The following is a 142,168-nucleotide window of genomic DNA, read 5'->3' on the forward strand; positions in this document are numbered from 1 at the left end:
CTCCTGCCTAAGGCCACTTTTCCAAGATTAGGAGATGTAACCAACCTACCTAATACCCAATACATAAAGTTAACACAGAGAATTAGGCAAAATGAGGAGACAGAGGAATATGTTACAAATGAAGAAACAAGACAAAATCCTAGAGGAATTAAGCTAAGTGGAGATAAGCAATCTACCCAATAAAGAGTTCAAGGTGCTCTCACCTTCTGAGATGGCCACGTCTGTGGAGTGTGTTTCTCCCAGGGCCATTCACACATTTTGAGATGAACCACATTCTGTCTATGGAATGTGTATCTCTAAATAAATCCACTTCTTACCTACCAAAAAAAAAAAAAAGAGTTCAAGGTAATGATCATGAAGATGTTTAAAGACCTCAGGAGAAGAATGGATGAATCCAGGGAGAAACTTAACAAAGAGTTGAAAAATATAAAGAAGAACCAAACAGAGGTGAAGAATACGATAACTGAAATAAAAAATATATTAGAAGGAATCAACAGTAGATTAGATGATACAGAGGAATGGATCAGTGAACAACTGAAAGGCAGAGAGGCGGAAATCACCCAAGCTGAACCAAAAAAAAATTTTTTTTTAATGAGGATAGTTTAAGAGACCTCTGGGACAATATCAAGCATACTAACATTTGAATTATAGGGGTCCCAGAAGGAGAAGAGAGAGAGAAAGGGGCAGAGAATTTATTTGAAGAAATAAGAGCTGAAAACATCCAGGTCCAGGATTCACAGAGTCACAAACAAGATTAGCCTTCAGAAGTCCACACCAAGACACATAGTCATTAAAATGGCAAAAATTAAAGAATAAGAGAGAAAAGCAGCAAGAGAAAAGGGAACCTTCGTGCACTATTGGCGAGTATGTAAATCGGTGCAGTGCTATGGAAAATAGTATGGAGGTTCCTCAAAAAATTAAAAATAGAACTACCATTCAATCTAGTAATTCCACTTCTGGGCATTTTTCCAAAGAAAACAAAAACTTTAATTCAAAAATAGAGGGGCTTCCCTGGTGGTGCAGTGGTTAAGAATCCGCCTGCCAATGCAGGAGACACTTGTTCGAGCCCTGGTCCGGGAAGATTCCACATGCGGCCGAGCAACTAACCCCATACGCCACAGCTGCTGAGCCTGCGCTCTGGAGCCCGCGAGCCACAACTACTGAAGCCCGTGCATGTAGAGCCCGTGCTCCGCAACAGGAGAAGCCACTGCAGTGAGAAACCTGCACACCGGAACGAAGAGTAGCCCCTGCTCGCTGCAACTAGTGAAAGGCCGTGCACAGCAATGAAGACCCAATGCAGCCAAAAATAATAAAATAAATAAAAATTTAAAAACCCAAAAATATATATGCACCTCTATATCACTGCAACATTATTCACTGAAGTCAAGACATGGAAGCAACCTAAGTGCCTATCAATAGATGAATGGATAAAGAAGATGTGGTATACATATACAATGGAATATTACTTAGTCATAGAAAGGAATGAAATCTTGCCATTTGAGACAACGTGGATGGACCTAGAGCATATTAAACTAAAATAGATAAGTCAGACAGAGAAAGACGAATGCTGTATGATTTCACTTGTATGTGCAATCTAAAAAACAAAACAAACGAATGCACAGAACAAAACAGAAACACACTCATAGATACAGAGAACAAACTGGTGGTTGCCAGAGGGGAGAGGAGTTGGGGGGTGAGTGAAATAGGTGAGGAAGATTAAGAGGTACAAACTTCCAGTTATAAAATAACGAAGCCACAGGGATATAATGTGCAGCATATGGAGTATAGTCAATAATATTGTAATAACTTTGTATGGTAACAGATGATAACAAGACATATCATGGTGGTCATTTTGTAATGTATAAAAATATCAAATCACTATGTTGTAAGCCTGAAACTAATGTAATATTGTAAATCAATTTTACTTAAATAAGTAATTTTTAAGTTAAAAAATAGAAACTATACAAAATGAAACACAACGAGAAAAAAGATTGAAGAAAAAAAAAGAACAGAGCATCCCTGAGTTATTGGAACAAGGTCTAATATACATGTAATAGAAGTCCCCCAAGGAGAGAAGATAGAGGGAAGACAGAAACAGTTCTGAAGTAATAATGACCAAAATTTTTCCAAATATAACAAAGACTATTAACCTACAGATCCAAGAAGCTCAACAAAATGCAAGTACAAGAAACGTGAAGAAAACTACACCAAGGCACGTCATAATCAAACTGCTTAAAACCAGTGATAAAGAGAAAAACGTAAAAGCAGCCAGAGGAAAGTGACATTATATACAAAGGGACAAAGATAAGGATGATGGCACATTTCTCCTTGGAAACAACACAAACTGGAAGACAGGGAGCAACATCTTTAAAGAACCGAGATAAAGGCTAGAAGCTGGGAGAGGCACTGGGAGACTGTGCCCACCACCCAGGGGCGAGAGGTGGTGGGAGCGTGAGGTCCAGAGGTGGCAGTGGGCATGGAGGAGAGGACATAGAAGCCACACATGAGAGGTGGGAAGGGGAGGTCTAGGGGAAGGTTCAGGTTTCTGGTTTTCATGGCTGTTGATCACCAAAATGGGAAGCAAGGAAGCGGACCACATTTAGGGGAAGACTGAGTTCCACCGTGGACCATTCAGAGAGAGAGAACGCTGGAGAATTGTAGCTAGTGGGGTGCTCAGAAGGAGGTTTGGAAGCTGGAAGAGAGATAAATTTGGCATTTATCTGATGATCTATTAGGCAGGATAGGAAAAGCTATAACTTAGAAACCAATCCTGAAATCTCAGCATCCTAGCAAAAAAGAGATTTATTTCCTGTGCATACAAAGTTCGTCATGGGTTGGCAGAAGCTCTCCTCCAATCCGTGATTCAGGGAGCCAGGTGACCTCCATCTTATGTGCCACCATCTCAACACGTGACTTCCAAGGTTGCCGCAGCAAGAGAAGAAAAGCCTGGAGGAAGTACACCTGTGCACTTCCGGAAGTGATGGACATTGTCGCTGCCCACAGCTCACTGGCCAGAACTGGTCACATGGCCTCAACCCAACTGCAAGGGAGGCTGGGACATGTAGGGGGAGGACATGGAATATTGGGAAAGTACTGAGGTGGAAGAGGAAAAGAGCAAATGGACCCTGGCCTGGAGCCCCAGAGGGAGCCCTAGCATTTGAGGAGTGGTTGGAAGAAAAGAAGCCCCAAACCACAGAGCGGGGTGGGTGGGTGGGCAGAGAAGGAGAGGAGGGCACATTGTCCTGGAGGGTAAGGCAGCCAGGGCTCCAGGGTGGGCTTGTGTCCCCTCCTGACCTCCTGTGTTTTCGTGATGCTTTTGTAGTCATCTTCAGTACATATTTATCTCCATTTCGCAGATGCAGACTAAAGTTGGGAGAGCTGAGTGAATTTGGCGCCCAAGTAACAGAGACAAAAGCCAGAGTTCTAGCCCCAGACCCGTCAGTGGCTCTGTGTCCCCTCCCCCGCCTATGCACAGCCAGGACCAGGCACAACTGTCCACCTTCCCAGACAGTGTGAACAGGTGGCTCCTGCCCTCCAAGCTCGGCCCCCTGCCTTCCCAAGTACAAGCTCAGAAAGGACATTGTTTACCAGGAAGATGGTTTGCGAGGCTCCTTGAAAAGCACTCCTCCCCTAACTTCCTAGGTTGACCAGGACGGTGGTGGGGAGGGTCATTCTGGGGCCTCTCAGATCTTGACAAACCTCTTGACTCTCTGGGCTCAATTTCCTCCTCGGCTACTGTACATGTGAGGGGGTAGAGTGCATGGTCATTGGGGTCCTGCCCAGCTTAGACATCTAGTTCTATACCTACTTCACGAGCCAGTCCATCTCCCACACTGTGGTGGAGGGCAGGGCTGGCAGGCCCACCCTAGACTGGTCCCCAGCTCCCCAACAACCCCCATCATTTCTCCATCCTCTTCCACTGCCCACAACGTTAATAAAGCCTCTTCCTCCAATCACAGACAGACCACCAGGGCTGGGGAAGCCAAACGAAGGGCCTGATTTGCAGGCCTTAGTGTGTGCACAGTTGCCATAGCAACTGACCCCAAAAGACTCTTCTTTGCAGTTGCTTCACCTTTCTGTACCGCTGGAATACTGGCTGCTTACCCAGCCTCTGAAGGCTCAGAACTCAATACCTCATTTAATGGATGAAGAAACTGGGACCCAGAAAGGGAAAGCAACTTGCCCAATGGCACACATTGAGTTAGCCGCCAAGCCTTACTTAGAATCCAGGTCTCCTGATTCCAACTCCAGGCTGCCTGTCATCCTGGGGTGGGGGTGAGGGGGCAGGTGGGGGCCAGTTCCCTATCCAGCGACCAGAGTGGTACAACCATGCTCCCCTCAGGCCTCTGGGGAAGACCTTGGGAAGCTACAAGGAAGAAATGAACCATTGGACTTTGGGCAGGGACTCAGTGATAGAGCTGAGTGCTGGGGGATGGGGGTGGGGGCGGTGGAGGTGGGGATGCAGCTAAATAGGTTCCTCTGGGTCTCCAGTCCCACCCCCTCCCCCCAATCCATTCATTCAACTAATATTCATTATATGCCTGCTGTGTGCCAGGGACTGTTCTAGATTCAGCTGTGATCAAATTGACATGTGTGATTTATGATCAAACTGACAAAAAATCCCTGCCCTGGTGGGGCTGACCTTCTGGTGGGAGGATGAAGATAATAAACCACATGAACGTAAGATGATGTCTGGGGTGAAGTGGTCTCCAGAGAGTGGTGGATGGAATGCTTGCTACTTGAGTTAAGGTGATCTGGGAAGTTCGTTCAAAATCAAGTCTTTCAAAACTTACCTGTCATCCCCCACCACCACCACCCCGTTCCACGCCTTCAGGGCAGCTGGTGTCTTGAAACCTGACTCTTATATGGTTGCCAACCATTGCCGTGTTTTAGGAGAACATGCCTCCACCCAGAAGCCTGAGGCTTTAGCGGTAGAATCTGAGGCAGCATAGATGGCAGGTGGGAAGACTTTTGGGGGCAGTGGCCTCCCTGAAACGACATGGGCAGCTGCCCTGTTTGTTCCCAGCATGGCCTACAGGCTCCAAGAGGATCGCCCACCACCAGTCACCGGCACCAAAATAATGACTGAAATGCAGTTCCTGGTGCATAAAGAGCTCAGAGTTAGAGAGAACATCAAGTCACAAGTGCTCCTGTGAGCAGATACCAGGTGCCAGCCTCGGTTTGCAGACCCCTTCCTGGTGAAGGAATTTTATTTATTTATTAAAGAAATTTTCAAACATCTGTAGCAGGAGAGTAGTATCAAGAATTCTCAGATGAGGGCCTCCCTGGTGGCGCAGTGGTTGAGAGTCCGCCTGCCGATGCAGGGGATACGGGTTCGTGCCCTGGTCCGGGAGGATCCCATATGCCGCGGAGCGGCTGGGCCCGTGAGCCATGGCCGCTGAGCCTGCGCATCCGGAGCCTGTGCTCCGCAACGGGAGAGGCCACAACAGTGAGAGGCCCGCGTACCGAAAAAAAAAAAAAAAAAAAAAAGAATTCTCAGATGCCCAAGCACAGCTCAAGAATCATCAACTCAGGGCTACTCTGGTTTCAGCTCCACACCCTTTCCGCCCACTGGAATCCTCTGGTTTTCTGGAATACTGGAATACTGGGGCTGGTTTAATAAGGAAAGAACTGGAAGAACAGGAAGCTCGTCTCCCCCAAACCTAACCTGGAAGGGGAAGACTCCAGAAGTGCAAGCAAGGGCAGCCAACAAGGGAGGAGTCTTGGGCAGGAAGTACCTGGGGAAGCCCCTGAGGTTAGGGAGGCCCCAGGGGTACATGCTCCCAGAATGGGGCTCCTGGTCCTGCCGATGGAGCAGAGGTTCCTGGCTGGGGCAGCCAAGCCCCGTTTCCTGCCCCAACTCCACCTCTCTTTGTTTTCTTTCCCTCCTCTTTTTGGCTTTTTTCCCTCTAATTATGGGCTTTATAAAAAAAAAAAAAAGGCAAATTACAGTGACATGCTTTAATTATCTGCCGAGCAATGGCGGGCTGAATTACACAGGCAGGGCCTTGGAGGTTACCTAAAAATAAAGAAAGAAGCCTCATTAGATGCTAATTGCTGCTTTTGCCAACTGAAGTGAGATTTTGGCACCGTGTACCACTTGGTGCCAGGGTGTCTGCAGGGAAGTCAAAGCCCTGGGAAGCTCAGAGTGCCAGGGCCAAGGCCTGTGGGGCAGTGGGGCAGGGCAGGGCAGGCACAGGGGTAGAGAGGGGCTCTCGTGCCAGGGAGAGCCCCTCAGTCTCCCCTCAGTGTTCAGGGGCTGGATGGAAACCCCAGGCTGGGGGGAGCGAGCGGCAACAAAAAAAGTGAGAGCATCAAAAAACAGGGTCCATGGTCTGACCTCTGGCCGGGGAGGGGTCCCACAGCCTCCTAAAAGCTCAGCCTCCTCCTGCGGGCTCCCGAGGACCCCTCCCTGGGCCTGGAGGCTGAAGTGGTGCAGGGGACCTGGCGTGGTGCTAAGAGGCCACTCCCTGGCCCCCTTGCCTCTGCCTCTAGGGCCCAAGAAGACAGGGTGGGAGAGACTGACCATAGGACACTGGAACTCAGAACCAGCTCATCTGAGCTGGAAGGTATCCAAGCTTGGATACTGCTTCCGAAGCTGAGTTCCCAGGATCCTGGGAGTTCCACAGAGGTGTCCCGTGTGCCCAGCCAGCCTGGGAGCTCAGTGGGCTCCTGCTCAGGGCAGGTAGCAGCCTGGTCTTGGTTTTGAGCCTCAAAAACCTCTTGAGTGGCATTCTTCTCTACTGGCTGCAGAAACCCCAAGTTCTGGTACCACACCTGGCTCATTCACCACTGCATACCCGGGGCCTGGCTCATAGTAGGTACTTGATATCTGTTGAATGAATAAGGAAAGGGGTCTTGTCAGATTTGTCTAGATTTTTCCAGGACTCTCTTGGTTTTAGCACTGAAAGTCCTGCATCCCAGGAACTCCCCAGGCCCCAGGAACCCTAGGCCTGAACTCCACCCTCCCCCTGCCCTCCCACAAACATATTTCAATCTCACACATTGGCCTTTTAACACACAGTTAGTCTTAGGCAGTGGTTCTCAAGCTTGGTTTTGCACAGAAGTGACCTGCAGGGCCTATAAAATGGACTTAAGGACCCACCCCCAGAGCTTCCAGTTCAGCCCACCTGGGGTGGGGGTGGGGAGGAAGCCCATAATTTGATTTTTCTAACAAGTTCCCAGGGATACTGATGCTGATTTAAGGTTCTGTTGTTGGAATGTTGATTCACCTGGCCCACTGGGCTGCCCCCGATCTCCTGGGGAGCTTGTAAAGCACACTTGTGCCAACCCACCCACAGGGCCTCAGATCCAGTCCTTCTGGGGAGGGCCCAGCATCTGCATAGTCTAAAAGTTCTGGTGGGGGTAAAATCTCCACTAGCCTAATCCTTTCATCCTGCCCTGAGGAGAGCAGCCATGGGGTCTGCCCCTGACCTCACCCCTGGGCCTCTCACTCGGAGGCTGAGGCCCCAGGGGAGGGGTAAGAGCAGAGCCTGTGGAGACCCCATCACCCCTCTTGCAGAGCAAAGGTTTCTGGGGGCCGCCGGCTTGGTCCAGGGAGCCAGGGACACTGCAAACCCCCCATCTCATTGAAATAGAAAATCCTGAAGATACAAATATCTGTCCACCTTTCTTGGGTGTCTCATGAGCCTGGTGAATTAAGAATATGGGGTGGGGCTTCCCTGGTGGTGCAGTGGTTGAGAGTCCGCCTGCCGATGCAGGGGACACGGGTTCATGCCCTGGTCCGGGGAGATCCCACATGCCACGGAGCGGCTGGGCCCGTGAGTCATGGCCGCTGAGCCTGCACGTCCGGAGCCTGTGCTCCGCAATGGGAGAGGCCACAACAGTGAGAGGCCCGCGTACCGCAAAAAAAAAAAAAAAAAAAAAAAAAAAAAGAATATGGGATGGAGAGCAAAGACGAGCAGCCAGCTAGCCCGGGAAGGTCTTCCCCACCATGTGCATCAGGGCAGGCCCCACCTGGGCCCACCTGCGGAATCCCAGCCCTGGCCTCACAGGCCTGGATGTCTTCTGTCCCACACTGCTGCTGCAGGCCTGACTTCCACAAGTCCTGCTGGGGACTGGTCCCTCCTCTCCAGCTCTGGACCACGGAGCCTGCACACCTCTCCTCTGTACCAGACCCAGTGGCTCAGCAGCCGCACCCCACCCAAGCCTTCCCCACTTAACCCACTCATTCGCATAATTATGTTTCTTTGGGACCATCAGCGTTTCTAGGCTGTTTGGCTCCCTGAGGGCTGTGTCCCCCACCCAACTGGTGGCCGCCTGAGGGCAGGGCCTGGATGCCCCCCCTCCCACCTAACCCTTCTCAGAGCCCCAGGCAGGCTGGACTAGGCCAAGCCTCAGGGATGCCCGATGGGCCTAAGTCCCACCGAGAGCCCACCCTGGCCTGACCCTTGCCTCCTCCTCCCCCTAGGAGGCCTTGAAGGGAGGGGAGCAGAGGGGGCAGCACCGCCTTGGAAGGAAGGTGATTCTCCCTGGAACCTAGAAGGAGGCTCCACGGATGTGGAGGACATGGGAAAGTCCTGGGCTGAGCGTCAAACCCTTGAGTTCCAGGCCAGACCCTCAGTCTAGACTTGGGCCCCAGCACGGCGATCACTGTAGAGGGACATGGACCAGAGAGGGAACAAGGTGCCCAGGCCGGGGGTGCTATCAGAGGCCCCACTCCCCTTCTATATCCAGCTCCTCCCCACCCCACCCCCACATATACTGCCCTGGAAGCTTCTGGAGGACGCTCTTGGACTGACACCCTAGTTTTGCCTGATTACCCTGGGGCACTGGGTAGAATCTATGCCGGGTGGCAGTCTCAGGGACCACTCTTCGAAAGCAAGATGATCAGTGTGAGACCTCCTTCCCTGCCCCTTCCCTTACACACATATTTACTGAGCATACAGTAGGCGCTGCACACACACGCAGTGTGTGTCACACAGACCCTCGGGGAGAACGGACTCCCAAGTGCAGCCCGCCCCCCCAGGAGTAGATGGGCTGACAGAGGGGCACTAACACGTGGCATGATTGAACGCCGCAGCCTCACCTCTCACATGCTCCCACACCTAGTCCCCTCCTGCCCCACCGGGTCCCTCCAAGCCCCGCTCCCCTGTCAGGTAGCGGAGGAGGTGGAAGGGGGTATGGGCCTGGGGGTGCGGCAGGAAGGGGCGGCACAGGCAGCCCGGGCTCTAGCTGCTGCCTGTGGTCTCATTGTGTTGCTGGCTCTATAATTTACCCCTGGCAGGGCCCAGCCCCTGAGCCACTCACGCTCCCTAGCTCCCAATCTGCCACCGAAGCCAGCTGCTGTGAACACACTCTCACACTTGCCCAGGACAGGCATCCTCACGACATGGGTGTGATGTGGACTCACACCCACGCGCACCTAAACAGACACTCCCACAAGACAAACAAGCTTGAATATGGAGGTGCAGGAGCGCACACACACACACAGATAAAACAGACACGCACAGGGCTGGGGGAAGTCACACACACATGCACACACACACACACACACACAACCTGTGCCGTGCACCTGGCCCACCTGGCCACGCACCACATACTCATCACCAAGACAGTCACACATCATCCCAGCACCTGTGACCTGAAGACAGGACAGGCAGGAGGGGAGGGCTGTGGATGCTGGGAGCCCCAGAAGACGATTTCTCAAGAGGAGAGTTTCCTGGCTGGAAGGGGAGGAGCAGCTCAGGTTATGGGATGGGGGGGTGGGGCTCAGGCATGAGGGATGTGAGCCAGAGGAGAGGCAGGGCAGAAATGGTACCCTCCTTAGGGGCTGCAGGACAGACAGGGACAGAACATCCCCCTTACTTAGGGGAGTACCAGGGGCTGATGTCTGGAACCTCCCACAGTGTCCTGGCCCCTCCCTGCCCAAGAACTCTCCGAGACCCTACCCGATGCCAGCCCAGGGAGCAGCCTCCGCTGCCCCCAAGCCCTATGTCCCTATCAACCATTTCCTCCTTCCCTCTAACTCCAGGCTCTCCAGCTTCAGGCTGAGCTGGGGGTCCCACCGCAGGACCCTCAGTGGATGTGGAGCCAGGGTGCAAAACCATGTGTTTACTTTTATTAGAAATGTTCTCGGTATAAAAACAATCATGCGCTACACATTGTCATCAATAACCATCACCAAACACCCAGGCACTGAACTCCGTGTCATCGGCAGGAGGGGCAAGCGGGCAGGACACATGGCAGACAGGCGGGGGTAGGCGGGCAAGCTGCGGGCCATGGGGACACACACAGAGGCCACCAGGAGGACGCAGCACTTTGCAAGACACTCGAGATTTGTTTTAGTTTTGGCTTTTTTGTGTTTTGATCTTTTTTTCCTTTTTTCTCTTTTGTGACATGTAAGATTTGGTGAATTAGGAAAAGATGGCAGGGAGAGAGAGCAAAGGTTGGATGTAAATGAAGGTGAGGAGGGGGCTGAGGACAGGAAACAAAAATGCACAAGAGGAGAGACCGGGTGGAGCACAAGAGAAAAGACAAGAGAAAAGACAAGAGAAAGCTGGAGACGGCAGAGAAAAGGCAGAGTCAGAAAGAAAGAAGATACAGAAAAAGCAGACAGACACAGAGAGAACAGGCGATACAAAGAGAGAAGAGAAAATAAAGACAGGGATGGAGACAGACTGAGAAGGTCACCAATAGGATGGAGAGAGACGGGGGAGAGAGAAAACCAGCGCGGGGGCCTCCTGTGGTTTGGGGCTGGGAGGGGCTTTGGTCCAGGACACAGGGTCTTGGGGTGGCCTGAAGCTTCCCTGGCCCCTCATCCTCCTCCTGTCACCAGCCCGGCTTGCCCAGGCAACCCAGCAGTGACCACTGGGGGCTGTGCTATCTTCAGCACCAAGCCACATCCGTGGGTGCCCACGGGCAGGTAGGACATCAGCTGGGCCCCCCTGCAGCGGCGGGGGGGGGGCCTGGCCCGATGCACCATCCACAAGGGTCTGTTCTCCTCCTCCTGTGCAGCTCCGGTGGCCTAGCTAGATTGCATGGTTGGTGTAGGCGACGTAGGTCTGTTTGGTGGCCAGCGCTGGAAGGAGAGAGACGGGGGGAGAAGGAGTCAGGGGCTGTCTTCTTCCAACGGCCCTTCCGCAGGGGTGTGGTCCTGCCCACGGCATCAAGTCCGGACCCCTGAACTGAGCATCGCCAGACCGGAGCAGGGTCCCACCCCGCCCCTCGCATCGCTTCCCCCAGACTCATCCCACCCACACCCACACCTCGGCTGCTGGCCGGGAGGGCCCTTCCCTCCTCACTTTGTCCCTCTAGGAGCACTGCCTGCCGAACCCAAACCTCTGTGAGTGTCACACCCCACACAGAGTCCCTGCCACCTCCTGACTCCACCACACTTTTAAGAGAATCGTTTTTATTTGTGATATACAGTCTTCAAGTATAATCAAGGGGGAGTTTTTCAGAAGTTCAACACACTCTGGAAGAGTACGTGTGAAGAATATACATAGATGGCAGCCTAGCGGAAGTGAGTGGAAAATGGGGACAGAGGAGATAAATAATGGAACCAGAGAGGGGTCTTGCGAGGCTAGAAACTGAGGCGTATGACTGATTCGGTCCTCTCCCCATGCCCAAGGGAAATGAAGTCCTCCAGGGCCCCTCAGGCCTCCGTGCAGCCATGTTTCCCATTTCTGGGTGTCTGACTCGCCTCAGTCTTGAGCCTCTCTTATCTGCACCCAACACCCTGGCCCCTGCTCAACCCCACTGGGACCAGGGTTGCCTCTCTGGGTGTCTCTCCTCCCCGCCACAGCCAGGTGACAACGTCAGCTCCCCTGGGCAGCACGAGTGCCCCCACCTCCACCCCACCGGGGTTCACGCCTAACGGCAGCCTTGCAAGGAGGCCAGAGAAGCAGCACCCCCATTTGACAATTGAGGGGCTGAGGCCAGAGGGGTAAAGAGTCCAGCCAGGTCCTGGTTTTTGTCCTGTCCTGCCAGGGCTCAGGGTCTCCCTCTGTGGCCTGGGGATAGCTCAGTGAGAGTAATTGAGGCTGGTCTGCTGGTGCTGAGAGAGAAGACTAGACGGGGGAAAGCCCTGGTGCCCTTGGCCATAAAACTGACTTGACTCCATCAGGATCCTGACAGCTCAGAAAAGAGGGTACATCTGCCAGGTGCAGCCAGGGGTGTCTGCCTGGAGAAGGTGACATGGAGGGGAGCAGTGTGGTGGGCTGCACGCTGACGACCCCCAACCCTCTTTCCCCATTTTTCACTGCCAAGTTAAGGACCGCATTTCCCAGACTCCCTTGCAGCCCCACGTGACCCTGTGTGACTACATTCCTGCTAATGACAAGTGTCAAGGACACTTGTCAATGACAAGGCCCTGTGTGCAGCTTCCATGTCATCTGATTAAAATAGACTGTTTCCCCTGTACTTCCTCTCTTTTCCCTTCCAAGGCCAGAACAGACATTTGAGGTCAACCAGCCTCGGCCATGAGGATGAGGACAACCCTCTCGGAGCTGATGAAATGACAAAATGGAAGTAACCCGGGTCCCTGCACCTGCCCATCCCCCATGCACTACGATATCAGAAAGAAACAAACATCTGTCTGACTTGAGCCACTCTGTCCTGGGGCCTCTTTGTCACACCAGCGTAACTAGAAGCCCACTCATACAGGCAGGACTGCTGTGTCACCCTCTCAGGGGGGCCTCCCCCGAGGGTGGGAAGAAGCAAAGTTGCCGGGGTGGGGTGAGCAGAGGGGACACCATGGGACCAGTGCGGAGGCATGAGGGTCAGAGTGCAGCCCAGCTAAAGGAAGAACTCTCTCCTGGCCTGAGCTGAGAGCGGAGTGGGTTGCTTTGTGCTGTAGATGAGCTGTAATGTTCCCTGTCAGCAGAAATATTCAAGCAGAAGATGAACAATCACTGGGCAGGGAAGTTTCACATTTTAGGTGCCACCTGTACAGGTCTACTGGAAGGAAATGGTGCCCACGACACACAAGACAACATTAAGAACACAGCACAGCGCCTTACAGTTTGTGAAGAATGCCCACCTTCATTTCTAAAATGGCCCAGGTCCTTCTGGGATGCTGGAGGACCAAGAGGGGAGAAGGAGCACAGACCGGGCACCATTAAGGAGGGGCCTGGGCTGGGGGGCACCAGGGGAAGAGAGCTGAGCGACAGGAGGCTGGGACCTGGGGGTGGCAGAAGGTGCTGAAAAGGAGGCGGAAGGTGGGAGGCCAGCGCAGATCAGCCTCTGGAGACCAGGGCCTCAGCCTCCCTCTGTGACTTCAAGCAGCTCCTTCCCTGTCCTGCGAGGCTGTGGTCTCCCTGCCAGTAGCAGGAGAGGAGTAGCCCTTTGTGCCTAGACTTCTTTTCCTGTGGGGCTTTGGCCACCCCCACCTCTCCACGCCACTCTCTGCCCCACCACCAGAAAAAGAGCCGGCAGCTGGCTCTGTGAATCACGAGCCCGCAGACCAGGCTGGTGAGAATCAGTTCCCCAGGGCTCCATCACCCCTTGGTGAACTGATAATTATTGAGTTTCTAAACCTGTAAACCTGTCAGCAGCTCCTGGCTCAGAGGTGAAGGAAAACCTCAGCAGCAGCAGCAGCAGCAGCAGCAATCTCCACTGACTGCAGGGAAACGGGAGCCTGAGGGTGGCCGTAGCGGCACCGAGAGCGGTAGGGACGAGAGAAAGTGGCGGGGAGGTGAGGGACAGCTGGGCCCCTCTTCTCCCTGAAACACCAGAGCTGCCTCCTCTAGAAAACCCAATCTGTAGGTTTCAGAACCTAGAAGCACACTGGGCCCTCAGCTATGAGCTAGGAGCCCCAGAGTCCTTCAGCAGAGCCTCAGTCTGACCGTCTGGAAAATGGGAGCAATGATTCTGCCCGGGGCCCCCAGGAGCTGTGAGGCTCAAAAGGAAGAGTTCTGGCCAAGAGTCAGGACACTTGAGGTCCAGCCCTGCCCTCACTGGTGTAGGGGATCTCAGCACCTGCCACGCGGCCTTTCTAACAAACTGAACCTCTCGGAGCCTCAACTCCCTCATGTAAGATGGGATGATCATAAACCCTTAGGTGCTCTCAGCCACGGCATGGATAGAAATACTCTCTAAACCCTGCAAAATGGTAGACGAAGGGGCAGGGCTGAATAACCATAGTGATGAGGGCAGGATGGGGACAGCGACACTCCAGGGGCAGCCTCAGCATGGGGGGAGGGGGAGGGTGTGGGCAGAGGGCCCCAACCCATCCCTCACCGACGACAGGCCCTGGCTGCTGGCTCTCAGTCCCCACCGCCTCTGATAACAATTAGCTGGGCAGCAGCAGGCACGAGCTGTCAGCCCCCATTTGTCGGCCCCATGTTTCCTTGCCTAATCTGCCTGCAATCGCGTCCCTGAATTATTTATTCTGTTGTTTGTTTAAAGATACGTGGCCTGTCAGGGACAGAGTGAAAAATGTCCCTGCTCCACGGGAGTGACACCTCCCCGCACCTCCCGCTCACACCCCCTCCATCTGGCTGTTCCCAGAATTAATCACCCAGCTCCTGCCCAGCGCCTCCACGGCCCCTGTTGTCACCAAGCTCAGACGGTGGGAGCAAGGGGCACTGGCCTCTGGTCCTCAGTGCAGGGGGCCATGGGGAGGGGCAGCTCTCACCCTTCCCTCACAGGAAGCAGGGGCTGGGAAGGCTGGGTCTCCCCTCGCCATGCCTGCACACCCCTCCTTGTCCCCTGTCCCCAGGTGACCAGCCTGAGCAGGGGCAGAGGCAACAGTGTCAATGAGGTGACATCAGCGCTCTCTGTGACAGCCCTGTCCCTGTGGTCCTCTCTGGCCTGTCACAGCACCATGAGGGCCACCCTCTGGGGTCAGGGTGCTACCTCCTGTTAGATACCCATGGTCTCCAGAGGGCTGATGCCCCACTCTGTCTCATGAGCCCTGGAACAGAGTAGGGCCTAGAGGGATGGGACCCAGCAAGGGCGAGCCTCCGTGGGGAGGAGGAAAAATAAGTCAGGAGCTTGGGGCAGGGAGTGGCGAGGGGTCCGTGTTTAGGGGCGGCAGTGGGGGTTTCTGCACATCTGCATGGATGAGAAAGGCCAGAGATGGGGAGGCCCACAAAGACACTGCCCCTACCCATCGCAAGGAGAGGGCCCACCTGGCATCTGAAGGGAGCCCCAGGCTGTAGGTATAGGGAAGCTGGTGCTCTGGGAGGAAGAGCAGGACTGGAGAGAACCAGATGTCATCTGGTGGAGGGTGTGGCCAACAGAGTCATCAGGGGTGTCCATCAAAGTGGGGGGGTGCTGGAAGCCAGGTACACTGCTCAGCACAGAGAGAGAGGGAGGCCATATGAAGTCAGGGTCAAGGGAAAGACACTGGGTGGGGCCAGCCAGTCACCACCTTGCTATGTGACTTCAGGAGAGGCACTCACCCTCTCTGGGCCTCAGCTGGGGATCCAGCCCAATCGGGCCTCACAGGACTGCTGTGAAGATCACTCACAGGGGAGAGAGCTCTGGGAAGTGAAAAATCCTGTTTGGATGTGGGAAGCTACTTTCCTCTTTTCCACGGCTGATATTCCTTCTACACGTGGGAATGATGTTGAGAATGGAAGATGCTTCACCCAGAGCCCCAGCACAGGGAGCCTGTAAGAGGGGCTGTCCCAGTCCAAACACACCTGCGAGGGGAGGTCTCCTGTTTCTCCTGATCTCTTGGTGGGTGACAAAGGGGCTCCTCTCTGGAGCCTATGCTCACCAATGTCCCTCCTGCTGCCACCAACAACGTCCACATCTGGCCTTTCCCCCAGTACTAGAGGGAGAAAGCAGAGTGCTAACCCCGGGTGCCACCAGGATCTGAAACTCTCCTGGGGAGAGGGGCTCTTCTCCTCCTCCCCCATCAACGGAAGCCCCCCAAGACTCTCAGAGAGCGGGGAAGCAGGAGGAGCTGCCATGTTAACCATTTGGACACTTTCAGGGTGTCCAGGGAGGGAGTCAGGTGTGCAGTGGGGCAGGGTGACCATAGCAACCCCTCAACGCTGTCCACCCGGGAGCAACCAGAAGCGAGGCCCATGGAGGCCCAGCCCACAGGCCGGACGCCTCGGTCTCTGCTCAGAGGCAGCGGGGATACCACCTGCTGCTGTGTGGCCTGGGTGAGTCCCTCACCTTTCTGAGCCTCCCTTTCTGAGCCTGTAGCAGCAAATAATTAAAAATCACTGCTTTCAAGGTTGCTGTGAAAATGAAAACTGGTTCCTGGCAGGTGTGGCCCACAGTGGGGGTTCAAGAAATGGTCACCACTGTTACTGGTCCCCCAAGGCCTAACCTGCCCCTCGCATGCCCTGCCCCTCTCTCCTCTCTGTCCCTTCTCGTCACACCGTGGGCCGGCTCCAGGGGGCACAGGGAGGAAGGCAAAGATGGTGGCCCTGCCCCCTCCTGCACACACCCCTCAACCACTGAGGGACCAAGTCCTGCCCAGGCTTTGGGTCTGCCCCTCAGAGGCTAAGGGTCCCACATCCTCCCCCAACCCTCTCAATGCACAGCCCTCTACAGCTGAGGTCTCCTTGGACACCCCCCTGAGAACCACGGCTCTGCGGGCCCTCCTCCCGGCCCCAGCCCTCACTTACCCATCCCAGGGCCCGTATCCTGAGTCCCCATCTCTCAGGGCCCTGCCAGGGGGCGGCTGGGCAAAGCCAAGCCGAGGGGTTTCAACTGCTCTGGCACCAGGGCCACAGCTCTCAGGTTACCAAAGGGCCCCAGAGCAGTGGCCCTCCAGACAATCCCTTCCCCAGGGAGACTGAAAGGGCACAGGCCCAGATGTGGACTCCAGGGCAGAGAAATCCCGAAGTCTCAGGTCACTCTGCCTGAACCGAGGCACCCCCCAACAACCCCCCCACCCCCGCCTCTCCCTAGGTAGGCAGGGATCCCTGGAAAGGAGAGGCTAGAGTGGAGCAGGGGGTGTGTGGAGCGGGAGGAAATACCCCATTACCTGGACAGAGTGGGGCAGAGGGGGGCTAAGCTAGAGCCTCAAGCCTCTCCTCTGGGTGGGGACGGCTCACCTGCGGCCTCAGGGCTCTCCCAGTGCCCTCATTGGACCAGACTTGGGTTGGGGCTGACCTTCTCCAGGAAGGGGGCGGGGCCTGGGCGGGCCCAGAGGGAGAGGCGAGGGGCCAGACACTCACCTGGAGCTTCCAGGTTCTCGCAGAGCTCGGACTTGGCCTCGCCATTGGGCCGGAAGCTGCCCTTCTGCGTGAACTTGTTGGACATGGTGGCGGCGGTGACGACGGCTTTGAGGCTGCGCTTGCGCTTGGGCACGTTCTGCTCCGGGTGGAAGAGGATGATGTAGACCTTGGGCATGTAGAGCATCCCCAGGGACACCGAGGCGCTCAGACTCACCGAGACCGTCAGCGTCGTCGTCTGGATGTACAGCTGAGGGCGGGCCGGGGGTGGTGTCAGGGCGGGCTCCGCCCCGGCCTCTCGGGGGGCCCTGTCTGACGCCCACGCCCTAGACAGACACAGTTGGGGACAAACCCGGGGACCGCCCTGTGTCCCGCTGGCTTCAGGCAGAAGGGAGTTGTGGTATAGAGCTTGGACTTTAGACCAGAATCCCTGGATTCAGCTGGGCTCACCACTGTCACTGTGTGATCTGGGACAAGTCACATCCTTGGGCCTCAGTTTCCTCGGGTATAATATGGTCATGATAATTCTAGCCCTTTCCTCATAGGGCTGTTGTGAGTTTGAAATGACTTAATAAATGGCAAAAACATGTAAAATAATATTTGGCACATGGTCAGTGCACAGAAGTGTTCACCACTGTTATGTGCTATTTGGTAGAGGCCCCTGGGGAGGGGCCCTCTGGGGACAGCTGACCCTCCTTGGGGCCAGCACCCCCTGCACAGGGCTGGGAGTGAAATGAACATCTGTCGGTGCCTTGTAGTAACTCCCAGTGGCCATGGCACAGCCCCTCGACCAGGCCCCCCATTCAGTGACTGCCCCCCCAGATGCCACCCTGTGCAGAGCAGGCCGCTGGCACAGGAGTCGTGGCCTGATCGTGATCCACTGATGCCAGCCCAGTCAAAGCTCATTTCACGCTCACTCACCAGCACTAACGTTGACAGATGTTTAGCAAAATGAAAGTCCATTAATCTGGGTGTCGGGTAATCCATTTTTCAATAGTGGGGCCTTCCAGGCAGGGCCCGACAATTCCCACCACCCTCACCTGGGATGCCCTCCCCACCTCCTCCCTCCCTCCGGGTCCTCCAGGCCTCAGCTGCCCCTCTGGCCCCCTCAGCCAGGGTGGGGCCAGGGGAAGCCCAGGCTGCGGCCCCCAGGTCTGGGTATGGGAAAGCAGGAAATGCTCTGCCCCCAGATCTGCCGTTTCCAGGCCTGGGCCCCTCCCCTGGGGCCTGGCTAATGTACCACCTCCTCCAGGAAGCTCTCCCTGACTCTCAGCTCTAGCCAATCCCCCATGATAGCCTTCACTCCTTGCACCCAGCCCAGCAGTGGGGGACCGAGGTCTGGACTTGCCTCCTGAGGTCACAGGAGCCCTGAGCTCATCTGGAAGTCTCCCAAAAGGAGGGGCCACGTCCTCCCATTCTCACATTCCTCCCCATCTCTCGCCCCTCTCATAAATACCTCATGACCTGGATCTGAAGGCCTTCATCCCAGCCACCCTTCCCCAGGTCTCCTTTGGGAGAGGAGCTGGAGAAGCTCTAGGGTCTGAGAGGAGAGAGGTGTGTGACCCTGAGGAAGTCTCATCCCCTCTCCGGCCCTCAGTTTTCTCAACAGCGCAATGGGATAATAGCACCTACCTCACCCAAACCGTGAGGCTACCCAAGTGCAGACTGTGAGGCCACATGAAACTTACAGGGCACCAGAGCGGGGTGGGGGTGAAGGAGGCTGGGAGTGTAGAGAGGCTGTTTCATTTGCCGCCATTCAGAAAATGTCACAGGCCTGGGGAAATGAGAGCTTGTTCCCTAGTGAGCACACACCCCTCTGTCCTCACACGCAACCCACACTCTCACCGACAGGCACAGTGCTGCTGCCCAGCATGTGGACAGGGAGAGGTCATGACAAGCCAGTAGGAGGGTGCTGGCCACCTCTCCCACCCCCTGGATGGCACTGGGGGCCAGGGCGGAAGGAGTGAAGGGGGACAGTCTCCAGAATATCATAACAGACCCTTGGAGAAGACAGTGGAAATCTGGGCTAAGCAAGAACGGGCTTGTTATCTGGGTCTTCACTATTGACTGGGGGTCCCGTGGGGACAAGGTGTGTCTCCCTCATTAGACTGGGGGTTTCCTGAGGGCAGGGGTGTCTCTCCTTTTGCACTGGGGGTTCTTGAGTATAAGGGTGTATTTCCAGGGCAGATATCCGTCTTAGGTCTTTTGCCCCCAACTTGTTGATGGGAAGGAGGTATGGTTGGGCCAATATGGGGATGGTGGGACAGGGGTCAAGTACCCTCTCTGGGCAGAGGGAGGCCTGCAGTGGACACAGCCCTGTATGGGGGTCAGGGGGCTGGGTTCCAGATTCCACTCTGCCCTGACTCACTGAGGGATGCTGAGCCCCCTCCACTAATATAGGCAGAGTTCGCTCCGTGGGCACGCACACTCGGTTTAACACCTTGCGGCCGCCACCTTGAATCCTGAATAATTTTTGAACAAGGGGCCTTCGTTTTCATTGTGCTCCTGTCCCTGAAAACTATGGAGCCAGCCCCGAGCACAGGCCTCGGTGTTCTGTTCTAACCTGTTTTTCAGCCTAGGAGCCTTTCTGCACACAAAATACAAGGAGGGGTGTAAAGAGATCAAACTTGGACAAAGCTGCCCCCCCCCGCGTTTGCTGGGGCCCCTCCCCGCCAGCATGGGCCCTGGGGCTCCTCTAGCCATGCCCAGGCTGGGGGCAGCTGGCCCTGTGCACAGAAGTGGGGCTGTGCACCCCCAGCCCCTCTCCTTGCCCCAGGGTCTGGAGTTCTCACCCCACCACTGGCTCCAGCATTGTTCTGGGGCCCCCCAGGGTGAAGGTGCATGTCTTCACCAGGAAATGGTAGTGTGTTAACCCTGTCAGAGAAGCAGCGGTCCTCTGGAACCTCTAGCCTACAGGGATGGGGCCCAGGCACGGATGCAGGTCTCAAACGGATGCAGAGTAAGAGGCGGCTTCCAGGATGTGATTTTACCTTCTCTCCCATCCACCCATCCTCCAGCCTGAACTGCCACCCTTCCTGCTCCCCTCTTTGACTTTGGTCAGGCCCTTGCTACACTCCATCCTCTGCAAGGAATCCTGCCTTAGCCTCACGAGTCACTGCTCCCCAGAGTGAAGGAGGTTGTCAGAGCTGGCTTTGATGGAAGAGGACAGAGGTCACCTGGGGTGGGGCAAAAGGCAAAGAAAGGAGCTGCTGTGGAGGTGGACAATGAAGTGCCTGTTTTGTGCTCGGTCTGGTGAGGGGCACGGAGGAGTCCGCCTGCTTCGTGTTTCTGCCCAGGCTGACCCTGGTGGGTCCTGAGATCCTCAGTCTAACAAACCAGACAAATGACCTTCCCCACAACCTGGCCGGCCTCTGAGACCACGGCCCACCCCAGCCTGGCTGAGCAGTTACCCCAACCGGTGGAGAGACGATGCCCCAGTCAGCTCAGGGTAATGGCACGCGGCTACACAGGTGAGCCCTGGAAATCCAGGCCAACATGGGAGATCTGGTCACCTGCTCACCAGGGCAACATGGACAGCTTCACTCGGCGCCACCTGCAGCCTGAGGGACAGGCGGGGTTGCAAGTACGCGTGTGCACACACCAGGGCAGCATAGATGCTCACAAATCCACACTTATGTACCCATGCAACTCTGCATTCACACACACACACCTGAACTCACAGCCGCATACTCCTACCTCAGATACACCTGGGCTCTCACACACACACACCCCTTCATGTACCTGGGTACACACACGTGTGCACACACACAGATGCACTCAACACACCTGCACACATACTTGAACACACACATACACCTGTGCACGCACACACCTACAAACATCTGCGCATACACTGCTGAGCACGCACACTTAATCTGCACATCCAAATACACCCTAGCAGCCATGAACCGTCAGTGCACACCTGTCCATCCCCACTCAATCTGCACACACACACACACACACACACTGCCCATCCACTGCTCAATGTGCACAAAAAGGCACACACACATTCTGTACACACACACTTCTGTACCCATAACACAGCTCCCCATAGTAGCCCCACTCCACTCCATCTACACACAGACACACACACACACACTAGCACTCAGGACCCGGCAGTCATTGGGGCTGTTTGTAGCTCAGACATGACACAGCACAGATAGAGCCCCAGGGTTGCCTGAGCCTCTAAGAAGCCTGGTGGTCTGAACTGCAGGGACTTCAGAGCTCCCCTCCCCACCCTTGCCTCATTCAGAAGCCCAGAGAAGGAGGGGGCGTATCCCATGTTGACGCCATCAGGGGCAGAGCTGGGTCTCAGGACCATACGCTGGTGTGGGCCAGCCTGCTTTGCGACCCTGGGCAGGCCCCTCGCCCTCTCTGGGCCTCAGAGGAGATCATCTCAGAGGCTCCTTTTCATAATCTGTATTGAGAGGAGCCTCCTAAAAAGGGAGAAATCAGAGGCAGGTGGGGTGGCCTGGAGAGATGGCGGGAGGGTGCCGAGAGGGGGGCTGGGCCCCAGCGCCTGGAGGTGGGAGGGTCTGGTACCAGGATGACAGGGACCGCACTGGGAGCAGCGTGCTGGCAGGCACCCAGGGGAAGTTATGGGAAGGCAGAGCAAGGGCCTGAACCACCATGCGGTCAGCCACCTGGCTGTGTATGTTTACACCCTGAGGAGGCGAGGGAAGGGGCCTCCTGGGATTGTTGAGGGTAATGTCTCAAGCTGCCAGCTTCCTGGGGCGTATGCGGCCTCCCCTGATGGCTCCATGGGCCCCCTGGGTGCTGCGGGGCGTGCGGGCCTCTGCCTGCACCTGCCCTCAGCGGGGAAGGCCTCTCGCTGGCCTGCTGGGGGTGGAGACCCGGCCCACCGTGCGAGCTGTTCCTCACTGGCAGTGGCTTTGACTCAAGTGTGCAGGGTGGCCTGGAGCCAGGTCTGGTTTCAGACCTCAGGGCGCTCACTGCCAGCCTCAAGATCTGCTTCTCAGAACCCCCAGCCTGCTGGGTCACCATTGGAAGACAGGCCACAGGCCTCTCTGCACCAGACCCAAGGGATTTGGGGTGGAGGGCGCAGCTCCTGCACTTGAGGAGCTGCTGGAGAAGGGGTGGGCACCTACCAAGGAAGGCCCAGGGGGAGAGGTGCCCCAGAGCTGCAGGGAGTGGTGTGGGCTTGGGAGGGGCTCCTGAGTTAGACAGAGTAGGTTCAAGTAGTCCAGTTGTGCCTCCTACTGGCTGTATGACCTTAGACAAGTCACTTCACCCCTCTGTGCCTCCACATCCTCATCTGTAAACAGGGATGGTGAATCTACCCTAGCCCACTGTTGTGGTGTCTGCTGACCAGCAGGTGAAGTGCCTAATACAAGACAAGCAGCCATCCGTGGTTGCTTTGACCGCTGCCTCACTGAGGCCAAGCATCCCTAGGAGCTCACACCCAGGCTCACTCTTTAAATGCTGTCCACAGGATGGCGACTCCCCCAGGCACAGATCTAACCCAGCCCTCGTCCCCGAACCCCAGACTCACATAGTCAACCACTGACTCAACAGCTGCACTTGGACGTCTCACGGGCATCCCAAACCCAGCACCTCCAGAGGACTTCCAGATCTCCGCCCCCCATAGGCTCCGCGGCTGTCTCTACCCCGCCCCGTACCCCCCAACCCCAGTGCAGACACTCCGTCCTTCCCATCGCTCACACCAACGACTGTGGAGTCATCCTGACTCCCCTCTGAGCCTCTCATCCCACATGCACTCCATCAGAAACCCAGCCAGCCCCACCCCCTGACACAGCAGGAATCCCCCGCACCTCACCACTCCTGCTGCCAGCAGCTCCTGTCGAGATCATTACAACCACCTCCATCAGGGCTCCACCCAGCAGCCAGAGGGATCCTTTTAAACCTATGTAGCAACACATCCCTCCCTGCTCAGAACCCCACAGTGGCTCCCTTCTCACTCCCGGTAAAAGCCAACATCCTTCCCACAGCCTCTGGGTCCTACACCATCTGGTCTGTCTGCCCCTTGAGCTCGTCCCCTCCACCCTCCTTCCCAGCCCCAGCCTCCTTACAGTGGGTAAACGGTTTTTACACCCCTCATGTGTGTGATTGTTACAACACCTGTAAGGACTGCAGAGGAAGGGTCATGGCCCCAATCTATTGATGAAGAAACTGAAGCAGAGAGGCCAGCTGGCTTGCCCAGGATCCCACAGTTAGACACAGAGCTGGGGTCCTCGGTCCCTCTGATTCTCCCTATCTCTGGCCTCTGACTTCAGTGACTCCCAATCCTTCAAGATAAAACCCCCCAGCACCCAGGCAGCACTGGGGCAGTGATGTGGGCAGAGTCCACAGGGCCCTTGGGGTGTATCTAGACCCTCAGGCCAGGCTGGCAGGATGGCCTGACAGAGCCAGCAAGAGGCAGCTCATCGGCAGCTCCAGCCAGTGGAGGGTGGACTCTCAGCTGATGCTGCCAGGTATCCCCACCTGGCCTTCGGGGTGGCTTGGGGCCAGGGAGAGAGGGAGCGAGTGCCCAATATATCACCCACCTTGGGGACCCATGGGGATCCTGCAAGGGCAGAGAAGAGGGTGGAGAGAGGAGGAAGAAAAGAGGAGTGGACAGAAAGGAAGATGGGCTGAGTAGAGAGACAAGTAAGGGAGAGTATAGAAAAGAATGGGGAATTCCCTGGCAGTCCAGTGGTTAGGACTCCACACTCTCACTGCTGAGGGCCCGGGGTTTGATCCCTGGTCAGGGAACTAAGATCCCACAAGCCACGTGGCACAGCCAAAAAAAAGAATGAAAGCAGGGGCAGCATCCCAGGCTGGCAGAGAGGAGAGAGGGAAGTGGGAAGGAGATGAGGAGGGGAAAAAGGTGGGGCGGGAGAGGCAGGGATGGAGAGATAGGGAAAGAGAGAGGAGAGGCGGAGGGTAGAGAGAGGGTGGGAAGCAGCAGGAAGGAGAGAGATGAGGCAGCGGAAGGTGGTGGGGGACGGAGAGAAACGGGACAGGAGGCAGGAAAAGAGAAAGGGAGAGAGAAAGGAGAGAAACCCAGAACCTGGAGAGAAAACTGAGACAGAAGACAGAATGAGGCAGGAATGAAGGCGCTTCCAGAGCAAGGTGAGAGGCCAACCAGCCCTGGGAGGCTGCCCCCTGCTTACCGCCCTCACCCACCCCCAGCCCCTTCCACTCACCTTGTCAGCCGACTGCGAGGTACCAAAGAAGATGGGGATAAAGGCGAGCCAGACGATGCAGGTGGTGTACATGGTGAAGCCGATGGGCTTGGCCTCATTGAAGGTCTCAGGCACTCCGCGCGTCTTGATGGCGTACACGGTGCACGTGACCATGAGCAGCATGCTGTAGCCCAGCAGGCAGATGAGCGACAGGTCCGAGATGTCACACTTGAGCACGCCCCTGGCGAAGCGGGGGTCGAGCGTCCGCTGGTCCTGGAAGTCCACCACCGAATGGGAGGGGTCCACTACAAACCACACGCAGATGCCCAGCAGCTGCAGGGAGATGAGGCTGAAGGTTATGGCCAGCTGCGAGGCAGGGCTGATGAAGCGCGGGGCGCTGACCGACCGCTTGCCCTGCTCGAAGATGCGATAGATGCGGTTGGTCTTGGTGAGGAGGGCCGCATAGCTGATGCTCATGCCAAGCCCCAGGAAGATCCGGCGTAGAGAGCAGGTACCCAGGTCGGGCTCGGCGATCATGAGGAAGGTGGTGGCGTAGCACAGGAAGATGCCCGCCAGCAGCACGTAACTCAGCTCGCGGCCCGAGGCCTTGACGATGGGCGTGTCGTTGTAGCGCACGAAGGTGACCACCACGAAGAGCGTGGCAGCGATGCCCACCACAGCCAGGAAGAGGGGCAGCACGGCCCAGGGTGAGTCCCACTCAAGCTTGATGATGGGGATGGGCTGGCAGCCCGTGCGGTTCTCTGTGGGTCGCATGTCGTAGGGACATGTCTTGCAGGTGTAGCGGTCCACCTGGTACTGGTACCCCGTGCAGGGCTCGCAGTGCCAGCAGCAGGGCATGCCCTTCACCGACTTCTTCCGCTCACCTGGCTGACAGGGCAGGCTGCAGATGGAGCGGGGCAGCTGCTGCCCGCTCCCTGGCCAGTGCATCCGCTCTATCTGGCAACAACAGCGCAGAGGAGAAGGCCTCAGGACATGCCGCCAAGTGCCCTGGACCGTCCCACTGGTGGCACCAATTTGAATCACTTAGTGAGTTTAGTTAGATGGCTAAAATCCAGCTGCCCGGGCCCTGCCAGTATCAGCTGAATCCAACAGCTGCATTTAAATAAGCTCCCCAGGGCAGGATTCAGACCCAGCTGACCATGGGGGATCCTGCTCGAAAACAAAACTCCCAAGGGTCGTATGGAGAAACGCCCAGAGACCGGCAGTGACAACCTAGGGTCACATGGCAGAGTGGAGAGAACCCAGCAGTCCCGACTCCCAGCCCCATGAGGCCTTGCTATTCAAAGTGCTCCCCAGACTGGCCACATCAGCATCACCCAGGAGCTTGTTGGAAATGGAAAATTTTGGTCCACCCCAGACCCACTGACACAGAATCTGAGTTTTAACAAGACCCCGCAGGTGACTCCTGTGCACCCTCAAGAAGAAATGTGCTATGGCTCAGCCCACCGGGCCTCCTCCAGGCGGCACAGGGACTCGGGTTCAGAAGAGAACAACGAATAAAGATTCAATCAGAGGACCACTAATGTGTGCCCACAGGTTAGCGTTTCTTTGCATCTTGCTCTAAATGAGTGCTAGTCACTGTTACATGTCTCTGAAGACACAACTGCTGCAAGCTAAGAGGCGATAGAAGCTGGCACACCCTACTGAATGTGTCACAAAGTCCTGGGAAGTAAGTGAGAGCCCCATAGAGCTCCAGGCACTGGGCAAAGGGAGCCTGACTACACTTGGGAGCCGTATTCAAAGCATCAGTTCTAAACAAGTGGCTCTTAGGAGAGATCATGCTTAGAGAACAGCAGGCTGTGCTCTTTGCCTTAAGACGTCGTCCTCCTCTGTCCAGACGCAGCCCTCCCCTTCCTCACCTCTCTCCCCACCGAACCCCCCCCAAAACTTTGAGCCCCTGAACTCCAGCGTGACTTTATCTATCCAGAGTTCTTGCCCTGCGAAGGGGCAGCAGGCAAGAAGACCCCAGGCCAAGGGAAAGGGCAGGGGCAGGAAGAGCAGCAGAAGCCCAGCCACCCTGTTCTTCTGCTTCAGGGTTGGGGGGCTCAGGGCCCTCTGAGGTCTAGGGTGGGGCATGGAAGGAAGCCCCAACTTGGCAGCAGCAAACCCGGGGGGCAGGGCTAGTCGGCGGCTGCCTCCCCCTTGGCCTCCCCTCCCGGGGCTGGGGTGGCCTCTCTCCACCGCCTAGCCCCCCGGGACCCCTCCCTGCCCTCCCGCCAGGTGCTTACTCTGAGGTGCAGGTGGTCAGTCCAGGAGCCGATGACCTTGTACTCGGCAGAGCCGTTGTGCAGCTGGTACTGGTAGATGTCATAGCGCCCAGGTGCGTCTCCATTCTCATTGAAGGTCACAGGGTTCCCCGCGATGCCTGCGGGGGCCCGTGGGGGGTCACACACTCAGCTTCTTTGCTGAGCCTTCACCCAGAGTCAGGAAGGATCGTGAGCCCAGGGCAGAGACACCTCTGTATGGAACCCCTTGGAAACATCTGAAGAGACCCCCGCGCACTCCCACCCCATGGAGCCCCAGGACCCCTTCCCCAGGGTTGGGTGGTGCCCCCACCTGAGAAATTGACGCTGCGGATGTACTTGAGCAGCTGGGTGCCGTCCACAGGGTCCATGCGCGGGCAGAGCCCCACGCGGCCCGGACACAGGTCACGGTGCATGGCGTGCAGCGCGTGGCCCATGGCGTACACGGCGTCAATCACAAACTGCACCTTCCCCTCCTGCTCGTACGCCGAGTCCTGCCCAATGCGCTCGCGGCCTGTAACGAAATGTTCAGAGTGGGGACGCCCATGAGGCCCACCTCCTCACAGGTGTATGGTGGGAACCACAGCAGCCTCCTGGGGCCCCGAGAGCCCACCTGGGCACACCTAGGTCTCCGGGCCCCTGGCCCAGTGCTCGTTCCATCACCCCAGGAGATGGTCTTGCGGAGGGCCCGGGGGATGGTCCTGAAGGTCTGCTGCCCTCACTACTGTACCGCTGGACCCTGTGCCCTGAGGCCCCAGAACAGCCAGGGCAGGCTCCCTTGTCCCCATCACCCTTGGAGGGCAGTGAGCCTGCGGGTCTCCCTGTGGCCGTGGTGCTTGCCTGCCCTCCCCCAGCCTGGCTTGGACCAAACACGGGAGCAGCTGGCCCTCACACAGGCAGGAGCTGTGACTGTCGATGAGGGCAGTGGTGCCCTACAGCAGCTCACCCATGGGTAGCCCCAGCACAGGGTACGGGTGGGGAAACTGAGGCCCAGAGAGGGTGAGAGACCTGCCACAGGTCCCTCAAGATTCAGGACACCAGATGCCCTCAATGACTTCCCAATGCCCCAGACACCAGAAGGCACCATCATCCCCATCCACTCCTCCCCCATGTCAGAGACATCCCCCCATTAGCCACGGTGAGTGAGCTTTGCAAAATGGGGAACCCACCCCACTCACCCCCTTCTCACTGCAAACAGCAGTGGCTCCCCCAGGGCACTGTGACCTCCCATCCTCACCCCCTGGGCTCTGGGCACACCCAACCACTCTGCTCTGGGCCCTGTGAAAACTCTTTGGCTGCTGGAGGACTCGATGTCCTCTTGGTAAAAAGATCATCATCCTGCCTCACAGATGTGCTGTGAGGCTTAAATGAGATAACAGAAAACACGTGGCACAGAGTAGCTGACTAAGCCACATTGTTATTATGTTTAAGTGGTCAGAATAGAGGGTTTCTAAGGTGGGCTACAGAGGTCCCGGGGCTAGAGCAGGTCAGGAAGGCTTTCTGGAGGAGGAGGAGCTCCTGGCCTGGGCCCTGGGTAATAATGATGATGAAGAATAAGGACTACTAACTTCTTTTTTTTTTTTTTAACTTGCTCCTGTTTATTATTTTTTTAATTTTTAATTTATTTTTGGCTGCATTGGGTCTTCGTGGCTACACATGGGCTTTCTCTAGTTGTGGCGAGCAGGGGCTACTCTTCGTTGCGGTGCACAGGCTTCTCACTGTGGTGGCTTCTCTTGCTGCAGAGCACGGGCTCTAGGCACGTGGGCTTTGGTAGTTGCAGCACGTGGGCTCAGTAGTTGCAGCATGCGGGCCCTAGAGCACGCAGGCTTCAATAGTTGCGGCGTGTGGGCTCAGAAGTTGTGGTGTGTGGGCTCTAGGGCACATGGGCTTCAGTAGTTGTGGCACGCGGGCTCAGTAGTTGTGGCTCACAGGCTTAGTAGTTGTGGCACAGGGGCTTAGTTGCTCCGCAGCATGTGGGATCTTCCCAGACCAGGGATTGAACACATGTCCCCTGCATTGGCAGGTGGATTCTTTTTTTGTGGTATTCAGGCCTCTCACTGTTGTGGCCTCTCTCGTTGCAGAGCACAGGCTCAAGACGTGCAGGCTCAGCAGCCATGGCTCACGGGCCTAGCCGCTCCGTGGCATGTGGGATCTTCCCGGACCGGGGCACGAACCTGTGTCCCCTGCATCAGCAGGCGGACTTTCAACCACTGCGCCACAAGGGAAGCCCCAAGGCAGGTGGATTCTTAACCACTGCGCCACCAGGGAAGTCCCAAGGACTGCTAACTTCTATGGAGCATCCACTCTGTGTCGGGCACTCTTCTAAGCTCTTTATGTATATTAAGTCATTGAATACTCAGAACAGTGCTATGAGGTGAGTAATTATCCCCATTATAGAGATGGAAAAACTGAGGCACAGAAAAGCTCACTGGCATTCCAGGACCACAAAGAGCTGGATTTGACCAGGTGCTCCAGCTCCCAGCCTGTGCACCACACTACACCTGAGAGATTTGTAAGAGCCTGACTGCAGGGGGAGGGCAGGAAAGTGGGGGGGGTGGGGTGGGGCAGGGGCTCTGAGGTGAGAACACAGGGGCCGGAGGATGGCAGAGGAGAGGAAGGGAGAGTGCTAGGGAACCCCAGCTTCCCCTCCCACAGCCCCTGCATACAGCATGGCCTACAGCCTCCTCCCTCAAGGCCACACACACACACACACACACACACGCCTCCCTGCTAGAGGGCCAGTGCTACACCTTACAGAAGTAATTCCCCAGTGGCCAGCAGGGTGAGTGGCTGCACCTGTGTCCCACCCCATGGGCCATGGGCCTGGGTCTCCCATGTCTGTCATGTGGGGGGTCAGGTTGAGGCCCCAGGGATCCACAGATCACCCCCTAGATTCCTCTATTTTTAGCCAATGCATGGTCACTGTGGCTTGCTGCCCAGGGCTCCCACAGTGATGGCACATCTCATACCCCTGTCTTGGCCACCAAGACTCTGTGACCAAGGTCAGAAACTGACTCCAGTACCCCAACCTCAGGGTCAGAGATCAAAGGTCCCCAGTACACAGACTGGACAGTTTAGGGGCAGATGTCCAGTTGGCTCTGGGGGCACTGCTGGGTCGAGAGCGAGCCCACAGCTTTTACGGCATGGCCTTGGGGCTGGAGACAGGATAGTCTTCAAGGGGGCTCACCTGGCTCTCCCAGGGGTCAGCTAAGCCCCTGGCTACCCACTACACTTCATTCACACAAGACTGTCTGGGCTGAAACCCCAGCTCTACCATGTACTCTAGCTGTGACCTTGGACCTGCCACCTCATCTATCGGGCTTCAGTTTCCTCATCTGCAAAATGAGGATAATGATGGTACTTACCTCATAGGTCGGGATAGGGTTCCTATAAGCATAAATGGGTTTATATTCACAACGGGTCATAAAGAGGGGCCTGATGCTTGCCAGGTGCTGCAGAAGTTTGTTAAACACAAGGATACAAAGAGTTCTAAGCCCTGCCTGCCTCGGAGCTCCTGGGACAGCAGAGCTTTGCTAACAGGCAAAACTTTCTCTAGGCCACGGCACAAACAGAAATGGATGGACAGAAGAGGCAAGTTCTCCAGCCTCAGCAGCCTGCTCTCTTTTTTTTCTTTTTTTCTGCGGTACGCGGGCCTCTCACCGCCGTGGCCTCTCCCGTTGCGGAGCACAGGCTCTGGACGTGCAGGCTCAGCAGCCATGGCTCACGGCCCCAGCCACTCCGCGGCATGTGGGATCTTCCCGGACCGGGGCACGAACCCGTGTCCCCTGAATCGGCAGGCAGACTCTCAACCACTGTGCCACCAAGGAAGCCCTAGCCTGCCCTCTTGTTCAAGGCTTCTGATCACAGCTTCTGAGAGCCAGGAGAGAAGCGCAAGGGACAATCCTGTCCCCAAAGGGTGACAGAGGGGCCTGGGGCAGGGTTGCATGGAAGGCCCCAACCCCGGACCCCACCATCACCCCCAGCCCCCAGGTCCTGCCCTCCGTATCCCGCTGCTCCATGCTCCCAAAGCTCCCATCATGCCCTCATTTCATATGGATGAGAGACTGAATTATTAACCAGGACGGAGGGGGAGGCTGCAGCCACTGCAGAGAAGCAGCAGCTCTATCCCAAGGCCAAGGACACACCAGGCCAAGGGACCCTGGCTGAGATGACCTCAGCCCCCTCCTCTCCTATCTTCCCAGGGGTCCCTCCTCAGTGGTCCAGCTGAAGCATCCATCCCTGGGCCACTAAGGTCCAGGACCACGTGCTCTCACTGGGGTCACGAAGCCACCTGCACCGGCACTGGAATACAGATGACCCCACAGGAGGTCCTCACCAGGGAGCCCACCTCTGCCTGGGGAGGCTCCCATGGGAAGGGCTTTGAAGTCCTGTGGGCTGTGGGCTGTCAGTGGCCCTTGAGCACTGCCCCTTTGGGATCTCCACCCCAGAGTTGTCATGGTGCCAGCCATGGACTTCTAGAGATTTCCCGACACACTTTCACGTCCTTGACTTTCGTCTCAAGTCTGCCCCCAATTACAAATGAGATAACAGGGCAGTGAGGTGCCCTGCAAAGGGCCTTAATTTGAAAGGAAGCGGCGGGCCTTGAGTGTGACCCCCTACATACACACACACACACACTCCTCAAACTCCAAGGGCACTTCCCCTGAGCCCCACAGGAAGCAACAATGACAGAGCCTAAGTGTGCTCCCTTTGGGGGAGGGGGAAGGGATCACAAACACAAGTCAAACAAGGTCAAAACATGCTGTCCTGAACGTTGGAAGCTGTGCCCATAACCAGTGCAGCTCTCTGTACACCTTCGACTCTTCAGCAAATAACTCTGCAGCATGGCTGGTGCTTCCTCTTCCCCAAGCCTCTGGGACGTAGGCCAGACTGGCCCCCGTCACAGAGGAGGTAACTGAGATTTGCAGGTGGTTGAGAATGGTACCCAGAGCCTTGAGGGAATCCTGGCCCCCAGCAGGTGTTCCTACCCACCTGGGGATTGGCCTGGCTGGTGAGTGGCTGGGATTTGAACCCAGATCTCTCTGGCTCCCAAAGAATTTCCACCACCCTGAACTGTCTGCCTCCTTCTTCTCCCTCCATCCAGCCCCGACCTGCCTTCCCCCTTCTCTGGGGCTCAGGCCTTGCCCCAGTTGTCTGGCCAGGCCTAACCAGGAGCTAAGGATCCCTGTCTCCAGGGCTGGAGGAGGCAGATGGCCATGGAGGGAAGCGGGGGGTCAGAGAATCCCCTTTCATGGGTGGTTGGGACCCCCAGGCCCAGACAGGGGAACCACAGTTCTGGCAGGAAACAAGACACACATTTCCGAGAGCTCCTAGAGGAGATAAATTCCAGACACATGGCAACAATGACAGCAGCAACAGTTTGAAGATGTCCTAATTGTGTCCCGAGGCACACTGAGCCAGAGATGTGTTTGCCTCGGCCACAGATGACAGCCAGCCCCGGACATCCAGGAGAAGATTTTCTCCTCAAAACCCACCCCCCCGCAGCTGTGGTTACTACGGCGACTGCAGCCTTTGTCTGCAGGTTGTAAATTGTAATTGAAATGAGTTTTCAAGGTTGAAATAATCAGAGTTCCTCCCTGTCTCCCTGCTCCCCTCTCCACAACTACTCACCCCACCCAGCCGCAATCCTCCTGAGTTCTAGGCTCATGTGTAGTACACACACACACACTCCCTCACATAAAGGTATACAAAATCAGCCACATATACACTCCCATATTTTCACATCTACACATATAAAGTAGCAACACAAACCTGCATGCATTTATATACATCGCTATACACACATCTATGTTCAAACATGTAGAAACATAAGTGTCCATATAAACACATACTCTATATATTGGGTTGACCAAAAGTTCATTTGGGCTTTTTTTTTTTTTTTTTTTTTTTTTTTGTGGTACGCGGGCCTCTCACTGTTGTGGCCTCTCCCGTTGCGGAGCACAGGCTCCGGATGCGCAGGCTCAGCAGCCATGGCTCACGGGCCCAGCCGCTCCGCGGCATATGGGATCCTCCCAGACCGGGGCACGAACCCGTATCCCCTGCATCGGCAGGCGGACTCTCAACCACTGCGCCACCAGGGAGGCCCTGGGCTTTTTTTAAGATTTTTTTTTTTTGATGTGGACCATTTTTAAAGTCTTTATTGAATTTGTTACAATATTGCTTCTGTTTTTATGTTTTGGTTTTTTGGCGTGAGGCATGTGGGATCTTAGCTCCCCGACCAGGGATCGAACCTACACCCCCTGCACTGGAAGGCGAAGTCTTAACCACTGGCCCATCAGGGAAGTCCCTCGTTTGGGTTTTTGTAACATCTTACGAAAACCCAAACAAACTTTTTGGCCAACCCAATACACAGCTACACAATTAGCATGACACTCCTACAAGCATGTGGTCATTCAGATTCACTGTCAGCTGAGAAGCCCCACAAGCAGGTGCTGACAAGGATGTGAGTGCAAGTGTTTCATCTGGGAGGTGATGGCTGGAAGCACAAATCCGGGGTGAGGAAGTGAGGCGGAGATGGGAAGGAATGGGAAGACACTAACGACCGGTGTGAGGCTCAACCCTGTGGGGGGCTCTAGAAAACTGTGTAGCCTATGCCTCAGGGCTGTCCCATCTGAGGGGATAAATAGCCCCGATCCCACCAGTCTCAGGCTGCAGACTGCTCCCGGGGGCATTAACTCCATTGGCAAAGCAGGGCTGGGGAGTGCCGAGGGGACCTGGGGCACCACACCCACAGGTTCAAGTCCACACGTGTAATCGGCGTAGGTGTGTGGACATACCACACACATCTACACACATATAAACTTGCACCTACATACAAATGCACAAACATACACACCAGTTTTCATCCCTTGTGCAAACTTCCAGGGAGCAGGATAAGAGGGTCCTAAGATGCACCCCCAAGGGAGAGCTGTCTAGTGTGTGGTTCTGCCCTGGACCAGCCATATGACCCTGGTCAAGTAAAATTTACATCCCCCAGATGTAAATCCAGGGTAATAATACTTACCTTGAGGGGCCGCTGAGAGGATTCAAGGAGGCGCAGCCGTAAAACACACAGCATCATGCCTTACACATAATGCTCTCTAAGCCTCCGTTTTCCTCTCCTCCCTAACACTTCCCCGCGGATAACTCCCCACCCCCGGAGGCCTCCACCCCAGCCCTGGGCTGCCCCTCCATCCTGTCTGCAGCCCGGCACGTGCTGGGTCTTCCCAGACCCCCAAAAAGATGAGCGTGGGGTGCCCACCCCACGGGCAGGGGCCCAGGTCAGCTCACCCACTGACACTCAGATGGGGGAGGAAGCTGCCACCTGTGCTTCCTAGCCAGTCCCCCTTTCCTGACTCTGCCTGTGGTTGAGCCATTCTCCTCGTCACCTCCCTGGAACATAGGTCTTTCTGAGGGTCCCTGAGTCCTGCTCCGGGGGGCCAGGCTCCAACACCCCAGCATCCCCAGAAGTCACAGAGCAGGTTCCCCGTCCTTGTCTGGAGTCGAACCCTTGTTCTTCAGCCCCATTCACACCACGGTGTCTGCCAGCCCCTCCCCTCGAACTTTCAACCTCCATCAAGCCACCTGCTTTCCGGGTAGGGCACCTCTAAACAACTCAGCCTGGTCCCCCCACCCCTAGAACTGTTCTGTCAAACTCCGCCACAGCTCTCCACCAACTCCCATCCTGGGGAACCCTGAGCCATCCCCAGTGTCTTGGGGGGTTAGGGGTGGGGGCCTGTAATGGTCACCCCCTTGGGGGCAGGGAGGTGAAGGGTCTTGCCCAGCAGCGGGGCAGGGTGTGGTGGCTCCTGACTCTCTTCCAGGTGCTCTCTTTCTGGCTCTCAGTGGTGGTACAGCCCAGGGCTCCCCGAACTTGAGCCAGCCTCAGGCCCCTTTTGAAGGAAAACAGTTCTGTCCCAGGATGATCCTAGGATGAATATGGCCCCAGGATGAAAATACTGACATCAGAGGCTGAAGCCCTGGCAGTGACAGCTACTTCCAACTGCAAATGATCACAGGAGCAGAGAAGTTGTCTTTGCAATCTGTAAAGACGGCTTTTGGAAGGCCGTCAAATGAAAATGCCAAGTTCAAGAATCGTCATGGAACTCCTAGGTCTCTGAGAGTCTGACCTCAAGAACGTATCCCCAGATGTCCACAGACCCTAATTCAAGAAACAGGACGTGGACGTCCGGCCAGATGGGAGCAGCTTGACACGCCACCCCCCGCCCCCCATTCAGCCTCTCACTGGCCTGCCAAGTTGCTTAGCATCTCTGAGCTTCAATCCCCTTGTCTATAATGAGGTCGGCTCCCGGGACCATTAGAGAAGAGTGATACCTGCAGCAGAAGCCACACTCGGCACCTGCACAGGCCAGCTCCCAGGGAAGGCCGTTCTCTACCCCTCACTGGTTCTGCCCAGCCCAGGGGCCTGGGCTTAGCTCTCCCAGACTGGGTCAGACTGGGGCCAGGGGTGAAGGGGAGGCAGCTCGCGGGGCCGAAGTCACAGCCAACCCCCCATGTGGATGCCCCTTTTCCCCCATCACCCAGCCATGCTCCTTTTCCTTCCAGGAGCATCTAGATTTTCCTCTACTGGATCTTTGCTGTCAACATAGAAATATGTTTGCATTTCTTCCATTTAAACAGAAACCCTTTCTTGACCCCACTTTTCCCCCAGCTAGCATCCCTCTCTCCCTGTTTACAATAAAACTTCTCAGAAGGGTTGTCCTTACTCACTGTCATCAATTTCTCTCCTCCATTTTTCTCCTGACCAACCCCAGTCTGGGTTTTGCACCCACCTCTCCCAGGAATCTCCACGTGGCTAAGCCTGACCCTCCACCCCCCCCATCTCAGTGCACCACCAAGAACCTCAGAGTCATCCTTGATTTTCTGTCATCTTTCTCTCACCTCAAATCCTTTAGCAAACTCTGAGGCCACACTGCAAAACTGATAAAGAATCAGACTCCTTCTCACCATCTCCATGGCCACCACCTGCTCCAAGTTCCCATCACCTCCCACTTGGACTACAGCCCCGGCCCCTAACTGACCTCCAGCTCTGCCCTCACCCCCATCTCTGCTCCAGGAGGCAGCCAGAGTGAGCCCCTTATAACATAAATCTGATCACGTTAACCCTTTTTCAAACCCTGCCATGGCCTTGTCTCATTTGGCATTAAAAGACTAAATCCTTACAAATTGCCGACAAGGCCCACAGACCTGTGCCACCCCGCCCCACCTCTCGGACCTCATCTCCCACCTGTTGATATCTCTGCTCCAACCACATGGGTCTCCTCACTGCTCCCCAGACCTGCCAGGCCTGAGCCTACCTCAGGGCCTTTGCACACGCTGTGCCCTCTGCCTGGCATGCTCTTTCCCAGTCACCTTCCCAGGAGGACTTCTGACCTCCTGATTTAAAGGTGCAACATCCCTAGTCTCCCAGAACTCTCCAGGAGGCCTCCTGGATCTGTCCTCTCTGGTCTCATGATTAAGCTCTCTGGAGGCCCTCAGCTCTGACTACTGGGACCACACCATCATGTACCACCTTGTCTCCAAGGCCATATCATCTCCCACCCGCAGGGGGAGCCCCCCAAGGCAGGTCTGTCCCCTTCACAGAGCCCAGCACAGGGCTGGGGACACAGTCAGCCTCTGAGTAAACGCCAGCTGAACAAGTAAGAAACAGCACTGAGGGGAAGGGCTCAGGACCCCTGTGGCCACCAGGTGGCTGACGGCTTGGGCAAATGTGAGTTCCTCTAATGAGTGGCACAACCTGGGCATAGTAGGTAATCCCAAATGTGGGTCTTCCTTCCCTTCCCCAGGTTCCTTTAGGAATGTGGAAGTGAAAAGAGCCACAAAGCCAGGCTGGAATAGCCAGAGGGCCCTGGGGCTGGGACATCAGCTGGCCTGAGGCAGAACATCCCTGGAGCCAGATGGCCAGAGTTCAAATCCCAGCTCTGCCATTTACTACCTGTATGACCTTGGGAAAGTCTTTAACTTCTCTGTGCCTCGGTTTTTTCATCTGTAAAATGGGTTGCTGTGAAAAGCAAATGCAAAACACTAAAACAGAGCTTGACATGTAATAAATGCTATATAAATATCAGCTGTTATTATTGTTATTGCTGTTGGCACAGGCTGGGTGATCAGCATCTCCCCACACATCCCCAGCTGCCATGCAGCCACCCTCCCTCTCAGAACTCCCGTCCCCTGGGAGCAGCGGGCAGTAAATTTCTCCTATCTCCTCGTAAACCAGGCCTTCCTCCACTCAGCCATCACCTGGCTGGCAGTCCTGTCAAAAAGACGGATGCCACATCTGCCTTGTTTACAGCTTTAATTCCCAAGCCCTGCTCTGCGGGCTCCTGGGGAGGGGGCCAGGAGAGGAGGTGGGAGGTGGGCACTGCCCTCCCGCAGGCCTTGACAGCTGCAGAGACGCCCTGCTCCGTGACCCCTATCTCGCTCAGGTGTGGAGCAGCCCGCAGGCCATTTTCTAGTGCTTCTGGCAGATCACCTCCACTCCTTCTCTGGGAAACCATGAGAGGCAGCTCTGCTAGGGACAGGGCTCTGGGGAATGGAAGTGGGTGGTATGATCCCCATTTTACAGATGAGGAAACTGAGGCCTCAAGAAGTGACCTGCCCCAGGTCGCACGGCTAGGAAGTGGCAGCACTAGGATTCACACTCAGTTCAGGGGGACTCTCACAGTTGTGTATTTGAGAAAGAATGGGTGCCCACGACCACTTGCCGCTTTGAGACACACCAGCCCAGTCTCCAACTGCCAGGGTCTGCCACTCTTCTGAGACTCTCTGGCCACAGAAGCCCTCTTTGCCAGCCATTTGGCATGTGGAGGCACTGAAGAATTAACACCCTCTGGGAACAGCCAGCAATGATTGACGGGAGTTGGTGTACACACACCCCAGCTCCCTCACACCTCCAGTGGGATGACTGCCAGGCCTGCTCCTTTCCGTCTCCAGAGCCCCCGGGGGAGTAAAGCTCCAGCTGTTCACAGTGGTAACCTGCTTGGTATCACACCCTTTATGTCTGCCTTCCCTCCCCTACCAATGTTTCCTGGGATTCTCTCCCAAAGAAACGACTGGCTCTCAATTCCTTGTCTTGAGGAGAATTCAACTTTTTTTTCTTGGCCGCGCTGCAAGGCTTGTGGGATCCTAGCTCCCCAACCAGGGATCGAACCCCAGCTCTTGGCGGTGAAAGTGCGGAGTCCTAACCACCAGACCACCAGGGAATTCCTGAGGGGAATTCAACTTAACACAGCCTTGAAGGATGGATCGGATCTTCCCAAGTGTAAGACCCCAGCGTGAGATGGTCCTCCCCACCCTCTGAGAAGGTCATCAGGCCCGTCTGTTGCCCTGGGGAGGGAAGGCATGGACTTGGCAGAGCAAAGGGCAGGGGAACACAGGAGTGGCATCGCTCATGCTGAGATCCTGGGCAGGGCCTGAGGGACTGAGACAGGCAGAGGCTGGCTATTGAAACTGTTAGCACTGAGGGGACCAGAGTGGGCCCACCCAGTGTGGATGGGCAGGCAGCCTGGAAGAAGTGAGCGTGAAGCTAGGCTCGGGAGACAGAGTGAGGCAGGTGGAGAATACAGGGCTAGCTGAGGGCAAGCGAGACGGTGGCTGGGGGCGTGGGAGGAAAGGAAGTGGGAGAGGCAGGTGGGGCACCAGCTGGAGAGCCAGGCTGCCTGGGTATGAATCCAGCTCTGCCAATTCTCTAGCACTGCGATGTTCACCAACCACCTCAGCGTCCTCTTCTGCAAAATGGATGCAACACTTGTGACAGCCTATACCACCCACCCTCAGGATGGTGTCCTCCCCATCAGGGATCCTACAACCGACAGAATCCTTACGGCAGACCTGAGCTGTTAAATTACCCAGTTGCAGGTAAATCCCACCTCTCCCCCTCCCTCTCTATCAACAACAACCACCATTTTATCAGCGCTGATCATACACATCCTTTTTTTTTTTTTTTTTGTGGTACGTGGGCCTCTCACTGCCGCGGCCTCTCCCGTCGCGGAGCACAGGCTCCGGACGCGCAGGCCCAGCGGCCGTGGCTCACTGGCCTAGCCGCTCCGCGGCATGTGGGATCTTCCCGGTCTGGGGCACGAACCCATGTCCCCTGCATCGGCAGGCGGACTCTCAACCACTGCGCCACCAGGGAAGCCCCATACACATCCTTTTTCAGCCAGCTTCTTCATACTCTTCAAACACATCACCAATCCTCCCAACAACCTATTGAGATGGGTGGTGACTTCCCTGCCTTCTCTGAGACTCAGAGAGGTTAAATAACATGTCCAAGGTCACACAGCAGGGAGGAGGCAGAGTCAGACCCAGACCCTGACACGTTGACAGGTGCCCGGTCCACAGCCCGTACTCCATGGGTGTCACCCCAGCCCTCCTGGCCTAAGGGACAAGCTCAGCTCAAACCTGGGCGGGGCCGTGAGAAGCCAGAGCTGCCTCCCCCTCACCCAGGGTGGGTCTGAGGTCCCACAAACATTCCCAGCAGCTCCCCCACCCCTCACCTCACCCAGAGATGGACGGGCTCACTGTGCCTGATGTGGGGCCACCCAAGGACACTTACCAGCCTCTGCTGGGGCTTCAGATGCAGCGAGAAGGATCCAGGTCAGCTGGAATATGCTGTCCTTCCACCCCTCCCTGGGACACACACCCCAAGCTCATTCCAGGCTCTGATGCTTTGCTCACGCCTTCCCCACTGCCTGGGGTGCACACCGTCACCCCTTCTATCACCCACCTCTCCTTCTGAGGCAGTGGTTCCCATATTTGGCTGCACAGTAAACCACAGGGGCACCTTTTAAAAATCCTGATGCCCAGGTGGTACCCAGGGCCAATTACATCAGAATGTCTGGGGCTGGGAGCCAGGCATCGGTCAGCATTTGAAAAGATCCCCAGGTGATTCGATGCGAACAAAGCTGCTCTTGCCCGAGGTTCCCAGCCCTAAATACACATAAAATCCACTGGGAGAGCTTGAAAAACCACCCACCCGTGAGGTTCTGCTTAGTGGGTCTGGGGGTGGGGCCCTAGTAGAGCTCTAAAAGTTCTAGGTGATTCTGATGCACAGCCAGGCTTGAGCACCACCCTCTTACAGTTCACCAAGTGCCTCCAATCAGCTTTCTCACCTGCATCCTCAGACACCCTCTGGGCTGGCTCTCCACCAATCCCATTTCTCAGATGAGAAAGCTAAGGTCCTGCCAGGGTACAGCTGGCCTCAGGTTCCCAGTGAGACTCTACAATCTACTGAATCCTGATCAAGCCCTCCTTCCCCACCTGCTCTGACAGCCCACACACCTCCCTGAGGGCACCTAGAGAGGTGCCCGCCCCCCCCAGTTCACCAGCAGCTGGGGAGTCCTGATGAGGACTGGTAGTCTGCAAAGAGCTTACAGGGACTGACCAAGGCCTTCTCCCTGCCTGCCCCTCCCAGACCAAGAGGAGACTCCAGAAAGCCCCTCTCCCTTGGTGAGCCAGACACAGGGGCCGAGACGCCCCCTTATCCATGTTGCCCCCACTTTCAGTCTCACCCATCCCCATCTCCAAGCCAGGTCTCATGACCTATAATCAGGGTGAAGATACAACCTTCTATCCCCACTTGGGCACTTTTGAGAATAAAAGGGGATGCTCTCAATAATTATGCCAGGAAGAGAGAAGTAAACAGGATGCTCCTACCCATGAGGGCCCAGCCTCCCATGCCCAGGCATGTTTGTACTTCTTACACCTTTGTTGTGATTACTGCCTCATAAAGACCTTTGCTGTGCAGCCTTGGGCAAGTTGCTTGACCTCTCTGATTCTCCATAGCCTCCATAATATGGGGGTCATAAGAGCCCCTAGAGTTGTTGTGAGGGTGAAATGAGGTGATGTTGTCAAAATGTCCGGAACATAGTAAATGCATAGTAAAGAGTGGTGTTTATGGTTATTAGCTCACCCAAGAACGTCACCCCTACGTAAAACAGACATGCACATATATACCTTCTCTTTTAGACACTCATGTACATACACAGTCACATACAGTCACACACACAAGGGTGTACACACACTGCTGCCTACACCCATAGGAGTTTGCCTCCGTCCCCAGGGGACACCCGCAGTCCTAAGTAGCCACGATTGCCCTGGCCACCAGAGGTCAGCATGCTCCCCACCGGCCCACCCACCTCACCATGCTCCCTCGTCCCCTGGCCCTAGTGGACCAACCCCCACCCCCACCCCCAACTGCCAGTGATTCCATGCAGCATGTCCCTGCGGCTGACCCAGTGGCCCTTGCTCATCTGGCCCTCTGCCCAAGCTGCACCCATCAGCCCAAGAGACTATAAGAGGGAGTTCAACATCCTTGCATGGCCACCACTCACGGCTGAGGGGTACACAGAGCCCTCCCAATGTCCCTGACGCCAGGTCCTGCTGCAGAGCTACCCAGGCAAAGAGCGCACAAGGCCCCACATCCAACTGTATCAAAGGTGAACGCGCCAAGATGGCTACCGTAGGGGTCTGAGGGCCTAGAACTCAGACCTGGGTCCACATCCTGCTCCACCACCTTTCATCTGCGGGAACTCAGGTCCCTTTACTTACCTTCTCTGAGCCTCTGTTTTCCAATCTGTAAAATAGACCCATCATCCCATCCTCCCATGGCTCATTCCCTGTCCTTTTCAGGACTCTGCTGAAACGTTACCTTGAAGGGAGGCCGTCCTCTTTCTTATCTATTTTGTTTCTACTGCACTTTTTCCTTCTGACATAGTCTATAGTTTACTTGCATATCTCGTTTATTGTCTGTCTCCCCATTAAAATAAAAACTCCAAGAGCTTTTTGGCTCTTTCATTCACTGCTATATCCATGGTGCTTAGAAAAGGGCCAGGGAGTGGGAGTCAAACTGGTGTCTGTTGAGTGACTGTGGGAACCTGGAGGGGTTAGAGATGGTTTCTGTAAAGTGCTCAGACCGGTGAGCGTTAGGATTCACAGGGCAGCTGGGGTCAGTCAGTTCTCTGGGCTTGCCATAGGGGCGTCCAGATGAAGCCCAAGGTGAGCAGCCAGACGGCACCTCTGCCCAGACCCAGGAGCCCCATCCCCTACTCAGCAGCGTCCTACGGCTGATGGTCTGAGAGATCACCGAGGCTTCAGCTACCCTAAGCCCACCCACCGGCAAGGCCCTGGTGTCAGACCTTGAGTCAGTCCTGGCCCCGCCCCTTCTGGCCCCCCCACCTTAGGGCTCCGCCCCTTCTGGCCCCCAACTCCACCCCCAGGCAGCACCACCTGGGCCCCTGGACACTGCTACCCCTGCGGCAGTGTCCTGTAGCCACCGCCCACCCCACCTGACACTCTCAGCCTTCTCCCCCATAGCCCCACCCCCTCAGGGCCCACCCTGGCCCCGCCCCCTGAGACTCAGTCCCACGCCCCGCCCCACGCGCGTGCTCACTGGTGCACTTCTTGACATGGCTGCCTTTCTTGAGCGCGTGGCGGCTCAACTTGCAATGGAAGTTGTCCTCCCAGAACTCAGCAAACCAGATGTTGCGCCGGTTGTTGTCCAGCGTGCGGCTGGAGAAGTAGCGGTCGAAGCCTGACAGGGAGCCAGGATGTCAGGACCTCGCGCCTCCCTTCCCCACCCGCCCCCTCCCCTTCCCGCTTCCCGCAGCTTTCACGTGGCCCAGGCAGAGGGAGGCGGAAGGGAAGAGCACATCCTCTGATCCAGGGCCCAGCCGGAAAAAACAAAATGTGGACCATTTCATTTCCTTCACAATGAAAAGAGCTGTATTAAATTCCAGGGAGAGCCTGTGTAATCTTACAACTGCTTCCTTTACGGAAGAAGTACAGGCTGAGGGTGTTTCCGCTGCTTCTGAACCACCAAAATGGTAATATGGGGCCTCTTTAAGAAGGAGTCACCTGGGGGCCCTGAGATTAGAGCAGAGAGGCTGGTGGGGGGCAGGCACCCAATACTGGGAGCACCTGAGCATTTTAGTTCTGAAGAGGAGACCGGACCAGAGATTGTAGGGAATGACCCAGGTCACACAGATAAGATGGGGAGCTGGATCTTCCTCCTTCAAGTCCAGAACATCCCCATCACTGACAGAGGCAGCCTTCTTCTCCAAATGCTCCTAAGGGCTTACCCACTGTGCTGTAAGCCTAGAAAACCCCATCCCAGGGTAGGCAGGCTGGTGAGTGAATATCCCCTTCTCTCTCCTACCAGTGCCCCCTCTATAAATATCATGATCATTCCGTGTCATGGGCACAGTTGTCTGACTGTTGGAGCTGTCAGGGAGGTGCTGGCACTGGTGGGGGACTGGCCTTAGAGCAGAGTTTCTCAACCTTGACCCATTGACACTAGGCCCGATCATTCTTTGCTGGGGTGGGGGGCTGGAGCGGCAGGGGGCTGTCCTGTACATTTCAGGATATTGAGCAACATCTCCGGCCTCTACCCACTAGATGCCAGAAGCATCATTCCCTAATCGTGACAACCGAAAATGTCTCCAAACGTTGCCAAACGGCCCTTGGGGATCAAAATCACCCCCAGGTGAGAACCACTGCTCTAAAGGCTCCTCTAATGTCCCAGAGGTAAAAGGGATTTGTCTGGCAAGTCCAGGGTTCAGATCCCAGTTCTGCCACTTAATAGCAAGTATGTGTCACTTACTGCCACTACATGTCACTAAATCTCTCTGATCCTTAAATGTATTCACCCACTAAATGTGGATAAAAGTTTCTTTTGGGGTTGCAGGGAAGATTGAATGAGATGTCTGTAAGGGGCCTGGCGTTTGCGGGTACCAAGAGCCATAGTTATTGTTATTTTGTGTTTATTATGGCTTGAGGCTGAGAGGGGAGGTGTGGAAACTTCTGCGGCCTATGCTCCCTCTGCCTCAGGGTGAGTAGAGGACACGGCGGTGTGACCCACATCCCTTCCCTGCTCAGGCCTCGGTCTCTTGGAAAGTTTGGTGGAAGCAGATGTCTGCAGGCCTCTCCACCTCCATCCATGCTGGATTCTATTGACCAGAGCAAGAGCAGGGGAGAAGGCCCTGGGAGCCTGCCTCCCCCATGGGGAGGACAGTGAGGTCCCTGCCAAACTGAGCCATTAATAGGAACTTCACGCCTCACACACAGCAAGGTTCTGGCCAGAGCAATCTGTTCCTGCCCAGGGTGACTGGGTTCTGCCCCAAGAGGAAGGGATGCCGGGCAGGGCAGGCGCAACCCCTGCCCCCACACCCAGGGCCCGCCAGACCCAGGCGGGCTCTGCAGGGAGGCCCCTGCCCCCTGGCATGCCACCCTCTTCTTGTAGCTTGCTGGCAGTGCCCGGCCTCATTCTGGCAGAAGATGCGCTCCAGGCAGGGCAGGGATCTCACCTCTTCTATCCCAGATGGGAGGAGGGATGAGAGGATATAGGGATGAAGAAGAGCCCTTGATAAATGAGCCTCCTATACTTGCCACCATCTCCCACACCCACAAATATCTGAGACGGAAGGAAGAAAGGTCCTGAATCTGGATTTGAATCCTGCTGGGTTAAGTGTGGCCAGAAAGGCTTCCTATCCCAGAACCCAAGCACAAAGAAGCTGTGAGCCAAGGAAGAGGAAAGACAGGATGCAGGGAGACGAGGAGTGGGAGAGGAAGGGCATGGGGCGACGATAAGAAGGAACCATCGGGGTGACACTGACAGCGGTGGTGGACGGTGCCGGGTGAGGGCAGCGGGCGTGCCGTCCGGGCTGCCGGGCCTACCTCGCACGGACATCCTCTTGGGGAGGATAGTGACGGCACCCTCGGCCACCTCCTCCAGGTGCAGCACAGGGGCGATCTTGGAGCCCCAGCTGTCCGAGCCCATCCAGAAGAAGTGGCCGGTCTGGTTGGCCTTCCGGGCCGCCTCCAGCACACGCCTGTGGGAACACGCACCAGCCCAGCCCAACCCAGCCGTGTCTGCCCACGCGGCTGCCGCCACCCTGGCCACACCTGCCCTTGGCTGACCCCCTTCCCCAAGGCCCACACCTGTCCCCCTCCCAGCCTGTGCCTGGATCCCCCATCCTGACCCACATGAGCCCAGGGCCCATAGCCGCCCCGGCACCCGTGTCGTACCCGCAGGCCCACAGTTCCCTGCTGCCCTGGCCCACGCCTGCCCGTAGGCCCACGGCTTCCCCTCTCACCCATACGGCACCCCTAGCCCCTGTCTGTCTCCCAGACCCACTCCTGTCCCCTGGGGCTAGCTCAGTCCCTGCAAAGACCACAGCTGTTTCCCTCAGTTTGGACCTGCCCCACGTCTGACTCAGGTCCCCAGAACCACATCTGCCCAGGCTCTGTCCTCTCAGGTACATGCCACCCTGGTCCTAAGCCCAGACCCACATCCCTTGGCCCTTACTCACATTTATATCCACTGTCTCTCTCTCTCACACACACACCCCACTACACCCTTCCCCCTCTGCATGCCGCCTCCTTCTGTGCCAAAAGTCCAGGTGCTTCAAAGAGCTGCTCCCCACACCCTCCTGGATGGATGAAAGGGTGCGGGCAGCCAGGGCCTCACCCCTCCCCAGGCCCACAGTGACAGTGGTCCTAGTCAAGTCAGGGGCCCTGGAGCCCAGCACAGGGCCCAGCCCACAGGAAGCTTTCAGTCAGTGCTTAACGGATGCTTGAACTAAGTGGCCCCTCAGAGACATCTAGGAGGAGAAAAATAGGAAGGACTGGGCAGAATTCTCCCAATGCACCTCCTTCCACGGGGAGAGACTGGAGCAAGCAACTTGCTCAAGATCACACAGCGAGAGGCCAGGATACTAGAAACTGTCCGGGCCCTTCCCATGGACAAGGCCAGGACAGACTCCGAGGCTTGGGGTGGCTGCTGCGCCTGTGCAGGAGGTGGCCAGCTGGGGCAGGACCGCCTGGGGCTGCCAGGGAGAGACATGTTTCCCAGCCCCGGGGCCCACACCTGCCCTCCTCCATCGTCTCCTGATGGACATTCCCAGACCCCCAAAGCTGCCGCAGCCCAGGCAGGGCCCAGTAATTGTAGGTGAGGCTGCCCTCAGAACCCATACCACAGCCTATTAATACCCGCCTGCATCCGGCCAGCCAGAGATGACCAGAGCTGCCAAGACTCCATCTCTGTAAAGTCACCTGGGTTTATTTTTACTTCTGGTTGCTTCTGAAACGCCTGTGGATTTCCAGAAATGCGCCCCCCTCCCTCACACACCCCCACCCCCCGCAGCTGCTCAGGGAGTCAGTCTCAGGCCCTTCCCCCTCTCTCCCAGGGGCCACTTCTCTGGGACACGTGGCACCTTCATCTTCCCCTCCCCGCGTGTGGGTCCGTCAGAGCCGCACGGGAGGCCTGGAGTGGGGTGTGTCCCGGGGCGCAGTGGGACCCAAGTAGTGCTGGGCTCCGGGGTGGGAGTGGGGGCAGGGGGGCAGCGACTGGTGACCGCAGGGAGGGAAAGAGCTCAGAAGGAGCCCCTCCTGCCCCCGTTGCCAGCGGACCTGTGGCAATAGGAATTTAGGGGACCTGAAAGCTTTGGGGGGGTCAGGAGCAGCCTCTGTTTTCAGCTTGGAGCTGCCAGATGGATCCTGAGGACTCCCAGGCCCTGGTCCTTCGAGGCCTGAGAAACACCTACTAGAGCTGGTCCTTGTGGCTTTTGAGGCCTTAATGACCTTCCCGAACTCCCCCCTTCCACCCCTCCAGGGACCCGACAATGTCTCCTGGGGGGATATCTGTTTTGCAGAAACTCAGGAGTCCAGGATGGGGTCTTCACAAGTGGAACAGAGTGCTGGAAAGAATGCGACCCAGAGAAGATGCTGGTTAGCAATGGGGAGGGGGATGCACGGGGGGCGGACCGGGCAGGCTGGGCTAGGCAGGTGGGCAGGTCGACCAGAGGGCACAGCGGGCTCTGACAGCTCAGGTCAACTATCTGAGGGAGGAGGCCTGGGGAGAACCGCATCTCCTCTGCCAGTCAGACTCTGAGCAGGGGCTGTGTCTCCCACTGAGACTAGGGAATCAAGGAGGCCGGCCCCTCTTGGCCCTAACATACAGTCTCAGAGGGGTAGTAGTGAGAGAAAAGGCAGGAAGAAGGGAAGTGGGTTAGGAGGGGTGCTCAGGGGTCATCTTTTAAGGACACCTGAGTTTCTGACCTGCGACTCAGGACCCAGGGGCAGATGTGCAGAGAGGTGGGGTGGTCCAGGGTTTCTGCACTGCATAGTTCTGGCACCTGGAGTCCACCTGCCCCCAATCTGCAGATGTGGAGACTGAGGACCAGGGAGGGGACAATACTGCCCACAGTGAGTGTGTGCCCAAATCAGGACTAAAACCTCAGCCCAGGCCTCCTCCCACTACTCTGAGCTCACCGAAGAAAGGAGGGAGGGGCTGAGAGGTGGCCAACCTTGCCAGCCTCTGCTCTAAGCCCCTTATGCACATTCCTGCATTCAATACTCAAGCAACACCATCAAGCAAGCATAATTAGCTTCTCTTTTTTTTTAAAAAAAAGCAGAATAAAAGCCCTGAGAGGTTGAGAAACTTGCCTGAGGTCACACAGCTAGTAGGAAGGAGAGCAGGCGAGGAGCCTAGGTGCTCTGACCCCAAGCCCATGGCCTTAGCCCCTCTGTAAAAGTACCTGCTTACCATCCCCAATTGGTAGAATGGATGCAGGAACCAGCGAGGGGAAGGGGAGCACATTAGCAGTAGCCTGTGCCCCAGCCAGAAGGGTCTCCCCACCACGCACTCACTGGCCCACCCCATCTCTCTGGACCCCAGGGTGGGTCAGGCTTGCCTAGGAAGGTCTCCAGCAGGGATCCCCAGCTCCCAAGCCCCGCCCCAAGCCCCACCTGCCCTCACCTGATATCATCCTCATTGGCAAAGATGATGACTGCCCTGGCGTTCGAGGTCTCCAGGAGGCGCCGGATGATCTTGTCGAACTCCCCAGGCTTGGGTTCCCGTGGTATCTTGACTGACTGGGCAATGCACACACCCCCTGCAAGAATGGCACCAGTCAGCCTGGGGCGGACAGAGTCTCTCCCCCAACCCACACTCCTGGGGGCTGCTCACGGCCCTGTAGCCTGACTCTTAGCTCCCAGGTCCCCATCTCTGGGCACGGGCTGTGCAGTCAGAATAGCCACAGTGGGAATTTCGGCTCCACAACTCACAAGCTTGGTGACCTGGACATGTCACCTAGGTGCTCTGTGCCTCAGTTTTCATAAATAAAATAGGTTGTTAGCAAGAGGCAATGCAGCACTGTGCTTAAAGCTAGACTGCCTGGGTTCAAATCTCAGCTCTGCTACTTACCACTGTGTGATCTCGGGCTGGTTACTGAACCTCTCTGTGCCTCAAATACATCATCTACAAAATGATACTACCTATTTCATGGAGTTGTTATAAAGCTAAGTGTGTTCATGCATATAAATACAATAGTACCTGGCACATAGTAAGTGCTCAGTAAACACTGGTTCTTTTCAATGTAACCCCCTCATAAGGCTTTTTGGAGGAGTAAATCTGAGAACAAGAGCAAATTGCCCACCCTGGGCCATTAGTGCCTCTGGCACCCACATCCACACACACCAACCAGGGCTCTTGTCCCCGGGCCCCATGCTCATCAACAGGCCCCTTGGTAAGAGCAGTGTGCACGGCTGCTGACTCGTGCCCACACATCCTGGGCAGCAATGCTGCAAACCCAGCTACAGTCCTCATCCAGGTCTTCCCAGGTTCCCTTCCAGGAACCCACAGGCCACTCAGTGTGTAAGTCTCTCCAGCTCCCACCCTGGCCTGGCAGGGTGCCTTGATACTCGAGGCCCCACCCATCTTTTTGTGATCAGATTCCCAGCAGGGAGCTCAGGAGAGCCTCCGAAGGTCATTCTAACCTGAGTGCTTTGGGTGGAGGGACTGGAAGAGCTCTGATTGGGGTCAGAAGGTCTTTAGGGGCCCTCCTGTCACTCCTTCTTCTCTGGGCCACCATCTACCTGGCTGGGTCCTGGGGGAGGGGACCCAGGGCCTACCTGCCTCTCAAGCTCATGCCTCTGCAAGAAGCCCAGCCCCCAAGTCTGCAGGAGCCAGGATGCAGTCAACACACCCCGGAATTCACAGCCAGGCCATGTGGCTTACAGAAACCCTGGGAGCACTTTCCACTTGACCCAGCCAGTCCCCAGCCTCAGACGTGTCTCTCCAGTGCTGGCGGGGGACAGGTATCATGCGTGTATTTCAATCTCCCCTCATCTCCTGCTACAAAAGCACTGTGGACCACTGTTTCTATCAACTGCATTTGACAGATGAGGAAACCGAGGCTCAGAAAAGAGAAGTGGTTTACCCAAAGCCACACAATTCCCTGCCCTACTGAGGTACAGAATGGGGGGCCTCCAGGGAGTAAGACCCCCCCAGGACCCCAGGTGGCAGAGTCAGGGCTCAGCTGATGGAAAAACATGAGGGATTACTCTTGATGAAAGCAGATCCTTTATCTGAGACCAGTACCTTCCTCTGGGTCCCACTCAAGGGTCTCAGCCCAACTCTACCTCACACAGGAGCCCTTTAGGGCCCAGCCAAACTATCCACCTTGGCTGGGCACCTGGCTGTCACCCCTGGGCACCCCCGAGCCTTTGAATGGCTTCTCAGTCCAGGCCGGGGTCACCTGAGCCTTCTGCGCAGACTCCACGCACCTCTGCGTGGAGGACTGGCTGCAAGGGGGTCCCAGCACAGGGAGATGTAACACACCCACCTGCCCCCCGGGGAAAGGTGCCAGCACCCAGCTCCACCCAAGAAGGGCCCTCTACTCCTGGGCGTAGGTGGCAACCAGGGAAGGCTGCCCAAGGGCGGTGACCCTGAGCTGAGTCTTAGCAGGACGAGGCGCAAGCAGCCGGAGGGTGGGGCATTCTGGGAGAACAATGTACTCACACTAGAATGGGGGCTGCTCTGTGCCAGGCACCTGCAAGGCCTGGAGCCACACGACACAGACACATTCTCACATTGCCAGGAAAGTAGACCCCCTGGGTCTCTGCAACAGGCAAGGCAGCCACGGCCCCCTGCCCCCTGCCCTGACCAGCACCCACCTCCCTTACCTTCTGCCACTTCCGTGCAGACCAAGCTCCTCAAGACCTCCTAAGACACCCAAAGAAGCCCCAAGCACAGGAGAAAAGCAGGTCTACCAGGGGCTCATGGGGGAGGGAGAGAAGGAGAGAAGGAGGGAGGGTCTGGGGGCAGGACGGGGACCCTCTGGTCCCGGCTCACAGAGAGAGAGCCCTGGGAGCCAGTCTGCTGCCCACAGCGCTGGCTCTGCCCTAACAGCGGCCAGGCAGACACTCAGCTCCCAGGTAAACCCTCCATATGGTTCCTTTCCAGTTAGAAATTGGGCCAATTGCTACATTTCCCGCCCCCCATCTGGGGAGACAGATGGACAAAAGGAGGAGGCTGGCTGAGGGGTTAGAAAGTGCCACCTGGCTCCAGGAGGGAGGAGGGGGCCGAGGGGCAGAGGGGAGGCAGGCATAGAATAGGAGTTAATTGTTCTCAAGGAGGGAGAAACTTTTAGATTAAGTCATATTTCTGGGCAATGCTCCCCTAAGAAGTTCCATAGGATGGCCCCACCTGACACGCCAGGGTATATCTTGCAGGCTTCGTTTTGCTGGTGAAAGAAGAATTAGGTGACCACAGCTCGGTCAGCTCAAATGTGAGCGAGTCACAAGGTACTCGAGATGAGAGCTGGTCTGAGCGGGATGCGATATTCTTACAACCACAAGGGTGGGGACTGGAGGGGAGTTTGGGGGTTTATGCAGAGCTCAATACCAGTGAATGTTTATAAAGTACCTAATGCCTTTGAATATTATTCTGCACATTTTGCATGGATTCACTCATCTGAGGTCAGTATCATCAGCATAGCTCCAATTTAGAGATGAGGAGGCAGAAATGCAGAGAGGTTAAGTGGCTTCCCCAAGGTCACACAGTCAGGCACACAGTGGGGTTTGAATGCAGGCTGTCTGGCTCCCGAGACCACCCCTTCGCCCAGTCCAGTGTGTCACGACTGGTCACGTGGAGTCAGGGACCACCCGGGACCCGTAAATATGGCTGGGCACAGGGCTTACCCTGGGCTAAGTAGCACTGGTGTCATTGGCCCCACAGTGAGAAATCAAGTGTCTCCACGGCCCTCCTGACCCCATGCCACAGCCAGAGAGGACTGGAGTGGCCCAAGAGGGACCGCATTTACTAAGCACCCACGGCATGTCTGGCACTCAGTGAATCCTCACACAACCTGGGGCAGGGGCTAATGGCCCCATCTTACAGATGTGGAAACTGCGGCTCGGAGGTGCTAAGTAGCCTGACGGAGGTCACATGGCCGGTCAGTGGGCCTGTAATCCAGGTCTGTGTCCAGAGCCTCCCTCCGGCAGAGAAAGGGAAGGCCCCAGTCGCTGGGTCTCTGTTAACCCCCATCTCCTGCAGCCCCCTCCCCACCCCTGGGAAGATCCCAAGTCTCATGCCAAGCCCGCCAGCCCTCCCATGTCCAGCCCCTGCCTCTGCAGCCCCATCACTGTGGGGACCGTGACTAGCACTCCCCTGGGACACCCTCTTCAAACCTCTCCACCAGGGCGGGGGCACTTCTCTGCACCCCTCCTCCTTTACCACACGGACTCTCTCTTTGGATAAAAAAAAAAAATCCATGAGTCCATACTGAGAGCAAATGTAATCAAATTAAACCCAAGCAGCAAGGAACGAGCCCATGCCCTATCTCTGCACAGAAGCTGGAACACTCCACCTGTCCCAGGCTCCAGGAACAGGATTATAAGAAGGGGGGCAGGGCTTCCCTGGTGGTGCAGTGGTTGAGAGTCCGCCTGCCGATGCAGGGAACACGGGTTCGTGCCCCGGACCGGGAAGATCCCACATGCTGCGGAGCAGCTAGGACAGTGAGCCATGGCCGCTGGGCCTGCGAGTCCGGAGCCTGTGCTCCGCAACGGGAGAGGCCACAACAGTGAGAGGCCTGCATACCGCAAAAAATAAAAAAATAAAATAAAATAAAAAAATAGAAGGGGGGCATGAAGGAGTCTGGGGTTCCCCGTGGCTCCCCTAGGCCTTCCTGGGTCACTCTTGGCAAGCCCCTCACCCCACACACAGCCCCAGCCCCCTGTCCAGCACCAGTTGCCACATGTCAGCTGCAAGCTCCACCATCCGCCCAGCCAGTGCCTCCGTGCAGGGCCAGGGGCAGGAAGCCACAAGCACTTGCCAGGAGCCTCTGAGTACCTGGGGGCAGTAGGGACCTTGGAGAGCTCCTGGCCCAAGTGCTCTGGGAACAAGGAGACTGAGGGCAGACTGCCCCAGGGGGTCTAGAATCCTACAAGCCAGCGTGTCCCCCTCCACATCCTTCCCAGAGGAAGTCACACACGGGTGCAAGGGAACGTGCCCAAAGACGGTCACTGTGGCGCTGTTCGAAACAGCAAAAAAATGGAAACCACTTAAATATTTTACAACAGAAGAATGGTTAATCTGTGGTGTGTTTGCACAATGGAATATTATGTAGCTAAGATTCATAAAACAGCTCTCATGTATCAGCACGACAAAACCCTGAAAACATAAAGTTGGGTGATAAAGCAAAGTGCAGCACAATCTGTCCCATTAATGTAGAAATTAAAAGCCATATTAATAAGATTTATTCTATATGGACACACACATATATATGAGCAAAAGCTGCATGAAGGCAGATTTGTTCTACTGTATGCACTGCGATATCCCAGTGCCTGGCACACATTAGGTGCTCCATAAATGCTTGTTGAATGACTAAACGGGGACAAGAAGGGAACTCATCCCCTTCAGAGTCGTGGGTACCTCAAGGGAGGCAGGGATGGAACAAGACTGAGGGCTCCGTGAAAGGGCTTCCAGACAATCCCCATTTTATTTCTTGAAAAAAAAAATCAGAAGCAAATACAAGATGTAAAGATGTAAATGCTTGGTAAATGTGGACCCCAGAACCCAGGCCAGACCAAACTTTCAGACACGAGTGACAGTGAAGGCATTCAGTCCCTGTGTGCGCTGCCCTGAGCCTCTTTGTGCATCCGTGACACGGGGTCACTCGGCCACTCCCGGCCCGGTGGAATCCACAGGACACTGGAGGGGAAGCACATGGGGAGCCCACCTGGGGCTGCCCTCCTCCTACCGGCCATCTGGCTCCCGAAATCCTACCTCCCCCCAAGGACAGGCTCTTTCCTGGCCAGCCCTCCCTGGCACTGGAACCCTGCGCCTCCCCCAGGCTCCAGGCACCTGCCCTGACTTGAACGTGACATGGAGACTCCACTAGTGAAACTTGATATGGGTTTCCTCTTGCATTTTGTGGTCTCTGTGCCCTTTCCATTTGCAGTCTGGTGACCTTTCCCGGTGTTCTCTGGGTCTAGCCAAAATCTGTGTCAGTGTCTGCCTCCAGCTGCACTCCCCAAGGGCACGGCCAGCTCTGCATGTTTGTTTGTTCATTTGTTCATTCATTCATTCATTCATTCAAGAAGTGTCCTGCTCAGTTCCTGGCACATTTGGTCCTTAAGAAACAATAGCAAGTAGGGACTGCCCTAGTGGCACAGTGGTTAAGAATCCGCCTGCCAATGCAGGGGACACGGGTTCGAGCCCTGGTCCAGGAAGATCCCACATGCCATGGAGCAACTAAGCCTGTGTGCCACAACTACTGGGCCTGCGCTCTAGAGCCCACGAGCCACAACTACTGAGCCTGCGTGCCACAACTACTGCAGCCTGCGTGCCAGAGCTACTGAAGCCCGCGCACCTAGAGCTCATGCTCTGCAACAAGAGAAGCCACTGCAATGAGAAGCCCGCGCACTGCAATGAAGAGGAGCCTCCGCTCACCACAACTAAAGAAAGCCTGCGTGCAGCAACAAAGACCCAACGCAGCCAAAAAAATAAATTAATTAAAAAAAAAAAAAGAGGGCTTCCCTGGTGGCGCAGTGGTTAAGAATCTGCCAATGCAGGGGACACGGGTTCGAGCCCTGCTCTGGGAAGATCCCACATGCCACAGAGCAACTAAGCCCGTGGGCCACATCTACTGAGCCTGAGCTCTAGAGCCCGTAAGCCACAACTACTGAGCCCGCGAGCCACAACTACTGAAGCCCACACGCCTAGAGCCCGTGCTGCACAACAAGAGAAGCCACCGCAATGAGAAGCCTGTGCACCGCAAGGAAGAGTGGCCCCCACTCGCTGCAACTAGAGAAAGCCCACGCGCAGCAACAAAGACCCAACACAGCCAAAAATAAATAAATAAATAGATAGATAAATAACATTCAAAAGAAAAGAAAGAAACAATAGCAAGTAAAATCCCTTCCTTGGGAGCTCAGTCTAGCTGGGAAGCAAGACAGGAAGAGAGAGCGACCAGGAGGGGCTCAGGAGACAGCACTGCTGGCCACACTGGCGGTGGGGAAGGCCCCCTGGGTGCCAGGCCCACCGCACGCTTCCCCAGACACCAGCCATCCAACAACGCACCCTGTCCTGCGTGCTACCGCTGCTTTTCCTTCACTGAGTCCACAAGTGTTTACTGAGCACCGTTTGGATGCTGGGATGCAGCCATGAGGAGGACAGAGCCCCTCCTCCCATACAGCTCTCATCGCAGGGCAGAGGAGGAAACAAGTGGAGTGAAGTGATGGAGGGAGGCTGGGGGCTGCATCCTAGGGGGCAGGGATGCCGGGCCACGCAGTGGCAGCAGCAGATGTGGACTCTACTCAGGCTTTTTTCCAGGAGCTACTGCCTGTCCTGAGAGCCAGGAATTGAAGACACTTTGGACTTGTAAATTCCACCTGCAGGTGAGAGATCGCTGCTGAAATGCCCTCATTTTTCTACCCTTCGCTGCATGGGATTGTCCACACTTGGCTCCCTCCATCAGCACAGATGACCCAGGGAGCTTATTTGAGGGCAGGGCCACGGAGACCTGCAGGCACTAAGGACTCAGCGGGGGGGCGGGGGGTTGGTCATCAGCCCAGTTTCCCGCCTGAGGTGTCTCCCTAATGTCCTGGTGGACTCGGGTTACACCAGGTAGGATCACTGCACCTGTGCTCAGCTTCCTTCTTCTCTTGGCACCTCCCTGTCCCCCACGGGACGGCTCTCTCCACTCCACCCATCTAAATAAGTCCTCCCCACTCGCTCCAAGCAGCCCCCAGACCCCCTGCCTTCACGACACGCCAACTTGTGGGCTGAGCCTAGCCTGGTGGCCCAGAGCAGGCAAAAAGAAAAAGCCTCCTCCTGGAGCAGCCCGCTTCTGCCCAAGCTCACCCCAGGTGGGGGGCAATCGGGGACCTGGGCTCCCCTGTGCCTTCCCAGAGCCCTCAGCCACATCCTCCAGGCTTGGGAATCCTCTTGTTCCCCCATCCTTCATTCTCTCACTCACCAAGAGACCTACCCTCGCCAGGAAGCAGCTAAGCAGCCAGCCCGCAGGCAGTGGGCAGCGAGGTGACCCAGACAGGGCTCCATGTCCACAGCTCCAAAGCCCTCTTGCTCTAACACCCAGGGCCCTGGGATCACATTCTGCAACCCAGGCTGTTCCCTCATCCCAAGCAGCAGCCCGGGCTCTGGGCTCCAGACCAGCGGGGAGAAAATCCTCCTCCAGAGCGTCGAGCAATTTCCCTGAAGACAAACAGTGCAGGAGACCAGTAAGACTGGGCTCTTCTCCTCTCTCTCTCTTTCCCTTTTCTTTTTCTTTCTTTCCTTTTTTTTTTTTTTTGTCTTTTTAAATTTAAAAAGGGAGAAAAACAATGAAAGACAAATCCTAGGAAATCAAGTGGAAAAAATCTACATTATGGCAAAATGTGAAGGCAGCAAATTGCAACATGGAGAGAAAGTGGGGATTGTTAACAACCCAAGGGGGTCCCCCAGGCTCCGCTAGGTTCCTGCCAGAGAGGGAGTTGGGGGGAAGGCAAGAAGGAGGCTGGGAGTTACCCTGGACTGTATGGCCTCACACACACACACACACACACTCACACTCACACACAGAGGTCTTTCTCCCTGGTCTTCCCTTCTTTCTCTCCCACTCCAAAGCCAGGCCCTCTCCCCAAACCTGCTCTCAGGAAAGGGAGTTACTCAGAGGGCTCAGTGACTAACATGGTGTTACTTTTGTTTTCAACTGGGAAGGAAGTCCTTGTCTAAGTAAATGGAGCCATATGGCAGATTCCAGGCAGCAGAGCTGTGGCTAAAAGGGTGTCTGAGGTCAGGAAGGCACCCAGGTTCTGAGTGAATGTCCCCTAACCTGTGGTTGTCCGGGGTGAGCAGAGCTGGGGGGCACAGAGAGGGGTGGACCCGCACTCTGGCTGGCTCTGGCTCCACAGAGGGCTTGAGGGCTCTCCGGGAGGCAGCTCAAGCCTGGTTCACGGCCACCATCCCCCTGTCTGCTCCACTCCCGGTCCAACTCCCCACCCTCCGGTGTCCACTCCATCCTCTTTCTAAAGCACAAATCCCTCTGACACATGGCTCCCTGCCTGCAACCCTTGGTGGTTCCCCAACCGTTCGTGTGTGTGTGTTTGTGCATGTGTGTGTGTGTGTGTGACATTCAAGGCCATATCTCCTCCTCAGGTCTGGTCTCTAAAAAAATCCACCATCTGACCACATCTGCTGCCCCAATGGGCCTTAGCAGAGGCTGTTCCCTCAGCCAGCCCTTCCCTTGCTGGGCCCCAGTTTCTCCTCGGTGTCTGTCTCTCCACCCCATCCCTCATGGGGCCCAGCACACATGCTGTGCCTGCTCGGGTCAGGCAGTGACCCACGCTTGCCAGTTGAATGAGTCACTGAGTGCCCGACTGACAGGGATGGGAGGGCTGGCGGGGCAGGAGTCGCTGGCACGGGCAGAGGGGCAGAGGCTCTGTAGGAATCTGAGGCAGCCACCTGCTCAAACCTTCCCACTTCCTTTGGGAACCTCCCTGACCCCCAAAGCCCACGATGACCTCCCCTCTGAGCCACCACCTGGTCACACGGAGTGCCCGAATGTCTGCATGCACAGGCTCTGGGCACGCATTTTGTGCCGGGCTCTGGGCTGCAAAGGTTATCCATGCACGGCGCCTGCAGGACACATTGGTGAGCTCCAAGTACACATGGTGCTGGGCGTCATGCACACCAGGACCTCTCTCTCAGTCCTGCCTTCTGTTGGGAATTTACTTCTCCACCTAGATGCAAATTCCTTGCTACGAGCACTCAAGAAATGCACATGGAAAAAGAACAGTGGAGAAGTATAAGATAGCCATGCAAACTGGCCGGGCCCCAAGGGCCCAGAGCCGAAGATAGCTGGGCCAATAGAGAAGGGCATGAGGGCAGGGCGACTCCAGCCCTGTGGACACGGTGGGCCCACTGTGAGAGATTTGGCTGGAGCCAGGAAGACCCAGGTACCAAGGGACAATGAGGGGGAAACAGTCACTCCGGTTTCCCACCTACAGGTGTCTCCCTGATATACCCCATCAAAGGTTTGTGCAAAGCGTGGATACTGCACCTGCTCTCAGCTTTCCCCTCCCCTCCAGTCTGAGACAGAGGGGAAGATGCCTGCTCCACTGCTTCCTGGCTGTGTGACTTTGGACAAGTTACTTAGCCTCTCTGAGCATCAGGCTTCCCATCAGTAAAATGGGAAAAAAAAGCCCGGTGGGGCTGGAGTGAGGGTCAAATGCGATGGTGTTTGTGAAGGCCTGGGTTGGCCTCCTGGAGCCAAAGCCGCTGGGGAGCAAGTCCTAGTGGGGGTGGGGGCTGCTGAGGCAGGGGGGCAGGGACCTCATCACCCAGTTTGGGTCAGGACCCAGGGCTGGTGAGAGATGCTCTGGGGACCAGAGACACCAGCTGAAACTGAGAGCTGACACCAGCTGAAACTGAGAGCTGTCCCCAGGGACAGAGTGCTGGGCAGAACCTGGGGCCCAGGGACTATCCAAGGCAGGACACACATCCTTTCTTTCCTGAACACGCTCAGCTCATCTCCCCACCCCTGCATCACTCCCAGCCCCATCCCGCCACACACACGTGGTGACACACACCCTCACACAATCACATACCACACATCACTACAACCTCACACAATCTCACAGCCACACAGGCTCACACACTAATCACACCGCCCCACACAGCTACACTCACCACGCCCAACCTCCCAAAGTCACACCCTCCACACAGCCCCACAGCCGCAGACCCAGGCACACAAGTCAGCTGTCCACATCTCCAACCAGCCAGCCCGGCCACACCTTAGCACCATCAACACCTCGCCTTTGCTACTGGTGCAGGGGAGCCTGGCTGGGGGGTGCTAACGGGGATGGGGTAGCGACTGGGTGGAGGGGTACAACTATTTACCGAGGAGCCTCAGTGCCCCCATCAGGGCAAAGTCCTCAACTTTCCTCTGAAACCAGGCTGTCCACTCACACCCACCTGCTCCCATAGAGAATCAGGCTGGACCTGCAGATACAGGGGGCACAGGCATCAGAGGGCTGGCCTGCGGTGACACAGGAGGCCAAGGCTGGGCACAGATGGGGCCCTCATCCCACCTCAATCCCTTACGTGATAAGAGCCAAGTCACCCAACCTCTCTGAACCTCCACATCTGCATCTGTAAAATGGGAGGGCATTCTCGCCACTCCCCAGACGTGGCAGGGGTGTTGCAAGGATTAAAGGGATCACCTGTGGACAGGCCTGCCCCCTGGGGGGATATTTTGGGGAGGGGGAGGAGTCAGGCTGTGGGGGACCAGCCAGGGCAGCTGTGGGGCTCAGAGCCCCTGAGCTGAGTGCTGCTGTCCCCTCGCTGGGAGGCCGCTAAGCAGCGCAAGCTGTTCAGAGCTGCATTATTCATGGTGCTCAGCTCTGAGCAGAGGGAAATTTGCTGAGTGACCGACCTAATATCTTAACACAAACCCATTTAGGTAAAACACGTTTGAAGCGAGAAAAGCAGAAAAAAGGAGAGAGAGAGAGAGAGAAGGAAGCAAAGGTGTTTGAGGCAGGTGGTGGCAGGAGGGGACTGAGGGGGGAGGGGCCCTGAGACTGATTTCTGGCCCGCCCCCACCCCAAGGCCCCCCAGGAGACCCCTGCCCCGCAGGCCCACCTCCCCCCACTCTCAGTGGCCATACCGGGCATTCTTCAACTGAGGGAAGCCCGCCCATTCCTTAGGTTTTGTTCAGAGAGGGAAAGGAGTCTGCCCAAGGCTTATGCAGCAAGTCAGGCCAGCCAGCAGCCAGAAACAGGACTGCTGAGTGTTAGCTCAGAGTCCTTTGCTGAAAAACCCCTTTCAGAACAAGACAGCCCGCTCCAGTGACACACCTAGGGGCTGAGATCACATAGCAGCTTTTCAGCCCCTTCCTCAGCCTCACTCCACACTCTACAGCAAGACCACTTTCTCCAATGCAACTCAAATTTTCCCACCCTGGAGCTTTTGCTGGTCCCTCTGCCAGAAATACCCCTCCTGCTTCCCCACCTGCCCAACCCCACCTCGGGGCTCAGTTTCTCCACCTCCTCCCCCACAAAACATCCCAGAGTGGGGACTCATCACTGCCCACCCCGGCTCTCACCTCACCCCTCTCCGCTGGCACCTGCCATCCTCTGCCTAGGCTGTCGGTTTGTGACTCTAGTGCTTCAGGGCATGAAGGCTGGAACCAGGTTGCCTGAGTTCAGATCCTGGCTCTGCCACTTGTTAGCTGTGTGACTCTGGACAAGTTACTCACCTCTCTGGGCCTTGTCTCCTCATAACAAAGCATGAAGAATAAGTGAGTTAAGACGTGTAACAGTGCCTGGCACATAAGTACTCAATAAGTGTTTGCTGTTATAACACTGTTGTCCATTTCCTCCATTAGCCCATAAGCCCCTTCAAGGGGCTTTCTTTCTTAATTGTATCTTTCTCTTTCCTAACTCCCTGGTTTCCAGCAGAGTGTCAGGCATACAGGAGGTGCTCAATCAATGTTGGCTGAACTGAGCCTAATTTCTGGCAATGTTGTCTGTCTGGCCTCTTCACCCCAGATCCCTTGGGAAGAGAAGACAGCACTGGGCTGGTGGTAGAGACCTCTGTGTGGGGTAGGGGCATGGAGAAGATGACCTCTGGCCAGCTCCAGCCCAGAACAGGAAGCGAGGCTCAGTTAGGCAGGGAGGGACCAGGGTTCAGGGTCGGCAGCCGGGCCTGCGGTTTGGCCAGAAAGGAACAGGCAGCTGCAGGCTGGGATGAAATATTTAGGAGCCCACATCCCCAGGAAGTGGAAACTGACAAGCAAAATGAAATGTTGAGATGTAATTACCCAGGTAGGCCAAGCATGTCTCCCCACCGGTGGCGGGCTCAGGCCCCGGCAACATGCCACAAGCAGGCACTGGGTAATGAAGTCCTCCTGGACCCTCTCTCACACCAGCCGTCCTCTTCAGGCCAGGGCAGGGGGAGGAATGGTGAGGAGCCCGGCTCTGGCTCCTCCAGGCGGACTCTTTTGATGGCAGAACAACAGGAAATGCAAGGAATGGGGGGGTCTGGGCCCAGCCTTGGCTCTGGATGTACCTGGGGAGAGGCCTCCGCTTCCTCAGCCAGAAAATGGGGCTGCTGATGCCCCCGGCTGGGAAGGAGGATGAGACGGTGGGCGTGAGTGTGCTCCATAAACTGGCTGTGGTGGAGGAGGGCAGTGAGGACAGCGCAGACACCAGCCCGACCCTGTGGACCGTCGGAGGCTTTCTTGAGGTGCTGGGCTGCCTGGGACTTGGGCTAGTTAAGAGTTGGTAGACAAAGGTCAGGGACAGAGGCCCAGATGTGGCCCTGAGCTGGAGAAGCACTCACCCCACCCCGCAAAACCTGCCCCAGGCTTTCCCGACGCTGTTGGGGAAAAGCTTGGGGCCCCACAGCCTGGGGGCCTGCTTGGCCAGATCTGGGAGCAGAGAGACAGGGACCAGGGAGGGCTGGAAAGGGGACTCCAGGCCTGGATCCTGGGAGCAACCCTGAGTGGGCCTCAGGAGGGCATCCGGGGAGGGGAGGTGGGAGAAAGGTGCTCAGCTGATCTTGCCCTTCCTGTGGAAGGCCAGAGCTGGGGCAGGGGATGCTACCATCTGCTAGTTTTTCTCCATAGGCATTTGGGGTCGGACATTTTTCACAGTGAGAGACTGTCCCATGTTGTAATACAAGGGACATCTGGGAATCTGGACACTAAGTATCAGGAAGGACTCGGGTCATTGTCATATTTATGTTGACATTTAAATGCTCTCCAGGCACTCCGGCCCCGGTGGACTGCCCAGAGTTAAGGGGTCTTTTAATTAATCTAAACCAGAGCCCTGGCCCCTCTCCAGGCTGGCTCCATGCCCCGGGGGCGGGTCCAGCCTCACCTGGCAGCAGCCAGCTGACCCCTCAGGCCCGAATCCCCTGTGCTCCCCGACTCCCGTAGACACTGCCTGACCAGACCAGAGCCCCACACCTGCATGCAAACCTCGGCCTGCCCAGCCTGGCCACCCCACCTCTCCACCAAAACTGATCCCACCCCAGCCCACCCCTCCCTCCCACCTTCGCTGGCTCTCACCTCCCTCAGGGCTCAGGGCAAAATCCAAACCCCTCAGCCCAGTCCTGAGGCCCTGCAGCCTCAGCTCCCATCACTCCCCACCTCCAAGAGCACCTGCAGTTCCCAACACTAGACTGTTCCCTCTGCCTTTATGCCCAGTTCCCCTTCCCAGACTCCTTCAAGTCGGCTTCTGTCAGTTCTCGAGGATTCATCTCAGGCCCCCTCCTCCAGGAAGCCTTCGGAGTTGTCCCCAGGCTCCTTCTCCCCTGGGTGCCGGTAACAATCGCAATGTCTCAAGCACTGCACTTAGCACAGGGAAGGGAAATTACTGGACTAGATGCCTCTGAGCTCCAGGGAGATGGCCACTGCTGGGCCTACTGCCGGGCACAGAACATCCATTGATTCAGCAACAATTTAAGCTCTTTCTGGTGCCAGATGCTGCCCTCAGCACTACGGGGACAGCCACGGATAGGACAGACAAGAATCCTGCCCTCCAGGAGCTGACTTCCCTCTATGAAGTAGACTATAGATGCTGAGGAATGAATGAATGAATGAATGAACAAATGACTGAATGGACTAATTAATTAAGAGCTGGCCTATTGTCCAGAAGGCCTCTTACTCCCATCTCCAGCTCGTGTCCCTCCACCCTCGTCTTCCTGTCGCCCCCACTCGGTCCCCTGCCCCATCCTCTCCCTCTCCCCCACGCACATTACTCCACGGCCCCTCACATTCAGGCAGCCCTCTTCAGTCGAATAATGTTTGCACATGTTCTCTCATTAGTTCCTCCTAGTCAGCCTACGTCTTAGGTGCTACGACCATCATACAGATAAGGAAACCGTGTCCCAGAGCCTAGTCCCAGCTGCCTCCACCTTCCCTTTCTCCAGCCCATCTGCTCCCTCTCCTCTGCCTTTCTCTCTCTCTCTCCCAGCTTCTGGGGTATCTGGCACGTTTCCACCTCTCTCCGAGCCTGTTTCCCCATCTTAAAATGGGGCAGAGAGGTTCTAAGAGATGGTAAACAGAGCCCGTCCACCACTCTGCAGCCCCTACTGTGTCCACCCCAACCCGGCTCCATTTCCTTTCCCCTTCCTCCCTCCTCTCTCCTCTTGCTTGTCACTTTGTCCCCTGCTTCCTCCCCCATCCCTTGGGCCCCAATACGCCTGCAAGATGGTCGTTAGCTTTTCTTCTGGCTCATTAAAAATGAGAATTTGCATAGAATATCCATATGATCATTCTGTCTACAGCAAAACGGGGCACAGATATAACCCACCACATGAGTCAGGGAGAACAAGGAGGACGGTCACAAAGGGACCGGGAGCACCCAACCAGGAAGAGGCCAAGTGCTCACCCTTGGGGTCTGAGGCCTCAGAGGCAGCCCCTCACCCCTCCAGCCCTTTCTTAGCCTTTCTGATGGTTAATTCACCCATTTTTGTCATTCTTACAATAACCAGCACAGTAGGGACTACAGTTACCCCATTTTACAGTTGGAGAAACTGAGAGCCAAAGAACAGACACACAGCAAGTCCATGGAAGCCCTGAGGGTCAGCACGGTCTGCCATGGGCTGACCTACCCTGCTCAGTGTCAGGAATGCCGCCCCCTCCTCACTCTCAGAAGGAGGGCATCATGAATAAGCACATTCAGTCACTCAGCTCCCCTACCCAGAGCACCCTGCTGCTCCTCTGAGACAGGCCCACCGTTCTTCAAGGCTCTCTTCCCATCACCCCCTCCTCAAGGAAGCTCCCCTTCCCCCAGTTCCCATCCTAGCACCCCCCTCCATACAACAATTTAGCCAGATGCAGAGATTTTTGGAGACAACTGCTTCCAAACCTCTCATCCCAGCTATATAATTGCATTCAAACCTGCCTCATCCCAAAATGGATTCGCAGCAGTGCCCAGAAATAAACATATTTGGCTAAAAGAGAAATGGATAACAAAATCGAGGGGAAGGGACCAGCACTTTACAGATGAGGCTCCGATCAGCATCCAGGGACCGGCCATTTGTTTCTTGGGGACCTGAGCCAACCAGGGCTTCCCTGGTGTCTGGTGCTGGCGCTGTCCATGGTGCTGAAGACAGGAACGCCTGGGCGATGCCCCTGCCCTCTGCCCACATGCAACCCGGGAGCAAGTCCTGTGGGCTCGAGCTTCAAAACATACCCCAGGGCTTCCCTGGTGGTGCAGTGGTTGAGAGTCCGCCTGCCTATGCAGGGGACATGGGTTCGTGCCCCGGTCCGGGAAGATCCCACATGCCATGGAGCAGCTGGGCCCGTGAGCCATGGCCGCTGAGCCTGCACATCCGGAGCCTGTGCTCCGCAACGGGAGAGGCCACAACAGTGAGAGGCCTGCGTACCACAAAAAACAAACAAACAGGGCTTCCCTGGTGGCGAAGTGGTTGGGAGTCCGCCTGCCGGTGCAGGGGACGCGGGTTCGTGCCCTGGTCTGGGAGGATCCCACATGCCGCGGAGCGGCTAGGCCCGTGAGCCATGGCTGCTGGGCCTGCGCGTTCGGAGCCTGTGCTTCGCAGCGGGAGAGGCCACAATGGTGAGAGGCCCACATACCGCAAAACAAACAAACAAACAAACAAACAAAAAACATACCCCAGATCTGTCTCTTCTCACCACTCCCAGCCCCTTAGTCCCAGTCATCATCCCTTCTACCCTGGAGGACAGCAGTAGCCTCCTCACTGGCCTTCCTGCCTCAGGCCCACAGTCTCTCCCCTACACAGTGGCCAGAGGGATCCTAGTAAACCCAAGTCCATTCACGTCCCTCTTCTGCTCACAAGGCTCCCATGGTTCCCATCTCACTCAAAGCAAAAGCCAAAGTCCTCACAGTGGCCCAGAAGGCCCCCTGTGGTATGCTCCTCCCCTTCTACTTCTCTCCCTCTCATTCACTCTGCTCCTTCTTCTTGGCTATAGTCCCCAAATGCCAGGCAGGCTGCTACCTCAGGGCCTTTGCACTTGCTGATTCTCCTGCCTGAGGCACTCTTCCCACAGATCTCTGCATGGCTCACTCCCTCACTTTACTTAGGGCTCTGCCTGAATGTCACCTCTGCAGAAAAGCCTTCCTTGACCACCTGTGTTATAGTCTCCCCTACCTGCGCCTTCTGTCTACTTATGCTGCTTTGTTTTTCTTCACAGAAATGCCCATCAGTTCCTATCTGAAATTCTATTATATGGTGATGTATTTACTTGTTTACTATAAGCTGCCTCTATCTCTCTCCCCAAACATGAGCTCACAAGGTCAGGGATCTTCATCTGTTTAGTTCACTGCTGTATCCCCCATGTCCTGGTTCAACGCCTGGCACATAATAGATGCTCAGTAAATATCTATAGCGCAAATGAATTAATTACTGTATAGAAGTGAGGGGTGAAAGGGCTGAAGAAATGCCCCCCACTGCCCTCTTTACCAGCCACATCCCCCCAGAGCAGGCTCTGTGATCTGGAGGGCTGGACTCTCTCCTTCTGAGTCCCTAAAAACCCCAGGAGCACGAGGGAAGCCATCACTGAAAAGGTGACCATCAGGGGATGCATTCCTCCTGATCTCCAGGCCCCGTTACACCCACTTTTAGACAGAGCCCCTCCCACACACGCTCATCCAAGGCCACACGTGACTTGGTGACTCCGGTCACACACACATTGTCCGTCACAGGAGCCGCTCCCCCTCCTCCTTCCCTGGCCCTGAGAGAACCTCTGGCCTCTGTGTGCGGCGGTGTCGGGGGGGAGTGGGAAGGGGGGGTCCTCCGAGGTCCATCCATCTGACTGACCCACCAACGTTTCCCTGGAGAAGCCAGGTGAAAGGCATCAGACACCTCATTGAAAGGCGGGCTCCACCCACCTTCCTTCCCTCCAGCTGAGCTCCAGGAGTCACACACACCAGAATGCAAATCCCAGCTCTGCATCCGACAAGATGTGAGGGACTGCACCAGCCCTTGGGCAGCCTGAGCCACGGTCACCTCCTCTGTAAAACAGGGACAATACTCAGGGCGGCTGTGTAGGAGCTGGGGCCAGGGTCTGGTAGCTTCAATGAGGATGGGTAATGAAATGTGCCCTAGAAAATTGTATATTAAAACAAAAGGAGGTCCAGGGGTCTTCACACAGACCAGGCCGGGCTGCCTGAGGGGCTGGCGCAGGAGGCAGAGCCTGGGGCTCAAAGGCTCTGAGAAGAGGGCTGGGTGGGTGACACAGGATAATAAGACACAAATGGCTGCAGGCATCCCTCTGTGTGTCCATGACATGCATGCACCCATTGAAAAAGGCGCACAGCCCCTTCCTGGTCTTACGATGAAGAACTGGAGGCTCGGGGAGGGGCAGTGACTTGCCTAAGGTCACAGAGGAGTAGGGGATGAGGCTGAAACCAGAACCCACCCAGGACACTCAGCAGCCCCATACTGGCCTGAAGTAGGAGCCTCAGGGTAGGGCGGGAAGGAAGCCACAGTGCAGGGAAAGGGGAGATGGGGCTTGCTTTGGTGACACCTCCAAGAAGCTCAGAGTGGGGGGCTGGGGGTGCTAGAACCCTGCCTCAGATAGGAAAACAGGCTCAAACCCAGTAGTCAGCAAACAGGTGAAGAGGGCTTCCTGGAGGTCAAGGCCCAGACTGGAGCTGGGGGTGGTGGGGGGCAGGGAAAGGTCAACGGCCTTTGCCACCTGCTCTTTAACAAAGGGGAAGAAATCGGAAGGGATCCCTAAATGTGGGAGCCTCGGAGGATAGATCCCAAGGTGCTCCAGTGCAGAGGCTCAAGGAAGGGGAGGAAAAAGAAACAAGGGCAGGAAAATGAACTTGAAGACAATGGGGTTCAGACCAGGTTTAGAGATGTGTTTGTCAAAAGGCTCAGACGTAAAAAAAAAAACAACAACAACAAAGAGGCCAAAGGAGCTGAGGAAACAGATGCTGTGGATGTGGCTACTCTGTGGGCTCAGGTCTGGGCTCAAGAACATAGACACAGCAGAAGCCAGAGGCCAACCCCATGGTACCCGGACCTCCATGTGGTGAGGACAGAAAAGCCAAGGGAGATGGGTGAGAGATGCAAAGACCCACATCACGGGGGACCTCAGAGGTCCCCTGACCCATCGCCTTCACATTGGTGATGAAGCTGCGGCTCAGAGAGGGAAAGTGACCAGCCCAGTGTTACACAGCCACCCAGAGACAGAGCCAGGACCAGAACTGGGTCCTGATCCCCACTTCCCACTCTGATGAATAATGATGAAAGTTACACCTCCAGAAGCTTAGTGCTTAGTGCAGGGCCCAGACTGTGCTAGTTAGTGCTTTATATGTATTAACTCATTTAATGCTCATGGCAAGGTAGAAGGGAAGTGCTTCTTTTTTTTTTTTTTTCCTGCAGCACTGCACGGCTTGCGGGATCTTAGTTCCCTGACCAGGGATCGAACCTGGGCCGCCTGTAATGGAAGCACGGAGTCCTAACCCCTGGGCTGCCAGGGAAGTCCAGGGAAGTGCTATAAATATTCCCATTTCATGAGGTGGAAACTGAGGCCCAGCGCCCCTAAGTGACTGCTCAAGATTGCACAGTTCATGGTAGCCAAGCCAGCATCTGGGCTCTTAAGCCCTCCACTCTACTGCATCATGCAGGGAGGACAGGGATTCACAAAGGGGCTGCAACCAGCAAAGGAAAACATTTTTAGACCTGGAAGAAATCTTCAAACATGTTCCACAAAGAAGCCTGGTGAAAGAAAATGTTGCTTCCTGTCCAAGAGGGAAGGGATGCAAACTCAGAGCAAAAAGGGCTCAGTGTCCATTCTGTCTCCTTCCTCCTGTCAATCCCGTCAAGCTCAGAGGCAAACTCAGATGGGAGCATGTCCCCATCGTGATAGGCCAGGGCGAACACATCAGAGATGAGTCAGAGAGAGAGGAAAAGTGGCCTGATGACACCCAACCCACGGGACTCACAAAATCAAGAGGTGCCAGCACCGCACTGAAGGCCAGGAGGGCAGAGAAATTAGAGCGGACAGGCGAAGTCCCCACGGCAGGCCAGATAGCTCAGGGTTCACCTTCAAAGCGGGACAGAGACTGGCTGGGTAATCACTGAGCAGTCACACTGATGCCAGCACCTTGCCAATCTCCCAGAGCATCCCGGAGACCCAGCTGGCACGTGGTGGGCCTCACAGCTTGGCAGGGGATGCCCATACCAAGGCCACTGAATTTCCACCCACAGAGCAGTGACGGGCAGCAAACCAAGGGAGAGGAAGATGCAATTTGTCTCAAGTTGGGGGCAGCCTGGTTGATAAGCTAGAATGGTGGGGACTGGCTCCGGGGTGGGGTCCACTCCCCTCCCACATTCTTGGAAAATGCATGGTCAGTGGGCAGGGCTGAGGGTCCCTGGGCTGTGAGGCCCAGAGGTCTCCCCTCAAGAAGATGCCACAAGCCACCCTGTTCTCTTATACACCAATCCAAAGCCAGTGGCAGGACGCCTCCCTGCTTCCAGCGCCCTGCCCCATCGGCTAATCTCAACCACATTTCACCTGACTGAGGGTGAGAAGGTCGCATGCTCCAGGCTCTGTCCCCATACAGTTGGACCCACTCATCCCTGAACCAAAAGACCAAGCCTGAAGTGCCCCCATGATGAGCCTTTGCTTACGAGAAGGATGCCTGGAGTCAGGGGCCTTGGGCTAGGAGGACCCAGCCTGCCAGATGTCAGAGCTGGATCCTGCAGATGAGCTGACGTGCCCACTCCTGTCACAGATGAGAGACGGAGGCCCCAGAAGGGCAATGACGCGCCCAAGGGCACAGGGCTGGTCATCTGTTCATCCTACAAACATCTATTGAGGCCCCACTGTGTGCGAGGGACAGCGAAGGACACAGAGCCAAGGGGGTCCTGCCTTCCACGGCCTCAAGGGGCCCAGTCAAGTGGAAGAGGAAGAGGGGAAATTCAACAGGCACTGGGGCAGGTATGACTGGGGTTCCCAGGAGGCCAGCCTAGGGGAAGATCACATGCCTCCCTGGGTAAGCAAGTCTGCAGGGAGGAGGGGCCTTGGCACTGAGCCGTGATAGGCAGAGAAGACTCCCCAGGGCCCTAAGTAACTTGGACGTGGCAGGTGGACACAACAACCCCAAGTGCCAAGAAACTGTTAAATGCAGGGTTGACCTGAAAGAAACCGCTCCGCTCCATCTCACATGGGTCCCCATCCCACGGCTACTAGGACCAGGCCAGGCCCCTCACTGGGGCCCCATCTGCCTGCTCTCTCCTTCCTCCAGGCTGTGCTCACGCTGTTCCCCCACCTGGCACACCCCTTCCTTCCTCTCCACTTGTCCAAGTACCCCTCCTCCAAGCCCTGCTGGACTGCCCATCTTGATGGGCTGGGCCCCTTGCAACCCTGGAGTTTATCTCTTCACCTCAACACATGCGTCATCACATCCCTTCATTCAATTATCAAGCCAAATTCTCCTGGGCACCTCCTGCAGGAGGGCAGGGTGCCAGGTCTGGCTGGGCACTGCTCTTCCCACGCCCGCTGAGAGCTGGCAGAGCCCACTGCCTCTCTCCTCTCCTCGCGCACGGGCTGGGTACCCAGTGGATGTGAAATAAATCCATGAAGTCCAGGACAGTGGGAGACTCAAGCGGGGTCTGGAAGGCTGAGTCTCTTCCCGTTCCTGCCCTCTGGGGCAGGCAGCACCTCAGAACAAAGCATCCCAAGGCAGGCGCTGCGGTGGAAAGGATATCTGTCCTCCATGAGTCAGGATAGGGTTGGGGGCAGCCAGGAGCTCAGAGGGGAGAGCAGGGTCCCAGGGCAGCCTGACCCCAGAAGCCCGTGCTCTGTCAGCCTCAGTCTGCACTTCTATAGACTGGGAGAGCAACCTTTCAGGCCTAGGATGGGAAGAAGGGCTAAAGAAGTGAGTAGGTGGCTGGATTTCATGATCACCCATCCCACAAACATTTACTGAGCAACTACTGTGTGCCAGGGACTGTGCTAGAGGCTGGGGAGGTACCAGAGAACAAAACAGGGAAAAAGTCTCTGCTGTCATGGACTATAAACAAATAAAAATGCACTTGTCAATTGCTATAAAGAAAAACAGAGCAGGGAGCATGGAATGGAGAGTAGTGGACTGGGGACGCAGTGGTCAGAGAGGCCCCTCTGAAGAGGGGACCCCTAGGAAGGCAGCTGAATGCACTGAGAATGCAGCCACATGGACAGCCAGGGACAGAGCTTTCTGGGCAGAGGGAGCAGCCAGTGCAAAGGCCCTGAGGTGGGCTTGTGCCTGGAGTGTTAGAGGAGCCATGAGGAGGCTGGTGTGACTGGAGAAAAGCCTGAGAGGGGAGTGGAAGGAGACAAGGTCCGGGAGGGGAGGCAGCAGAAAGGGGAGCTTCTGGATCCCGGGGGTGCCCTGGGGCAAACCTCTCTCCTCTCTGGTCTCCCAGAAAGATGAGCAGTGCCAGCCCCTCCGGGTGGCACAGCTCTTTCCAGCTGGCCAGCTCCTCCCCCCTCCCCTTGGAGCCTCTGTTTACAGCTGGAGAAGTTGAGTCTAGAGATGTCACAGAGCCAGAGGGATGAGGTGCCCCAGCCTTGGGCCTCCAGCTGCCAGCCCTGCCACTCTGCCGCGCGGACAGGCCCATCTAAATGCAAGTCTGACACTCAGCCCTGGGAGTTGGAGCTGCAGGTCAGACCGGCAACAGCTTGACTCACCAACATCTCCGGAATACCAATGGGGGATGCGGGGACACAGCAGGGAGATGAGGCTTTAAATTTTCCACCATGCGAGGGACAGGACATCCTTCAAGGAGCAGGCCTAAGGCTCCCACATCCCTTCCCGCCACACCCAGAAAGGCCCTCCCATTCTCACCCTAGGAGTACAGGCCTAGATGTGCCCAGGGTGCTGGAATCACCAAACTCCCAAGGTGGCCCCATGGAGATGCCCCTGCCCAGAGCTGACCTGTGTGTCCTTCCTATGACGTGCACCAGAGATCAGGAGGCCATGCTGGATTCAAATCCCACTCCTGCTACTTTCCAGCTGTGTGGCCTCAGGGACTCCCCTGAGCCTCAGTATTGCCATCTGTATCATGGAGTTGTCTTGAAAGACAAATGAGTTAACATGTATGAAGCACATAAAATGGGGTCTGGTCCACAGGAGGGCTCCATAAATGTTACCTACTAATATTATCCATTGTCCTGTCACCCACACAGGAGCCCTGGGCTCTGACACTCGACACTCCCTTGTGATCTTAGAGAGGCCCCTTGACTTCCCTGAGCCTTGGTTGTCCTCATCTGAAATGGAGCACTAGTGCAAGTAAACTGAGGCTCACACAAGGCCCCACTGATACGGAAAGGCTGTGGGGGTATACAAGTTCATACTCCAGACCCCAACCCCCGAGAGCGCCCAGGACAGTGGTGGGAGGCACCGAGGGCGGGGCCCCAGCTGTGCCACCCCCTCTAGCCTTCATCTCCCTCCAAGGGTGACTCACTCACACTATCTCTAGAGCCCAGGCAGGGCCTGCTCTACGTACCTGATCCCAGGCCTGGTTGTGTCCCTAGCCTTTCCCTTGGGCAGCCTCTGCCTGGCAGGCAGAGGGGGAGCCCTGCAGCCAGAAGGCAGCGCACACACACAGATGGGGGATGCGCCCGACACCTCACAAAAGCACACACATGCCCATGACCTGCTGCAGACACCAGGGCAAGCAGGCTGGCCTGGGCTCCTGTGATTTTTGTCCCTCATCCTGTCCTTGGACACTGCCTGTGGCCCCACGCAGGGCCCAGCACCACCCCCTCGGGCTTTCCATCACTCCCCGGGCCTCCCCAAGAGCGGCTGGCACCAGGGAGGGCTGGGGCCCAGGCAGCCAGACCCCTAATAATAACCCTCCAATGTGTGTTCCTAAGCGCCTACCTCCATGGGCCGGGAGCACGTTTCATTCTGATAACAACCAGTTTCATCCCCATTTCGCAGATGAGGAAACCAAAACCGAGAGAGGCTGAGTGGCTTTCCCAGAATCACGTGGCCAGTAAGTGGCTGAGTCGGAGCCCAGGTCTGTCTGTCGAGGCCTGTTCCTTAACCATGCACTGCCATCTCTGTGATATAAGCTGGGGGAGACGGATAGCGTGGGGTAAAGGGCCTAGGTCTGACAGCCTGGCTCCACGTCCTGCTCCAACACCTCACTGTGTGAGCCTGGGCCAGCCACTTCACCTCTCTGAGCCTCAGTTTCCTCATCTGTAAAAGGGGGACAAAACACTGGGCCCACAAGATTGTCATCAGGATTCATGAAAGTGCAGTGAGGCTGCCTGGCACAGTGCAGGGTTCAGTCAAGGGCCATAGGCTGGCTCAGGGCATGATCCACATGACCAAGTGGTTGGGGTGGGAGGGCACTGCTGATGGGGACTGGAAAGTGCAGCGCCAGAGCTTTCTCTAAGCCCTGGGCCAACGGCCCAATAGGGCTGGGTGCTACCCAGGAGCTCCCCACCCAGAGGGTGGAGCTGGGTTCCAATCCCAGCTCCTCCACGTTCTGGCTGTGTAGCCTTGGGAAAGTGACCTACCCTCTCTGGCCTCGGTTTCCTCATCTATAAAAAGGCCATATTTATGCTCCCTGAAGGACCCACCAGAGCCCAGCACACAGGAGGCACCCAGGACTTGCTGGCTGAGCTCTCACCAGGGCTCTGATGTACACCCTCAGCCTGGCGAGTGCACCCTCCCGTCCTCCCCACTCCCTGGCACTCCTCTGAGCAACGCAAAGATGATTTATACTTCAGAGGACGAATCAATACGATATACAGCCAAAGACATCTTTAATCTTTCACAGGAATTAGGCAGAAGGTACAGCAGCCCCTTTCTACTGGCCGCTCAATTCTGATTTCAATTTGGGCAGCTGGAGCATGGCTTTCTCTCTCCTTTTCTTTTCATTTGCCTAAAGATGGTTCTCCAAATCAAATTTCATTTAGCAGGTGGGGCGGGAAGACCTAGCTGCCCAGCCAGGGCCCCGGGGCTGCACACCCTGCCAGGGGGTCTGCGGACGAGGGAGGTCCGGCCAGGTGGGAGGCCAGACCCTCAGCAATGGGAAGGAGTGCAGGCGGCAGGGCACAGCTGTGCCCCTGTGCTGGGCCCAGGCAGAGAAGCTAGTTCTCTTATTTTTCTAGGGGTCCTTTTAAACATCTTGAGTAGACTTTCTATTTTCTAACTACTCAGTGCCTGATTAGATGCTTGCAGAAAATTCAAACAGTAGCCTTAGCTTCAGCCAAAACACAATGCCCTGACCTCACCCCAATCCCATGCCTCTCCCATGCTTAACACAGCATGTGTCCCTCCAGGCCAAGTGTGTGTGTGTGTGTGTGTGTGTGCGTGCACACGCATGACTGTCATACCCCCATCCCTTGCACAGGACTGGTCCACATGGGTCTCAGTTACTGTAGTGGGAAATGGGCAGAAGACAGAGTGACAAAAATACAAAGCAGTTGGGCTTCCCTGGTGGCGCAGTGGTTGAGAGTCCGCCTGCCGATGCAGGGGACACGGGTTCGTGCCCCGGTCTGGGAAGATCCCACATGCTGCGGAGCGGCTGGGCCAGTGAGCCATGGCCTCTGAACCTGCGTGTCCGGAGCCTGTGCTCCGTAACGGGAGAGGCCACAGCAGTGAGAGGCCCGCGTACCGCAAAAAAAAAAAAGAAAAAAATACAAAGCAGTTAAGACCTCTAGTCCTGGAGCCAGCTCGCCTGGATTCAAGTCCCTTCTCCACCTCTAACTTGCTCTGTGGCCTGGTGCCAATTATTTGGTGTCTCTGAGCCTCAGCTTCCTTCCCTGGAAAACGGGGGTACCTGCTTCATCTGGTAGGGCAGATTACCCAGAACACCCGGTATAAACAGGGGTTCAGCATGTGCCAGCGGCATAGGGGAGGCTATGTTGAGTACAGGGGGTGGCTTCCAGGTCTCTATGGCAGGGACCAAACACAGCTGAACACTAAGATTCTGGACCTCTGTCCCTGCCCCCATCCAGCACTTTTGTCCCCAAATCCAACAGAGGTTGCACCTGAATCAGAAAGGCAGTGGGCTTGTTTGGGGAAGGACTCAAGCCATCAGGGAGGAGAGGAGCCTGCAGAGCAGGATGGGTGGAGCCAGTGCAGAGGTACCCAAGTCTGAGCAAAGAAAGAAAGGATTTGTGGGTAGTCGGTGGGGGGGCGGGGGTCTGACACTGCCCAGCCTGCCTGCAGGTGGGAATGGGGTCTGTCCACCCCCTGCTTCCTTCCGCGGGGGCCCAGCTGCTGGAGCCGCAGCCATTAGTCAGCACTGCCCCACTTCCACCACCCCGCTGCCCTCACTGCCAGGTTACAAGCACCCGAGCTGCTTCGGCTGTACAATTAAAGGGGCTTGTCTGAGATTTATAGCAGGATTATGCCCACAGGGTGTTACCAACGCCAGCCTCTGGACACTCTGTGGTCCTTAGGAAAAGCAATTAGAGTTCCGGGGCTCTCCGGGTATAAATATAGAGACGCCATCCCCCAAGGTCGAGGGTGCCACAGTGAGCTATTTAGAGACGGGGCCTTGGGAGAGGCCAGGAGAGGAGGCAGAGGGGCCCCGTCTGCGGGGAGGAGGGTCCGCCCGGAGCGGAAGGGCCTCCCTGCTTCCCTCCATGCCCCGCGCAGCACGGGAGCCGTCCCTTGGCCCCCACAGCTCTGAATCAGCTTGGCAGGGCTCACCAGCCCAGGTGGAGCCCCCAACCCAGGGGCCTGTCTGCTGCCCTGGACGCCCACACACACACAGTCCCACGCAGGCTGTCCTGCCTCAGTGTGACCATCGGAAAGGACCGGCCAGAGGCCCAGGTCTGGGCCTGCCGTGGAGGTAACCCTTGCTTGCTTAGCCTCTCCTTGCTTGCTGATATCTAGAAGCTTTATCACTTTGAGGATGGCAATTCAGGAACACAGTGAGCTCGGCGGGGTAAGGGGGCCTGTGGTAAGTGGGGAGGATCCGAGGAGAGCAAGTCACTTTCCCACCCTTCCCCGAATCCCACCCACAGGGCACCTACTTCCCTGAGGCTGGCACAGCCCCACCGCAGCCCCTGCCCCTCACCACACGGCCCAAGTTTAAGGATTCTGAATTCCCAGTCCCTCAAACAAATTCTTGCTCCAAGAAGCTGCTAGTTGGCCTCTGGCTCCTGGGTCCCTGAGACCCCATTGAACAAGCCCACCTCCATCCCCACCTCCTTCTCCTCCTCTCTGCCTGAGAACAGGGGCTGTTCCATCAGCTCCCATGCTGGGAATATTGACAGTCCCTCCGTCTGCCCAGCCATGTCCACAAAAGTCATTCACATCCACCCTCAGCCCCCAGCAGTCACCCAGCCACCCACCCACAAGGCCACAGGCTCAGAGGAGAGACTCAGGCCCATGAGGGGGTGGCCCGGGGCAGGAGAGCCCAAGGCAGAACCCAGGGAGCGGCTCCCGAGCAGTGCTCGGCCACCACGCTGTGACATCCCCCCGTCCCCAAACACGACCCTGAAGGCGGGCGCCGGACTCACCGTCCTCACGGGACTTCTGGATGAAGGCCTCCACGCCACTCTCACCGTAGCTGCCCTCCGAGGCTAGCGTGGACACGTAGTTCCACTTGAGGGCACGGACGATGTCCACCATGGCCTGGGCCTGGTACGTGTCCGAGGGCACCACGCGGGAGAAGAAGTCGTAGCGGCTGTTGTCACTCAGGTCGGGGGCTGTGGAGGCGTAGCTGATCTGGGGGATCTGGGGACGAGAGGGGCCACTGATGGGGGCGGCTGGCACCTCACCCTGCCCGGCCGGCACCAGCCCCTATACCCCAACGTGCCTCCCATCCCATGGCCTTGGGACCACCACCCCCAGCCCTTCCCATGGGCACTGCCTCCTCTCGTCCTGGGGGAGACCCCTTGACATGGGCTGAATAGGTCCCAGCCCCACTTGACAGAGGAGGAAACTGAAGCCCAGAGACGGTGGGCAAATGGTTGGTCAGCCCCGGCCCTGGCTCTACCCAGGGTCCCAATGCCTCCCACCCCCACTCAGCTCCCCTGCTCCCGTCTCTCCCCAGGCCTCTCCGCACTCCCAGCAGAAGTGAGAGGCATGTCAGCATCAAGCCCTCCTCTAGAAAGTCTCCCAGCCCACCTCACCTGGGTCTTGTGACCAGTGGTCCCTCAATAACACACACGTACGCACCCCAGAGTCCTAGGGGATAACGCACATGCCTGTACACACATACACGCACGTGCACACACACACACACACACACACACACACACACCCCACGGGATCCTCTGGGTGCCTCAATTTACGTAAAGAGCTGGAACATCCCAGCTGGAGAGAATCGCCAGATGGTTGGCCCAGGGATGGAGTGGGAATGGGGATGGGGTGGGGATGAGGGTGGTAAGAGGGGCCTGAGGGTTTATCTGGTCCACTCTCTGCCCCCAGGCAGCCTTTCTTGTCACCACCCAGCAGACCCCATCCCCACAGCTCCCTCTGGGCCCAGGCTCCTGCCCAGCTCAGAGGGGACAGAGCCCAGGTTCCAATTCCCGCAGCCCTCGCCCCACCCCACAGATTGAATCCCAGAAGGCCAGAGACTGGGGCCTCCGGGAAACCCTCTCTCCGCAGCCTGGGACACAGGGCCCACCCGGTGCCACAGCCTCTCAATGGCAGACTCCGGGCCTCCTGGCCCCAGCCCGGCTCCCCCAGTCACAGGGCACCTTCCTGCCCTCACACCTCCCACCTGGCCCCCCAGGCAAAGGTGGGACACGGAGCTCTCAAGCTGCCCTTCCTCCTGTGGTTGACATCCAACATCCCCAAGGGACGTGAAAGGGGTCGTGTGGACCCTCCCGAGCCTCCCCCACCTTCCCCCCGCCCACATCCCAGGTGCCCTCCTCACAGGGCTCTCGTCTGCCCCGGCTCCCCAGGACCGGCCCGTGGCCCTTGCTCTCCACCCCCTGCCTTGGTCCACACTGCCATGTACCCTTCCTGTGTGCCCTTTACCCTGCTCTCAGTCGTCCACGGTGACAGGGTGAAGGGCTGGGCATACTGATCTGGGCTGATGTCAAATCGAAGATTGATTCCCCCTAAGGAATAATTAAGATTCAATCCTGGCAGAAAAAAGTTAATGGCCAGAATTTTAGTCCACATGGCAACTGAGGGTGAGAAAATATTCCGGGAGCCAGAGGACTCCGGGAGCCCCCTGCACATGGGTTTGCCCACCTGGCCTCTGCCTAGGGTGTGCCTATCCCCAGGGACAGTGGGGGGGGGGGTCCACCTTCCACTGGGGTATGTACTCAACCTGCTCTGAAACTAAACAGGGGCAAAGCTGCCTCCCGGGAGACAGCCAGGGGCTAGAGGTGGGGTTGGGCAGGACCTTCCACCTTAGACTCTCTGTATGTTTTCCACGTAGAACCACGCAAATACAGCACGTGTTTAGAAAGCAAACCTCACTGGAATGTCCCAGAGCACATGCGTCCCTCTGCCTGCCTGAGTCAACAGTGTCTGAAAACTAGCCCAGTCCTCTCGGCCCTGGAGGGCACTTAGCATGAAAGCAGCACCCGCTACAATGCGGACTCTGGTTGGACATTTGATGATTCATTCAAAGAGTATCGTTATTTTTAAGGTCTGATGATGGTATTATAGCTGCAGTTGGCTGGCTGGTTTTTGAGTCCCTAGCTCTTAGAGCGCGGTTTCCCCACCTCAGCACTGTTAACGCTTGTGGAGGGGAGTGGGGTGTGATTCTTTGTTGGCGGGCTGTCCTGCACCTTGTAGGATGTTTAGCCACGCCCTTGTCCCCTACCCACTAGATGCCAGTAGCACACCCCTCCCCAAGTTGTGACAACCAAAAATGTCTCTAGACATTGCCAAATGTCCCCCGGGAGACAAAACTGTCCCCAGTTGAGACCCACCATTTCAGAGATATGTACTAAAATATTTAGGCATGAAGTGATATGATGAGGTCTGGGATTTGCTTCAAAAGAATCGCTGTGGGAACGCGAAGAAGAAATAACACCGGCCAAGAGCTGACAACTGTTGACTGGTGTGGACATGAAGGTACACTGCCCTGTTTGTTGTACTTTTGTGCGTGTCTGAAATGCCTACGTTTAAAATTGTTGACAGTAAAACAGAACAAAATAAATGTCACCCTTGGGGTCATCCCTCTGAAGAGAAGCGCCCTGAACCTGGAGCTGACAATGGAGATGCAGGGCCACCACAGCAGGTCCCTGAGAGAAGATGGCCGTGTTTGTTTGTTTGCCAGCTCACCTCTGCCAGCCCTAATCACACACCCAGAAATCCACTCGCCTCCTGATTAGAAGCAGCTTCTCTCCTACTTCTGATGTGTTCTCCCAACACAGGGCCATAGGGCCGGAGTCAAAAGTGCCCGCTCAGAGAAGGGGCAGCAGAACGGGGCTGGTGGCAGAACGGGCCAGAGCAGCTCACACGAGGCAACTTCTCATCCCTCGGTCAAGCCACCTCCCCCCTCCCCTCTCATCCGGGCACTCGGCCTGGGCAGGGACAGTGGATGGACACGTGGCTGTCCAGGTACCGGGACTCAGAGCCTCCGCCAGTGAGCTCAGCCTGCGTCAGCCGGCTTCAGACCCAGGCGCTGCCCCTGCCCCCTGCACACCCTCATTCCCATAAAGGGTGGGAGGGGCAAGCATGGGGCTCCTGCAGGTGTGTGTGTGTGTCAGCCTGCAGGAGTGCTCAGGGCCTCTGATTTCTGAAGCCCAGTGGGGGCCCCTGCGCTGCCCCCAACCATTCCTGAGATCCTGGAACAGGGACCCTGCCCTGAGATGATGAGGGTTGCGGAGGAGTAGAGCCAGCTTCCTGAACAGGGTCCAGGGAATAAGCCAGCGTCCTCTTAAACAGCGCCTCTGCCAGCTCCTCCTACCCCGCCCCCTGCAGGCTCCCTCCTCAGCTCCAGGCCCTCCTGAGGTGCCCAAGAGGATGGCCTGAAGCAGTGATTTGGGAGTTAAACTGCTCAGGTTCAAATCCCAGGTCTGCCATGCACCGGCTGGGAAACCTGGTGCAGGTTACTTCACCTCTCTGGGCCTCAGTTTCCTCCTCTGCAAAATGGGAATATTTCCAATCCCTTTCTCATAAGGTTGTGAGGGTCATGTGTGGGAACTCACAGGAGGTGCTAGGGGCAGCGCCTGGCGGGCAGTCAGCACTCAAGGGTTAGCTCTGATATGGGTTATTATCCCTCCCCCTGCACTTCCTCCTGGCAGCTCTCTCTCTGTTTTTACCCTCTAGGGCTGTCCCTGGTGCCTCCCCCTCCCACCCCCAGCTCTCTCCCTGTAGTCACAGAGTTATTGCTTAGTGGGGACACCTCCTGGGGCTGGCAGGTCCCCCCAAGCTCCCCTCCCTCCCGTCCCCACCCCAGCCTGGAGTGGAGGGGCAGAGGCAAGGACCGCCCTGGGGACCCCATGGGCAGGGGGATTGTGACAAACTGGCCCGAGTGGGGCTCTGGCATCTCCGCAGCTCTCACTGTCCCCGCAGCCCAGCCGAGAGGGAGGGAGGCGCTGTCCCCCCGCCAGCTCCTCCCTCTCTGCCTCCCTCTTGCTGTCACCCAACAGTTAGAGCACCAACTGTGTGCTGGGCACTGTTCCAGGTGCTGGGGCTGCTACACCTTCCTATTGCACCCTCATGGGACAAGAGTCAGCAAGAAGTCAGACTCCAGCAGCCCTGACCAATGACGGCTGTCCTCCTCTGGGGCCATCTGTTCGCCTGTTTCTCTTTCCTCTCTACCTGCCTTCCTCTGCCCACAAAGCCCAAGACCTCATCTCCCCACATCCAAATCTTCCTGGTGCATCAAGGCCCAGCTCAAGTGCCACCTCCTCCAAGCAGCCCCCCAGGAGCCTTCATCCTCCAGAGAGCCTGCTCAGACCTCCCACAGCACCAAGTCGGGCTGCTCCAGGGGCACCGAGCACATCCTCCCCGTCCTCCCAGGCGTTAGGTATTTGGCCAACTTATCAGTTCAACAAGCGCTCTGAGGCGCCCCACGTTGTGCTGGGCAAGGCCGCTGGGGAGACACCGAGGGGAACTGGGCTCATCCCACCCCCAAACCCAACACTCACTGCATCTGGGGGACACCCTGGGGAGGAGGCAGGTGGGATGCCCATGAGTGGCACACAGTGTGTCTGCAGCTGGCACCCAGCAGAGCCTCATGCTTACAAAAGTACGAAAGGGGTGAGTGACTGAAGGGGGAAATACATGAATAAACACTCTCTCTCCCTCTCTCTCTCTCTCTCTCTCTCTCTCTGGCTTCTGGAGTGACAAGGAGGTCCCTGCCACATGGGAAAGACAAAAGCTGCTTCCGGGCTTGAGCAACAATGAAGATGAATGTCAAGCACATGTGTGTTTGTGTGACATGAGCACGTGCGAGCACATGCTGGAGAATATGCCCTGAGCACACAGCACCCTCGTTGATTTATTCCTCTTACCAATAGTCACTGAGCGCCAACGACCTGCCAGGCACAGCTCTGAGAGCAGGGGTAGGCGGTGGACACTGCCCCGTGGGGCACCCCATGTAGACAGGGGCAGGCGATGGAAAGGCGATGCAGGGCTGCTAGATGGGGATGGGGCCCAGGAGAAAAAAGAAATCAGGGGAGTTCAGGGGACTGTTAGGCAGAAGGCGTAGGGAAGCCCCTCTGGCAGGGTGACATTTGAGTCAAGACCCCAAGGGGGTGAAGGAGGCAGCCCGTAGGTATTGGAAGGAGGGCTTTTTAGGCAGAGGGAACACGTGGATGTACATGTATGCATGTGTGCGTAAGCATGTACATGCATGTGTATCTGTGTGTTCCAACCTGAATCTGTTCTGAACCTGCCCCAGGCCTGGCCAGCAGCCCCAAACACCCCCCAGGGCACAGAGACACTGGCTGGGATGCAGGTGGTGCCCCAGATGCCAATAGCTCAGGCTCTGGGTCACTGGCTCCCCAACCAGCAGAATCTGAGGACCCCCTGAGAGTGGCCGGTCCCCATCCCACCCCATCCAGAGGAGTGTCGGGGGATAAGCAAGCTGCCCAACATCTCAGAGTGCCCCAAGGGCCCAGTCCCCACAGCCTCTGAAGGCCAGGGCTTTGCCAAGGCCAGGGTTTTGTTCACAGCAGTCAGGGGTGAAACCCCCACCCTGACCTGTGCAAGGCCTGGGGAACCCTGAGCCAAGCAGCTGGATGTCCAGGGCCATCACCACGGACACCTAGGGCCACCTGACAGGAATCCCAACCCTCTTCCTGTGAGCGTGAGTGTTTAAAAGCCCCTCCTCCCTCCCTCCTCTTCCCTAACCCTTGCCTCAGCACTCTCTGGAGCCAACCTGCCCAGGGCTGTGCCACCCAGCTTTGCCATCCAGCTGTGCCACCTTAGGCAAGCAGGCAGCCTCTCTGGGCCTCAGTTTCCACCCCTATAAAGCAGTCACAGAAACAACAGAGAGGACTGCATTAGTGAGAACGCACACAGGGCTGAAAACTGTGCCCAGCACATGGGGGCCCTCAGCAAATACTAGATATTATTAGAGAGGGAGGCAAGACTGGGACTGTTGTGTCCATTTTTCAGATGAGGAAACTGAGGCTCGGACAGATGAAAGTGCCCTCTGAGTATCAGAGCCTGGAGAAATCACAAACAAGGCACAGACCCAGCTCCCCTGCCTCCCTGCTCACCGTCCCCCAGTCCTGGCCTCAGACCCTGCACACCCTCCCAGCCGACTCTGCTCTTTCTGTTCCACCCACAAGCCAGGCCGGGCAGCCACAGATTGAGGCCGGGATCCTGAAGCCCCCTCTGGCCACCAGCCCGACACAGGCCGGGACCCAGGCAGACCCCAGGACCCCCACCTGCCTGGCGCAGCCCCTCTCACTCGGGGAGCAGAGGACCCTGCATGGGGCAGGTGAGACCCCGGAGTGGCTGCCTGCTCCTTGCCCTTCTGATCCTGGCTGCATGAGGCCTCGACTGCCCAGCTCTCAGCATCGGCTGTTTTCTTTGCAGATAAAAGGCAGCCAGCCAGGTTTTAGGTACATGAAAGTTGCTCAGGCAGGAATGTATGGTTCAGAGAGCTGGCGAGAGGGCAGAAGGCCAGCTTCCAAAGGCCTGGGGCGCCGTCGTCTCCCACCCGACCGCTCTCACGGCCTGAGCCACATGCCCTCTGCTGCAGAGACGGTGCCCGGGAGGAGCAGAGGTGCTGCCAGACCACCTCTCTCCCTCCCCGGGGCCTCGGGGACAGGAGGGCATCTCACTGAGAGCCAGGCACACAGTAGGCGCCCCCCATACCCTTGTGGATCAGCGACCACCTCCTCTCAGCCAGGTGCTAAAGACACGGATTTAAATAACCCATCTTCCGGGCTTCCCTGGTGGCGCAGTGGTTAAGAATCCGCCTGCCAACACAGAGGACACAAGTTCGAGCCCTGGTCCGGGAAGATCCCACATGCTGCGGAGCAACTAAGCCCGTGCGCCACAACTACTGAAGCCTGAGTGCCTAGAGCACGTGCTCTGCAACAAGAGAAGCCATCGCAATGAGAAGCCTGTGCACCGCAGAGAAGAGTAGCACCCCGCTCACCGTAACTAGAGAAAACCCGCGAACGAAGACCTAACACAGCCAAAAATAAGTAAATAAATTTATTTTTAAAAAATAAATAAATAACCCACCTTCAGAGAACCAGCCTGCTGGGGGGGTGGGGGGAGGAGGTCCTCAGAGTGAAATGCCTCCAGGCTGAAGGTGCCGGGTTGGGGGCAGCAGGGATTCACTGCAGGGAGAGTCAGACTGTGGGTCCTGAGGAGAGAGCAGAGGCTGGCAGGGTGGGTTGAGGGTGTAGATAGATTGAAGAGGAGAAATGGGGCGGTGCAGAGAGGGGGGTCAGGGGGAGTTGAAGGCAGCTGGGAAGGGCAGTCAGGTGAAGGAATTGGGGTACGGCAGAGGGGGGTGCAGTGGGAGGACCCAGCACGCAGAGGGGCACCTGCCCTCAGTCCTGACCCAGCCCGACCCTTGAGAAGGACCCCAGGGTTCAAGAGCAGAGAAGCAGGCTTCCAAAGCCTGGAAAGTGGGGGATGCCCTGGGCAGGGGGGCTGGGCTGGCGTCTGGGTGGTCTGTGGTCAGCGTGGTCTGTGGAAGGGCTGGGATGGGCCCTAGATGGAAGGACGGTCTGCCAGCTGCCCTGGGCCTCATCCCAGCCACACGATGGGGTCTTTCCCCTCAACAACCACCTTCCCCCCAACCCACTGGGCCATTTGGGGGCCACCGGCCACTTTCCCACAGACCCTGTGGGAATGCAGGCCAGGACGGCCCGGGGCGACTCACTTCGGGACGCTGTCATCAATCAGATCCCACTACCCTGCAGACACAGCCCAGCCGCCAGCTCCGGACCCCAAGCACCGGGTCACTGAGGGCCGGGCCCACCGACCTCTGCCCCAGCACAGTCCATCAGCCTGCCCAGCCCACCCTGGGCGCCCTGACTAGGCCTTCTGCCCCTCTTGCTGCCCAGGGCACTAGGCCTCCCCGGCTCTGCCCCCTCCCCAGGCCCGGAGATGGGGTGTCCTCCTCTGCCCGAGTCACACAGGCCCCTCAGGCCAGCAGTCTTTCCCCTCCTTGACCGAGAAATGGACATCAGTCTCCAAGGCTGCAAGTGCTATCTTAAAAGACAGTGAAATCTACCCACAAAGCCACGTGGTCCCTTCGCCTGGGCCACCCTGTGGCCACCAGCCTCCCCTCCCCCCACAGGCTCCCAGCCCACCCATACACCTCAGAAACTCTGTTGATTCCATCATGAATTCACTCACTCAGTGCTTCCCTGAGCACCTACTAAGCACCTTGCACAATCTTTGGCACTGGGGCAAACACACAGAGACCAATCCCCGCTTTCATGGAGCTGACATTCCAGCAGGAGAGATGACATTAAATGAGCCCGCAAGTGACTAACATGGGTGCTGGTCCTTAGAGACACTTCCAGCTCCCTGACCTCCTGGCACCTGGCAAAATCCAACCACCTGCCCCATATGCTTGGCCGGGGCCACCTGCCACGTTCTGGCCACTGAGCTGGGAGCAGAAAATGCTACCATTTCGAGGCCACGGTATCTCATTGCCATTGTGAGACCCTACAGGGTGCATGTTCCCCCTGCTACCATGACCAGCAATGTTCCAGGACAGCCTGGTCCCTGAGGAGGTGGGCAAAGCACTCAGCCAAATCATGTGGACATGTAACATAACAAGTATTCAGTTTACGTATTTTAAGCCACAGAGATGCGGGGGCTGTTTGTTCTTGCAGCACCTCCTCCTGATGCTGACAGACACAGGGGGCGTAAGCTCTCGCTCCAGGAGAGCAAGGAATGGGTCTTATTTACCTCCACTTCAAGAGCCTGGATGTGTCTGGTTCACACCCATCACAGGCTGGCTTGGGCTGAACTGAATTAAATTCTCACACACACACACACACACACACACACACACACACACACACACGTACAGATGTAATCATCGTCATCCTGAGAATGAGCATTTATTGAGTGCTTACTGTGTGCCAAGAACTGTGCAAAGTGGTTTTATACGACTAACACCTTTAAACTTACAATAACTGTATATGAAGTGGGCCCGCTTATTCTCCCCATTTTCCCAAAACTTAGGTACAGGGACATTAAGTAACTTGTGCAAGGGCACACAGCTAGTGATTGAGCTATGATCTGAACGCAGAGGGATGAGCTCCAGAGCCCATTTTACTGTCAGGTAAAACTTCAGCCTCCCCACTTCACAAGTGGGCCTACACATACATGTAACGTACACATACACACACAGAATCTGAGGGTGATGGCAGTAGCCTCCAGTGACAAGGAGGGCCGCCCACATCAACTGTGGCCGCAGCAGCCACAGAGAGCCAGCCCTACGACCCCTCTGTGCTCAGCCACCACCTCCACTCCTGGCTATCATACTATGGGCTAAAGTGGTCCATCTGTCCCCGTCACAAAGGATCGGGCAGGGGTGGGGGCCAGGGGCCCCAGAGGGTTGTGTAAATGGCTCTGCTTTGAGCAACGGCTAATTTCTGAACATAATTATTAATTTCATGCTTATCATATGCAAACCTCGGTCTCCCAGACGAGATGAAATTGATTTAATTAGAAATTCCATCATCAAGCCTTTTGGATCCAAGCTTTTAATTAGGGTCCCCAACCCCACCCATAGCTGCCAGAGAGTGGGTTCATGGCCCCTGATTCCCCCCAAGGCCCCAGGCACAGCCAGCATGTGTAGGTCCCTCCACTGCCACCAGGGCCCCACTGCCCAGGCCAGGGCCCCTCACCAGGACCCTCACCTACCTCCCACCCACAGCACGGCCCCACAGTCACAAGGGGCATCTTTTTCCTGCTGGCATCATAATGGGGAAATAGTATGGGAAGAGTTCGTATCATCTTGCAGCTGGAAGGACTGAAATCTTTAAGGTGGCAGAAGACAGGAGAGATAACAGGTCTCCCCTCTTCCTGAGAAACTCACACACCAGCCTTCTTCTGGGAGCCCCTGCTGGGTGCTAATAAAATGCCCTTTACTGCTCAGCTTAGGGCCATCTGTCCAAATGATCAACACTACTTGGCATTTTAACAAAGCACTTTGAACACATTACCTCTGACTTCATCTTCAGCTACCATCCTGGCCTTGCTCACGTGGCTCCAGCCACACTGGCCTTCTTGCTGTTCCCTTGAACATGCCAGGCACACTCTGCCTCAGGGCCTTTGCACTGGCTGTTCCCGCTGCCTGACTGCTCTTCCCCCAGGTCTCCCCAGAGACCCATGTGGCTTGCTCTCTCACATCCTTCCCTTCAAGACTACTCAAACATCACCTTCTCAGACCACCCTATTTATTTATTTATTTATTTATTTATTTTTATTTATTTTTTTTTTTTTGTGGTACGCGGGCCTCTCACTGCTGTGGCCTCTCCCGTTGCGGAGCACAGGCCCCGGACGCGCAGGCTCAGCGGCTATGGCTCACGGGCCCAGCCACTCCGTGGCATGTGGGATCTTCCTGGACCGGGGCACGAACCCGTGTCCCCTGCATTGGCAGGCGGACTCTCAACCACTGCGCCACCAGGGAAGCCCCAGACCACCCTATTTAATACCAATCCAGCGTCCCTCTCCTGCACCCCATCTCCACCTCCCTTGCTTTGATTCTCTTCATAATAATGATCACTTTCTAACATGCTCTAGATTTACTTGCTTATTTCATGTATTATCCACCTCCCCCTAAAACATCAGCTCCATGAATCCAGGGGCCTTTTTTTATTCCCCACTGTGTCCTCGGATGACTGGCACAGAACTTGGCTCAATAAACGCAGGAGCCACTTCATTCCCTCCACACAGCCAGCCTGAGGACAAGCTCAGCAGGGTCCCAAGCACCTTAGACAGGTGAGGAAACCGAGGATCAGAGCCTTGGGGCCTTGCCAAGGTGACAGAGATGACCGAGTTCTGATTCTCACATGGTCTGACACTTCACCTGGGTAAGTGGAGGGCATTGCTCTGTGGAAGGGGGCCGCTCCACAGCAGCGCCCTGCTCACGGAAGATGCTCTGAGGTATCCCTCTCCCACCCCAGGGCTCAGCTCATGCACCTCCTGGGGCCCTATCCCCCTGATTTCACAGTGATATCCTAGAAGGCACTCGTTGGGGGGCCATCCCCCACCCACCTATGTCTCCCCTTCCCGGGTAGCTACCCACCCTCTTATCAGGAAAGCAAGGGGACACTTGGATTAATTTCCAGGCCTGCTCTGAATTATGTTTTCCAGGAGAGAACCAGACAGATGCAGGCAACACGCCTTTGAACAAATATTTCCCCAGAAAGTGCTTTATTCAGTACCTTGTCTCACCCTTTTAAACATTATATGTTTTCTTAGGAGCCCAGGAAAAAAGCTGGGGGGGCGCCGATAAGGCACGGAGCCTGGAAAAGAATAGAGGGCGTAGAGTGGAGAGCCTCGTGGGGCTGACAAAGGAGCGGGTTCTGATGCAGGCTCAGGGGAATTACCGCAGGTAAGAGCGGGCGGGGGAGCAGGCAGCGTAAGGGCGAGAGGAAACAAGATCCTCAAATCAGCACTTGTCCTATTTCATAAGCAAAATTTAGATCAATAAATTACACTCACTTTTGCAGGTTTTACATGCTGACTCCGTAAGCTTGTCAAGAGTGACATGTGGGGGGAAGCCAAGGGATGGAGGAACCCAGAGTCTGGGGGGGAACGGTGGGGGCCAGGGGAGCCCCATGGGGCTGCAGTGTCTGCACCCCCTTCTCCTAGAAGGGCCCAAAGCCCAGGTTTCCAGAGGTGAGAAGCAGGCCACCACACCCTCTGCCCACTGCCTCGCTGCAAGACTGCAGGCAAGTCACCGCCCCTGTGAGCCTCAGTCTCCGCATCTGTCCAGTGGGCACAGTGGTGAGAACCGGCCTCTGTCAACAGACATGAAAGCTTGGAAAGAGATACAAACATCCAAGCTGCCAGGAGCCATTACTTTGTGTCTGATACATACCAGGTGCGGCAGCTACTGATACAGACTCTCCTGTTGATTCTCACCACACCCTGAGGGAGCGCGAAGGTTTCCTTCGCCCCGATTGACACGAGAGGCTGCAGCTCAGAGCTGAGGCCCGTGCCTGGGGTCACCTAGCGTTGGGGCCGGGAGCCACACCCAGGGCCACCTGATGGCCAAGCTGGGCTTTCTCCATGCCATGAGGCTGCCTGTGGGCCAGGGAGCCGGGCAGCACTGGGCACCAGGCCACATCCAAGTGTCCAAGGGGCAGGGGCTCGGGACCAGCCCAGGGGGCTGCCGTACCCCAGGGCATCGAGGTGAGGGTGCGGCTGAGCAGGGACCGGGCACTCAGAACCGGCCGGGCTGGGGCTGGGCATCCTGAGAACCGGGTGGGACAGCAGTAGGCAGGAGGCTGCGCAGGTATTAGCGGAATCCAAGCAGGCCCAGGAGCTACCGTTTCAGAAGCTCCTACACCGCGCCCAGCACTCCACAGGGATTCTCTCATTTAATCTGCACACAACAACCCCACGAAGTGAATGTTATTATTACCTTCATTTTGCAGATAAGACAACTGAGGCCCAAGAAAATATGGAAACAAAATCACACAGCAAGTGGCAAGGCAGGATTTGAACCCAGGTCTGTCTGACTCCGGCACCTGGGCATTCTCACCCCTACGCCCCGCCTGGCACATACTCCATTTATGTTGCCAGCCTCCTGCCCTGTGTCCACACCATCCCTGCCCCTGGGAAGCAGCCAGGATGGGGAGCCAAGAGTCCTTGCTCCTGGCCTTCCCTCACCACATCTCTTGGATACACACTTCCCGTGTCCGAGCCTCAGTTTCCACATCTGTTCAATGGAGGTTTAATGAGCCCTGGACTCACAAGGTAAGGACAGAGGACGGGGCCTCCACGATGTGGGGGTGACATCCGGAAGCCTCTTCCACAGAACCCGCTGAGCCCACCCCCAAGCTGCGGGCATCGGGGGCGGGGCCGGGACAACCTCAGTAAATGGGGTGCCCCTGGAGCATCTGTAATGGCACTGTCCTGCTGGCCAGCGATGGGGGCATGGCCAGGCAGCGAGAGATGAACCACGGCATCTGCCCAGTGTTCTCCCAAGTCAGGTAAATGTGCTGCGCTGCGTGGAATATATGGCTCTGTGTTAATATAATATGATATAATGGGATGTACAAACATTATCGAACACACAAGCCGATAAAAGTCACATCACCATTACTCCAGGTAATTTATATCACAGCTCAGCCACAGCCAGGCTGGCAGGGAGGAGGTCCCACTGGAGTGAGGGAGCCTGAGCCCTGGGCTGGACAGGGGAATGGGTAGGCCAAGTGCAGCAATTTAGCCAAGACCACAGGGCAGGCTGACAACTAGCCACCTGCAGAGCTCATCTCTCCCCTGCCCACCCCCCTTTGACCCAGCACTGCCTCCCAGGGCCCTGGGATGGAGCCAGCTGCTGAGAACCCAGCCTGCAGGGGGCACCGCCAACCTCCAGGGGCTTCTCTGATTCCTAGCTGCGCCCACCGCTGTCCTCAGGCACTGGCAGCCCCTGGCTCTGACCTATCTCTCACCAGCACCCTCAAGAAGGGGGTCCCATGCAGGTGTACCTGGGGTGCTGTTCTAACTCAGGGTTCCCTCTTGGGGGACATTTGCTGTGGAAGCCCCATCTCCATCTGCAAAACAAGGGTTTCTGGGCCCTGGCAAGGGTGGAGGTGATATGGGCCTCCCATCCCATCATGCATTCATTTAAAACATATTTACAGGATTTCTCTGGTGGTGCAGTGGTTAAGAATCTGCTTGCCAATGCAGAGGACATAGGTTCAATCCCTGTCTGGGAAGATCCCACATGGAGCAACTAAGCCCGTGCGCCTAGAGCCCATGCTCCACAACAAGAGAAGCCACTGCAATGAGAAGCCCGCACACCACAACGAAGAGAAGCCCCCACTCGCCGCAACTAGAGAAAGCCCGTGCGCAGCAACGAAGACCCAGTGCAGCCAAAAATAAACAAATAAATTTATTAAACAAAAATAAAATATATTTACTGAGCACTCATTCTGTGCCCAGCGCCATGGTAGGCACCGGGGAGACGACAGTGAGCAAAAGCAGACAAACCGCTGTTCCCATGGAGCTGAGTCCTGTGGGAGAGACGGTCTCTAACCAGATACACACACCAAAACATACATAATCACAACCTCTGAGATGGGCTGGGAAGAGGTCGGGGGTGGGGGGTGCGGGAGGCACCTGTGAGAGCCTGGAATAAGGGCCTGAATCTGGTCAGGGCACCCAAGGAGGGCTCCCTGAGGAGGGGCAGTGAGCTGACACCTGAAGGATGGGTAGGCAATACCCAGGTAAAGAGGGAAGAACAACCCAGATGGAGGTGAGACAGGTGCAAAGGCCCTGTGGCTGGTTCAAGCAAAGGCAAAAACACAGAGAGGATGGGAGAATATAGCATGAGACATGGTTGTACTGGAAACAGATCCAGGGCAAGATGGGAACCACCAAGTGCACTGGGAAGGCTACTGCACTAGTCCAGGTAAGAGGTGAGGGTGGCCTGGCCCAGGGGCGTGTGTGGAGATAGAGAGAAGCATGACCCCCCACCCAAAATCCCTCCAGCTCCAAGTGTCTCCCTCTGTGACAAAACTCTCAGTGAGTCCTCCCCTGAACTCTGCACGCACCCAAGACCAAAAGAAGAGTCTGAAGCCAGGAGCCAGGCAAACAAGTTCTCCGGGTCAGCTGCCCACTTCTCTTCTGGGTCAAGCCCATTCCTTCAAGATAACTGGGCTCCTGGGGATTCTCCAGCTGCCCCAGTGACATAGCAGGTTGAGGAGGGGCCAGGGACTCAGCCCAGAGCGGAGGGGAAGCTACCCCACCTCTCACCCCCGTTGCCGGCACCTTCTGCCGCTCTGAGATCTGGCCAGGGTGGAAAGAGCCTGAATTCTAGTCTGTCACTAACTCATCGTGTGACCTCAAACTAGACCCTCTTCCATCCTGTGCCCCAGGTTTCTCATCTAATAATCATAAAATAACAATCACAGTAATAACTGACATTTACTGAATGCTCACTATGTGCCAGGCTCTGTTCTCAGCACTCATTTATTTCGTCCTCACCAGACACCTGTCATCAAGGTACTAGCATTCCGCCTACTTTACAGGTGAGGAAACCGAGGCCCAGAGAAGCTGAATTACTTGCCCAAAGACATGCATCTGAACTCTCGCCGCTGGGCTCCACCTGCCGTCAGCCTCTGCCACCTCCCCGTGGAAGTAAGGATTGACCTGAATCACCTCTGAGACACCCCAGCTCTGTTGTGCTGTCTCTGTGCCTCTCAGCCCAGAAATTCGGCCTCCAGCCTGGAAGGGCTCAGCTCCTCTCAAAGGATGGCAGGTATGATTTGGGGGGGAACCTCTCCCCAGACCCTTCTGCTTCCTTCCATCTACTGCAGAAACCTGCAGATGTCTGATTCCGTTCAGCGACCACAGTCCACCTGCCCACAGTGTGCCTGGTACTGTGATGGGATGGGGACAGCACGGTCCTGCCCAGTACTGAGGACCTGCTCTACGCTGTTCCCCCAGCAGCCCAGGTGGGATGAGTCCCGGGCACCCACCAAGGTACCAGCTCATGAAGGCAGTGGCCCTGGAACTTCCCTTCTTACTTCTCCTCCATCCTGAGGGCACCACCCAGGAAAGCTGCCCACCATGCTCATCTCAGGTCTGCTCTGAGGTCTGACCTGTGACTGGGCCTTCTAACCTCACTAATTTAATTCTGACAACACCCCTTCCAGGTGGACATTGCTCTCTGCACTTTATGGGCAAGGACCTGGAGACAGGAAAGAAGTCGTTGGCCCTCAATCCCTCAGCTACTGATGGAAACCCAGGCCCACCAATGCCAGAGCAGGAATCCTTCCATCCTGCTGCCCGGCCTCCCTCCAAGCCCACAGCGAGAGCCACCAGCACATCTGGGGCCTGTCCAGACAATGAGGAGACAGGCAGGACATGCCCACAGTTTCCAGCAACTGGTGATCTGAGCTGACACTCCTCTCTGAGAGGGAAGCCCGGAGCGGATCTTGGCCCCTCCCACCTGGTCCCCCCGACTCAGGCCCCTGCCCCAGAATCTCCATAAAGCCAGAGAGTTGACAAAGGTCTGCCCATGAGCCCGGGCTTCAGCAGGTCCCACTGGGAGCAGCCGCTGGGAGCAGAGCCCGGAGAGGGGTCCCGTCTCCCAGCACAGCCAGGCCCAGCAGACAGCGGGCACCTGCAGGGACAATTCAGAAGGGCCCAAAGCCTCCCAAGCATCTCCCCAACACCTGCTGCCTGGCCAACTTCAGCTCTTAACAACCCTCCCCCCACTCACTTCCCTCTGGCCACACTGGCCTCCTTAAACAGCCCCTGAGCCCCAAGCATGGTCCAGCCTCACAGCCTTTGCACATGCTGTGCCCTCTGCCCGGCTGGCTTTCCCCCCGCAGAGCCACAGAGTACACCCTTTCACTCATTCACATCTCTGATCAAACATAACCTTCTCAGAGAGGCTGTCACTGAACAGCTCATCTCAAGCAGCCCCACAGCCCTCCCTGTCCCCTGACCCATGGCCCTTCTCACTCGACTTGATAGAACACATCTCTCCTGGAGGAAGTATCTGGAGTGAGCTGTGCCTCATAGGATTGGCAGCCTCAACAGCCTGTGGGTCACAGAGGCCGAGGCGTCCCACACCCACTGCCCAGCCTCAGGAGTTAGAGGTCAAGCTGGGGCCCGCCCCCCCAGCCCAGGCTTCAGGGCCATCTATCCTGCCTGGCAGCTCTCCTTCACCTGCCCCTTCCTACAGCTCAGGCCTGGAGATGAAGACAGCAAGAAGGTCCTTTAGGGCGCGCTGGGGGAGTGGAGGGTCAGGAGGCCACAGGGAACAGCCTCTCTCCAGGGGACCCCTGTGTCCCCCAAGCAACGTAGAGCCAAGCAGAGACAGGTCTCCCCATGGTCACCCTCAGGGCAGCCTGCCCAGGTGGACAGTCCAGGTAATCCAATCTCATGCTCCAGAGTATCAGCCGATGGGGGCAGGGACCAGTGAGGAGGAAACACGCACACACGGACACAGACGTGGACCCACCTGGCAGCCCTGCCAGGAACCGGCAGATTCAGTCCACCAAAACCGAAGGACCCGCTCACGTGCATGTGCCGAGGGCGTCGCACGCGCACACACACACACACAAAGTGCTCGCCCCTGCCCACTCCACATACACCCAGGTACACAGACACGAGAGCACACACGACGCACACAGAATTACATGAGTCACACACAGATACATCTAGAGACACATGGCATGCCCTGAGCCAGGCATGCACACTAGGTCTGCCTGAGTGTACCTGAGACACCCACCCCCATATTCAGGAGCACAAGCTCACACAAGCACGCCCTGAGTCCCCCACACACATCCTGGACACACAAGCACACATGCTGACAGTGGTTCATGGTGCTAAATATACCTGAATACACTCCTGTATAATCAGGATGGGCAGGGGCAGCATTTACTGTGCATTTTGGGGAGCACAAAAGAATGTTCATAACACCCCCTGAACTGTCACCACCCTGCCCAGCTGCCCATCAAGCAGCTGGAACTCTCAACTGCCCACAGTGAGCAGGAAAGTGCTGACCACCCCATTACCACCCGTCAAGGGGCGGTTTTTCTGCAGGGTTGATCCAACCAATAGGAGATCCAGCCTGGCAGGGGCAGAGCTCAAGGTGGGCGAGGACTGATGAGCCTCGACAGGGTCAGCAGGGCCTGAGGAGGACCGAAGCACTGGGCACCAGGGGGAGGGGCAGCCCAGAGACTGTGAGCCCGCCTGCCATGCTCGTCCGCCTGTCCCGCTCCCTTGGATCCCATGGGTTGGGGAGAGGGCTGGAGTTGGCAGGCCTGTCCCTCACTCCAGGCCCCAGCCCACCCAGGTAACTGGCACTGCTGGAGGGAGAGCGCCCTGGCTGGCCAGCACCTCCCACCGTTCCCTGGGTGCCCAGCACTTCCATGAGGCTGCAGGGACGTGAAGATCCCCAACAAGAAATGGGGGCCTCGTCCAGAGACCCCGAGACAGGGGAGGCCTCATCCCTCACCCCAAGTCGTATCTAAATAACTGTAGTGGAAAAGAGGGGCAGGATCACCCCTGTGAACCAAGCCCCGCTCCAGCCCAGGGAGGAGAGAGCAGTGTCGGTAATTTGTTTTAATAATCCTGCTGAACTGGGAGAAAATTAACAAATGAGAAACCAGCTCGAAATTAATCAAACTTCCCTGTCCACCCCCCCCCCACCTTCCATCTCAATGAAGGTTATTTATCCAACGAGCAATAAAACACAGAATTAAATTAAACAGGCCCTTTCTTTGAGTCCTCTCCCCTAGCCCCAGGGAGGCAGTGTCTCCCGCTCACAGCTCTATAAGCAGCTCCTGGAGGGCCTCAGCAGATCCACGGCTGCCGACAGCAATCAGAGGGGTTCCCCCAGAAGGAGCCCCACGGTGAACGCGCTCCCAGTCTGGGTCTCACCGCCAGCTCTCTGCCAAACATATGAGCGGCAGATAACTCAACCACCCTCCCGAGGAGGGACGGAGGGAGGTTCCTGAGGTTGGGCCTGAGCTGATTGGAGGCTGGGGAGTCCCCAGGTTCTCTGTGGGGGAGAGAAAGGCTTGGTAATGGAAGGTGGGGAGCGTGAGCAACTCCCCAGATGAGGACACCCTGGTGCCCACAGCAGCTTCCAGCTGGAAACACCCTCCTGGCCCCAACTTCTCGGTGGGAAGGGGCCAGAGGGGGCACAGGGCACAGGGGAAGCTGAAGAAGGACCTCCTGTGAGGACAGGACTCAACCCAGGGCTCAGACATCAGGGGGTCACTGCAGCACCCTCAGGGCAAGGGTGCACCCCACACCCACCACTTCCTTGTGCTGTCTGTCAGCATGTGCTTCCCTAAATATCTCTTCCCTGCAGCTTTTGAATCCATGCATATTTCAGCCAGGCCGCCACCTGGAGTCACAGTTTCCTAAATAACTACTCTCAGGGCCCCCTTCAACCAATCCCTTCTGTCTGCCCTCTAGCTTTGAAATTTGTAATAATAATGGCCTTCCCTCTACAGCTTTCACAGACATTCGCCCATTTAAACCTCACATCAACTCAGCGAGGGAGACATTTGCCACAATGCTTACCTTATGGTGACTGAGGCCAAGAGAGGGCCCTGAACAAGGCACATCCAGCAGTGGCTGAGGGTCCCAGCCGCAGCGCGCCAGGGATTGGGGACCAGGGGCGTGGGGCAGGGGGACGGGAAGAACAGGGCTCTGCAGAATTGCCAGGCCTCCTGGAAGCCTCCTCAGGGGCTTTCTGCAGAGGAAGGCTGGGGGCTGACTGCCCCCTGGGAGGAGGGGAGAGGGAGGGAGGGTTATTACACATAGACTCCTCCATGCCTGCCTCTGACACGGCTACACCTTCAGCCCACACAGGGCAGCCAGAGGGCCTTTGACACCATAAATCTGATCCCATCACTTTCCGCTTAAAACTCTCCACAGGCCGCTCATGCATCTGGAGTGAACAGCCACACTCTGTCCTGGGACCCAGAGCTCCTGCTGACCCAGCCCTGCCGCCTCTTCCCCTCCTCTCTGAACACTCCTTGTTCTTCAGATGCACCAAGAATGCTCCTGCTTCGGGGCCTTGGCACTGGCTGTGCCCTTCACCCACAATACCATCCAGGCACCTGGTTCCCTTCCTCACTTGCCTGGGCCTATATTCAAACGCCCCTTCCCTGACCACCTGGTTTAAAAGAGCGCTTCACCTCCTCCATCACTCTCGAAACCCCTGGCCCTCTGCAATTTTCCTCCACAGCACCTGTCACCTCTTGAATTATTGCTTGTTTACTGTCTTTCTCTCCCTTTAGAAGGTCAGCTCCACATGGGTAAGGATTGCGTGTGTTTTTGTTCCCTGCTCTATTCCTAACCTAGCCTAACATATGACTCACTAATTATTTGATTGGTGAATGAATGAATGAATGAATGAATGACACCATGCTTAAGGCCATCATTCGGGCCACCATAACCTCCGGTCTGAACTGTTCCATCAGTCTCCTAACCATTCTCTCAGTCTCAGGCCTCGGCCTGCAACCAAACCTCCACTCCACACCCAAAGGAATATTTTAACCCCCAAATCGGATCAAGGCACCATCCTGCAGCATCAAGTCCACACTCTTGGCCTCAGCCCCTAATCCATCCCAACTCCCTCTCCACTGACCCTCTCCCATACCAGGAGCCCTGCTGCATCCATGCCAGACATAGCTGTCCTTTCCACTGGAGCACTGTCATGGTTCCCTCTCTGCCTGCAGGACACCTCCTCCAGGCAGCCACCCCATGTATGCCCTGTCAGAACCGACCTCTCCCTACTCTGAGCCCCCACACACTCTCACCTGTACCTCCACCACAGCCCTCCCACACCCCCAACTTGAGCTGTGACAAATCATATGCATGTCATACCTCCGCATCCAGGAAGGACCCAGATTTATTCACTGGCAATCTCTCCCATCCCCACCACCTGCTCCGGTATCTTGCACAAACTTGGAGCTCCATACACATTTGCTGAATCCAATGGAACCAGTTCAAACACAGCCCAGGGAGAGTGTCCATTAAGAGGGGCCTTTCCTTGGGCTTCCCTGGTGGCACAGCGGTTGAGAGTCCGCCTGCCGATGCAGGGGGCACGGGTTCGTGCCCCGGTCCGGGAGGATCCCACATGCCGCGGAGCGGCTGGGCCCGTGAGTCATGGCCGCTGAGCCTGAGCATCCGGAGCCTGTGCTCCACAACGGGAGAGGCCACAACAGTGAGAGGCCCGCGTACCACAAAAAAAAAAAAAAGAGGGGCTTTTCCTCCAGGTTGCTGCCATTTCAGGCTGCTCTGAGGACAAATAGACCTTTAAGTGCCACTTAACTGCAGCACACAGGAGCAGGTGGCCCCGCATTCCACTCACCTCTCTTTGGGGGTTGCCTGGGAGGAAACGGATTCGCAGCGGTTGAGAGGTGACCAGGGCCCTGTTAAAATGGCAACGCACCGCCTCTGGTCCAGCCACCAGCCCATAATAGCAGCTCCTGGCCCACCCAGCAGCTTGCATGTTGAGCACACGTGTGGCCACCCCCATGGGTGAGAACAGCAGGCACAACACAGCCACCAATGAATTATTTATTCCGTACATTGTTAGCACAGCAGAGAGAGTAACCGTGTCTCCAGGCTTCAATTAAAATATCAAGGCGCCTGCACCGTCTGCCCAGCCACATGCCCAGCTCCCACCAAAACTGGCAGGATAGCACCTCCTGGAAAGCTATAGCGCCCCCAAAGCCAGCTCTACTGCCCCCTCCTCTGCTTCCCAACGGCCAAGTCCTGTTTCAGCACCATGGACAGTAGCCTCCAGGCTCCTCTGGGGATCTGCCCCTGAGACACCCCAGCACACCTTTCAGGGCTCTAAAAGACCATTTAGTAAATCGATGACCTGAAAGAGCCTTTCCAGCTTCCCAAAGCGGCCCTGGGACAAGCCTTGGTGGGTTCTTAGCCTAACTCCCGTTCTCCATCCACTCCCAGCACACCCCACAATCCTACAGCACATGGCTGGAAGGCAGGAGTTCAAGGCCCTCACCTCAGCTCCTGCCCAGGCTCCTTGACAACTCTAGGCAGGTCACACCACCTCCCTGGGCTCCAGTTTTTTCACTGGGAAAATGCAAATGACGGTGGCCAGGCTGTGACCTCAGGGGTTGTCACAACCAATGGAAAGGGATTTTGACAAGGTAGAAATGTTGGCCATGCCAAAAGAGGGCTTTAATTTCATACGGGTGGGTTTCTTCAGCCTTCCCACCCCTATCCCAACCTGGAAAACCCTGATTCTAGGGCACAGGCTCAGGATGAAGAAAAAGCTGACAGATCCTTCAGGAGCTGGCTGGGTCACAAGCTAACTAGGTCACCCACGAGATTTAATTCAACAACCCCCGGACTAGAATATGAGGCCGAGTGAAATCAAAGTGGGCGAGCTGAAAAAGAGCAAGAAATTCCAAACACATGCCGCTGAGAACTGTGGAATGAGCAGAGGCTTCAGGGATAGGCAGTGCTGCAGGCCTCCACTGCTTTCTGGACAAGCCTCAGTTTCCTCACCTGTAGAATAGGGCCAGTGTGACAGACTTCCTAGCCAGTGACTTACATTAGATAACCTATGTGAAACTCCTGACACAGGGCCAGGGACATACATTCAACTATTCATTTTATAAAGCACCTATCAGGTTCCAGGCCCTAGAGATAGAGCAGACAAGAAAAGGGACACAACCGTGCCCTGTAGAGCTGACATCCAAGTGACCAATGCTGTTATCCATCAGGATGTCAGGAGAGGTGGCATTCAAGATGCGCCTTTGAAGCACAGGTATAATTTCCAAAGCAAAAACAAATGTGGCGGGAAGGTATAATCCTTTTAGGGAAATGTTTGGCAGTTTCTCCTAAATCTAACCATTCATGCAGCCAAAGAGCCAGCAATCATATCTACTCATATTTATATATATAATATAAATGAGCACTAATGTCCACTAAAATACATGTACGCAAATGTTCCGAAGAGCTTTATTCCTAATAGTCAAACACTGAATTCAGCCCAGATGTCCAGCAGCATCAGAATGGGTAAATGAATGCTGAACTACACAAACAATGACACAGTGGAATAGTGCAGAGCAATGAAAAAGAGCAAATCATCAAAATACCCAACCACGTGGGGGAATCTCACAGATAATGTGAGTGAAAGAAGCCACACACAAAAGACTGACTGTATGACTCTGGTTGTATGAAGCTCAAAACCAGACAAAACTAATCGATGGGGGCTTCCCTGGTGGCGCAGTGGTGGAGAGTCCGCCTGCCGATGCAGGGGACACGGGTTCGTGCCCCGGTCCAGGAAGATCCCACATGCCGCAGAGCGGCTGGGCCCGTGAGCCATGGCTGCTGAGCCTGCGCGTCCGGAGCCTGTGCTCCGCAACGGGAGAGGCCACAACAGTGAGAGGCCCGCGTACCTCAAAAAAAAAAAAAAAAAAAAACGAATCTATGCTTTTAGAAATCAGGCTACTGATTAGCCTTGGGGAGGGAGGGATGTGGACTGGGAGGGGCTCAAGGGAATGTTCTAGGGAACTGAAAATGTTCTGTATCTTAATTTATAAAAGCTCATCAAGTAATGCCCCTGAAATTTGTGTACTTTACCGTGTATAAGTTATACTTCAATTATTTTTTATGTAAAGAAAAGGTAGACAGAGCATTCTTCAGGGGCTGAGGGGACATCAGAAGCAGAGGTTAGCAGATTGGACATTGCAAGGGGTGTGGTCGGGGAATGACCCCAGGGAACTGGACTGGAGCTGGCAGGGGCTGGAGGGAGGGCTGGAGTTGAGGTGCACGAGATGGGTACCAAGGCAAGGCCACCCTGGGAGCCCTGGGGCTCCTGCCTCCTTCTCCCAGACCCCTCCTGCCATGCATCCCTCCTGCCTACAGCAAATGGTGCGAGTGAGGTCATCTCCCCTCCCTGCTGGACTGGCCCCCTGCCCACACCCTCCCTCAGCCACCATGCTGGATTGCAATCCTGGGGCTGAATTTCCTGGGCTTTGGGAGCTTTCCTCCTGAGGAGGAATCAAGTGAAGCCACAGTCCCCCAGCCTCAGGCCAGCAGAGTCCAGCTGGGCACCTCTCCCCACCCCTGTGCTCTATGCCCACGGCATCACGGAGGACACCTGATTCTGCCTCCTACGCTGCACCTGCCACATCCACCTTTCCACCCACCCCCAAAGGGAGCACCTGAACACCTGTCACTCCCAGGATAACCGCTCCAATTAGGTAGTGCCCTGCCACCTCCTGCTTCCCAGGACACAGCACCCAGCACCCCAGCCTTCACTGCCACGACTCCTTGTGGAGGGAGAGCCCCCTGGACGTGCACAGACACGGCCGAGGAAGCGGCTCAGAAACCTCACACCCCACCAGCCACCAGTGAGACATGACATGAGCCCACTCGCTCCTCTGGGCAGCTCCTGAGCTGAGGCCCAGGGGCCAGCTCGGCCCTACCTCCCAAGATCCACTACACGAGGCTGCACGGGGGCCAAGTCAGAATCAGCCACAGGACCTCCTCTGGAGCCACGGCCCCGGCCATGGGGCGCCACCGAGTCCAGCCGTCACCCCTTTGCTGGCAAGAGTACAAGAAATTATAAACACACTTGCCCTTTGCCCCACGCGTGTCTGTAGGAATCCACCCTACAGACACCTGCGGAGTGGCCAATCACAAAATTACCCATCATGGCTCTTTGTAAAAGCACAGGATCAGAAACTACTAAGTGTCCGTCCTGAGGAGACAGGAAGCAGGCAGTCCTGGGGGCCACACAAAGCCCTTTCGCGCCGACAGAGGCGAACCCCAAGAGCACTGGGAGCTCACCCAGCAGCGGCTGCGGATGTGTGAAAATGGAGGGGGAGAACACACGTGTGCACACACCCCCCACGTGCTGGTGAATGTTGCCTGGAGTGTGTGACACGGCAGCCACGCCCAGGCTGAGAGCTCTCTGGAAGGCACGCAGGGAGCGGTGGCTGCCTCCAGGCGAGGCTGGGGCTGGGGTACGTCCTCTGGCTCCTTTGAACACCCAGGGGAAGGTCTGATGCACTCACACAATAATGCTGTCACTGAAAAGGAGGCCGTGCCTAGGGTGCTCCAGGTCCCCCAGCGGCCAGACAAAAGGCTCATTCCGGAGAGAGAAGCAACTTTAAAGGAGACCCTGTCAAGTCCCCAAACACACACACCCTCCCTCCCCCACCACCAACTGAAATGCCTGAGGGAGGAGTCAGGACTCAAGGCCGGGAGAGCCCAGCACAGGCGGTGGGGGAGCCCCAGTCTGGTGTTGGGAGGCGAGAGGAGGGGGTCCTGGTCCAGGCTGAGCGGCCAGGCCCAGGTGGGAATGGGGGCAGGGAAGGCAGGTGAGAGGGCTACTCTCCTCTTACTGAGTTTGTTGTACTTTTCTAATTGATTTTGTCACGGGGATACTTAGGACCATCTTAGAAACCACTTAAGCAATTTAAAATAATCAAAGTACTTAGAAGGCACTTAACGTTTCCTCACACTTCAGGCTTCCCATAAACCCCTTCCAGCTGCGACCCAAGGCCATCCTGCTGTCAAGAGCGACCCCTGTGGGGAAGGCGGCAGCCTGGTCAGGCCCAGCTCCTGCAGCCCCAGGCAGGTGGGAGAGCCAGGCCCCCACAAGCACACTAGGCTCTCTCTCTCTCTTCTCTTCTCTCTCTCCCTCTCTCTCTCTCCCTCTCTCCCCCCTCTCTCCCTCTCTCCCCCCTCTCCCTCTCTCTCTCTTCTCTTCTCTCTCTCTCCCTCTCTCTCTCTCCCTCTCTCTCTCTCTCCCTCTCTCTCTCTTCCCTTCTCTCTCTCTCTCCCTCTCTCTCTCTCCCTCTCTCCCCCCTCTCTCTCTCTCCCTCTCTCCCTCTCTCTCTCTCCCTCTCTCCCTCTCTCTCTCCCCCCTCTCCCTCTCTCCCTCTCTCCCCCCTCTCCCTCTCTCTCTCTTCTCTTCTCTCTCTCTCCCTCTCTCCCCCCTCTCCCTCTCTCTCTCTCTCCCTCTCTCCCTCTCTCCCTCTCTCCCCCCTCTCTCTCCCTCTCTCTCTCTCTCTCTCTCTTTCTCACCACCAGGCCATTGGATGCAGATCCCTCTGCCTGGAGTGCCCTCCTTGCCCACCAGCACGCCCCTCGACTTAGCTAATTGTGTCCTGGCTGGTGAGCCTCAGCTAGTTGTCCTCTTACAGGAAGCCTTCCCTGATACCTGCCCCCCAGGCGGGCTAGAGGTCCCCCCTCACCCACCCCCAGGGCACCTTGTCCACCCCCATTAGAGCACTCATGTCATTGTCATTGAATTACTGCCCCATTCAACTCCCAAGCTGAGGGTCCTTGGCCCAGACTCCGTGTTTCTAAAGCATGGCACAGTCTGCACAAAGCAGGGGGCCCTGATGTTTGTTAAGCAAAATAATGAATCCAAGCATGATTTCACAGATGGCGTCAAAGAGGACATCCCTCCTCTGAATGAAGCCAGAGCCCAGCCAGGCTGCGGCCACCCTGGAGACACCACAGGCTATACCCTAGGGAGTAAAGGCCAGCCCTGGCTGAGTCTTCACCATCACTGTCATCCCCATTTTATAGATTAGGGTATCCTAGCTCAGAGAGATCTAGCAACCGGTCCAAAGCCACACAGCAAGTCTGTGGCAGAGCCAGGAGGGGCACCTCCAAATGCAGGTCCAAGAAGCTCCCGGGGACTTGATGAAATAAGACTCCACACCATGACTGTCTCCTTAGCAAGGCTGGCTTAGGCTCAGGCACCCCAGGAACACCTGTGTTAACAAGCCCCTGGGGATCCCAGTGGTGAGGCAGGTTTGGAAACCAGTGCCCTGACACAGAATGTGGGGAGCAACATGGCAGCCTCTGGGAGAGTTCAGGAAGTTTATTCCCCATGAGTCTGCAATTCCGCTCCTGGGTGTGACCCAGGAGAAACTCTCCAAGAGCACAAGGAGATGCTGGCAAGGATGGTTACACAGAACGATCTTCAGGGAACCTGCCTAGGTGACCACACAGAATGGACAGTAATCGCACTGGGCACTGTTGCAGTGGAGAGCTACCCAGAAAAGGAAAGGAAAAAAGAAAACCTCAGAGCAATATGACATTGAGCACCTGCAGAACACACACAGTGTGATCCTGTGTCTATCACGCGTACAACAGGCAAAACAGAACTAAGTATTATTTATGGAGAGATATATGTATATATATATATACACTTTTTTTTTCCCAAGTGCACAGGAATTAAAGGAATTAAAAATAACCCATACAGGACAGTGCTGGGGCCGTCTCTGTGGGGGTAAGAAAAGGAGTGGGATGAGGATACGCAAGCAGGGACCTCTGATTATATTTGCAATGTTTTCTTTTTTAAAAAGAAAACAGGGCCTCCTGGGTGGCGCAGTGGTTGGGAGTCCACCTGCCGATGCAGGGGATGTGGGTTCGTGCCCCGGTCCGGGAAGATCCCACATGCCGCGGAGCGGCTGGGCCCGTGAGCCATGGCCGCTGAGCCTGCGCGTCCGGAGCCTGTGCTCCGCAACGGGAGAGGCCACAACAGTGAGAGGCCCAAAAAAAAAAATAAATAAATAAGTTTTGACACAATTAGAGTAAAAATATCAATATTTGACCAAGCCAGGGGGTGGTTACAAGGGCAGTTCATTATATTATTCTCTATAATTTTCCATGTGCTTGAAAGAGTGCATTATTAAAATATATGATGCCCGGTGAACGAAGGAAACCCCTTCCCGTCAGACCCACATAGGAGATGCCATTCACCTTTAGTAAAATAAAAGGCTCTTTGTGAGAGCTGGGTGCACCCCACTTCCCTGCACCCCACCTTCCGTAGGTCTCCTCTCTGAACTGAGCTGACGGTGGAAGCCACGCCCCTCACAGCCCCATCCCCCAGGCCTAAACTTCAAATGTCTCCCACCTGGAATTCACTCCTAAGGGTTAAGCTTTGCCCTCTTCCTGCCCCTCTGGGGTGGGGGCCACATTGGATTCCCTGGCAGCTTCCAGAACCTGAGGCTGGAAGGGGGGAGGCTGCTCAGCCTGGGAGGAAGCTGCACTGAACACAGACGCCCCCTGCCGCCTGCAGCCCTGGCAGAGGTTAATGCAGCCCTGTCCTCTCCCCTAAACCACAACCCCACGGGGATGGAGAATGAGGTAAGAGCCGCCTCTCTTTGCTCTGCAGCCCTAAAAGGAGACATGGAGGACCATCAGGACACCTCTCCATTCTGCCCAGGGCTGGGGTGGGACCCAGGGGGCTCCCGCCCTCCAGACAGTTCAGCTGTGATGAGTTTAAAATTTCCCTGGGCCCCGGGCCTGATGGCACCCTCACTGTCCCTGCGCTGGGCCAGGGCTGAGCAGAGCACAGGCCTCCTGGTCACCCTGGGGAACCTCTCAGCAGACCCCAGGGAGAAAGGGAGGCCCGGGGAGGACAGAGGTCCAGGAATGAGGGATGAAAGGAGGGGGCGGGGAGAGCAGCGCATGAACACAGGGCGCCGCAACTACTGTCCTTGAGCACCTCTGGACACGAGGCCCTGTGCTGGCCATCTACATCGTCCCATTTAACCCTCACAACCACCCTCTCCATTTCACAGACCAGAAACTGGGCTCAGAGAGGTTACGTGACCTGCCCAAGGTCACAGAGAAGTACGTGTCAGAGCCGGGATTTTCCCTTTTTGAAGCAGGTCCACACCCCTGGCCTGGTCTCCCCACAGCCCTGGGAAGGACACAGAGCCAGCCCTTGTCACTCCATGGGCGAGCAAAGTGGAGCCCAGAGCAGCATCAAGGTGTGCCCGCGGCCAGGCCATACCTCCAAGGAAATTTCTGGAGCTCTGTGGGAGGCAACCTGAGTCAGGAGTGGGGGCCTGGGTGGGTTGGGCGCCCACTAGGAAGTGCTCAGCGCTGAGATGCCGACGACCGAAATGCAGGTGTGAGGCAGGTGGGTGTCCAGAGTGGGCACGAGGCTGGGGGGTGCCCAGCCAGGAGCAGGTGGGCTTGGCAGCCGCTTTACATCCTACCTGAACCACGGGGCCCCGGGATGAGGCTGCCCCAGGTCACCCGGGGAGAGACCCAGACAGAGCCAGAGAGAGTCCAAAAGGGACCAGGAGGAAGAGAGAGATGGGGGAGGCCATGAGAGGGAAACAGAGAAAGCTGCAGAGAGAGACAGAATGAGTCAGAGGACTGGGGACACATGTACAGAGAAAGAGGGCCTCAGGCTAAGGGTGTCCCTGCTCCCCTCCCCCGACAGAGCTTCCGGCCAGGACTCTCCACGGCAGCCCCAGCACCAGCACCAGCACCAGGAGGCGAGGCCTGGGCCTGCATCTCATCACCTCGCCCGGCCCAGGCCCCCTGAGCAGGTGGCAAGTGAAAAGGTCAATTGGAATATAAAGCAGAATTTTCCTTCTTTTCATTTCCAACATGTCTTGGTCATAAAAATGCTAGTTTAATAATTCGGGGGAAACCGAAAAGTACACAGTTCAAACCAGGCTGGGCAGGGGGAAGTAAAGTGGGCTTAGCCCTGCGGCCTGTGAGCCCCACCCATGCGGCAGGCACAGCTCCCTCGTCCAACTCTTTGTCCCAAGGATGGCAGGCTCCCCGATTTGTCTTTCTGTCTGTATCCAGGCCGGGCACCAAGAGAGGTCCAACCCAGTCCTGCCCTCAACGTGCTCGTGAACTTTGGGGAGACCCAAGAATGCCACACGAGAAACCCCATGTACCCCAGGATTTCAGACCTTGGAGGGTCAAGAAAGTCTTGGATGTTGAGTCAGGGCTTGGAGGAGGAGCCTGACTCTCCCCGTCAGGCATCAGGGAGGACATTCCAAGAGGAGGGCATGGCCCAGGCAAAGGCGGGGAGGCAGGCTTTGGAAAGCACGGCCACGATCAAGGAAGGCCATGGGTGGTCAGCCTTAACGCTGAGGAGTAAGCTCGTCGCTCCTTCTGCAGGAAAGGCTCCAGGTAAAGGACCGGGGTCAGAGCCCACCTGATCCAACGCCCTCGGCTCATAGAGAGGGCAGCCAACCCACCCAAGGTCACACAGTGAGTCAGCAGCAGAGCCAGGCCCAGAGCACAGGTCCCTAAGCTATGGGAGACTTCTGGTAAGGGGACCCTCAGCCCTCCCCAAGGGGGGAGCCGGAGATCACCCTACCATCCCCCACACCCAACTGGGAGGGTCGGGAGGACCCCAGGACCGTCGCACAGGGGGACTCGGGTACACTCACCAGAGTCATTCCTCTGCCCAAAGCCAGCGACCTGCCCCTCCGCCCCACAGAGCCCCCCACCCTTCATGGCCCAGACCACACGCCTCCTCAAAGGCCCCTTGGATACTCTGTCAGCAAGAGATGAGGACAAATATTATTGACCCTACTGTGCGCCCAGCCTGCCACCCGCTCCCCGTTCTTATCATTCTGCATCCACACCCTGAAAGGTGCATGTGATTCTGCCCATTTTATAGATGAGATGGTGAGGTCCAGAGAGGCCCAGTGATCTGGGGCCAGGATCTGAGTGACCTACTGTGTGGCTGCCTCCAAGGCCGTTGCTCTGGGCTGCCCCCCCATGGCCAGGCACTCAGCCAATATCCAGAGTCCCATGCCAGGCACTGCCCTGAGCTCTTTCTCTGTATTCCTCATGTAATCCTCACAAGGCCCTATGAGGTGGGGGCTACAAGGGTCCCCAATTTTACAGACAAGGAAACTGAGGCACAGAGAGGGGCCTCCCAGGTAATAAATGGCAGAGCAGGGGTATGAACCAGGCCATCTGGCCCAGGGCCCATGCTTTGACCACTGAAAGCTACTGCCCCTCAGGGTCCCCGTCTGCCTCCCTCCTGTCTCCAGCTCTGTTCATCCTCAGGTCAGGGAGCGAGGAGCAGGGAAGTGAAGGGGGAGGAGTTAGAAGAGGTACAGGGGGCTTGGGAGGGGGAGGCCAGAGGCCAGCAGGGGGAGAGCCAGGAGAAAGAACTAGCCTCTCACATGGGCTCTACCCTTACGTCTCCTCCCCATCACCTCTGTGGCTTCACAAGGACTGGTCAAGAATCACCTACGTATTTTACAGGTGAGGAAACTGAAGGCCTGAGAGGCCCAGTGACTTGCCCAAGGTCACCAGAATTCTGGTAGCCCTCCTCTCCCAATACCCTCTGCAGCTAGAAGGAGCAGATGTGGGTTTTGGAGCCCCCTTGGTCCTCCTCCCCCTGGCCCCAGGGCTGTCTGGGTCCTCCCTCTTGAGCTCCTGGGTCAAGTCATCAACCAAGCACAGTCCTGCCCCAGGGCCTTTGCACTTGCTGTTCCCTCTACCTGGAAAACTCTTCCTCCAGATATTCGTAGGGCGACCTCCTTCACTCGACTCAAGTTTATGCACAAATGTCCCCCTTCAAAAAGTCCACCTCCAACCATCCTAAGTTGGTACCCCCACTCCCCATGGCTTTCTAGCCACCTCCTTGCTTTGTCCTACAAGGAACTGCTCTCCCGTGACAATTATACATTTATGTGTTTTACCTGTTCACTGCCTGCCTTCCCTTCAAACGTGGAAGCCCACGAGGGCCAGGCCTCCATCTGCTTTGTTGCCTGCTTTATAAAGTTGCTTAGCATGGCGGTTCTCCACCTGGGGTTGCACGTGAGTATCACCTGGGGAGCCCAGGCCCCATCTCACATCAATTAAATCCAAAATCCTTGGGTGGGGCTCGGATACCCAGGAATTTTAAACTCCCCAGCTGATTCCAGTGTGTAGCCAGTTGGAGGCCACAGCTCTAGCAGAGCGAGGCCCAGAGGAGATGTTCAGTACACACTTGGTGAGTGAGTGAATGAATGGATTCTTACAGATGGGCCAACCAAGGTCCAGGTGGGGGACAGCGAGCCAGAAACCAGAAGCTCAGCCCCACCTCGGCCCCTCCACAATGTCACACACCTCGCCCAGGGGCCCTGTCAGCCCTACCCAGGCTCCAGGAGCCCACCAGGCCTCCCTCCAGGGCATCTCCAGGAAGTCTACCCAGAGGCCCCCCAAAGGCCTCCACTCTCTCCTTTTCGTTCCCGGTAATGAGCCTGTCTGCCAGTCCAGTGATCAGAGCTGAAACCCTCTTGCTTCCACTCCCAAACTTCCCATGTCCAGAGAGGTCCTGCAACCCAAAGGTACACATCACAGGAAGTGGGCTTGAGAGGGCTGCAGGGTGGGCGGGGGCACTCGCTGGAGAAGCCCAGATGGGACGGGAATACCGGGACACCGAGGAGGACTCAGAGCATCCATCCAGCAGCCAGCTGAGCCTCCCAGCAGGTGTGCAGATACAGACCCAGCCCCAGGGCTCCTCACCACTGGAGGCCCAGGAATCCAACGCTCCCCAGGTGACTATGATGAGCTGCCAGGCTTGAGAAGCACCAGGCGATGCAACCTGTACCCCAGTGCCCCACCCACAGGGAAGCACTTGCTGGGAGCACAGAGAGAGTTGGCAACTCAGTGGTCAGGGCTGTTCCCCTCCCTCCCCACTCTGTTTAGATGCTGGCCTGACCCTGGGTCTTGAGGCCCCCTCCCCAGACTCCCACCACAAAGGGACACCTAGGGTTTGGGGGAAAGAGAAATGCTGTAAAAGCAGAGGGAGGGCTGTGTGGTCCTCACCTCAGGAGAACAGGCCCTGACAGTCACCCTCAGCAAGACCACTTCCTACACCTCTTTCGCTCCTCCCCGACCCGCTCGGCTGCCCAGCACTTCACACCTTAATGTCTATCCAACCTGTTCTCATAACACCAGCCTCCCCTAAGCACCCACTAAAGGCTTTGCATACTCTTTTTTTTTTTTTTTTTTTTTGCGGTACGCGGGCCCCTCGCTGTTGTGGCCTCTCCCGTTGCGGAGCACAGGCTCCAGACGCACAGGCTCAGCGGCCATGGCTCACGGGCCCAGCCGCTCCGTGGCATGTGGGATCTTCCCAGACCGGGGCACGAACCCGTGTCCCCTGCATCAGCAGGCAGACTCTCAACCACTGCGCCACCAGGGAAGCCCAAGGCTTTGCATACTTTATCACTGCTGCCAAATGAGTATCATCACACTCCTTTTTACAGATACAGAAACTGAGGCTCAGAAAGGCCACACAGTGAGTATTGGGCCAGATCTCACCCAAGACTATCTGATGACCAAGAGAAAGGAGAGCAGAGCGGTGAAAAGGGTAGATTCAGGGTCAAACAGCCTGGGTTCATATCCCAGCTCCACCACTTACTAGCTGTGTGACCTTGGGGAATTTGCTTAGCTTCTCTGAGCCTCAGTTCTCCGTCTGTAAAATGGGGACAACCACTGTACACCTACCCCTGGGGGTTGCTGTGAGGACTGGGGCAGACCCTGACACAGGATACATGCCATGTAAATGCTGTGATTATTTTACCCCAATGATCTCTTCAGGAGGGTCCCTCATTCACCCCCGAACATTTACTGAGTGAGCCTTCTTGGGACAAATCTCTAATAACAGCCAACAGTGGGACATGGGGATACCCTTTAACGGGGAACAAAGCATTAAGTGAAAAGAATTCCGTAAGTCAGCAAGGGGCTGGAGGTATTTGGGAGGAGGAAACAGGTGGCCCAGGGGTCACCAAAGTGGTGGGCACTGGTAGCCAGTGGCTGGACCCCATGGTAAAGTGAGCTTACCTACACTTATCCCCACAGCCAGGAGCTCATGCAGGCTCTGCAGACGGGGGCCACCCTGCTGTCATCGCAGAGTTTGGGGAGACATGGGGGCTGCAAATGTCTCACTCTCCATAAGTCCCTTCAGCCATGATTTCCTGAGGGCCCTCCATGGACCTGGCATCTGTTGGGGTCCTATAGGCGCAACTTAGAGGCCAGCAGGGGTCAGCTGATGGTCTCTGTCTCATCTACTTAATTCCAAGGGCATAGCTCAAGAGCAGTGCTAGACAATATGTAAATGAACAGGCATGGCTGCGCTCCCATAAAACTTTACAGACATTTGAATTTCATATAATTTTCCTGTGTCATGACATATTGCTTTTAATTTTTTTTCAACCATTTAAAACACGGAGACCATTCTTAGCTCATGGGCCATACAAAAACAGGCAGCAGGCCAGAGGGGAAGCCAAGAGAAACAAGAAAACAAACAAAGAAATACGGACATGACTACAAACTGTGGTGAGGGTCATGAAGGGGAAGATGGGAAAATAATATAGAATAACTGGGGGATGGAGGGTGTTTCTCTGAAGAGAGTCCACTTAAACTTTAGGTTGAATGAGAAGGATGCAGCCTCAAAGAGTAGGAGGAGAACATTCCAACAGAGATGGGACAGCAGGTACAAAGGCCCTGTGGTGGGCAAACAGCACAGTGTCTTCGAGGAACATAAAGAAAACAGTAGGACTGGTATGGAGTGCACCCAGGAGAGGCAAAACGATGTGGTCAGGGCACCAGGTAGCACAGGGCCTGTCAGACTGGCAAGCATCTTGGAAGTTTGCGTTTTAATCTAAGAGCAACGCAAAGTCAAGAACAAGTTTAAGCAGGGTGGGGAGCAGGTTGGATTTGGCTTTTAGCAAGATCGCTCTGTTAGCTGAGCAAAGGTTGGGCTGTGGAAAGGCCTGTCTGGAAGCAGGGAGAGGAGAGAGGTTTCTGCCGGATCCGGGTGAGAGCGCACAAGGTGGGGGTTGAGGAGACTCCAGCACGAGGACATGTCCTAAAGGAGAGCCTGCAGGATTTGCAGATGGTAGAAAGGCAGAGGTCAAAAATGCCACCAAGTTTCTTGGCCTGGGCGCTGCAAGGAAGGAGCTGTCTTCAAGGAAGACAGGCAGGCTGTGGGAGAGTGGGTGGACCCTCTTGAAAGCTCCTCCTGGTTGTGCAGTGAAAACACTTTCAAGACAGGAAAGCCACATCCTCAACAGAACATGGGGTATCAGGTGAGCCACAAAGGTTCCCCAGGAGCCCTGGGCCTGGCACTGAGGGGCAGACAAGCCAAGCACCTGGCAGACAGCTTTCTCTAAAAAGCACCACAAACCCTTACAGCACTCACAGACTCGCGAGGGACAAGCCTTCACAGGCCAGGCTGACGTGGCACAGAGAGCCAATGTCGCCCACCAATGTCCCTGGCCCAGCCTCTCCTAGGAAGCTGGGCACCTGCCCTCCACCTGCTGGTTGGCATCCCCTCTCCCGCCTGCCCCTTCCTGCCCTCCCACCACTCCACCCCAGTCTTAGTGCTCAAACCCCACTGTGGTGACAGCCAGAAAATCCGCATTACCTGCAAGTTAAGTTGGCCACTCAGTCTCCACACCACAGGGAGACACCTGAGGCCCAGCAGATGGTCGGTCCTCTCCAGGATCAGCCTCAAAGGTCACCATCTGTCCCTGCCCACCCGGTCCAGCCTCTTCCACATCAACAGAGTCTCTCATGCTGACTTAAGGCCCGGCTACAAGCTGTGCAATGACATTTCCTGCAGGCTGACTGTGTGCCAGGCACCAGGCTAGGCCTTTTCTGGACATTAACCCTTAATTCCCACACCAGGCTTAGGAGACCACTATCATCCCCATTTTACAAAGGAGGAAACCGACGCACAAACAGGCTAAACGATTTGCCAAGGTGGCGAAAGCTGTCTGGCTCCAGTCTCCAGATTCTTAACCACCATGCTAGGCCATATTCCCATCTTCAAGCCTCAGTTTTTGTTGTTGTTGTTGTTGTTTTTCTCCACTGCAAAATTAATGAGGGACTCAATGCAATGATTTCTGGATCCTCCTGAGCTCTTACAGGTCAAGGATTTGAAAACTGTTTCCTTCCAGGGCACTTACTATGTTCTTTTTCCCCCCAACAATAACTGCTCTCAGGAAAAGATCTTACTGGCTCGTTCACACTATGGTGTAAGTGACTGGTATGGTGAGTAGATATGGTGGATATGGTGAGGTAACTCTGGTGGCACAGCGATTCAAACCCAGATCTGACTGGCTTCAGAACCTGGGCTGTCCCCACAACATAGTATTGTAGAGGCCACATCCTCTGCGTTAGGCTCCCCTCTGAAAAGTATTCTTTACCTCCATCAATATTCCCTTAACTAGGAGAATGGAGCCAAAATGAAGATGAAAGAGTGCGTGGGAACAGGGGAGTAAAGGATATAAGCTGTCAGACCCACGACTTCCCAAAGTCAGGGCTTCTGATCCCTAATGAAGGCCTGGGTTTGAGGCCCACTTCCAACCCAGTTGCTTTGGGCAGGCAGTCTGGAAGGAGTCAGTTCTGGGAGCTGGGACCTGACTCCCAGCCCTGGCCCGTCCCTTAATCAGGGCTCAGTTTCCACAACTGTACGACAGGAAGTTGGCCCCTCCCAGCTCTGGCAGGTGTGAGTTTTGCTCATACCCTGGCCTTGACGGAACCCCATCAGCATTCTCCAGGCAGGAAATTACCCCTCGTGCCCCCAAACTCAGAGCTCCTCTCTAAGCTTTGCACAGGAAATCCACCTCTCGGAGGAAAGAGAGCTGTAATCACAGCCTCTGGGGGAAGTTCCCAGCAGACCCCACTAATAGCCTTGGCAGGGAGCGGGGCTGGGGCGCAGCGATGCCCTTTGAAACAGACACCTGACACCGCAGCTCCCCTGACCCCCAAGACGCCCCTCCCTCATCCTTCCCTGCCTGAAGCTCTGCACCTGACCTCCCTCCTCAAAGTTCAACCTTTTTTTCTCTGTAAATGGCTTTTCAGTTTCTGGCCCAGCCTCTTATTTCTACCAGTTTAATTACTGAGGAGCCCTCTTGTCGCCAGCCTGGAACATTAATGCTGTTAAAAGGGACCCAGGGACTTTGGACCATAGCCAGCTGTCTCCTTCTGGCTCTCTCCCCATCTCCCCCACCGCCCGTCCCCTTTCCTTTCCCAACAGGCCCCTTCCGTCCCCCTTCCTTCTCCCCCCCAAGGCCTCTACCTCCCAGTCCCATCTTGCTCTCTGTGTAGGAAAAAACCCAGGCCACGCCACATTCACATGTGACCAGATGGGCAGCGGAAGAGCCCTCGGCTGGTGAGGCCCTTTGGCCCCAGACCCCTTCACCCCACCAGCGACCTTCCCCATCCTGGGAGAGGTCAGCACAGCAGTCACAGCCCACTGCTGTGTGGGGCTTCCAAGAACCCGCTTCAAGGCCTAATGCTGACAGCGACCTTTCTTAGAGCCTTGGCCATGTGTCTGGTGACACGTCTCAGCTCCTTTGATCTTTTCCACCTCCCTATAAAGTGCATACTGGTTCCCCTCTGGGACATGGTGGGGAAGGACCCTTACCAATGTCATAGCCCCAAGGGCCCAATCACGTTGTTTTATCATCTTTATAAAACACTTTTTAAAACACCCAGACTCACCAAGGTGTTTAATACAAAGCTCAGAAAAGGACACTGCAGCAGCCCCGCCTGTAGTCTGGTCTTCTCAAAGGCTGGGGGACTGTGCCCCACTCAGATAGGATGACAGCTGCTGACCCAGGTCACCTCACCTCCCAAGCCCAGGGAAGGCAGGCTGAATTGATGACACAGCTCACCGAAGCCACCACTAGGCCCTGGGACCACAGAGCCTTGCTCCCCCTCCCCTCTGGGTCTCTACTCCTCACTGCAGAATTGGGCAGGTGGAGGGACTGGACCAGTTTCCCATTCCCCAACCATCCCACCAAGACCACGAGCAACACTGCTCCCCAGGGGTTGTTCAAATTGCCCACTACAAAGGCAAAGTCTCCTTCAAGTCTCCGGCTTCAGCGTGATTTTGCATTCTTCAGAATGCACCCGTTTGTTTTTAAATTAAAATAGTGTTTTCATCTGGATCATCAAGCAAAACCAACACTACAGGAAGAAGGCCCCAAGGCAAGGACTGCACAGCACACGTGGCCCAGACCAGCCTATGGCAAAGTTCCAACCCCGCCCCTGCTGTGACAGGACAACTCCAACCACCTTTCTTTCCCACCTACCCCCGCAGCCAACACAGGGACATTCGCGCCATTCATCCCCACTTCTACCCCGGCCCCCAGAAATGCCCCCCAAGTACTGATGCATCATGGGATTGGGCAAACGTGTTCCAGAAAGGGTCCAGGAGACACGGCTCCAGCCTCAGCGCTTCCCATCCTGCATGAGGCCAAACAGCCTCTCTCTGCCCACTCCCTAACTCTGGAGCCTTTGAGGAGACAAGGGGCCGATTCCAGAGGCCAAGAATCTAACACCAGAGTGAAGAAGGGACCCAGAGGCTCCCTTTGTGCCTCCCTTCCTCCTCCCTCACCCTCTTCTCTCTCCCTCTCTCTCTGTCTCTCTGTCTCTCACACACACACACACACACACACACACACATGCACACACAGCAAACGAGGAGGCTCCCAGAGAGAAGCAGGCACATAATTATTGGTAAAATGCTTGTAATGTTTTTCTCTCTACCCAGTAGCTTTCAGTAGTTTTAGCAGCTTAGCGAAGCACTTGGCTCCAATTGAATTGCAAATCAGCAGCTCCTGCCCCAGGAAGAGAGGAAGGGAGGCGGCAAAGAGGGGGCAGGGAGGGATTCCAGAAGGAAAGGGAGAAAGGTGTGCAAGGAAGAGGGGCAGAAGGAGCGTAATGAACCAGGGAAGCTAAGTTCAGGGCCAAGGGCACCAGAAACAGGGACTGCCCGCTCCTCCGGGCCTCTTCCCGTCCTCATCTCCGTTCACTGCGGGCTCAGTAGCCAACACCTCATCCAAAAAATCAGGACACGTCTTCTAACTATAATCCTGAGGTGGACCGGGAGGGCCACGCGGGGCTTTCTCAACTACCGAGGAGAAAAACGGATCTTTCTTGGCAACTGCAATTATTGAAAAACAATGTCAAAACAAAAGTCTTGCTTTTTCTCCCTGGCAATCTCCAACATTCACATCCCCATTCTATGCTTATCTTTTAAACTGTCTACCTTTCTATCTACCTAAATTTCAATTCGTCCATCTGTCTGGGTTTTTTATATTTCTGTCTGCCCATCTCCTCCTCCCTTCTGTTGTGCGCCAGTACTTCCTTTCCCCTCCCGGTTCAGAATTCCCCGCAGAGGAGCGGAGCTGCCTGCAGCAGGTGCTGTTTCAGCACCACGGTCAGCACCATGGAGCTGGGTCCCTCCTCACCACAGGTCAGCCCCAAATTCTCAGATATTGCTGAGGGTGCTGGGAAACACACTCTCTCCCTTGGATTCAGGAGGAGAAGAGAAAGGAGCTGGGCAGGCACTAACCTTGAAGAGGCGAAGGATGTTGGCCACCATGATGGAGACCGAACTCCCTGAAGCACCGATGACACCCACCACGCGCTCAGGTTTAGTGATGATGGGCGGGCCGCCGCTGCCACAGCGGACCTCCGTGCCATCCTTCTCAATGAGCGCCTGCACAAAGGTCAGCGACTGCTCCAGGGCATGGGTGTCCCTGGAGCAGGTGTCCAGTATGCGGGCGCCCAACGTGATGTTGGGCAGCAGGTCCGGGTCATTGTTAATGCGATCTAGAGCAAAGAGCATGGCCTCCAGCCGGTGGATGCCCTTTTCCTTCTTGAGTTCTCCGCAGGCCTTGCCCTCTGAGCCCCGGCCGTGCACCGGGAACAGGCCTCCCAGAGTGATGTCACCATCTATGCGGATGGAATTCATTTGAGGGTGGCTTTTGGGCTTCCCCAGGGAGGAAGGCACCCAGGGCCCAGACAGGCTGAGGAGCAGGCAAAGGAGCAGCCGGGCCCACCACCAGCCCCAGCCCCTCTTCCCAGGCATCTCGGAAATCCCTAGAGACCCATGAATGGCAGGCCTCCCTCCTAGCCGTGTGGGCCCCTGGCCCACAGCCTGGGGGAGCAGGGGCAGAGCAGCCCCCACAAGTCTCTCCAGCGCAGCTTCAGCAGCAGGACGGCTGATGGCAGCCAACAGGCTGAACCATGCTGGTGGTCCTCGCCCCGCAGGCAACGCTCAGTTACGGGCACAGGCCATGCTCCCAGACAGCAGGGAGTGCCTGGGGTGCAGCAAAGCTCTGGGCTTGGTCCCCACGTCCTGCAGGCCTGTCTTTGGTGGATGACTGTGAAAGGAGGAGAGTGCTCCTAGCTTGGCAGATCTTGGCATCAAGGAGAAAACAGCTCCAATGCTCTCCTCTTACCAACCTTAAAGAGAGAGAGAGAGAGAGAGAGAGAGAGAGAATCAAAGAGAAGCCCAAAGAAGACATTAGCAATTCGGATCTCTCATCAGGAGCCTGAGAGCAGGAGATGCTGGAGGTTATAGCCAAAGACCACAAATCTCCTGAACTTGGTTTCCTCCCAGCTGCTGCTCAACTTTGGTCCAAATGGGAGAACTTGAGGCAGAAATGGGGTGGTGTCTGAAGATTTCTTAAGGGCTGTGCCCACTACCATCAGACCTGAGGCCTCAGAGAGCACTCTCCCCAGGCAACAGCCTGGGAGACTTGGGCAGAAGAGAGGCCCCTCTCAACACTCACCCACAGGAAGGAACAGGCAGAAACCGGTCCCACAGGGCACAGCCCATTTCAGAGATGAGGAAACCAAGGCCCAGAGCAGGAGAGCACCTGACCCGAGTCACACAGGAGGCGAGCAGCAGAACGCTGCCTGGAACCCAGCTCTCCGGCTCCCAGCTCTGGAACCAGACACACTCGGGCTCCTTGAGGACTCAGAGACAAGGAAAGCCAACAAGGCCCCAGGAGAAAAAGTCTGGCTGAGAGCTGCTCAGCCTGAAGGCCAGGGAGAAGCTGGGGCTGCCGGGGTTTGGGGTTCTCCTGCTGAATTGGGGAGGGCTAGGTGGACCCTCCCATTTCCACCCCAGCCGCCCCTGCCCCGGCCGGCCGGCGGCGGCCAGGGGTGGGGTGGGGGTGTGGTCAACCCAACTGAGGCTCATATTCTCTTGCTGGGCCTCCCTCCCCTCCCCTCCCCCTCCCCGTCCCCTCCCCCTCTCTAAGGGTCTTTCTCTCTTAGTTTCTCTTTGCTCCTTCTCTCTTCCCCACTTCCTCCCTCTGAGAGTGGGGCTTGGGTTCTGGCCTGAGCGAGTGCACATTACGATGATGATCGCCGTTATTATTGTTGTTGTGATTAAATATTTATCTGCAAGGGTGGAGGAGAGAGTACCAGCTCTTCCTCATTCTCATGGCTAATTTGGGCTAATTTCCCCAGGACTTCCTTGTGTGGGCCCAGCCTTCCCTTACCACCAGCAACCTCCCTCCCCTCGACTCAGGAGGCCCCAGGGAGAAAGGCGGAAAGCTGAGCCAGGGCTTGGCTAGGGGGCGACCCCAAGGCCCCCTTCCCCATGGGTTTGTCAAATGAAGACCAGCAGCCACTCGCCCGTTCTGTGCCTTAGTTTCCCTAGCCATTTGGAAGAAGAGTTTGTGTTTGGGTTGGGAGGTGTCCCTGAAAATATGGTCCCTCTATCAAGACCAAGTGGTGGTCTCAGAACCACCCATCCCCCACCCCACAGAGGCCCCGACTGCTCCAGGTCTGCGCAAGGGGTAGAGGAGGAGAGGAGGCACACCCCAGGATCCAGCCTCAGCTCCCGGGTTTCTTCTAAACCCTCACCTCACATCTTACCCCCGCATCAGAATGCTCCCTCCTCCATTTAGCTCCTCAGAGGCCAAGAGTATGGCTCTTAATTCTCCTCAGCCCCCTTCTGCAGATGAACCAGTAGCCCAGAGGGACCACATAACTCTGCCAAAGTCAAACAGCAAGTCAAGGCGGGTGAGGACCCAAAGCCAGCACCAGTCACACTGAGAGAGCCTGGGGAAGCTGGCAGGAAGCCAGGACTCGGTGACCTAGGGCTGGTGGTCAGTGCTTTGGGGAAGGCTTAAGAGCTGTTAAAATACAGGAGAGGGGCAGCTACACCTGTGTGGACCCCTCATCAGCACTCACCCCTTTGTGTGAGTGAGTTATCAGATTTCTCTCCCAGGGGGCTGTGGGGAGTAAGGGGATGGGGTATACTAGCTGCTGAGGCCAGTTCTAGGGGATTCGGAAGAGAAACAGCACAAGCCTCAGACCACCCCGCAGTCCTGCTGCTGCCCTGCTGGAAGCCACACTTGTCCCCTAGGGAGTCCTCAGTTTCCACATCTGTAAAATGGATGGGCTGGAATAAGACCCAGTCTGGAGGCCATCCTGTCCTGTGGGAGCATATCAGTTATCACAGTGATGGGAGAGAGTCACCTACTAGCCTGCAGCCAGGCAGGGTCAGAGATGGCATGGGCGAGACAGCCCGCACAATGAAACGCTGTCTTGTCCAAACGCCAGTTGTGCCCCATGGAGAAATAACAGCAAAGGACAGCATAGTGCTGTGTGCCAGCCACCATGCAGGTGCTTCTCAGGTGACACTCACATCCCTATGAGCCAGGTGGGATTTTTATCCCCATCACACAGATGACGAAGCTGAGGCACCAAACGTCAAACAGTGACACAGCCCAGGGACACAGAGCTTGTGCAGGCCGCCCAGGCCCTGACCACCCCACCACGCTGGCCCCGAGGGTCTCTCAGGCCCTGCCCAGTTCCCACATCCTAGGAAGTCAGGCTTGGTTTTCTTGAATGTCAGATGGAGGGATTTTTGGCATCAGGACAAGGTGGTGAGCCAAGGCTGCAACAGGGCAGACTCAGGCTGGGAAACCAGTGCACAGCAGCTCGGACAGTCAGGCCCTGCTCAGGCTTCCAGATCCTTCGTGAGGGCTCAACACTGCCTTCTCTTGAAGCCTGAGCACCTCTGGGCTGATCAGTGCCTGCACACAGACACACACACACCATAGGCAGGGGAAGGACAGAGGCCACACAGGGGAAGGAGGCCTCAGTGAGAAGAAAGGCAAATCCTTGCAAGATGAGAATCACGACCGCAAGGCCCCAGGCCCTGCCCCATGCTGCTCAGACACCCGCAAGGCCTCCCTCCGTTGGACTGGGCCCCAGCCTGCCTGCAGCGAGTCCCCTCCAGCCCTCAGACCTACCAGGCCTGCCTTTTCCGAGCTTCTCCAAGAGCTGGGCAAACCACGGCCTCTTTCAGCCTCCCCTCCTTTCTTTGATCCTGCATAATAGGCACCAGGGAAAAGTAAAAATACCTGGGAGTGAAAGGAGCCAGGAGAGCAGAGGCTGGGGGTGGGGCGGACACGGGGAACCCAGCTGATCCTCCCTCCCCCACGGGGCACCTCCACTTGCAGGGGAGGAGGGAGCTGGGGGGGTGGGGCTGGGAGCCCTCAGACCACCCCCCCAGGTCCAAAACAGCCAGGAAAGCTCAAACTGGGACAGTTAGGGGGGGTCCCGCCCGAGGTGAAATCACCAGGATGGCCACCGACCCCCAGATGGGTCTCCTCTCCGGTCCTCAGTCTCCCTTTCCCACCTCCCTCCTTAGCCCCTTACTCACTTCCCTCTGTTGTCCCTGTTAGATCCTTTCTCCAGGGAGGACAGAACTAGGCAGGGAGGGATGAGGAGCACAGGGTAGAGCAATAGTTCACTGGCCAATGGCATTTTCCAGAACATTCTCCTCAGTGAAAGGGGATGGGGGAGGGGAGGCTGGGGGGAGAGCTGCAGTTCACCCCTCCCTTAGCCCAGCCAGCCCCACCTCCTGAGGGTCTCTCAGACGCCGGAGGAACTGGCCAAACCTACCTCAGTGACCCCTTCCGAGTCTTAACAAGCAGGATTCCAGGCTTTTCTCCTGCCTGACCTCAACCCTTCCCTCTCCAGCCAGGGCCTGGGCCAGAAAGAACCACAAACCACAAAACAACAACCAGAAAAGAGCTACTGTGACTTAGTAAGCTCCAATTTAGTTTTCACTGAGCTGCTTTTTCTTCTCCCAAAGCTAAAGAAATAGAATTCTCCCAAACACGAAATGAACGGCAGAGTCGGAGGGAGGGACCCTGTGCTTTGCTTCCAGGGGTGGGGGCCACAACCAGAGCGGCTCAGTCCCCCCTCCAGCCCTCCGAGGGGACGCTCAGCCTCCTGGCTCCTCTGCAGGCCAGCAGGCCAGCCCCTAGGGCTGAGCGGGTGGAACGAGGAAAGCCAGGTCCAGAAAGGACTCCCCGCCTGCCCGGGGTCCCCAGCACACCCTCCTCACATTCCTGAGCCAGGCCTCCGGGCCTATGGTGGCCCTCCCCCTCTGCTTGCCCCGGTTCCCTCCAGCACCTACTTCAGCTCTCTTCACCTTGACCTCTGCTGGGCCCAGCCCAGCCCAGGTGCTGGGAGAACTCAGGGATTGTGAATGGAGGAGTGGAGTGGGGTTTGAACCCCCTGAGCTGTTTAGACGCCTCATCGCCCACATCTCACATTTCCAAGGAAGGAGGGGCTGGCAGCTCCACTCCCCAAAGCGGACAGTGAGGGAGAACGTGAGGCCTCTCCCCTCCTTCCTACACCACCCCCACCCCCTTGGGACTGCAGGTCACCTCTAAGGTCCCCCTCTCTCCTGTCCCCCTGGGGACTTGCGCTGGCTGGGCAGAGGTGAGGTTTGCTAGACAGTCTCCTTTCAAATGGACAAAGCCTAACCCAGGAAGCAGGTCATCAGAAGCCCGCTCCACCCCAGCTGCACCAGCAACAAATCTCCACCTGTATGATTCGGGTCCCTAAGGAAAGGGGGTGATCAATTATCTCCCTCAAACCCCAGCAGCACAACCCTCTCCCCACCTGGACCACAACCTGAGAGGAATCACGTCATCCTCATCTTGGTATCTCTGCCTCCCAGCCTGCACGGTGCCTGGCATCCCCCACCAGGGTCTGTGGAAGTGACTGAATGATCCCTGGGGTCTTTCCACCCTTCTCTCCCAGGTAATCTATTTGTAGAATAATAGGAAGAGTAGCCCTGCTCCAGGCACGGACCCAGCCTGAGCCATGTTCTAAGAGCAAGAAGGAGAGAAAAGTGGGGGTCTGGACCCTATGCCCCCTTCCCTTCAATTCCCTGAGCTGTTCCAGCTCCCTGGCCTGATCAGGAACCTCCCAAGTTCAGAAACCCCAGAGCTCACTTCAAAAGCCATCCTCTCCCTGTTCCAAAACAACGGCCTGGTTCAGAAGTGACTGGCTCTGTGCTGGGCATGCGGTGGGTACTGAGAAATGCGTGTGGAAGGAGCGAAGGAAGGGATGGAGGACATAATTCCTGAGCTTCACGCCAACGGAAACTAAGAAGGGGAAACAAACCAATTGCCCATGCTTCCCCGACGCTTGGATTCCCTCCAGCCTCCTCCCTGTGAGGCTTACCCTTCAAGTGAGCAACTGAGATACTTCTTCTTCCAGGAAGCCTGCCCTGATGATTCTAGTTCCTGTTATCTCCTTCCTCCACAGTCAATGCCATAAAGCCTCTCTCTGTGTGTTGTTATTTGGCACTGATAAGCCTGGGAGCACGTGAAGGGCCTGGGTGCACAGCACCGCCCTCATCTCGGTGTCCCAGTGCCCAGCCCAAGGCTCAGAATGCAGGAAATTCAATCAACAACCAGACAAAGCCAGGTCCCTGCCCAGAGCCAGCACAGCACCACCCTCACCAGTGTGGAGGCCAGGGCAGGGAGTGGGGGGTCTGCAGCAGCATTCCAGGTTCCTGAGTGGGACTCAGACCTTGCCCTGAATTCTTACAACCCTCTTGTGTGGGCAGGCATGGAATATAATCCATGACCATTCAGTTATTCAATGTGCCATCCGAATACGTGCTGAGCTCCTGCTGTGTGCCAGACTCTGTTCTGAGCACTGGGGAAACGCTGGAAGTGAAAACAGATACAAACAACTGCCCTGTGAAGCCAACATCCCAGTGGGGAGTGGCACAGGAGAGACAATAAATACATCTACACACAGATGGGTGGCACTTCAGGGGATCAAGGGGCTATGAAGACACACAAGGCAGGTAAGGAGAAAGGGAATGACCCAGAGGAGCTTTTCCAGAAAAAGACAGTCAGGGAAGGCTTCTCAGAGGAGGTGGCATTAGAGCAGAGATTAAAAACCGTAAAGGCATGAGCCATGTATCTGGGAGAACAACATCCCAGGTAGAGAGAACAGCAAGTGCAAAGGCCCTGGGGTGGGCATATGATTAGCATTCATTGTTCAAGGAACAGCAAGGAGGTCAGCATGACTGGAGGGCAGTGGGAAGGGAGAGAGGCAGGAGAGGAGGTCAGAGAGGGCTCCAAGCACAAGATCAAGCAGGACCTTGTGGGCCATGGTGTGGATGGAGAAAGGAGGGCCCACTGTGAGCACAGCAGGCAGGGACTCGGAACTAGAGAAACCAGAGGCTCAAAGGCAGCCACCTGCTAAGGCCACAGCAGCTCCCATCAGTTGGAAGGCAAAGCAAGCACATCTCATTGGCACTGGGTCCCACCAGTTCAGCTCAGAAAATGCCCAGCCTTGACCTTCCCCTTCTCCCAGAGCCAGGGGGCCAGCCACCAAGCTCACGCTTGCTCAAGGTCTCCTCCAACCAGCAGCCCCCATGCAGACCCCCAGGCCTCTCCTTCTGGCCCCAACTCACCCCACCCCCACTTGCCAGGACCATCCAGTTTTCCAGCACAACATCCAAGTGGGCAAGTGCCTTTGTTTGCAGCTGTTGCTATTGTGGGCTTCCTGCTAATGCTGTTTCTTCCTCTCTCCTCCTTCTTCCTGTCCCCTCTCCTGAACCCCGGCACTGCCCTGGAAAGCTGGGGCCCACTGGCTTAGGGAGTCTCTGTCCAAACCCTACTGCCTTGAACAGCCACGAACAGAACCACAGCTGTGGGGGAGACTTCCCACCCTAAGGCACCCTGAGGCCAGGCATAAAGAAGGGGCCGTGACATCTGAGAAGCGATCCCCTGCCAAAAACTTAAGAATCCAGGTCAAGTCCCCAATCTTTATTTCTATATTCAAATCTAAAAATAACCCTGTAGCGATGAAGTGTTTTTACTAGAAGTCATGGCCCAACCAGAACACAGGTCCAGAGACTAGTCTGTCCCCCTGAGGGACAGAGGGGTGGCTGGGAGGGTTGAGTGTGGGGGATCCGGGGAGGACTCAAACCTCCTGGTCCCGATGCAGGTGGCCCAGCCTGGGACTGCCAGCCAGCTGAGCTCCCCAGGGCGTCCTCACAGCCCCTGGGCGGCCAGGGCTTTCTCCAGGAGAAGAGGGAGGCTGAGGGAGACACCACAGCTTGCTCGTCAGCATGGCTCGAGCCGAAACGGCACGGGCTGTCATTATGGGCTGGCATTTCCCAATTACTGCAGATAATATCTACCTTAATTGAATGGGGTCCAGATAATGTCATTATGCACCGCATTCCCCAATTTATTTAATATATGTGTGTACACATATATTTATGCCTCACTGCTGCCACGAGATTGCTAAACGGTGAGGTTAATTATAAAACATTTCGACGGGAGTCATCAGCTTTCATTTAAGGGTGATTTTTACTATCCTTGTGGTGCTCGTCTTTCCAAGGAGCCAACAGAAACTTGGACAGGTGGCTAGAGACTCTCTCTGCCCTGTGGGCTGGGGGGCTGGGGGGCAGGGCTGCAGGGCAGGCTTCATCTTTCCTAAGCAAGTTCCCATTATAAGCCTCCCTTTCGGGAGCAAAGCTCAGGCAGGGAAAGAGAGGTTGGGGGAGCAGAAGGGTGGGGGCGGTACTGAGGCAGAAGCCCCCAGAGCTTGACTCCAGGACTGGCGGGGAGCAGAAGCTCACTGGGAAGGCAAAGCTACATGCCTAGGGTTGGGCTGAGAGGCAGCAGGGAGACAGTGGAAGAGAAGGAGAGCAGAGGACAGAGGGAGGCCAGAAGCTGCACAGCCAGGAAAGAAACAGAGCTCCCAGGAGCCAGAGAAAAGGCAGCCCGCACTCTGGCAAGGGCCAAAGGCAGTGAGATCTTGAAATTAATTTTTGATATTCCCCTGCTAACTAGGGCAGAGTGGACACGGAAACAAGCCCTCCCTGCTCTTTCCAGGAGCCGGCACCAGGCTTGGGGTGGGGGTGGGGGGACCAGAAAGCTGGTGCCCTCCACTCGGGCCCGCTGCCCACCAGGGGAAGCCCCTCGGCCTCCTCCCTCAGGTCGGCCTGGGCAGCCAGCAGCTCAGCTCTGCCAGCCCCAGTGAGCAGGGCCAGAGCCCAGATGCCAGCTCCCCCGCGCCTTCTCCAGGTGGCAAAGGCAGCCTCACTCTGCAGAAGTGAGATAACCTCCCATCCAGCAGCTGGCGGGCCCAGCTACTCAGGCTGCCAGTGGGGCCTGCCCACTGGAAAATGGGGTGCTAGACTGAGCAGAGGAGGACAGCAGGGGTGGGCAGATGTCTTGGGGTCAGTGGTAATTAGGGGCTGCCGGCCCCACACTTGTCTACGGGAGAGGATGTATCTAGTGGCTGTAATGATAAAGCTCAGAAAATGGTCCTGGTGCCATCGCTTCCTGCCAGCTGTCCCCCTGCAGCGGGACAGGTTCGGGTGTGGCCAAGCATCCTGGAAGCTGGGCAGGGGACCCCTCAGGAAGCAGGTGGGGGCTGCAGAGCCCTTCTGGTCCGGGCCCGCCCCCGACCCGTCTGGCCAGCACACTGCTCATTCACAGGCTTGCTCGCTGACTCTCACCTACCTCAGCTGCCTGCCTGCCGCTGTGCAAGACGCTCCCTCCTGGAGATGTCAAGCCTCCAACAGAATGAAGCCACACAGAGGAAACTTGGGGGAGGAGAGAGGAGGGAGGTGGGAGGAGCGGCCTATGCTGGACCACTGAGGCCAAGAAGGCAGCTCAACTCCTGGCATGCTCCCTCCTCCCCTTCTGCCAGCTCAGGACCTATTTTATGAGATGTGCTGCACGCCCCGCCCCCACCATCCCATACATCTCTCTCCTGAAAATCCACCACCGGTAGAGCATTCCTTTGGGTTAAGCATTGCCTTCCTCCTCTCTGAATCTCTCTTCACAGCAAATGCCCCTGGGATGGGTAGCCCTAGAAGTGAGCAAGACCTCAGGAGGGAAGAACTTCTTGATGTTTTTGTCCCTGACAGGTGTGAAGATGTTGACATTTAAGGGAAAGTTGAGGGCTAGAATGACAAAAGTTGGGGGGAGATGAAGACAGTGGTCACCAAATTCACAAGTGGACAGGCATGCCCATCCAGGGCTAAGCAGAGGCTCAGAGGCACCATCCCCAAAGGTTCCCCACCCCATCCCAAGGACAGAACCCTGGGGGCTGGGAAGGCCCTCCAGGAAGTGGTCCTCTAGGGGATCAGGGAGAAGGGCAAGGGCTCTGACCCCTACTCCCCACTGTAGCCTCTTCGGGGGCCCTTGCCACTAGTCCCAGGGCCTGCCCAGGAGAGGAGATAAGCCCCCTGCCCTGTCCGGTGGATGACCACACCCAGGGGCCTCCAGACTGCTCTGTGGGAATTCTCTCTGCCACGTCAGGAGAGGCCATCAGAAAAGCCCCTGCAAGTCCTCACCTTTTGATGGAAGTTCTCCCACCACCTCATGCCCTGAGGCCTCCGAGGCACAGAGGTGCCCACCCAGAGCCTGGGGCCCAGCATCCAATGTGGAGCCAGGGAGAAAGCAAGGCAGACCCAGGACACATCCTGGGGAAGAGGCAATGGCAACTAGAACATTCTTCACTTCCACCGTGAGCTGGCCCAGGGATGGGAGGCTGTGGGAATGGGATGCCCAGGATGGAGACTCTTACAGAGCTGGCCGCCCTGCCAGCCCTCAGCCCCCAACCTCACCCCAGAATGGAGGAGAGGAGGGACTATGAGGCAGACACACACACACACACTCCCTCCACCGTCATCTGGCTTTCTGCCAGACTGACAGAGGGGCAGACAGACTAACCACGGCTCCAACAGGCACGTGGCTTGGGGCACCCCATTAAGCAAGACCAGCTCAGTCCCGCAAAGCAGCTTTCTCCCGCACCAGGGGCAGGGAGGGTGAGCGGAGTGGGGAAAGAGACAAGGAGCCTCCTCCAAAAAGGACCGAAAGTCTGAAGGCGGGGGTGTCACTCGCGGCCTAGGGGAGGGGGCGCTCTTAGGTTCGGGCCTCAGGACTCCCTGCCGCCGCCACTGCCACCCCATTTCAGCACAAACAGCCTCAGACCGCCCCGGTGCGGGGGCGCCTCTCGAAGTCGGGGCCTCCCCCTCCCAGCCCCGCCCCCGCGCGGGGAGGGGGCGCTTTCAGCTCCTGAGCGCCGGGGAAAGCCGACCCCGGAGGGGACCCCCCCCAAAACAAACACACACAGACACACACACACGGACACTCGGCCCGGCTGCCCGCCCCGCGGCCGCGTAAAAGCAAAGGTTCATCAGGGTCCCGGAGAGGGTCGGTCTCGAATATCCGAGAAGCACCTGACCGTGAAGTCCCGGGGCCGCGGGGAGACCCCAGACCCTGGGGTGCCGTCCCATCCCGCCTCCGCCGAGAGCAAGCCTCCGGCGCCGGGGTCGGTCGGAGACGAAGGCGACGCTGGGGCGGCCACGGGAGCGGAACGCGGGGCTGGTGTGGGTCAAGGAGCAGAGGCGCGCGAGGCTGGCGCTGCTCTCCCGCCGGGAGACCGCGGGGAACCGGGGCAAAGAACGGCCCGCGCCCCCGCCCGCCCTGCCTCTCAGCAGAGGGGGCACTCTGATGCCGCCGCCCCCACCTGAGCGCGGGCTCGACCCCCGAGTCGGGGGAACCCGAAACAACCCCAGGCACAGAGACACTTTCCCCCAGGCCCGCGAAAGAGCCGCTGCCCTACTGCCTGGCTCGGGGCGGTGGGACAGCCGTCCCCAGCCCCGAGGGGAGACCCTCTAGCCCGGGTCCCGCGCCCTCCAGCCCCGAAAGCTCCGGTCCGCCGGCCCTCTGGGCAGCCCCGAGCCCGGGAGCTCGTCAGAGGCCACCTCCCCGAGCCCTGGAGTCCCCGCCGCAGCTCGCGCCCCAGAGGCCGGAGGGCACGGTCCCCTCTGCCCGTTCCCCGCGGGCCACAACTCACCGCGCGCCGGCGAGGACTCGGGGGCGCACCCGCCCGCGCCGGGGGCGCAGGGAGGCGGCGGCCGGAGGCTGGCTTTTCGCGGTGGCCGGAGCCCGGGCCGCGGCGGGCGGCTCGAACGCTGCGGTCCGAGCCCTGCGCGGAGCCGCCCGGAGTCCGGGACGCAGCGGGGAGGAGCTGGCGGCCGCCCGGCCCGAGCCGCCTCCAATCGCGAGGCGGTCGGCTGCTGCTCCGGCGAGAGCGAGCCAGCGAGCTAGGGAGCGGCGGGCAGCCCTGCTCCGTCCGCCGCGGAGCCCGGCGTCCGAGCCGGAGGGAGAGAGGAGGCGGCTCCGGGGTGCGGGGTCTGGCCGAGGGCTCCGGGCTAGGAAGGGAGTGGAGCGTGAGCCGAGCAGCGAGCTCAGCCGGCTGAGATGCGGGCGCCCGGCGGCGCCGCGGCAGCCGCACGGCAGCAGGAAAAAAGGAGAGCGAGCTTGAGAGCGCGCTGGAGAGCGAGCAAGCGAGGAAGACGCCGAGAGGGGAGGCTGCGGGAGGGGGCGGGCGCCGGGAGCACGAGGGGGCGAGGGGACCGCAGCCGCTGAGCCCGACGCCCACTCTGCTGCCGCCGCACTCGGGAAGGCGCGAGCCCTGCCCGCCAAGTTTGCTCTGCAGGTGCGGCCGAGCGCGCGGCTTCCGCCGGCCTTTTAAAAAGAGAGCACCTGGGAGCCCACCCCCGGCCCGCACCTCCACCGCCGGAAGGCTGGGGCTTGCCCAGCTCCCCGCCACCCCTCCGCACCAGCCCCGCCTTCTGCTCCCCCTCTCACCACGCCCCACCGGCGTCCTCTCCTGGAAGCCCCCTTCTCCCCCCTCCCCCGGGGCGGATGTCTGCTCCTCGACCCAGAGGACTTTGCAGGGACCCCTCCTGACCCCAGAGGTCGAGGGTCAAGGAACATATCATCCCGACACACTCCCTGAGAAGTACAGCAAATACAGTGATGCCAAGGGGTCACACTCCTCCCCACCCCCACCCTCCCTGAGCATCACTAAGACCCCCACCTTAGGCCAGCTTATCACACATCTGCACCACGCACGTGGCGTGTGCCCCCATGTGGCATGTTCATTTGCACACCCCACTGCTCCTGGTTTGAGCATATGACACAGGACGGGAGGGGGAGGGGATTCCATTTGCCCCTGGTCACACAGCCTTCAGAAGCCCCTTCCCACTGAGGTCCCTTCCACCCCAGAGCTCCACCAGGCTTGGGGAACTCCCACTCCATGGCCCACAGCCCACTGGTCTCCCTCCAGCACTGGTCTGCAAAGTGTAACAGGTGGCCTGGCTGGCAGACAGGAGCGAGCCTGGGGAAAAATCCCTCAGCCAGGGAGAAGCTGGAGCCCCAGCTCTCCTCCTCCCCAGGGGGCCTGTGAAAAATCCCAGGAGAGGGCTGGCCTTCGAGAGAAAGAGAGGGAGGGAGACTTGCAGCCCTCTTAGGATTGCAAGAGCATCCCATCCCAGACTGCAGAAGTGTCTTCAGTTAGAGCTGTGACAAGTGACTGTCCTTGTCCCAGGGAGGGTGCCCAGCACAGTGCCAGAGAGCTGGGGGGGGCAGAGTGGCTGACCAGTGGCCTCCCTCCCCCACGTCAGTACCTCAGTCATCCTGGCTGACCTGCAGAGTGCCATCTGGGCTCCACTGTGCCCAGGCCTGGGGGGATTCATGCCCCCCCACAGCCCAACCCCTCATTTCCACAGATAATTTCTTCTTCTAGATCAGGGGAATGTCTGGGAGGGCCTGGGAATAGCAGGGTCTGACCCTTCCCCACTCTGCCCTTTCTCCCTCCCTGCTCCTCTTCCAATGCCCCGGCACCTTCCCAAAGACCCACTCAGGCACTCCCTTCTCCAGAATTCCAGACACTGTCAGGCCAGAACTATATCTTGTTCACCATGGTTCATCCAGGGCCTGGCACCATGCCTGGCCCTAGTGAAAGCTCAATCACTGTTTGGTGAATGAACACATGTTGGCAAAACATGAACTCTCTTTGTAACTCTCTCATGTGATAGCCCCAAATACATGTCTCATTTACCCAGTCAGACTGAAGTCTGTGGTGTGAGGGCGGTGATCATGCATTCATTCGTGCATTCATTCATGTCTTTTTTTTTTTTTTTGATGCAACCAGCACTGACCGAGATCCTGCTGCATTCCTAATCCCAGGAATACACAGAGGGCAGCACAGCACCCTGCCCTTGAAGAGAGCACCCTGCCCTTGAAGAGTGCACCCATGGCCATGCGCACCTCGGCCAGACGCATTTTAGAGAGGCATGAATGAGCTAAGGCCACCAAAGCTCCTGCTGTCTGCCGGCTCTGCCCAGCCACGTGTGCACTTCTCTGGGCTTGCAGGAAACTCAAGTTACTCCTGGAGAGGCCGTGGCCTTGGGAACAGCCTGCCTGGGTTCCAACCAAACCCCGAGCATACCTGGGTCCTCCTGCCAGGGTCCCTCAGTTTCCTACCTGTACAACAAGGACCATGATGCTCACCTCAGAGCAGGGCTGCCGGGTTGCTGTGCAAGAAGCCACCCAGTTAGGGGTGCTGGGAGGTTCAAGTTCAGCCTGCCTTGGGCTTGACACGGGACACATCCTGTCTTGAGGATGGGTCTGCCTAAAAGTTGGGGGTCCTTTGTCTGATTCCTGCCAAGGGTCCATAAGGGCCAGAGCCTGGGCCCTACTGGCAAGGCCATCATGAAGAGGGAATGAAATAATGGATGCAGGGCACCCAGTCCTGTGTTTAGGTGCCCAGAAGTGGGAGCCACTGCAGTTTTTAACACAGAATATAGTCCTCAATATCCTTTTGTTGAATAGCCTTTTGTTGAATGAATGAATGAATGGAACTGAACATAAAGGGGCCATGGTTTATTGAGAGCCAAAAGGAGCCCAGCCGCTCTCCCCACCCCCTGGCCCTCAGCATTGCCTGCACTCTGGCCATAATTATCCCACCCCCCACCAGCTGTGTCGCAGAAGCCTGGGTAGGCTATATTTTTCAGGGGTTAAAAAAAGAAACACTGTTGGCTGGCAGATGGCTGAGTTTGTGGACTCGTCCAGTTTGAAGGTCTCAGTCTGAGGCCTAGCTCTTCTGGGCAGCCGTCCTGGGCCATCCCAGGCCTCCAGGCCTCCAGCCCTCCAGCCTCAGAGTGGTCAGCCACCCAGCCCTCACCTGTGACCCCCAGCCTGGTCCAGCTGGGACACCTCTTCTCCCTCATGCTGACTCATGGCTGACTTGACTTATCATGGTAACAGACACACAGAGACACACAGACTCACACACACAAACACACGGACACACCCCCGCCACAGACATAGAGACACATTCAGATGCACATTCACAGAGACATATATATACACACATACACAGAGACGCACCCACACAGAGATCCTCAGACACAGACATACACACAGACACACTCACACACACCTCCAGAAACATCAGTTGTTGTCCCCTGCCCTGGAGACAAAGGAACTACAGAGCCGCCTCTGTGGGAGAAGAGTGATCACAGGTGACCTCAAGGAATCACGTAGCAGGGCCCCAGCGTGGGCCAGGTGTGAGGGCCCAAATTCCAAACTGCTCTTCAGCAAGCCGTCCCATTCCCACTCCTCAGAGGTGTTCTCTGACTGGGAGGGGGGCACAGGGCTGTAAGCAGGAGGTCAGGTCCTTGGCGCTAAGGCTGTGTGACCTGGGGGAGTTGCCCAGCCTCTCTGAGCATTGGTTTCCCCATCAGTGACATGAGGGGCTGGGCCGAGTTCTTTCTAAGGATGCTGGGATTTGGTGTTGGGTCTTATTCTGAAATCTTTAAGGAAGTTGACCTGATTGACACTGGTGGGGTCCTCAGGGGATATATTCTAATCCACCAGTCCTGCACACATGGGCCTCCCCAGAGAAAAGGAGACACCATCTCAGCACCGATGGACAGATGGCTTCGGGGTGAGAGAAAGAGGCAGGTAGTCATAGAGGAAAGAATCATAGAAAGTCCTGCACCCGTACTTTATATCTTTATGACCTGGAAGTTCTTCCTGAGGTCTGACCTAACTCCCTCCTGCTGCAGCAGATTCTTTCTTCCTGCTCTCATTCTGGCCTCCCTGGCAAGGGAAAACAACTTGTCTGCCTTTTCCCACCCACTGGGTTGGCAACTCAAACTCACCAAGCTGCTCTAGGACTTCTCCATTTCAGAAGATTCCTAATAGGAGAGGGCAATTGTCTTTGAAAATCCTGAAGTTTAGAATTTGTTGAACTAGGTCAAAGTGAGCTTGAAGGTGCAGGGGCCTGGGGGGAGCCTGGTAGGCCTGGAGCACCTGAGAAATGGTCCCCATGTGGAGTGAAACCAGTCACCGCCTCAGCCTCGGTGTCTGATGGGTTTCAATTTTGGTTTCCCCTGAACCAGGCCATGAGATGGAAATGTCTCTGACAGGGGAGTTTGTTTAAACAAATAATTGTCCCCTGGCAGGACATTTCCAGGATGAAGAACTGACTACAAGACAAGGCATGGCCCCAGGCTCTGCAGAGAGTCCTAAGTCACCCTGCAGGCTCAGAGGAGTTGAGGAGAGCTGGGGTGAGAGGTGAGGCCCGGGGTTAAGCACCCCGGGGTAAGTCACCCCTACTTAGCCTCCCAGGGCCACCCCAGCCCCTCTCCTTTGCCCCACAGAGATATTGAGTCTCAAGGACACAGGTACTCGGAAATTGCCCCAGGCCAGGCTCAGGGACAGGCCAGGGAGTGGCCCCCTCCTTTGAGGCTGGTATGGGTCTAACCTCAGGAATCCTCCCACAACCCCTGGAACTTTCTCAGACCTTTGACTTGGACTAATTAGTTGGCTAAAGCCATCATCCCCTTTCCACAATTCCAAAATCCAACAGGCTCTGAAAACCAGTTTGTCCATAAATTTTCGGCAAAGTCATTTGGCTGCAAAACCCGATGTGAAAGCGAGTCATTGTAACTGTCTTGCTCCCTCGGTGGGAGATACTCTGTTTCACCACAGGAACCTGAGCCAGCGTATTGTTTTGGGGATACTGCCCCAGGCCCCCTGGTGCTGTTGCACAATATATCATATTTGTGCCATATTATCTTTCTAAATTCCAAAACCATATGGCCCCAGGGACCTATGCACCTGTAATCATCCCATTTGGACCAAAGTCTTTCCAGAGTCCACAGCACAGCTGTATCTACACCCTCCCAACCCGCCCTGACATGTGGGAAGAGGAGAGAAGTTGGATGGAGCAGAGAGAGCAGATTCTGAACACAGCTCTGCTAAGCCCAAGTGCTGGGGACCAGATGCAGGAGCCGGACCAGGTAGGTAAGGATTTAGGGGACAGTCGGCACCAGATTGCTAAAGGAAGGGGATATGAGGAAGGAAAAGCAGGGGAGGCTGTGGCACAGCCCCAGGCTCTTGGGTGGTCAGGGAGGGAGGGGCAGCTGAGGCTGGGAGGTCAGGGCCCTCAGGGGAGCTATCACTTAGACCCTGAAAGAGGAGTAGGATTTGGAAGAGCTGAGTGCTGTGGAGGGGGGCGGGGGGGAGGGGGAGAGGGAAGGAGGGAGGGGGAGGGGGAGGGGGAGGGGAGGGGGGAGGGGAGGGGGTTCCATAGCCAGACTGGGAATCTGAGCCTCCACGGGCTGAGCCTGTATCAAGCATGCAGCAGGTGCCCAATAAAGGTTGGCTTGTTAAACAAATGAATGATGACCGACCCCGCCCCTCCCAGAGAAGGATGCTTCCTCCTCCCTGATTTCCACTCTCTCCTCCTCTGTCTTCCCCTCTTTCTCCCTCTTTTTTCTTAAGACTCTGGATTTTCCAGCCTCTTTGCCATGCTGCAATTTAAAACTCCTTATTATCCCTCACCCTCCATATGTCGGGGGGCTGTCAGCCGTGAGCCCAATAGCACTAGGATGGATGTCACAGCCGAGATCAAAATACAATTAACTTTCTAAAGCCCCTCCCACCCCACCCTGGGCCTCATGGCAGGCCTGCTCCTTCCGCTGATGGCGGGGCTCTGGGCACTAGGAGAGCAGCCAGGTGACGGAGCAGGAGGGGATGCAGTCCAGCTGGCCCACAGAGGAGGCCTGCAGGAGGCCAGGCAAGGGGACAGGGCTGGGGGGGGTAACCTGGAAAGGGGATGTCTTTGCTTCCCCGTGCCCCACCTGCAGTGCCTTCTCCAGATCCTACCAGTCCTTTCCTTCATGCCCACCACACACCTCCCCGATCGTCACACACGCCACGGAGCACCCCGGCCTCAGACACTGTCCACAGCATGCCCCCCACCCTCTTCTACAGGGCATGTGTCCCATGAACCTCGCCTACTTTGAGCCTCAGCTCCTTCCACCAGCAAATGTGGACCGTTATGCTGCTGCCACTGGGGGCTCTTCGGGGTTGAAGGGAAAGGATGGGGCTGAGAAGCGCTTTTCAGGTCTAAGGATCCCTATGACTGGAGCCTTAGCTGGTCCTCCAAACGGGCCCCAGGCCCTTGGGTTGGGGCAAAGGCCACACAGCCTGGCTGGCTGACTGACAGCCAGGCTGGGAATCCCTGGCGGGCCCCTCCATCATTCCCCACCACACTCCAGCCTTGGCCCTCCTTAGGAACCTCCTGTACAGCATGGAAGGAAGTCCCAGCATTTGCTCCCTGCTAAGGTGGAGCCAGACAGCTGGCAGGATAGAAAGCTGGGAAGGACCCCGCAGGACCTCTTGCTAGTGGAGCCTCAAGGAGCATCTATCCTGCCCGTGCTGACTCCAAGGCTTTCATCCTCACTGTTAGGTGCCTGCAGCAGCCCCCGCGGAGAGCCGGGGCAGCTGGGCTGACCCGGAAAACACCCCATGGTGGGGGTCCTGGTCAGGTCACGGGGCAGGGGTTGCAGGGGCCCTGCCCTGCCCCATCCCCACATCCTCATTTATCCGAAACCCGAGCCCCACACACAGGGGGTTCTGCTCCCTCTAAAGCAGTAGCATTTAGGCAAACACCCCTCATGCTCCTCCACCTCAGCTCTCTCTTGCCTCCCGTACCCACAAAGACCAACCATCACCCGGACACCCCCAAAGAGGACAAAGCAGTGCTGGGAAAGAAAAACCCACACCTGCCAGCTCCTACCCTCGTGGGCTGCATTTTAATGACGTTTGACCGGATCGGATGTGCTTTTAATTCCCACCTGGGACATCAGAAGGAGGAGGGGAGAAAGAATCTTTATTCATCAAACTGAAATATTAATAGAACTCCAACCAGCTGGAGTGGGGTATGAGGCCCCACAGCTGAAGATACGCGGGGGACAGGCAGAAGCAAGATGGGACAGTGGCTGGGTGGGGAGATAGGGCCTCTCAGCCGGGTGTGCTAACAGGCAGCCACACCCAACCCAGAGAACCAGGGCTTCCCATCCCACCCCATCTGCCCCACACACCCCGCTCCACCCCTACATCCCCACACCTGGGCCTCCCCTCTGCCCTCCCCACCTCAGGGATCTGCCCCACCCCTTCAGGGAGCAACTGAGGCCCAGAGATGGGGAGCCAGAGGGCCAGGGCTGCACAGCAGTTTCACTGCGGAGCTCAGTCTGACTTCTGACCCTGGCCCCAATTCTGCACAGCCCCAGCTCTGAGCCCCTAGCCCCTTGGTCCATGGCTTCTCTGGCCCCAGCCCCTGGTGGTCACAGGAGGAGTGGGGCTCCTAGAGCATGGACTCTGCCCCACCCGGTGTCCCCTACCTGCTGGTAGAGCCTGAATTGAATCCCCTTACCAGGGGCAAGGGCTTTTCCCACACACTGCAGAGGTCCTGATTGATGGCAGACAGACCCCCTCCCAAAAGCAAGGTGTGAGTGGGGAGGAGAGCAGAGGAGGAGAAATCTCAGGGGCACAGAGTAGAAGCCAGGAGCATGAAAGAGCCCCTGTGCTCCTGGGAGGCCAGTGTCAGAGTGTTCAGGTCTGCGAGCTGACGCAGGCTGACCCTGGCCCTGTATGCCCAGTTAAGGTGCTCTGTGGTTAAAGGCCGGTGCTTTCTCCATCTGAGCCTCATACACCTGCATCAGCCCCAGCTGAACACTCACCACCGGGGGGGCCCACAGCCAGTCCCTTGACCTCTGTCAGTTTCCTCATGGATCAGGAGGGGATCCCCCAGCGTTGTCCCCATGGATGGTTGGGTGAGATCGTGGATGCAGCTCCTGGCTCCCTCCAGCCTGTGACCCTGGGCCCTCCATCCTCCCTCTCACCTCTGTGGCTGAATCCCCTGCCCTTCTCACCCAGAAACCCTCTCCCTGACCTTCAAGGCCCGGCTTAACCATCACCTGGGTCCAGAATTCCAGGGCATCCAGTTCACTGGTTTGCCTTCCCAAGACTGGGAGGGATGATCTTTTACCCACCTCCCATTTCTTCAGTCCAGCTGGTTTAGAGCCTGTGGGGAACAAATGTCACCTGGGTAGACAGGTCGATGGACACACAGACTAAGAGTTAGATGTATAGATCGTCCTGACCTCCTCCCCCCGACCGCCACCAAAGTTCAGAACCCAGGAAGCATGTGGGAAACGTGAGACAAAAAGAAGAATCAAGAGAGTGGGGACGGGGCTTCCCTGGTGGCGCAGTGGTTGAGAGTCTGCCTGCCGATGCAGGAGACACGGGTTCGTGCCCCGGTCCAGGAAGATCCCATATGCCACGGAGCAGCTAGCCCCGTGAGCCATGGCCGCTGAGCCTGTGCATCCGGAGCCTGTGCTCCGCAACAGGAGAGGCCACAACAGTGAGAGGCCCGCGTACTGCAAAAAAAAACAAAAAGAGAGAGTGGGGACGGTGGCCCCATTTCTCTCCCTGCCAGCTCCTGCAGAAGGGGGCATCACTGGCCTGGACAAGCCCCCTGCCCTCGGCCTCCTCAGGATGAAGAGCCCATTCGGCCCTGCTCCACCCCAAATATCCGGGGAGATCACCTCTCGGGACGCTCCAGACCGAGAAGGGGCGTGAGGAGCCTCCCTAACTGGAGAGCCACAGCGCTGGCCTTCTCCCTTCCCACCCGGCCCGGCTCGGAGCCCCAGCCGCCGCGAGGCTCCCATCGCGGACCAGCAGTGCCGCCCGGTGGTCAGGTGCCCTCACTGCACGCGCTGGCCCACCCGGGGAGGGTCCGTGCGTGCGTCATAGCTGGACCCAGGCCCGGGTCTACCCGGCCAGCAGGACTCGGTGCCTCCCCACTTCGACGCCTGGGGAGACATTCTGATAGAGAGGGTTGTTTTTCACTCGAGTAGATCCTGGGAGGAGGCAGCGGGGGTGGCGGGGGTGTCTATTTAAACAGGGCTGTTTCCATGCTGGGCCACCGCCCCCTCCGACTCGATTCGTGCGCGGCTGGGCTCACCTGCGCTGACAGCAGGGATGGACGGGGGCACTACCCCCAAATCCAGAAGGAACCGGGCTGACCCCGGACAGGAGGCGGCAGGTGAGGGATATCCTGGATTCCTGGGTGAGAGGAAGGCAGAGTAAGGGAGCTGGGGGTGCAAATAGGAGACGCGAAAGGGGAGCAAGGGGGCGCGCCAGCCGCAGGAAGCTGCACCCTCCAGCCTTCCCAGCCGGCTCCCGCCTCTCTCCGCCCAGGTGAACATTTACTGTGCTCTCACTGTGTGTCTGGCCCTGGTTGCCAACTCTATCGCACATTAGAGTCACCTGGGGGAGCTCCGATGTCCGTCCGCACCTCAAACCAATTAAATCACAAAGTGTTGGAGGGCCCATGTGTAATCATCCCAGTGATGCAAAGTGCACGGCGTCTCACTCCCGCGGTGCGGGCATTACAGGCGCAAGCTTGGCTGGCTCTGTCACGAGGTTGCTCCTGTCACTCTCATCACAGCCCTGAGAGATACAGTCTGCTCTTCACAGAGGCTCAGAGAGAGGAAAGAGCACTGGGATTCAGGCCCCTGCGCTGGCGTGCACAAGCTAAGGCTTCCTCAACTGCAAGAAGTCATCCCTAACAGGCATCATTATTGGCCTAATATGTTTACTGAGAGCACAGCCACGTCCTCCCATGGGCCAAGGACTGGGGACTGAGGAGACAGAGTGGAGAACAGGGGCAAGAGCACCCCAGGGAAAGAGCTGTTTCCAAATTGGGAAGTGCAGTGGGGGGACGGGTGTGGGTGGAGAGAGGTGCCCCTGTTTCACACACTGGGGACGACCGAGCCCAAGTGCTAGCAGCCACAGCTACACTCTTTTTTTTTTTTTTTTTTTTTGCGGTACGCGGGCCTCACTGTTGTGGCCTCTCCCGTTGCGGAGCACAGGCTCTGGATGCGCAGGCTCAGCGGCCATGGCTCACGGGCCCAGCTGCTCCGCGGCATGTGGGATCTTCCCGGACCGGGGCACGAACCCGTGTCCCCTGCATTGGCAGGCGGACTCTCAACCACTGCGCCACCAGGGAAGCCCTACACTCTTTTTTTTTTTTTAATTGAAGTATAGTTGATTTACAGTGTTGTGCTAATTACTGCTGTACAGCGAAGTGATTTACTTATACATGTACACATATATACATTCTTTTGTGGGGGTGCACTGGGGTCTTCATTATGGCTGGCTCTTCCTTGCCCAAGGCTTGTGGGATCTTCGTTCTCCGACCAGGCATCGAACCCATGTCCCCTGCATTGGAAGGCGGATCCTTAACCACTGGACCACCAGGGAAGTCACTACATTCTTTTTTTATATATATTCTTTTCCATTATGGTTTATCATAGGATATTGAATATAGTTCTCTGTGCTACACAGTAGGACCCTGTTGTTTATGCATTCTATATATAAAAGCTTACATCTGCTAACCCCAACCTCCCACGCCATCCCTCCCCCAACCCCCTCCCCCTTGGCAACCACCACTCTGTTCTCTATGTCTGTGAGTCTGTTTCTGTTTCATGGATAAGTTCATTTGTGTCATATTTTAGATTCCACATATAAGTGATATCATATGGTATTTGTCTTTCTCTTTCTGACGTACTTAGTATGATCATCTCTAGTTGCATCCATTTTGCTGCAAATGGCATTATTTCCGTCCTGCTTATGGCTGAACAGTATTCCACTGTATATATGTACCACATCTTCTTTATCCATTCATCTGTCGATGGACATTTAGGTTGTTTCCATGTCTTGTCTATCATGAATAGTGCTTCTATGAACATAGGGATACATGTATTTTTTGAATTATAATTTTGTCCAGATATATGCCCAGGAGTGGGATTGCTGGGTCATATGGTAACTCTATTTTTAGTTTTCTGAGGAACCTCCATACTGTTTTCCACAGCGGCTGCACCAACTTACATTCCCACCAACTGCACAGCTACACTCTTTTAGACAAGAGGAAGGAGAGGGCTCCCGTGGCCTCTGCTCTATTCCAGGCCCTTTGAAGGAGCTCAGTGAGGAAACTGCAGCACTAACAGCTGGGAATTAGCATCATCAATCCCATTTTACAGATGAGAGGACTGAGTTCAGAGGGGTGATATGCTTTGCCCAAGGGCACTGGGCAAATGATGAATCTCCAAGTCCTACCTGTTCCACCTCCAAAATGGATCCTAAATCTCTACAGCAACATGGGTGAAACTCACAGACATACTATTGAGCAAAAGAAGCCAGACCTGAGTATACATGTTGGGTGATTCTGTGTGATTCTGTTCACACAAAGTATAAAAACAGGTCACAGTAACCTGTAGTGAGAGAAATCAATTTTGGTTACCCTTGAGGGGGGGCAGTGACCCAAAGGAATGTGAGGGGGCCTCTCGGGATTTGTATGTTCCATCCTTCATCTGGGTGCTAATGACATCGGTGTGTCCATTCTGTGAAAGTGTGTAGTACTTCAGCAAAAATTTCAGTAAATACACAGACTTCTGAATGGGTTGAAACGAGGGCTCCTGCGGGCTCCAAAACTCCTTCACCTCTCTAGCTCATATCTGCTTCTCTCTGCAACCCAGCTCCATCCAGTCAGCAGGAAACACAATATTACAGCTCGGAACCTTTGGTTGCATGCAACAAGATGATTCTGGCCAACTTAAGCAAAAATAAAACAAAGTAACAGAAACTGACTTGACAACTCACATGTAACTTCCCAGTGGTCTCTGCCAGTTCACCAAGAGGATCTGAGCTGAGTTCCAGGTTCCCTTAGATAATGGAAGCTGCTGAAATCCAAATCTCTCCACACATCCTCCCAAAGCCATTGAAAACAACAAGGAGAGTAAATAACACTGCCAGGCCCCCCACCTTCAGCATGACCAGGACAGGTTTCTTCTTTTCCTAGGTTTTACTAACATTTGTCCCAGAGTTGACCATTCCAGGTCATTTTTTCTAAGTACTTGATAGGCCCTTTTATATATATTTTCTTAATTTTTTTGGCCACACCGTGCAGCATGTGGGATCCTAGTTCCCCGACCAGGGATTGAACCCATGCCCCCTGCATTGGAAGCACAGAGTCTTAGCCACTGGGCCACCAGGGAAAACCCTATAGGGCCTTTTATTATGTTCATGTCATTTATTTCTAGAAAGTTTCTTTTTTCTGTGGGAAGTTATACTTTTGTGTGATCTTAGTTCTCTTCTATTGTTTTGTTTTTCTGTCTCTGAGCACTCCAGTTATGTATATATTGGACCATCTTTGCTTATATTTAACCATCTCTTTTTCTCTGACACGTCTTACTTTGTGATTGATTTTATTTTTGTTCTCTTGGATTTTTTCATTCCTTTTATGATGTGAATGCCTCTTATGATATTTTCAGTTGAGTACCTTGCAATTTTTTAAATATTTATTTATTAATTTTATTATTTGGCTGCCCCGGGTCTTAGTTGTGGCATGTGGGATCTTTAGTTGTGACACTCAGGATCTAGTTCCCTGACCAAACCTGGGACCCCTGCACTGGAAGCACAGAGTCTTAACTACAGGACCACCAGGGAAGTCCCATATCTTGCAATTTAATCTTCACTTGTGAGATGATTTTGACTTTTTCTCCTATTCCTTTCCTGATTTTTGTTAACTCTCATTTCCTGCTTCTCATTTTGGGGTCCATTTTTGTATGATGTCTTAAAATTTCTGATGTACAGTGTTTTCTTCATATCTGAAAAAGCTTGTTTAAGGATATTTAGCACAGGTTGAAGTGTTATGTTAGACTGCCTGGTGGTGGTTTTCTGGAGGAGAATTTTCATCAGCTGAAATGTTTTGATTCTCATTGTCTATTTTTTTTTCTTTGAATGGATGTTGTCTGTTTTTTTCTGTTCATGTTGAATTATCTTCTGTTTCCCTTGATTAGCAATAATAGGCATTTGCAGACAGGATGAGAGGTTTGAGTGACTTATTAGGTTTCTTAGTTCTAGAGCACCCTGTCCTATAGGTAGAGCGAAGTGAAGTTTTTAATAAATCAATGAATGACATGTTTTGTGGGGGGAGGGTTCATATGTCTTTTGATTTAATGACATTATGTGCCCCAGATGTGCTGCAGGAAGTATGCAATGCCATCTCGGTAGTATTCTTGCCAGAAAATGTTGAATCAAATCCTGAGGACACCACCAGACAAACATGGATTGTAGTGTATTCTACAAGACAACTGGATTCTTCAAAGATAGCAATGTCCTGAAAGACAAAATACATGTGGAGGGTTCTAGAATACTAAAGAATCATGACAACTAAATGCAGGGCATAACCTGGATTGAATCCTGGATTTGTTTAAATAGGTATAAAGGACATCATTGGGACAAGCTTAAGTACAGACTGTGTTTTAGGTAATATTATTGTGTTGACATTGAATTCATGGGGTTGTGTGTTAGTTTTAAATATAGCCCCCAGGGCTTCCCTGGTGGCGCAGTGGTTGAGAGTCCGCCTGCCGATTCAGGGGACATGGGTTCGTGCCCCGGTCCGGGGAGATCCCACATGCCGTGGAGCGGCTAGGCCCGTGAGCCATGGTCGCTGGGCCTGCGCGTCCAGAGCCTGTGCTCCACAACGGGAGAGGCCACAACAGTGAGAGGCCCGCGTACCTCAAAAAAATTTTAAAATTTTAAAAATAAAATAAAATATAGCCCCCAAATTCTTGGACACTCCTCCAATCAAGGGATGGGACTCTGTCCTGTCCCTAAATCTGGGCTCTGTGACTCCTTGACTAATAGAATAAGGTGGAAGTGATGCTCTGCCAGTGTTTGGTAGGGGCCTGAAGAACCTGGTAGCTTCCATTTCCTGCCCCCTGGGACCCTGACACTGGGAACCCAGCTACCACGCTGTGAGGCCATCCAGGCAACACAGAGAAGCCACCCAGAGAGGTGTTCTGGCCAACAGTCCCAGCTGAGTCCCAGCCAGCAGGCAGTCTCAACCACCAGCCATGGGGATGAGGAACTTTAGACGGCTCCAGCCCCAGCCCCCATCTTACTACAACCACAAGAGAGGTCCTGAGAGACAGCCCCCCAGCTGTGCCCAGTCGGCCCACAAAACCAAGAAAGAGGGCTTCCCTGGTAGCGCAGTGGTTGAGAAGCCACCTGCCAATGCAGGGGACACGGGTTCAAGCCTTGGTCCGGGAAGAACCCACATGCCGCAGAGCAACTAAGCCCATGCACCACAACTACTGAAGCCCGCACCTAGAGCCCGTGCTCCACAGCAAGAGAAGCCACCACAATGAGAAGCCCACGCACCACAATGAAGAGTAGCCCCCGCTCGCCCACAACTAGAGAAAAACCTGCGCGCAGCAACGAAGACCCAACGCAGCCATGAATAAATAAATAAATTTATTTATTTATTTATTTAAAAAAAACAAAACAAAACCCAAGAGAGATAATAAAATAATTGTTGTTTTTAGCCTCTAGGTTTTGAGGTGATTGTGCAACAATAGAAAACTGGAAGATGTGATCATGGTATTGTGGTTATGGAAGAGGATGTCCTCGTTCTCAGGGGACTTTGCAAAAGGATTTAGGGATGAACTGTTACAAATGATTCAGAAAGAAAAAAAAGCTGATTGTGTATGTGTGAACAAATGTGGCAAAATATTACCAGGTGGTGAACCTAAGTGAAGGGAAGGAGACTTTCATTGCACTATTCTTCCAACTTTGCCACTTCTGAAAATTTCCAATGTGCATGTGGTGGGGTGGGGGCATTGAAGAACAGAAAGAGAAGCAGAATTTACTGGAAGCTCCTGGCTTACAGAATTGGGAAAAAAAACAGTTGACTAACCAAGTCTCAGGGAGGACAGAACAGGAAGCAGGGGCTTCAGGGATCCTCCTTTTGGGGACTTGCTGAGCCCCACCCACCTCACCTCCTTGTGAATTTCTACAAAAGCTCCAAACCCCCAGGAGAGAATCCCATTGGTCCAGCCCAGTTGCTGGGCCTACACCTTTGTCTGCCAGTCCTATCAGACCGCAGGAAAGAAGGCACTTCCCCAAAGAAAATCAGGAGGCTATCACTTGGGGATGAAGGAAGAAAACACAAATGTTCTCTCCACATGGCCTCAAGAGTTTCTGAATTTGAATTTGTGCTGCTTTCCACATGAGAAAAGTATTGACCACTACTCCCTGGATCCCAGTTATAAGCAATCCACAGGGAAGGGCTTTATTCTTTTGTCCTGGATCCAGTTGGCTTTGGCCAGTGTTATAGTAATATGATTGGCCCAGTCTCAATCAGGTGCCTTCCCTGGATCCCATCACCATGGCCAAGGATTTGAGGTCATATAAGAATGTGGCTGCTATACATGTTATGGGGGGAATTTCTAGAGAAGGGGGATTCTGAGCAGGATAACTCAAGATACCCTGGGGACTTAGAGGAAAGGAACCAGGCTCAGACCCGAGTAAATCAAGGAAGCTGGGGGTGTGGGTTGGGGGAGCTGCCGTCAGGCAGACACCAAGGATGGAATCTTCCAGATCTCAGAGAATCTTATGGTGGTGGGCACTGTAGGGCTGTCTCGCCCGGCTCCTGCCCCACGTAGCAGTGGGTGTACATTCAGCCTGATGTGTGTGGTTTTTTTTCCCCCAGGATTTTGGACAAGAGAAAAAAAGAGATCATAATGCGCCTGGATTGAATATTACGAACTGCCCCGTGGCCTGAGCGGGGAGGAAAATCCCCCGTCCATAGAGAAAAAGGAGGAAGAAATGAGCTCCCTTGCTGCAACTTGGCCATGTGCCTCCCTGCTGCTCACCATAGTTCCCCTTTGTGCCGGCTGAAGGGGTCTCTGCTCCTTCCAGCCCAGGTTCTCACCTTTGCAAAGCAAAGAGGGCAAAGCCAAACAGACTAGCTGGGAGGAGTGACTCAGCAGGGTTGAAGTCCAGGGTGGGTGGTGGACGGTGGGCAGAGGGGAGGGTCTCCACCACCGTCCACCGTCCCACAAAGAACGCGGGACTTGGAGCTGGGACCTGGAGTCCCAGACTCAACCACAAAGTTGGCTTCAGCCCAGTCACTTAACCTCTCTGAAAAGCAGCTGTCAGGTAGCAGTGGAAACCTCTCTCTCACGGGGCTGCCAAGGATGGAGTGGGAGGCTGAAGGTAAACCATGGTAATTCCAAAGGACTGAGTGGAATGGGCGGCATCTGGTCCACAGGGCAGGAAACAAGCTGAGAGGGGAAGCCACAGGCCTGAGACCAGACGACCGGGAGCTCCAGGCCTGCGCAGAGCCCCCTTCCTCCAGCCACACCTCAGCGAGTGTTGGCAGTCAGGAGACCCTCACAGTGCAAGTGTCAGGTTTGGGGGCTGGCTGTCCCTGCTGTTGCAGATGTACACACGCATCTACAGGAATGGAAGCTGCTCCCTCCTCCCCATGAGGGATCTCAGGACAGTAGATGGGACAGCTCTGTCCTCCACTGGCCCCCACGCTGGGCCCTGGAGGACTGTCATCAGTTTCTCCCCAGGTGGGTGCAGCCTCTGGCCTTGGAATAGTTTCCAACTTGGCCTCTGACCACTCTTGGCCAGCAGAGGGCGCTCCGACACCCCTTTAGGTCATTTCTCCTTTCCACCCCTTCCTTCATTAAGGTGCTGGCAACTGGGGCAGGTGTGAAAGGAGGTCAAATAATAACTGACCATTGCCTGAGCACCTGATGTGGCCCAGGCCCTGTGCTAGACCCTTTCACAAGTTCACGGTCCCTCACAACAACCCTTTCAGGTAAATATTATTACCCCATTTACAGGGGAGGAAACTGAGGATCCAAAAGTTTGTCTTTGGAAGCATTTTCCACCAGGTGGACACACCTGGGCCCACCTTCATTCACTCGGCAAGCTGGATGCTTAAACTAAAAGGCCTTCCTTATAAACGCAATGGTAAGGGAAACGCACCAACCAAAGAGGCCGTAAACCGTAGAGACCAGGCTTTGGCGGCGGCCCTCTGGGATCCCCTTCACTCTGGCCAGCTGTCCTCAGCTGGTCCCAGGCACAGGGGTCATCCCGGTCCTTCCAGCCTTGCCCTCTCTGGGGCCCTGGGGCCCGAGGCAGCCCACACCGTTGCTTCCTGACCAGGGCCTGCAGCCAGGCCCAGGCTCGGGGCCACCAGGGGAGCCCTGTCTTGTCTCTCTGCCCTGGCCAGGGCCTCAGCCTGTGCTCCAGGTCCAGGGGCTTCGCTCCTCTGGGTCTCCAGGACCCTTTGCTGTCGGCGGAGCCTGGCCTGAGCCTGAGCCCTAGAGAAGGAGGGAGGGAGGGGGCATCTGGCCCCGTGTCCGGGGGATTCAGTCTAGCAGCCC

The 142,168-nt window shown here is 56.2% G+C and overlaps 1 protein-coding gene across 4 annotated transcripts; it reads right to left on the bottom strand.

The window, feature by feature from the left end:
• Positions 1-5,992: 5,992 nt before the first annotated feature.
• On the bottom strand, positions 5,993-113,827 carry GRM4 (glutamate metabotropic receptor 4; the record flags this gene model as incomplete). 4 transcript variants are annotated; one of them, XM_079713344.1, is made up of 10 exons in its annotated part: positions 10,992-11,041; positions 17,109-17,355; positions 24,272-25,207; positions 26,500-26,636; positions 26,828-27,028; positions 41,924-42,064; positions 44,206-44,360; positions 47,288-47,423; positions 74,289-74,505; positions 112,970-113,827. In XM_079713344.1, the coding sequence occupies 10 exons, from the start codon at positions 113,486-113,488 to the stop codon at positions 10,992-10,994; spliced, it is 2,739 nt and encodes a 912-aa protein (XP_079569470.1). The 4 variants fall into 4 exon arrangements, with proteins under 4 accessions (XP_079569473.1, XP_079569470.1, XP_079569471.1 ...); XM_079713345.1 differs by having other exon boundaries at positions 26,780-27,028; positions 112,970-113,488; XM_079713347.1 differs by lacking the exons at positions 10,992-11,041; positions 17,109-17,355 and adding an exon at positions 5,993-6,019 and having other exon boundaries at positions 112,970-113,488.
• Positions 113,828-142,168: the final 28,341 nt, after the last annotated feature.

Source organism: Hyperoodon ampullatus (assembly GCF_949752795.1).
Source record: "Hyperoodon ampullatus genome assembly, chromosome: 10".
NCBI classification, from domain to species: Eukaryota; Metazoa; Chordata; class Mammalia; order Artiodactyla; family Ziphiidae; genus Hyperoodon; species Hyperoodon ampullatus.